Here is a 144,179-nt window from a genome sequence, read left to right as displayed (position 1 = left end):
CACCTTAGTTAGTTGAGTTTGGTTTGAGACCCATATATAGGGTTCTTCTATTTCTTTGTACGTGAGTTCTTTTGGCTTACACAACTAAGAAGAGGAAAACTGTTTTCAGCCTCCACCCTTGTGTGTATTCCCCCATTGTGCAAGCAAGAAAGCTACAAGTGAGACTCCTTCCTTCTCTCCCACAATCTTGATAGGTATGCGGGACATGTGATCCGCCATGTAGTGCTGCTTTCCCTTATGCACAATAACTGAGAAATCAAACTCCAAGAGGAGAAGTAACCATCTTGCTATGTGACCTGTGGTGCATGGCTTGTTCACAAGATACATCAAAGCTTGTTGGTCGACAAAAAAGATGAAGGGTGTGGCCAACAGGTAATGCCTAAATTTCTTCACGGCAAACACCATGGCTAGCCCTTCCCTTTCTGTAGTGGAATAGTTCATCTCCATTTCGGTGAGCTGCCTACTGGCAAAGCTCACAGGGTAATCAAGAATATGTTCATCAGGTTAGCATAGAACGGCTTCGATAGAAAACTTGGAGGCATCTATGTGTACATGGAATGTTAAACTCCACTCTGGGGCTCACAAGATTGGTGCAGTGGTGAGAGCCTTGTTTAATTGTTCATATGTGCATTGGCATTCCTCAGTTCACTCAAATACAATCAATAGCTTGTACAATGGTCTAGCAATTAGCGCGCATAGTTCAGCACAAAGCATCGGTAGTATCCTGTGTGGCCTAAGAAACATTGGACGCCCTTGTAGTTGATGGGCGGTGGGAGGTCGGCAATGGCCCTGACTTTTGAGAAGTTAGTGGCAATGCCGTTCCTTGACACTACATGCCCTAGGATGCATCCGTGCTTCACCCAAAACTGGCACTTCAAGGGGTTCAGCGAGAGTTTGTATAACCGACATCGTTCGAAGACAGCTCTCAACCTCTCTAAGTGTTTGGTCCAACTAGAGTATATGCACGAGTCATCTACAAACACCTCTAGCTCGCTTTGCAGCATATCCTTGAAGATTGTGCACATTAATGGTTGGAAGGTTGTAGGTGCATTCATTAGCCCAAAGGGCATAACGATGTAGGCGAATACACCCCACTCCGTGGCGAAGGCAGTTTTGTGCTTGTCGTCAAGGTGCACTTGCACTTGATTATAGCCAGAGAAACCATCTAGAAAGCTGTAAGCTTCTTTGCCTACCACTCTCTCCAGCATGTACTCGATATATGGCAAGGGGTAGTTATCCCTCTTCGTAGCGGCATTCACCTTCTTGTAATTCATGCACACTTGAATCTTGCCGTTCTTTTTCATAACGATCACTATAGGCGATACCCAATCTATGTGCTCGATCTCATATACAAATCCTGCCTTCATGAGCTTATCAATCTCCTCCTTCACCGCATGGGCATGTTTGGGATTCATGGGGTAAGGTCGCTGCTTTGTTGGCACCGCTTCTGGGACCATTGGAATATTATGGGTCACAACCCTAGGATCAACTCCTCTCAGTTCCTCCAAGGACCAGGCAAACACATCGAAATACTCTCGTTGGAGAGCAACTGGTCTAGCCTCCTCCTCCTTGGTCAGGTCGTCAGCAATGAACACACGTTGAGGTTTCTTGCCTTGCTCAGCCAAGTCGATTTCCTTGACCCTGGAGGGTCCCTCAATTGGTTCACTGGATTGCCCTTGTCTCTTTGCTCCTAGCAAAACCACCACTCTATCACCCTTCTTAAACTTCGTGAAGCGTTTGGGGAGGTCTTGCGGCTTCTTTTGCCTCTCTACTTCTGAGTCTCTAGTTTTCTTCCTAGCCTCCTCCTTTATCCGTCTGCACCTTAAGTGGACTGGCAAGTCCCCTTTGGTGCATTTGACTTTAGAGGGTTGGGGTATTTTGGGATCACTCTCTGTATTGACTTCAGGCTCTGAGTTAAACTCACATCCCTCACTTGAGGAAGGAGTTTCGCCTGGCGGTCGTAGTTCAGTAGATGAATCCGTCTTCAGTATTGGGACTAACAACGATTGCGCCACCTGTGCCTGCTCATAATCCATGGCTCCCACTTGCTCCAGCCAGGTCCTATCGCACTCCATCCACATGAATCCTTTTCCATTCCTGCCTGCCCTTTCCCTTTGAGGCCTAGAGTCTGCCTCGATCTGTTCAATTGCTCTCCCTTTAGTGTCATATTCTATTGTGTTAAACTCCTCTTCGCTCTTGATCGTCTTAGAGCAACAGTGCTCATACTCCTCATCATCGGAATCTTGCCCCTTTGACTGCTCATCATCCCCCAGGTTTTCCTCTTCGATATCCTCTTTGTCGGTGATTAAAGCCCAGTTGTATAATAGGTTAAGATCGTGAACTTTGGTCCATTCCCATTCAGGTCGAGCCAAGAGATCACTTAGGGGTTTTAGATTAGCTGCCTCGTTGCCTTTCAGTTTAGTGGTCAGGTACTCTACGATTTCCTGAAGCTCGAGCTTGTTAGTGGGGGTGTGGAATGAGACTGGTCTCCCTGGGTCCCGTGAGCTTCCCGCCATCATGCAGAGTGGCACAATGGGCTCCTTTGCTGGAATGCTTGGTGATTTAGCAGCTTGCTTATATAGCTCTTCCTTATCTGAGAATGGTAGGTCAACGGTTGCCAAGACATGCATCCAATCCCTCTCATCCTAAGGGCAGGGAATGTACTTGGTCAGTGTCCCTTAGGGCTTGCGTGATTGGGCATCACCTTTTAGCATGGTCGAGATAGTATTGAGGTCGGCTGGGGTAGTCTTCCAGGTGTCCATCTCAACCCTTACCGCTTCCGTCCTATTCCCCAAGAATATGAGGTTGTTTCCCCAGTCTTCAACCACTTTCGCATTTCTCATCCAGGGTCGGCCTAGTAGTATGTCGTAGTCCACACCTTTCATGATAATGAAGTTCACGGAAAACTGCACTCCTGTGACCTTCATTGGCTATTTTTTTAGGACCCCAAGTGGTCTGACCTTTATCCCGTTGGCCAATGTAACATTAAACCTAGCCGCTTCCATAGGTGGGTTTCCCCAGGCTTGTAGAACTGCGTGGCTCAAGACACTGACCTCGGCATCGGTGTCTACAATTCCTTTCTGTGTTGCGTCCCCCAAGGCTAAAATAGGTAGGACTACATGCATCTCTGTGCCTTCCTAGAAGGAGTTGATGTGCAGTGACCTTGGAGCTGAGTGTAGCGTTAGGCTTGGAATTTTTGTGACTGCGTCCTACTCTTGCAAGTCAGTGGCAGCATGCTCCCCCTTTCCCTCCACCCAGTGCCTCAATTCTTGCCATAATGGAGGGTGCTGCCGAAGCAAATCTCCCAAGCTCACGGTCACTGGGGTGGTTACTAAGGTGGTGAGGAGGTTGCTGGGTAGTTGGCTTCCTCCTTGGTCGCCCTTCTTTGGCCACATGTTCTAGTTAGCTTATTGACAAGCTTCTCCCTAGTCTTGCCTTTGTGGCATCTCTCATGGTGTGGGCGCATTCCTCGATTGAGGTCGCGATAGCGAAGCGGGTGTACTTGCACTAGAAAGGTCCTCCATCGGGTCCTCTAGTATGGGTTCTACATCTTTAAGGTATTCTTGGGCCTCCTTGAGCCACTCCTTAACCTTGGCTATAGCCTTGAGTTGCTGCCTAGGGTGAGGGTATTCCCCTACCTAGTTTTGATGTCTTGGGAGCTGAGGTCTTTGCCTTGGTATCTGTGACCCCCTTTCTTGCCACTAAGGCTGTAGCTTCCTCAATCTTAAAGGCGATCCTTGCGTTTGTTCTCTTTCTCCTTCTCCTCTGGCTTTTCTTTTCCAGCGAGGTTGCATCCAGGTTACTTGGCCCAGGAAATGAGATGCCTTTTTGTCTTGTTTGCGCTCGCGTCATGACATGCAGTGGGATGGGCGTGTCCTCCCCACCAAAGGTCTCCACCCCAAATAGTCCCAAGGGCATGGAGGGCACGTTGGAAGAACTGGCTGATGGTTTCCATCTAGGGTAGTCAGGAAACATGTGTGTGATCCCACATTCGGCACATTGAAGGTCAGCCTTGTCCTAGTTTGCATGTTCCCTTTTCGGGCAGTGTGATGAGATATGGCCTAGATGACCGCAAGTCCAACATGAGATTGGGTCCTGGCTTGGTCCTCCAAGTCTCTGCCTCTTCCTTTGCCCAGCACCATCACTAATACCGATCGATAGTCCATCAGGACTGGATGCCTTCCTCGTCATAGGAGATGTATGGGTTTACGTAGCTTTCTTCTTCACTATGTTCCTCCACATAGTGAATAGGAGCGTCACTCAGTGGTTGGGTTACGTAGGGTCCTGGTGGTCTGGGTATGCCTGTTGGGTTCATCTCTAGCCTAGGGATGGTTGGTCTTGCGTCATTTGGTGCTGGAAGTGCTAGCTAGGCTTCCCTGCCAAGGAAGTTAGATGGCCTATTGCCTAGGTAAGGAGGGTTGTATTGCTGCGCATATGGAAACCTCCTGGGCAATCTGCAGTGCAACACATCATGAACGAACCTACCATGAACACAGCCTAGATCTAGGATCTTGACACTTGGCTGGGAGGTGGTTTCAACACAGTGTATACACTGCATGTGAGTTCGCGTAGGCTTCCTTATTTGTTCTTGCAAACGTGCAACCTCCATTCTCACCTCAGCCAGGTCCTGGCATTGGTCAACTCCCTTTCCCTTATCCCGTGTGCTAGAGCTCTCTCTCTCTCTTGACGTCGTTGACCGCTCTGAAGCCCTCTGGCCTGTACCGTCCCGACTGGTGTTCCTCATGCGTCGCTCCCTAAGCTGATCATCCACCCTTATTGCTTCGTCAAAAACCCTAGCTAGCACATCTCTGTGTAGGGTGGAGTTATTAGCCAAGGCCTTGTAGAGTTTCTTGCTTCAGATTCCATTTATAAACACGGTAGACACAGCCTTCTCGTTAGGTCGCTCATTGGCCGAGATCCTCTTGAAGAGGCTACGTACATGTGTGATGTAGTCTCTCACGTCCTCCTTTTCCCTCTGACTGACATTCATCAATCGGACGATGAGGTTGTCAGAGTATCCTGCCTCAGAGAACCTCTTGATAAAATGATCTTTAAGATGGGCAAAGTTCATGCACTCGGCTGCATCTAGACTAGTGTACCAAACCCTCCCCTTATCACCTAAGCACAGCCCAAAAGCTTGGGAGTGTTGTGCAGGGTTTGTGAGGCTGTTTGCTTCATAAACTTGCTCGAACTGATCCAGAAAGCTATATGGGTCCTTGCTAGGTTCATACTTGTCTAGTTGTTTTGCCACTATAGGGATCCTAGATTTCCCCTTTGCCCCTTGAGTGACCCCTAATCCTGAGAGTAAGGCTGTGGCTAAGGCTGCTACGCCCTGGTTAGCGGATGTGTTGTCCATGAGCCGCCTGGCTACAAGTTCACTTAATGATAAGTCAACCTCCACTGCCCGCTCTCTCTCCACATTTGGTCTTGCTTTTGCTGCTCGTGCCAGGGCTAGCACGCGGGCGCTGGGCCTCGTACATATCCACGTCTTGTTGGAGTTTCCTAGCCTTTTGCTTGTGGTTATAGGCGATCATGCTCTCTAATGCCCTTTTGATCGCCTTTCTTTCCTCTTCTAGGATTGCTACCACTTCCTCTACTGGCCTACCTTGAACTACCGTCCTGGCCAACAAGTCATACTCGTTGACTAACTCCTGCACCATGACTGGGAATTCTCCCAAGTCCAGTTAGTCCTCTCCTTGTCTGCCTTGTGATCTTGACATTGCTCCCACTTCTAGCTCCACAAGGTCATCGATCAACTTGAGTAACTCTGGCAGCGTCCGATTCTCTATGTTGTTGCCTTCCGGATCTTCGTATCCTCTTAGGGCCCTACTGATGGGGTTCTCTAGTAGCCAGCTATGCTTTGGGATCTTCTCCTAGTAGTGGGTTCCTTGATATTATTATGTTTCTTGTTGAGCTCCTTGTTATTGGAAACCATCATCAATCTTATCCACAGCTTTTGCTTCATCCTTTCTAGTGCTCAGTGTGAAAGCAAGCTTCTCCTTTCCTTGTAGTGCACCCTAGATGATGAAATCAAAAGGTGAGGTGAGGATGCACTAAATGCCCAATGCAGACTCCACCCCGCTGCTTACGTTTGTAGCCTGATGTGGCTCTAGGTGCGTTCTGGCCAATCTAAAGTCTTACAGAAAGACCCTACTACATTCTCTATTCTGCTTCAGGGTTGATTAGTTGGTTGGCTGGTCGCTGAACGTCACGTCCAATTCCAAATTTGGTCTGCCTGGTGTCTAGCTATTCGGGGTGAATCTTCAGTCACCCTATCTGGTCTCCAGCTTCCAAGATTAAACTAGGTTCCCTGGGGGATTAGAGATGTGAACAAGGTACCTAGGATTGTGGGCTAGGTAAAAAACCTTCTATTCAAACTCTGGTGAACTGGTCCGATTTTGGGAATCGGACGGGATGGTCCGATTCTAGGAATCGGACGGGCGGGTCCAATCTTACTCAGGTACGACTTCCCCTAGTCGGACGGGGGTGGTTTGACTATTGCAATGGGTTGAATGGTTCAAGCATGAGGCTAGGACACGTGGCTCGACTTTGATGGGCTGGTCCAATTATAAGAATTGGATCGGACCAATGGTCTGATTTTCAACTAGTCCGATTATAAGAATTAGATCGGACCAACGGTCCGATTTTCTTTCAGCTGGTCTGATTATGGAAGTCGGACTATCCAACTCTCAAAATCGGGCAGTCCTATTTTGGGAATTGGACGCACCGGTCCGACGGCGCGGACGACGGCCCGCAAGTTGCGCACGACGCCTCTAGGTCAATGCCTACTTTATCAAATCATGCCATGCATTCCAAATAGATGCGAGCAACAGAGGGAAACGTTTGGCATACCTCGAAGAGATGGGGCGCTCGATCGGTCAGCACTTCACGATCTCTCGCAGATCTCTCTCTCTCTCGCTCTCTCCTTGGCTCTCAGGCTCACAGTCTTCTCAGAAGGTAGGGTGTCAAATGTGGCATCCCCTGGTCACTTGGGCCCCTTATTACCTCATCTCAGTCTGCTGTAGACTCAGAGATTAATCTCGTACACTCCTCCAGTCAGATGTCTGAATCTGCACCCCAACTTCCTTGTCTCCTGCAACAACAAAACCCTTCAGTTCCCTTCTTTTTCCTATCCTACACTTAATCTATTGCAACAGAAATCAGAAACAGAAATAAAGACAGATGGTCCTACTCTAACATTTAGCAGCAAATCAAAATACTTACTTGCTCTAGGGATTAAAACCTCCTAATTCTCCTAGCTATCTCGAGCACCAATTTAGGCTGCAAACCCTACTGCCATGCTCGATTTGACATGTGTGGCACTCAAGGCTCGATTCCATCTGTCCCGGCAATGGAACCAAAATGTAGGGGAGCTATGGAGCTCTTCCCCGAGACCTATGGACTGCTTATTGATTAAGCGTTTCAAGCCAAGCGGCCATGGCTACCTCTCACATAGCTGACGTGCAATGCCTACCTTGCGGGTGTAGTGAGCTTACCTTGATGCTCGACGATCCTTGTGGCAAGTTCAAGCAACCTCAAGCCCCCTCCATCAAGCTTCATCCTCCATAGCCGCGCGAGACAAGAGAAGAGAAGAAGGGAAGGGAAGATGAAGAGAGAAGATGGGGAGCTTCTTCTTCACGATCCCTCACTCTCACACACTCACTCCTTCACTCCCTCACACTCCCTCAATCCCTCACTCAAGCACAAGCATGAAGGTAAGAAGCAAGAGAAGAGGAAGAAGAAGCTTTAGCCACACCCAAGAACGAGCTTCTCATTCACTTTTGAACTTTATATACATGCCCTACCTTTTGGGCGGTCATCCACACTTTTCTACATGGCTAGCCATTAGCCTACCTAGGCCCTCTTTTCCTATTTCCCACCATTCCAACTTATCCCATTAATGCATACAATTTGCACAGGAGTGAGCCTGGTGCTCTTTTTACAAGGATTCAAGAGCGTCTTCATATTTAATGGGGCACTTTTACTCTTTTCTTTTCTCGAGGCGACACTATCATTCAAATCATTCAAATTTTTAGGGTTCCATTTTTTTTGCACTTCTGCTCCATTTTCCGTTCCTCTGTGTTGCAGTAAACAATGGGTAGTAGGCTTGGAGCCTTTGAAGAAGATTTGAAGAAAGGGAGTAGTCACATCGAGGGGCACCATTGATTGTTGCAAATCTTATATTGTGCTTCATAATACTTGCCACAAGTCACTTAAACACCAAAAATCTCCACAAGAGACTACCTTAGCTATGTTGTTTGGATGCAAGTACGATCCAAGGGAACCCAATTAATTCAAAACAAAGTAATACCTTCAAGTCTATAATAGCCCCAAGATGAACTCCAAATCTACCATCTAGGTCTACGTGGAAGATTGCTAGGTGTTGTATAAAAGGTCCACCCATAACTCCAACTCTCACTTGCTAGCAAGCTCAAACTCCAACTCTCACTTGCTAGAAAGCTCACTTTTGTCAAAGATTGTAAGGTGAAACTGCACCACAAGTGGGGCAAGAACTCACATCCTTAATCTCAACTAGTTTGCCTCGCAACACTCTAAGTCCATAAGACATAGTAGTAGCAAGGAAAGGCCTGCAGCAACCTTGTGGTGATTGCAACCTACTAAGAAGAATCAAACTTGAAAAGGGAGTGAAACCTTATTAATACCCTCATCAAGCATGATGGATGTGGAGTATGAGTGGCCCAAACCCTACTCTTGATGGATAGGCATTGAGATGTGCAACAATGGGAAACACATTGGCTTGCAAAGGAAGAAAAATATACTTGCGTCAACAAGGAGGTGAGCATCCACAACTACATAGCCCATAGACTTGAATCTTGGGTGAAAATTGAAGGAAACACGATTGAGAATACCAAAGCATATTTTTTAGGCCAATAATAGCATCGCAAGAAGGTTGTCCTTGCACCTATTGACTAGGGATACTAGTGAAGGGAAGTACGTCTAATATCTTGAGGATAACAATTTGAGGAACCATGCATGCAAACATCATATGACCTAGAGATGTCACCGACTACATTGGTAATGGCATCACTTATGCAACTTCGAGGGGACCTTGAGAGTTCTAGTTAGAACTGGCCATCATATGACAAGAGGGGAACAACCAAAAGTTAGCCTTGGAAAATCTTAATAAAGGGTAACCAAAACTTGTGGCCACCATTAGACCAAGCATGAGGAACTTGAGCCGAGAGCGGAACAATTGAATTTGTGTAGAAACAAACAATGAACTTTGGAGCAATTACACAACATGCAGATTTGACAACTTAAATTCAAGATGGAGTTAAAACTTTGAATCAAGTGACTATTTCAAGTACGTAAATCATTAAAAGTTGTCAAATGCATGAAGAATGCATTGTGTCATTGAATCCTAATGATTTTTTGTGCTCATTGAACAGTTTGATTGAGCACATTTTTACAAAGAGGTTGCATTGCATTCATTCACATTGTTTGAGAAAAATTGAAAGCCTAGTTAGGCAATGTGCATTAGCATTTGCACTAAGAGGAAAATGTTGTTGTTGTAAAAAAGGAATAAAGGAAGGAGATGACCCTTATTGTTTTGTGAAGTAGTCTGAGCAAGTTTGTGAGGCCAATAACCTCCCAGATGATGTTGGCCAATGTGCACATGCTTTTGGGTTGTGCTTGGGACAAAAATGATGTATGTGGTCTACTGGTCTCAATGATGTTGAATGCAACAATTTTGAAATTTTGAAATTTTGAAGGACCTCTTCATTAAGAGATTCTTTGAAACGGATTTGATTTGTCAAACTGATGAGTTAGAAAGACAAAGAGGAGATTCATGATTATATTATCCATGTCCATATCTCTACTATAAGAGGATTCTAGTAGCTAAAAGACCTACTTGGAAAGCGGTCTCCACAGCATTCATCAATAGAACCAAGAGCGAGTGCTAAATTTGATTCTACAAAGGGACATGTTGACCATGGTTCTTGAATAAGTGATTTGTGTGGATAGTTTCCTAAAGAAGAGAAACAAAAAAGCTATTCAATTTGTAGGCAACATTACCATCCATAGTGAGAGATGTGCAATTCATAATGATTAGCTTATTGTATATATGTAGGATAAGGGGAAAGTGTTGACATTATACAACAAATGGAAGGGCTTAAGTTGGAGCTTGCAAAAATTCAAGATGCACTACGATGGATCATGAGACCGCACCTAATGTGTCTAATGCGGTGGCAATGATCTTGTACCAGAGTGTCTTGACCTGCAACCACGTACTTGCATGAACTGTGGAAGAGTGGGACACATGGCCATGCATTGGATCCATTGCCACCCATCCACTAAGTGATACTCCCATGCAGTTTGTGGAAGGGCTACTAGAAGAGGAACCAAATGAAAATCCTTACATCACTTATGAGAAAGAACGATACTCTTGATGGATTTCAAACCAGTTCTAGTCATGGCTTTCGGCAAAAGATAAGGTCGAGGCATAGGAGACAACCTATAACAAAAACCTCTAACTTGTTGGACATGTGGACACCCAAGATACATATAATCTAGATGCTATCATGAAGTGAACTAGGAGGGAGAAAGATAGGAGAGAGAAGAATACTGAAGGAGAGAAAAATATTGTAGGAAGAGAGAGAAAGAGGGAAGAGGTGTGAGAAACACTAGAAGAAGAGAGAGAAACATATGAAATGAAAGAAGAAGGAAACAATGAAAGTTGAAGGAGAGAGATGAAGTAGAAAAAATACTTGTACTATATTCAGATTGGTACAAAATGACAGGCCCTTTCATATTTTATACTTGTACCCTCATGCAACCTATTTTCCATCCTTTATATTCCATCCCCACTCAATGAAAGGTGAGAAGGATCGAAGCTTGCACTTGAGAGCTATGGCGGGAGAGCAAAAGCAAGAAAGAGAGAGACAAGAAATGGGAACTCCAACAGTCACAATGTGTGACCGGGCCTTTCTTTATTCAAATTGTCACTAAAAGAATAAAGAATAAAGTGATGGTGATGGGTGCATGCCACCTGTAGTGTACAGTGGTGGTGACTATTAGTATAGTAATACACGGGCGGCTAGGTGGAGGCACCTTTACCCCCAACAACCTCCCACTTAAAGGTGAATTTGCCCTAGTGAGGAGTGTAAAGAAAAACAAAAAAGACATTACAACATGTACACATGTACAATAGGATGAGGAAAGACATCATCTCATCCCACACCCATCAACCTCCTGAGGAAGGCAAAGCACTTTGTAGAGAGGCTTTTCGTGAGCAGATCTACAGGATTCTGGTCAGTCGATATCTTGACAAGGTCAACAGACTTGTCCTTTACAACCCCACGTATGAAGTGATACCTCACCTCAATGTGTTTCGTCTTCGCATGGAAGACTAGATTCTTGACTAACTGAATAGCACTCATAGAATCCGAATGCAGTGTAGGGATAGCATCAATACCAAGGTTAGCAACCAAATGACCCAACCAAATGGCCTCCTTGCAAGCCTCAGTGGTTGGCTGAAACATACTCGGCCTCTGTAGTAGAAAGGGCCGTGCATTTTTGCACCATGGACATCCAAGAAACAACACCTCCAGCATATGTGAATACATAGCCGGAAGTGGACTTCCTACTATCTGCATGTCCTGCATAATCAGAGTCAGTGTACCCCATGACTCCTATATCCTAGCTGCCATAGCATATGCACATATCTGCAGTGCCCTTCACGTACCTCATGATACCCTTCACGGCATCCCAATGCTTCTTGTCAGGTGTAGCCATATAGCGTGCCACAACACCAACTACAAAGGCAATATCTGGACGAGTCAACTTGTGATACCTTCACATAAGAAGGCAATGGACAGGCAATAGGCTTGACGTCCTGCATGCAAAAGCGCTCAAGGACTTTATGAATGTACTCCCTCTGTGACAAGTAGAGGAGTCCTTGATGCCTGTCGCGTCTAATGCGCATACCAAGTATGTGAGCAGCCTGTCCCAGATCTTTCATCTCAAAGCTCTTCTTGAGCTGAGCCTTAAGAGCATCTAGCTCATCATGAGCTTTCCCTGTTATCAGCATATCATCCACGTAGAGGACCAAAATCAATAAATAACCATCACGGGTTTACTTTGTGTAAAGACACGGATCCATAGCACTCCTGCTGTAGCCCTATGACTGCATAAAGGCATCAAACTTATGATACCACTCCCTAGGTGTCTGTTTCAAGCCATAAAAACTTTTCTTCAATTTGCACACTAGGTGCTCCCTGTTAGGTTCTGCAAAGCCCTTAGGCTGCTCCATATAAATCTCAGCATGCAAGTCCCCATGTAAGAAAGCCGTATTGACATCCATCTGGTATAAATCCAAGTCAAGCTAAGCAACCAAAGCCAAGACTAAGTGCAGGATGGTCATCTTAACCATAGGAGAAAAGATCTCATCAAAGTCCACACCATGCTCCTGCTTAAAACCCTTTGCTACCAATCTAGCCTTGTATGCCGGCTTGGGGTGTCCAGGGATACTTTTCAGCTTGTACACCCACTTGCATAGCAAAGCCTTCTTGCCCTTAGGCAACGAAACCAAATCCTAAGTCTCATTCTTATGTAAGGAGTCTATCTCAGACTGCATAGCCTAGGAGTGACTGTCACCCCTGCGCATAGCCTCATCATAAGTGAAAGGCTCTCTTGCATCTGTAACCAAGACAGAATGCATCGAGGGCTGAAATCTATCAGGTGGATGTCTGTCTCTAGTAGACTGTCTCAGGCTCTGCTGCTTGCCCACTGCCTGTTCAACACCCTGACCATGAGCATCTACTGCAGATGTAGGTTGTCCAACTGGCTGTGCGGGAGTTCTTGGCTCCTCCTGAAATATGACCCTGCGGATCTCAACAACTCTCTTAGGCTGCCTATGCGTCTTGTCTTCATGGAAGACTACATCATGACTGCAGATGACTTTCCTCGCCTGCAGATCCCAGAGATGGTAACCCATCTCGCATGCATCCCCATAACCAAGGAAAATGCATCTGACACTCTTAGGATCCAGCTTACTTCTCTTGGGCACATGGCAAAATGCCTCACATCCAAAGACACGGAGATGCGTATAAGAGGGAGGTTTTCCAGTCCATACCTCCTCAGCAACCTAGAAATCCAAACCACTAGAAGGTGATTTGTTTATGATATGCACACCTATACTAACTGCCTCAGCCCAAAAGCTCTGTGGTAGGCTTGTGTGGCTAATCATACTACGTACACACTTGTGGATGGTTCGATTCATCCACTCAGCCAAACCATTCTGGGGGGGGTGTAGGGGGCGGTCAACTGATGCTTAATACTCCTCTCATCACATAACTACTCAAAAGCACGTGAGACATACTCACCCCCATTATCTGTCCTTGGGCATTTTAGCCTATACCTAGATTGGTTCTCAACCAATGCAAGCCATCTCTGAAACACATCCAAGACATCGGATTTCAGCTTAATGGGATAAGCCCAAACTTTTCGTGAAAAATCATCTATGAAAGTAACAAAATACTTGGCACCACCCATAGATTGACAAGGCATGGGTCCACAGACATCTGAATGTACCAATGACAAGGGTTCACTCATGCGTGGCCTACTAGAATTTTTCTCTGTAGACCTAGTTTGCCTGCCATAAAGACAATGCTCACATGAATCAAAACATGCATAATCAAGGGGCGGTAAGTACTGCAAAATAGAAAGCATTTTCATTCCCTTCAAAGACATATGGCCCAAACTGGCATGCCAAAGAGATACATGTAGGATAGAAAGCATTTTCATTCCCTTCAAAGACATATGGCCCAAACGGGCATTCCAAAGAGATACATATTGCAAACCAGAAAGCATTTTCATTCCCTTCAAAGACATACGGCCCAAACAGGCATGCCAAAGAGATACATGTGGGATATAAAGCATTTTCATTTCCTTCAAAGACATATGGCCCAAACGGGCATGCCAAAGAGATACATACTGCAAACCAAAAAGCATTTTCATTCCCTTCAAAGACATATGGCCCAAACGGGCATGCCAAAGAGATATATGTGGGATAGAATCCACAGACAAAACATGATCAAGGGAAGAAGGAGATACAATCAAGGGATACAGGCTGCCAGCCTTGGCACCTCTCGCAATCACAAGTCTACCACGAGTGATCTTCCATGCAGAGTATCCAAAAGATATATGATAACCTGCGTGATCAAGTTGTCGAGTTGACATGAGACTGCGTGCCAAAGTAGGTCCATGACGTACATTCTACATAACAAAACTGTTGCTAGAAGGAAACTACAGCCTAACATCACCAATGCCCACAATATCAAGAGAGCTGTCATCACCCAAGCGCACATAACCCGAAACAATACGGTATGAATGAAACCACTCTCGGAAAAGTGTCACATGAAAGGACACACCTGAGTCCAAGAGCCAACACTGTGCATACATAGAGTGTATCTTTGTCATCTGCAAAGCACTAGAAGAAGTTGCAAGGATATAATCATCATCATCAACATCCTTAGGCTGCATAACATTGATATCTTCAATTTTAACATTGGACTTTGTAGGCACTATGCTGTGATCAAAAGACTTATCCTGCACTTTTTCTTTCCCCTTATCTTTGCGCCTTTCATTTCGCAGGTCATGGCATTGTGGTCTAATATGGCCCTTTTTCCCACAATGGTGACAAGTAACATCTGCATTCCTACCATGGGATTTGCTACATTACTTCCCATGAGACTTGGATCAAGATTTCTGAGAATCTCGTCCACGGCCACTGCCACTGCCATGCTTTCCATATCCATCATTCCTGCCTCTAACTATCATAGCATGCGACACATGAGAGGCATCCAAATTTTTACGGTTAACCTCTTCCTGCAGAAGAGCACTCTCAACATCAGATAATTTCAAGGTAGTAGTAGAGGCACATAATGCAGTGCGGAATACATTCCATGACTCATTAAGAGTACCAAGCAAGAAAAGAGGAGTGACATCCTTTGCAAAAGTGATGTCTTGCGAAGTCAAGTTCTTGAGTATAGCATTGGACTAGCTCAAGTGAGCAGACATAATCACATTCTCCTTCATGCGCAGATCCATAAGCTGCTTCAGCCAATACATCTGACTCGCTAAACTTTTATTGTCATAGAGATTCTTGATTTTATCCCACAACTGCCATGCACTCTGTTCTTCCTCAAATACATTGTAATGAACTTGTTCTGTGAGAGATAATACAATAATGGACTTGCATAACTCATCAAGCTCAAGCCATTCCTCATTTGGCATAGCTGTAGGAGGATGCTCGCTCAACCTCAAAGGTTTGATGTGCGATTTTTGCACCAACACTTGCCAAATCTGGCTCTTCCAATAAGAGTAATTCATACCATCAAGCTTAGTGATGTTGAAAATAGCATGATCAGTGGACAAACTCGCCATAATGCAGGCTGGAAGATTGTAGAAAGTTCAAAACTGCTTGTTGTTTACTGCAGAAAATGACATAAAGAATCACCAAAATTGAGAGAAAATGGCGAGAAAAGTGTAACCAAAGCTGCTGCCCACCAAGTACTAGTGAAAGTACATCATTTTAGAATATTTAAGCATGAAAATCCATGTCAGTCCATACATATATGCTTGCTATAATAAATTATAGATTTCAGTAAATGAGAGCTAATAGTGCCAAAATCAGATCCCAAGTCTCAATCAGATACTGCCAAGACCAAATCCGGCATCATGCGGGCATAACATAGGCATATGAAAGTTGATAAGTATGAATCCAATACCCAAACATGTCATACAAACATATGCCAATGAGTAGGCACACCCCCCAGTCAACGGGGCAAAGTGTTCTTGCCACTACCAAGACTTGACACAAGTAGGTGTCAGCTCACAAAGAGAGGGACCCAAAGCAAAGAGTCAGCTCATAAGCATCAGAGGAACCAAGACATAGGAACCATGCATCATCCTGAAGGGTAAAAGATCCCAAATAGTCTCAAAAGCTCAAAGAGCATAGACCACCTTCTCAATGGCTGTCAAGCATCCAAAGATGCTCCCACTGGCACAAAAGTTGTAAATATCAAGCAACAAAGCTTGAACAAAGCATGTACAAGCACCAGTGAAAAGTGTCCAAGATCAAGCATCAATGGTACATCCTGGACATGTAGGCGGTAGAGCATCTGTATGTAGCATCCATAAGCATCTAAGACATCAAGTACATCCCAAGATACAACTCTGGCAAGCCAATAAATAGCTCAAGTAAGCTCCGGGAATCCAAGGTCAAGCCAAGACCAAGCTCCAGTAGCAATAGGCTCCAAACAATGTAACTAGCATGTAGTAATGGCATAGGCTAAGCATGTCAAGACCGGTCAGACATAAGCAACATACATGCCATAAGTACATCCAAGACAAAGCATCCAAATGCTTTGCAAAGTGAGCTCAAGCTCAACCAATTATCCCAAATCAAAGCCAAGCTCTATGTCGAGCCCCAAGTGTCAATATATCACCATATATGCCCGAAACATAACCATATGCATAAGCATACATAAGTAAAACGACTTCAGCCCAACTGTGTACAACAGTGATTTACTATTCAAAACTGAGAATTTCAGCACCAAGATTAGCTCCAAATGGTTGCCAAACAATAGGCATACATTCTCTTAACATCTGGGCATCAAATGGGACCAACCGGGCATAAAATGACAATGCCAATTAAGCTGTAGCATCAAATGTCAGTGTAACACTGTCGTAAATTGCTTGTGGACTGTTATGACAGTCCCAAAATAGTGTTAAATCAGTCCAAATGCTATGCCAACACATCAACCATCAAAACCAAGCATCAAAGCATGTTCATATGCCCGAAACGGAGCCTTTCCAAGTGCCAATGAAGGGGGAGAGCTGCTGTTGTGACTATCAATGATGAAAACACATATGGGAGGGCTGCGTGATTGCAACAACTATAAATGTTGGTCCTGGGGCTGCAAAAAATGGTGGCCAAGCTTCGGAGGGGTCCGGTTAAAGCCAAGGAAGGCCTCAAACAAGCTCCTGCAAGGGGAGAGCAGCCCACATATGAAATGAGTGATGGGAGTGTAATGGCTGCTTTGTTTCAAGAGGCCTGAAAATTGAGGTAAACCATGTAAAGAGTGAAGCAATACCTTTTTCTGAATGCCTTGAGGGTGCCCAAAGGGGCCGGGAAGGTGCTCGAGAAGTCGGGAGGAGTGACGGGAGCTCGAAGGAGTCGGATGATATGGCTGCCGGGAAGGAGACCCAATGTGAATGGGGAGTCCATGGGAAGCTAAGAATGCCACGAACCAAGCTCAAGAGTCGGGAAGCTGAGCTCTGATACCAGTTGAAAGAAGAGAAGAATCGAAGCTTGCACTCGAGAGCTATGGTGGGAGAGCAAGAGTAAAAAAGGGAGAGACAAAAAATGGGAACTCCAACAGTCACAATGTGTGACTGGGCCTTCCTTTATTCAAACTGTCACTAAAAGAATAAAGAATAAAGTGATAGTGGTAGGCGCCCGCCACCTGCAGTGTGCAGTGATGGTGACTATCAGTGTGGTAATACACAGGTGGCTAGGCGGAGGTGCCTTTACCCCCAACACTCAAAAGAAAATTTGTCCTAAAAAATAATTTGGGACTTATCACAATGGCTAAATGTAAGGAAAGTTAGAGTACTACATTACAATGGCTACAAAAATAAGAAATCGTGAATATGTAGCATGTAATGGATGGAATTAAGAGTGAAAAATCAAGTAGACCATATGCACATACATTGTAGATAATAACATTGAAAACTTGGGCAGTATAGCTTTATAAAAAGACTTGTAGAGAATGGATAACATATTGTCTATTATAGGACCATGTTGTAGTAAATTTGATATAACTTCATGTAGAAAACTTTGATTGAGGCATGCCACATTAAAACAAAGCTCTTTGCAAGTGTTTTCAGCCCATGTAGATTGTGTTTTGTTGTCCAAACTTGAGAGTAAAATCTAGTTTTAACAATGAGCCATTTGCAGTCTCCTTGCGTTAAAATAGAGCCATAGTTGAGTAGTCTCCAGTCAAAAGAGCCTCCTAAAGTTAATAAAGTTTCCCCAAGATGGATGTTGGTCTAAATGAGGTCCCCAAGCAATCCATTAGCCTCTTGGATCAAAAGGTATTCTAGCATAATGATTATCCAAGAGAGCTCGACCACCCAGATCAAATGTATATAAAGAAGTATCTCCATAATCATGTCCTTAATTGTAATCCCTGGGGTCATAGGGAAGCACAATGCCATCATCATGTTCATGTATATCCTCATCATGTACTACATCATCATCATATGCATGCCAACCATCATAACCATGATCAAGGTACTCATGATCATGTGCATTCAATGGCTATTGTATACCCTCGTTGAGTGTAAGCTAATGCATATCCAATGAGACCATCATAGGAGTGCTCAAATTCATCAAAATCTTTAGATTGAGCATACCTATATTCTTCCACAAATGTTCCATGTAGTTCTTCACTCGCTAGGTAATCCTCATATGCATTGTCCTCTTCATTATCCTCTCTTAATTCATCTTTTTGCTAATCATCTTGGTCATCTTCATGTTCTTCATCTTGTTCATTGTCCCCTTATTGTTCTTCATCTTGCTCATCATATTGCCCATTGTCTACTTCTTCATCATCAACACCTTGAACAAACAAAGAATTCAACATTACATTTGTTTGAGCTTCATTGACATGCTATCCAAGTTCATTGGAGCAATGCTCTCCATCATGACATTGTATATGGTATACAAGCGGTCCACAATTTATGTAATTGAAAAACGTGTTGCTATATTTAGCGCATGGCCTCCAACTTTGGTCCAAGTCTCCGTTAATGCTTCTAGGTCTGATGTCCTCTTGGTTTGTGAGACCATTGGTTACTGAGTTACTCCTTGTCATACTTGTACTTGATGTACTTGAAGGTCTATGGATTTTATAACTAAAAAATAAAGAAAATAGACTTGGAAAGGAATTAAAAATGGACCGAAGGTACAACTCTAATACTACTTGTCATGAAGTGAAGTGGGAGGGAGAAAGACAAGAGAGAGAAGTCTGTTGAAGGAGAGAGAAAGGTTACATGAAGAGAGAGAAAGAGGGAATATGTGAAAGAAACACTAGAAGAAGAGGGAAACATAAGAAATGAAAGAAGAAGGCAACTATGAATGTTGGAGGAGAGAGATGCAGGAGGAAAAAGACTTGTACTATATTCAAATTGGTACAAAATAATTGGTCCTTCCACCTTTTATACATGTACATTCATGCACCATATTTCCCATCCTTTATAGATTCTTGGAAAAAGAATAGACAAATGAAGATAAAGATAACTTAAGATGTCTCGAATATGGTGTTACACACTTATGCATTGATTGTCCTAGGCGAAAATCCTCCATTAGCTTGGCAATCATACCATTAGTGCTACTCGAACTCTTTAGCATCAAAATGCCTGATGATGATACTACATCAATTCCCTTAAATATCGTGACTAGAGCCCAAGCAAAATATCCACACATTTTAGGGTCTGGAACTAGCAACTTGGATGCTTAGTCCATAGATGAAAAGAATTGAAAGAAAAGAAAGAAGAGAGCCAAAGCAAAATTAATCCTCAAAACCAACAGTGCCACAATGTTGACAAAAGAAAAATAAGTTTTTGATGTGGAAGTAGAAACATTTTCTCTAAAAAACAAATGAGAAGGGGAGCACTAGACTTGGAGAATAATACCCCAATCCCCAAGCAACAATTTGGATATAATGGACAAAGTGAGAAGCTAAGAGAAGAAGGGACAAGCACATCTTTAAGACATTGATCCAATAATAGAATAGGAGCTCTCATGACTTGTTCACTATGAGTTCACCTAATTCTCTTACTTATATGGGTTCAAAAGAAAAGAAAATGCTAGAGGTATCTCCTTTAGAGGCAAGTGGTGCTATAGCTCAACATCATCCATGGCATGATCATTGGAAACAAAATATAATTGGACATGAGTAGAAGAAACCATACGCTACATTGACCTCAACATCAATCTCCCTACCTCTAGAACAATTATTGAAACAACACCTTTTGCTCTAGAACACATTGAAAAAGTGGATAAAAGGATCAATGTAGCTAGAAATGATAACTTTACAAGACCACAATGCTGACACATAAGATGTGGGAGTAAACCTAAACCCCATTAGACAATAAACCTACAAGTAAAAGGGGAGTGTGGGCACATAAGATGTAGGGGTTAGTGCCCTTAGCCATGTAGTTTTGTAAGCTTGGGGCAATCCACCTATGGAAATTGTATGTCTTAATGTTAGTCGATGGAACAAAGGTCCGGACCGTTCAGTGTACCAAAGGATTGGCCTATTAGAATCGCAAGTATTAGAATCTTAGTGAACTTCATTGTTACAAAGGGATTCGACCATGATATCCTACTTGGTTGACCTTGGATGAGAGGTATATGAGCAATCAAGGACTAGGGTAACGGGTTAATGCTCTTTAGAAATGGCATGAAGAAGTTAGGATGGACACATGGAAGACCTCACTAGTCAACCTAGATCCCATCTCTTCCTTGCTAAAGGGAAACACTAAAACTGCATCAAACTATTGCCTAGTCATAAAATGCATCCCTTGTCTTGATGGTGAGTGAGATTAGCACTTTCCCCAGGTAATTACATCGAAGCACAAAATTGGTTAAAAATTACAGGTCGCTACTTCCGGGGGGGGGGGGGGGGGGTAAATAGAGATTGATAATCCGCAAGAAGAGTTGAGGCAAACGAATTGGTGAGAATCAAAAACTTTTTTTGTCCCCTATTTGTATTTGGATCCCTCCCCTATCCATATTTAAACTCTCGAGCTTCTGAAGCAAATAGTTCATTCAACAAGGTCCATGAAGCACTTATGAGCCATGTAATAATAAGACTAAATGCCTCCACGGATGAATCTTCTACCATAGCCGTTCCAGTTTTAAACTCATAGAGAAAAAGGGCATTTAATGTTATAAAAATCCAATCTCTTAGAAGTTTTGTATCTCCTGTCAATAGGTTGTTGCTATCCTTCGTCCAAAGAGAGGAGAATCTCGATGACTATTCGTTCACCGGAACCAGAAGTCAAGATTATGGTGGAAAAGGATCCCGTAAAAACTTCTTTTGAGAAATGGGCTCAACCGGGGCATTTCTCAAAAACTTTAGCTAAGGGTCCAAGTACGACCACGTCGATCTGGAACTTACACGCTGATGCTCATGACTTCGATAGTTACACCAACGATTTGGAGGATATATCCTGTAAAATATTTAGTTCTCATTTTGGTCAACTAGCAATTATTTTCATTTGGTTAAGTGGTATGTACTTCCACGGAGCTTGTTTCTCGAATTACGAGGCGTGGCTAGATAACCCGACCCGCGTAAAGCCTAGCGCTCAAGTGGTTTGGCCGATAGTCGGTCAGGAAATACTGAACGGAGATGTTGGAGGGGGATTCCAGGGAGTACAATAACATCTGGATTCTTTCAGATATGGCAAGCAGCCGGAATAACTAGCGAGTTACAACTGTATTGCACTGCCATAGGCTCCTTAATTTTTGCAGGCTTAATGCTTTTTGCCGGTTCGTTCCACTACCACAAAGCGGCTCCCAAATTATCCTGGTTTCAAGATATGGATGATTGGTTAAGAAGGGACCGTTTCGTCTTTGTCGGTTGGTCCGGTTTGTTACTATTTCCTACCGCTTATTTTGCCCTAGGTGGTTGGTTCACCTATACGATATTTGTTACTTCGTGGTACACCCATGGATTGGCTAGTTTCTACTTGGAAGGTTGTAACTTTTTAACCGCTGCTGTTTCAACTCCTGCAAATAGTTTGGCGCATTCTCTGCTCCTACTATGGGGTCTCGAGGCACAAGGTGATTTCACACATTGGTGCCAATTAGGAGGTCTATGGACCTTCGTTGCTCTTCATGGCTCTTTCGCCTTAATTGGTTTTATGCTACGTCAATTTGAACTTGCAAGATCCGTACAATTGCGACCCTATAATGCAATTGCATTTTCCGCCCCTATTTCTGTATTTGTTTTTGTATTCTTGATCTATCCTTTAGGACAATCCGGTTGGTTTTTTGCACCTAGTTTTGGGGTAGTGGCTATCTTTCGATTCATTCTATTCTTCCAAGGCTTTCATAATTGGACATTGAACCCATTTCACATGATGGGAGTCGTGGGAGTTCTTGGCGCCGCTCTTCTATGTGCAATTCACGGTGCTACAGTGGAAAACACTTTGTTTGAAGACAATGATGGTGCAAACACATTTCGTGCTTTCAATCCAACCCAGTCCGAGGAAACCTATTCAATGGTTACGTTAAATTGTTTCTGGTCTCAAATCTTTGGGGTCGCTTTCTCCAACAAACGTTGGTTGCATTTACGCGCATAAATTGGAGTAGTTGGTCTCGCCCTTAATTTACGCGCATACGATTTTGTCTCTCAAGAAATTCGTGCAGCAGAAGATCCCGAGTTTGAAACGTTTTATACAAAAAACATCCTGCTAAATGAAGGGATTCGTGCTTGGATGGTTGCTCAGGATCAGCCTCATGAAAATCTTGTATTCCCCGAGGAGGTGTTACCCCGTGGAAACACTCTTTAACGAAACTCTGTCTTTGGGCAGTCGCGATCAGGAAACTACGGGTTTCGCTTGGTGGGCCGGTAATGCCCGACTCACTAACCTATCAAGTAAATTGCTGGGCGCTCACGTGGCTCACACTGGTTTAATTGTTTTTTGGGCCAGTGCCATGAATCTCTTCGAGGTAGCCCATTTTGTTTCTGAAGGACTGATCCTACTTCCTCATCTAGCTACTCTAGGCTGGGGAGTAGGCCCCGATGGAGAAGTCATAGATACTTTCCCCTATTTCGTTTCAGGGGTACTCCATTTGATTTCTTCCGCTGTTCTAGGATTTGGAGGTATCTACCACGCATATCCTTGCTACCATTGGCTTTCCCTTCTTAGACGACAAGGATGACAATGTGAGAGCAACCAATAGATTGCAAAATTCAATAGGGCAAGAAGAGGCTAGAAGAATGCAAAATTAATATAGGCACTCCTGGCATGACCTATCACGTGCATGCAAACAAGCTTGAGTTGATGAAGATCATAGAAATTTTGAAGGAGAGACTACATGAAAATCCTGTTTTGATGATAAGTGAGATTGATGAATCCTTGCTACCATTGACTTTCCCTTCTCAAATAATGAGGATGACTATGCAAGAGCAACCAATAGGATGCACAATGTAGTAGGGAAAGAAGAGGTGACAAGAACACAAAACAAAAATCCCCCTTCTACCTCGATTTATATGATGGCAAGAAGTGATGAAACGACTATTGACATGATTTGTTAGGTGCATGTAAAGAAGATGGAGCTAATGAAGATCATAAAATTTTGAAAGAGGGATTGCATGAAAACCTTGATGCAAACCTAAAATCGATTGAGGAGCTCTTGAAAGATCGATGATGAAAGTGGACTAAGGTGCATGATTTGATATGCTCTACAATTGGGCCCTTCTCAAGAAGAATACCAAGTTGAGAGAAGATGAAAAATGATGAGTTTTCTAAGATAAAAGGAACAAAAAGTGCATACACTGATTGCAAACTAGAAGAAAAAGCCTCAACCATAGTACTCAAAACAATTGACTATGACACTAATGCTCATGTGATTGAAAAAATCATTGTCAATCAAAAACCTAAGGAAATGATGACCTTACTGAGGAAGAGTAAACTATTATTGTGAGCCTTTTGTGAGAGTTCAAGGATTTGTTTACCTAGTCACTCTAGGAACTCAAAGAAATAGACATCATCATCGTCACCCACAATATCCCCATGGTGCTAGATGCGATGCCAGTTAAACAATGCCCTTATACAATGAATCCTAAGCATGCTCATGTAGTCAAAGAAGAGAAGATAAAAGAACTCCTAAATATTGAATTCATCTATGAAATTGAGCACACAGACTTGGTTTTCCCCATTGTCATCATGTTAAAGAAAAAAAGAAAAATTAGGGTGTGTAAAAATTATAAAAAGTCAATGGAGCAACAAAAAGAAACAGTTATTTGTTGTCCTACACTAAGCACATGTTGTAAAGGGTCTAAGAAAATGAAGCCTACAACTTTCTTGATGGATTTTGAGGTTATAAGTGTGTAACTTCATTAGAATGACATGCACAAAATGGCATTCACAATTGAGTGGACATAATTGTATACATAGTAGTGACCTTTGACCTAACCAAGGACTAATGTGCATGATCTTTATAGATATGCTCCACAAATGGTTTGAAGTAAATTTTGGATGAAATCTATGTAAATATCAATTGGGTATCTAAAAAATCTTTAACCAGTCTTTGAATAATGTAGGTAGCAAGTGTCTCTTTAAACCCCTTAAAGTGCTAGTTCCAAGCAAAACTTGGATGCATCCTAGGACATATAGTATCAAAGAACAACATTGTAATTGACTTTTTGAAAGTCATTTTCAAATTTCCACCACTGATGAACTATAAGGAAGTTCAATGCTTCCTTATACTCGATAGTGTCGACAATTTGTGCTAAACTATGCACTAATCACCTGATCTCTATACAAGCTATTGATAATTTTTGAGTGGACCAAAAATGTGTTTATAAAATGCTGAAGAAGGCTTTAATAGCAACAACAATTCTATGGGACCCAGGTTGGAACATAGCATTCCATATATACACTGATGCCTCAAACTTTGCCATGGCAGTAGTGTTGTGCCAACTTGGAGAGCACAATTTGCACTATCCAATGAGCTCTATAATCACTAGCTCATGGACATTGATATGAATTATTCTACCACAACGAGTTAAGGATTGGAGATGGTATTTCTAGTGAAGAATTTTTATCATTATTTATCAGCAACACCATTTACTTTCTTTGTGAACCCTCAAGCTTTGCTATACATGGTAAATAAGCCATGTGCTATTGACTACATATCTTAATGCTTGCTACTACTACTTAAATTTGACTTCTCAGTAGTGGGAGGAAAAGGAAAGAAACATTATACAATGATTATTTCTCTCAAACATCCATCGAAAAACTAATAGAAAAAGCATAATGGATGACCTTCTTGATGCACAGTTTTTCAAAATTTCTAAAGTAGAGGATCTCTTAAAAGCATAACTCCCTTTCTTTTGGGATGATGACCTTGTTAAGTATTGGAAAATGGAGTATGTGACCATGTAATAGAAAAGCCTTGACCTCATCAACTCATAATCAAAGCACAACCCTATAAGCTAATTTCTGGATAGTTGTATCAATTAGGCCAAGATGGTTGAGTAAGATGTTGCATTCGCAAGCATGATATGCACAAAGTTTTAGCTAAAGCACATGTAAGAATTGTAGGGGTTCATTTATATGGAGACTCCACAGCTCCCACAAGGTTTGTGAAATATTGTAACGAATGCCAACATACAAAAGTTCTAATAAAAAAGGACAAGATTTAGCTAACGCTAGCGATTGCATGACAATTCTTTGAAAGTGGGGGTTACCTTTTATCAAGCCTATTAAGTTCTATAGCTCAATATCTATAGTCTAGGTACATAATTATTGCTATTAGTTACCTTACTCGGTGGGTGGGTTGAGGCTGGAGCCATACAAAAAAACGATGCACAAACAACAAATAAATTCTTATGGGAGTAGGTGATCTCTTGATTTGGCTACTCCATTGAGATTGTGAATGACCAATGTATGCACTTTATTAATGACGTGAGTTTGTGTCGGCTGCTAGGCAAAACCCATAGAAGCACGCACGATTGAGAGATAGTAAGGAGTGTTGGCTTGGTAAAGTGATCTAGTGCTTAGGTTGAGTTGGCATGAACTTTGACACATCAATCTCATAAAAAACTAAGAACAATCCTTGAGACGCCTCAAAGTCTTCCTCAATAACATTTGGTGGCCACAAACTCTTAACTCTCAAACTTGTTCCAAGATGAGTAACCACAAGACACAAGGATAAACTATGCATGGTTTACACTTTATTCCTTTAGGGAGTCAGAAGGTTAAGCATGACATTTTCAACGTGTCTCAAATATAGAAGGTCCAAGCAGCAAGAATTTTCTAGCCAAACCATTTTTACAATGTGTTTCATAAACCCCAAAAACTACTCTGGTGAGTTCATGAAGTCTCATTAGTTAGACATCAAAGCTAACAATCCTCACTTGATAAGAAAATAAGCAAGATATCCTTGTCATCACCCCATCATTAGAATTACAATTCCAAACATTCTAATCTATGCACATAACTCATTTTTCCCCCAAATTTTAAGAAAATACTTCCAAATTAGAGCAACTACAACTCATTTCTTTGACCTACAAGTAGTAGATACCTATTCATGAGGATAAACTTTGGGAATCTTTGTGGTGATTATTACAAGCAAACTTCCAATGTCAAAGTAAGAATATCTATGGTCATGAACCAAGTGGAGGATACAAAGTTTCCACCTAAGGATCTCCCTTATACCATTCAAACATCCAGCCAATACAAAAATAAAATTATTAAGACCATTCAAGCTCTTCCACACCAATACCAATGATGCTCTAAGCATGCAACTCTTTTGTCTCAAACTCTCACATAATTAGGCAACACAAAACCCAAGCATCACCACTTGATAACACTAAGGTCATGCCATACAATAAGCACTATGTAACCAACAATAATGGTTTGACAACACTAGTTTCACGTTCATAGCCAATCTTTCCAATGGATAAGGAGAATGGTCTCTTATGTAAAGCCAAAAGCTTTGGACAGTGAGTAGGGAAGATGGAACATTTTTGCAAAAGGGTGGGAAGAAGATGCAGGCAAGTTGGCATTTGTGAGGGAATAGCCAGCCCAGACACCTTAGCTACACTGCTCTGTGGTGCCTGTAAGCTCCTTGCCACATTCATCAATGGCACCCTCTTCAAGAAGATCAGGGTCATCCGAGATCCAAACAGCCCCACTTATTGCAAAAATTCCTATATCCCATGTAGTAGCTGCAGTTTGCCTTCATATTTGGCTCTCTTCCTATCTAACACTCTTGACTGTGCATCCTACGCCCTTGAAGACTCAAGAAAAGCCCACTGTAGTTGGTGAGATGGCTTGTAGCCATTGCAGAAGTAGAGCCCCCATCAGCCATGTTTCACACCTTCTACTACAAAGCCTTGTCGGATCTTAGTTATGTAATAGCCATCTCTCTCTACAGTCATCAGTTGACTCTACCAGCATTTCAAATCCATGACAACGTGACCCTTGACCCTTCTTGAAGATCTCCAATCTTCTCTTAAATTCGATCGAGCTCTCGTCCCTCAAACCCTCCACATCCTTCATCACCTTCTTCTAGTTCCCCCCCGGTAAGGGTATGGGCTTTGTAGCTATACCATGGTGTTATCACCGAATGCACCTTATAGGGAGTAGTTGTGACTCGAAGTTTTGCTTGGTTTCCACTCTACATGTGATTCCCTATGCTCAGTGGTGAACCCTCACATGTGCGGCATCATCAGGGTGTAGTCCTGAGATGTGCCTCAATGTAGTCCCTTTTTGATATCATGAATACAAAGATTCCTTATTGATATATCTTGTGTGCCATTCTACTGTGCCTTTTGTGCCTCATGACAAGTTTTACCATGAAGTCCCGTGAAGGTCCGTAACACTTGGTATTAGAGCAACTCTAGCGCGGAGCATACTAGCTTGAAAGGGGAGCAGGCTCACAGACGCGAATGAGATCTTACCATAACACATCGCGCAACGCGATGCGGTGACCCCGACATGACACAATGCGACACAATCCCAACACGACATGACACGACATGGCCTTGACATGAAGTGACACGACACTGCGCGATGTGCCATGTCGTGATGCCCTCCCGGGTGAGTTTTCTGCTGAAAGTGGAAAGAGAACTTGATGTGCCAACAAAGTTGAGAAGGAGCCATGGCGTGATAGGAGCACGTAGTATACCATTCAAAAATTTCTTGGAAAGAGCTGAGGCTGTGGGAAGACACTTTCTTTGAAGAAGAAGATGAGCTATGCCACTGGGTCAAAATCACATACAAGAAAAAAGAGACGTGGCTCAAAATGATTGAGCAAACAAGGAGAACCATCGACATGCTGAAGAAGACCCATCAAGCAGTCGATGTGCTGGATGATCTTGAAGAGAAGACTGAAGAGCTGGATGAAGACTTGCAAGAGGTTGACTACCAGTTGATCATGGTGTGAGAAAGAGCCAGACTGTGGCAAGTGAAGACGGCCCGAGAACTCGACATGGAGCTACAAGAGAAAACCATGTTGAGGTGGAACTGGGAGATTGCCTCTGGATTTGAAGAAGCCAAAGAGCGGGCCGAGGCATACTTGAAGTAGATGCAGGCTGAAAGAGTCCAAGAGTTGAAGAATGGAGAGAAGCCAACCAAAGAAGAACCAAAGAGTCAAGAGAGCCATAAACAGGTGAAAGAAGAAGAAGAAACATGGTCGGATGAAGATGAAGAAGAAGACAAGGGGGAGGATGAGCTCGACAACGATCTTGGAACACCTCGCCCCCAAGAAGAAGCTGATGACTTCTACCTCGACTACTACCCTGAAGGCTACCCCGAAGATCAATACTTCGACAATGAATACCCTCCTAAAGGAGATGGATACTGCTACCTTGAAGATGTCCCCATTGACTACCACCCGGAAGGAGAATGCCTCTACACGGACTACCCCTATCCTGAATGAATGCCAAACCGAAGAAGTCCCAGAAGAAGAAGAAATGATGGAATATTATGTGAAGGGAGAAGGATGGAAAACGGATGTGAGTTCAAAAGTAGAAAACATCATGATGGAGTTAGGATACAAAAAAGAAGAGGAAGCAAGGTGGACATGTCAGAGGGATGAGCCAGTGTACCCACAAGAAGCCCGGTTGGTTGAAGAACTAGTGTTAGAAGAAGAGAAGGGGGAGGATGAGCTCAATACAAATCTTGGAACACCTCTACCCATTGAGATTGATGCTGAGACCAGGTTGGCGCCCTCCTGTGAGGCACAAAATGCCTCTGATGAAGAAGAGGATGAGGAAGTAGATGAAGAGATAGAGTTAGAAGATGAGGAAGGAAGGGCAAAAGCATGTGGGGCAGGGCATCCGCTACATGGAACCAACACTTCCACTTTAGATGATGATATAAGTGAAGAAAAAGAAAAGAGAGAGGAGATAGAAGACAAGAAAGAAGAAGAGGGGGAGGATGAGCTCAGGCCATATCTTGGAACACCTCGACCCCGACAATCCCAACAAAAAAAGACAACCAAACCCTCATAGTTCAATGATGATAGGCTAGTAAAATAGTTTAAGGAGAGAATCATGAAAATATGGGATGATATAGAGGAAGATGATAGGAAAGAAGAAGAGAAAGAATTGTTAGATGGAGCCATAGAGAAGATCAAGGAAAACATGAGGCAAGAAAGTAGAAGAAAAGAGATAGAAGAGCAAGTGGAGCTAGCTAGGACGAAGCAAGGGGAAAAGGAGAAGCTAGACCATGATAGGAGAAAACAAGAAGAAGAAAGTTAGAAAAAGGATTGAGCACGAAGAAAAAGAAAAAGAAAGCAAGTTGAAAGAACAAGTATGGAGATCTAGGAAGCCAAAGGAAGAAGATAGGCTAGAAGAAGAAGAGCAAGAAAAGATGGATCAAGGCAGGAAGGCCAAAGAAGAAAAGATAGAAAACAAACAAGAGGAAGAAAAGGGGAAAAGAGAATGAGAATGAGACAAAGAAGAAGGTGAAACCAAACGCCAAGAAATGGAGGCAGGCTAACAGAGCCAGGATGAAAGATGAGAATGAAGATGCCTCCAAACCCCCCTCCACTCAAATTGTGGTTAAGGACAAAGCAAGCCCAGTTTTAACTCCAAGGCCACACCCCATCATAACCAAATTGGATCAAAGTAAGAACCAAGTGCACTTCAGCAATGGAGTCATTGGCTATGCCTTTGAACCTGAAGGGACAAACCCTTATGAGCTTGAAAAGAAGGAGTCAGAGGACAAAGCCTCAAAGAAGGGAGAGCATAAGGGAGTGCTTGCAATATGGTCCGATCAAGGTGACTTAGTGCCATGGAAGGGAACCTTTCTAGTTGAGCCTTGGCAACTCACTCTTAAGGTGAATGTTGCTAACAAAGATTGAGATCCTGGCACTCAGGCCACAAACAGTGCAAGGAGTTCTCATCCCAATCGTATGGATCTGTGACACACCAAGCACCTCTTAGATGGGTATCACCCCAAGAACTTCAAGAATACTTCTACTTCTACAACCCAAAATCTGGGCTAAGTGTGATGACTTAGTCTACTCCCCACCAAGAACCTCAACTCCAAATGAGGCTAAGGAGAGCCAAAGAGGTGCCGTGCACCAAGACCGCACCTTTCGTGCAAGAAGGTAGGCTGAACCAACCAGCTTGTCCAAATACAAAGCAAGAAAGAAAGATCTAGCAAAGAGGCCAAAGAAAATAGGCAAAGTACTTGACTTGGCGATGAGGGAAAAGTGCCTTGGCAAACGAACCAAGAGAGCCAAGTCTTGAAGGTCCAAGGCAACGGCAAGAATAAAGGGAGGCTTGGTGCAAGGAGCTACTCAATGGACTGCCTCCCTTAAGGCATGGCACAACATGGCAACAGCTGCGCTACCACACCTTGACCCCAACAACGCGACATCATGGGATCGCACCTACAAAGCTTGGCATGCAAATCCATACGTGTTAAGCCACCATAAGTTAGGACTATGAAGCCTCCACTCAACAAATGTAATTGAGTCGAGGGTGGAGCAGAATGAAAAACAATAAAGGAACTAAGTCTAGATGGGTAGACCCTGGCCAACTTGATAGCGTAAGCTGTGTTAAGACCCCCAAGTTGTAGCGCGATAGACACTGACCAACTTGATAGTACGAGTTGTGTTAAGACCCCAAAATGAGTCAAGAAACCACCCTTAATTGCTGAGGACATCAATTCATTAAGCTGGGGTGAGTGTAAGGGTATGGGCTTTGTAGCTAAACCATGGTGTTATCACCGAATGCACCTATATAGGGAATAGCTGTGACTCTAAGCTCTGTTTGTTTTCCACTCTATGTGTGATTCCCTATGCTCAGTGGTGAACCCTCACATGTGCGGAGTCATGAGGGTGTAGTCCTGAGATGTGCCTCAATGTAGTCCCTTTTTGATATCATGAATACAAAGATTCCTTATTGATATATCTTGTGTGCCATTCCGCTGTGCCTTTTGTGCCTCATGGATAGGTTTTACCATGAAGTCCCGTGAAGGTCCATAACAACCCCCCCTCCCCCCCGCATGTGCACATGATAGAGATGCCTTTCAAAGGCCTTTTGAATAAGCCTGTATAAGCCCTTGTTCTCATCCACATAGCATGCTTCACAACCATGGAGGCACTAAGGCACTCAAAAGCACCAATTCACACACAAACACACAATTACACACAATCAAGCACATGTGCACGAATAGTTTGGCATGCAAATGCACCTACACACATATACAAAAGTGCACACGTGCACACACACAAAAACAATAATGTAAACAAACACACATATCACATAGTCACACAATCTCAAGCTTGCATATGATCACATGTAATTAGATACACACATGCATGCTATACATACTTACGTACGTACGTATGTACACATTTCTTCTTACCCCTCAATGAATGAGAACAAGCCTACACTTATCCCTCACCTCTCATGATTCTCTCAATATGATGTTGATGAAGATCAAAACCCCAATCCTTGCACTAAGGCCCATTACTAGGGCATCTCACAACCCTCTAGTGCACCCTAAAAGGACATGTTTATGCAATAATTAGACAATTCACTCAAACATTCGATGTTGGTGTAAAAAAATGCATTGTAGATCATGCCCATGCAAGCCAAACATCCAATGTTTACATAAGGAGAATGAATGCATTGGAGAAGATGTGCCTACATCGTGACTTGGTGCCATCAAAGATCATGCCCATGCAAGCCAAACATCCAATGTTTACATAAGGAGAATGAATGCATTGGAGAAGATGTGCGTACATTGTGACTTAGTGCTTAATGCATATGTACACAAAGCTTCCTTATTAAAATTTTTAAGGTCCTTTTACACTCTTTTTCTCACCTCTCAATTGATGATGGAACTTCTCTCCACCCTAGGAAAACCCTTCTTTCAATTGGTGTAGCCCTTTGTTTCCCTCACCTCACCCTACCCCCTTTCCCTCTCAATCCATAATTCCTAATTGTGGTAGGTATCCCAAAGTGATGTGCAAAGTAGGTGACTACACAATGAAGGTAAAATCTCAAGTGCATTTGCATCTAAGTTTATTGGATATAGCTACAGAGGGTCTTATGCTGTGCTATGCATCAAGATGGTGCAATTAAGTGCATCTTTCCATTAGCGTGGAAGTAGTTAAAGAAGTGGGGGTATTTGAAGCCCTAGTGCGTGTCAAGAATAAGTGTAGTGTAGTGCTTGTTTGTGTAGTGTGTGTGTCCCTTTCCCTGTGAAAAAGTGCACAAGTTAGGGCTTGGAAAACTTTTCCTTAGTTCTCAAGTTGCTTGGCTATTTGCTTCAAGCTTCTTTTCAACATGTACACACAACCAATCTCGAAAAAAAAGATTATATGCATTTTGAAAAATGAAAACAATTTTTTTTTTGAGCTTCTAACTTGTCAAGAGCTCAAGTTTTATTTGATTATCGAACCATGACAACAACCACATGTGCAAACAAAGTCTTTAAAGCATCCCACCCTATGTAGACCCCCAAGGGGTCCACCTCTTATAGAACATATATGATACAATGTGAGTTCAAAAGAAAATGTATAATATTTAGTAAAATTTATAGGATTATATTTATAAATGGGGTTTTTAAATTACAATTTGAAAAAAATCCATTAGTTTAGTAAAGTAAAAGACGCCCAATCAATTCCACAAAGAGTTCACAATCTGAATTTTATTAAAAAAGCTTCAACAAGTTGTAAACCATTGAGCCTTCATAATCAACTTGCCCTATCATCATACTAGCTATCCCAATCATGAAGCAAAGCCAACAACTAGTAGCATTGTGCCCCATCCTAATCCTCAATCCCAACACCAACAAGTAATTACAAGAAATCATCCTAGTATCAACAACGAGCAAAGATCAAACAACCATATCTCTCAATCAAATTAGCCCAAGAATGTTGAGTCCACCCCTGACCTTCTTACAAGAGGCAATCCCTCGTGGAACTAGTTTACATGTATGACCATACATACCAGTGATGATATAGTCACATGAATTCGATGATGATTGGATAACACTTTCATTTTATTTGTGTGTAGCTATGAAAGATTACTTGACCTAGGCCTCCTCGATGATGAGAACATTATGAACAATGTGAATTTTCTACCTTACTCATGGGAGGAATTCAAATTCATGAGCTTATTGCCACCCAAATCTCACATGAGCAAGCCTTGAAAGAACTCTTGATCACCTCCTTCAAATGTAGCCGTGTCGAGATAAAACCTAAGGATCTTGCCAACCTTGATTATCTTGCACTATCAAAGTCCTTGTTCTTGCAGTGATGGTTAATATGACAAGCATTGTGGGAAAGAGTGGGATGCCAAATCATGACCAATGGTAAGCAACATCATGCCATAAAAATGTCTGAATATGACCCCACTTATCTTACGTCCTTTCATTTCGAATACTTGTCTTAACCCATAACCGAGAATTAGGAGATCATGTGATGTTGCATCCGTACACATGGACCAAATTCTTAAGAAGGAAGAGCTTCACATCACTAGCTAAATAGGTTAAAGTGACCTTCTCACTGATATCTTAACCTATATCACCCATGTCAATATGTGGCTGCATGATATGGACCATTATGCTACAAAGGAATATAATCTACATTTCTATGGTTGGCTGTTCAAAAAGTAGCTAGGCATCTCTTCATAGTGCTCATTCACAACAAGGTCATAATTGAAACACACACACTAATCCACCTTTTCTTGACCTCCTTCCTGCAATCCTGGGAAGTACTACAATCCATTAGGAGGGGGAGGTGCCTTGTATAGGAATTTTCCAAATTATCATCAACCAATGATGCCATCGACCTGGAGGATATCCTAGACCCTGCACTAATAATTCAAGCTAAGTTGATACATGTTCTGTTGGCAGTAGGTACAATTCTATGATGAGTAGGGTCCAAGTGGTGATGTTTGGAGAGCATGGTTGCATACATGATGGACAATAAAAATCTCAATGCTTTTGTCATAAAGACCATCCATGATGTTGCAAAAGCACTCTTGATTGTATATGCATATATGGATGTATCTATCATTGATGCAAAGTATGTTGTAGCCACCACTAAGGCTTGCAAGGAAGCTATATGACTTACTTGTCCAGTGGGAGACTTGGGTATTACATGAGAGGTGCTTACATTGCACTAGGATAGTAAGTGTGATTTTTAGTTAGAATAGAACCATGAATTTCATGATGCAAAGAGAAAAGACATAGAGGTGAAGTATTACTTAATGAGGGAGATGCTTGAGTACAAGCACGTTGAGCTTGTTAAGATCCATATGGATGATAACCCTATAGATCTTCTCACAAAGATTTTACCTTTTGAGTGCTTTTGTACACTACAAAGTGCTAATGAGAATTGAACACTATCCTCATTTTCATCTTATACTCCCATAAACATGCATTGGCCTTTAAGTGGAAGGTTGTTGTTGGGGGGTAAAGGAGAATGGCATATAGCTACGTAGGCACCCTTGTATGTACACACTATAAAATTATATATAAGTGAAGATAACAAAGAATAAGGGTAACATTCATTTTGTACCCTCATAACTCTTTTTTGTTATTCTCTCTCTCTCTCTCTCTCTCAACCCTCTTGCACTCTATAGCTTCTACCTCACATCTTATCATTTCTTTCCTTAGTGATCATGAAGCATTCAAATATATGAATAAAACATAGGCGGAGTTCCATATGGAGCCTCAAAGTATCAAACTCGGCACTCTACTTGATGGAATCAATAGATTCTCAATGCAATTAAGCAAACGTTAACATGGTTGGTAGTTCTAATTACCTACAAACTATCACCATTTATTTCTCTCAAGAGGAAGCATAATATCATTTTTATTAATTCTAGATATGTGAAAAGTAATCTTATGTATCGATTGATCCCTATGCTTTTTGAATTGTGAATTGATGGGAGAGACTTGAATGTAGGAAAATGTTAAGCCAAGTACATTAGTACTTGACTTCACTCATCAATGGTATACAACAATGATGGAAAGGAATAAAGGTATTTGATATGTCCAAGCCATTAAGGGCACAAACCTTGAGGTTTATGGTATTGTATCATGGATAGTCCATGATTTTCTTAGCTATGGTTTTGCTTCAAGTAAGAGATTAAAGTTGTTCTTTATAAAATTATGAGAATATTGAATAGCTAGTTGTAGTAACACAATACACTTTCTGCATAGGTCTATCAACCAAAGATTATAAAGTATGTGCATCTTTTGGTGATTAGTTGCACTCAAGGTATATCAAATGTTTATGTAGAGCCTAGGAACCAATAGTTGGTAGTGGTACTCCACACCATAGGCTATTTTATCCCAAGTGAGGAACATAACTGCCAAATTCACATGCTTTTTTGGAATTTGATTGGGTTGGTTGTTATGACATTTATGTATCTACAAGTAGTTTTTCAGCCGTTTTTCCTTCATGCCTATTAGTAAGAAGTAGCTCCGTGTGGCTAGTTCAATTTTTGAACTTGAGTATAGTGCTACTTTTACAACTATGGTTAGGTATATTTGGTTTAGATGCCTTTTGGATGATTTGGGTATTGAATAGTCATTTGCCACCTCTATCTTCATTGAGAATTAGAGCATATTGGTAGTTTCATAGAGCCTAGTATCTCATGTTTGTACTAAGCACATTGAGGTTTACTATTATCATGTCAACAAGTGTAAAGGAGAGACTTGAGAGGAGAGAAAAGATTGCAAAAGAGAGAGAAAGATAAATGCTAGAAATAGAGAGAAAAATATAAGAAGAGAGAGAGAAAAGAAGGAGAAGCCATGGAAGTTGGAAGAGACGCTTGTATGGTGGAAAAATGCTTGTTTATAGATTAGTCATGGTTGACAAATGTCCCTTACACATTTTATACTTGTGATGGGATGGCCAAATATATTATTAAAATATTCCTTATCTAATGCCCCATTTTACTGATTAAATTCCATTCCCACTTGGATGTTTTTGTCCTAAAAAACAAAAGATGGAACTTTTTTACAGTTCTTTTCCAAAGTGGTGAATAAGCTAGTATGACTTTGTTTAAACATTACATAGAATCAATAATCTTCAAGAATTCTAGAGTATAACAAATGAATTGTAAGCTTTGGATCAAGTGTAATATATATACATCAATGCTAAATCATAAAGGTGTTTTGGTCACAAATTCTTTAGCTAAGAGCTTCTCCACTTGACAATGATTATGTTGTCCAATGTAGAGCCTATTATAACAAATCTACCATAACTTTTCATAGGTTGATCTGATTGAGGCATATGATGGCTCTAAAGAAATCTCATTTTATGTACTATCAATTTGAATCTCACCAATGACTTTGGCCCATAACTCTAGATGGGGTAAGCATTCTAGCAACTATAAGAGACTGAAGATTGAGATGAATGTAGGCAAGGATAATAGATTATGGTGCTAGTCAATTGGCATCATTGACATATGTCCTTTAATTGCAGTTCCACAAAGTTGCACTAATTCTTTAAGCATAATTTTCACCATACAAAGTGTTTCAACTCTTTTGTGGATCTCATCCATCCCCGAATCTCAACTATTCACATGGAGATGAGAGAGGAAGAAGCTACATCATCATCCATATTTGTCGATCAAATTCTGCTATTAGCTATTGTGCAAAAAAGTCTATAAAACAATTAGTTTGCTATTGATGTTGCATTTCTTTAGCAAAGACAACAACCAAGAGTTTACAAAGCTTTTGAACTACATCAAGCTATAGTACTCCTGTTTAATAGTGACTTGTAGAGAATGTTTTTAAGGGAAACCAAAATCCCTATCTTTGTAGGGCCATGAACTCTACCTAAAAACCCTAACATGTTCCTCTCAATAATGTGATTTACTTTTGCTTGTAGTGCTCCATGTGCATAGAAAGATCTCCAAAAAGTTGCACTTATGAATATGTATATAGTGATCTCTCATAAACAACATGCATATTTGCTTTTATGACACACTCACCATGATGTTAAGCAGTGTCAAAAATGTGGAGATCAAGAATGTGGCCTTGGGGTGTAGTACAAATAACACCAGTTTGCAACATCACTTCCAAGCCATGTTGGCTAGTAGTTCACTGAATTCTCCATTGACATAGACTCGCAATAGTTTCTCTTTATCACAAACATGGGAAACAACCTCAAATGGGCACCCTATTCATTTTGCGAAGCTTGTCAAAGCAATGTAGGAGCATCAATCTGGGAGCAACCTTCTTTCCAGAGATATCATCCACATTTAAGAAAGTTTCCTCTCTATTAATGAGAATTCAAGAGTTGAAATTTGAAGAAGCCAAACATGAGCTTTGCAAGCCCCATACTCATAGCATTTTTAAATGATACTTCTTCTATGAATGATGCACATGTCATGTGAACCCAGATTCTATCATTTGTTGAAGGCTTTAATGTACCCCTTATTCACAAGACAAAGGAAGTAGTCACGCTAAACATGATGATTTTCATATATTCGGCATACAAATTAGCCATTGGATGCTCTCTTACCATGACACTCTTCATGAAGTACTATTTCACACCTATTGGAGATAATAATCTTTCTCCAATCATAATCTTCAACCATACAATAGATTTCACATCCTTCTATTATCTAGTCAAAGCATGAAGAAGGGAAAAATTCATCCCCTCACACTGATACACCATTTAACATATTAAATGTATAGTGATTCCACATATTTTCTCATGTAAGGTAGCTAAGAATGCTTGTGATACTCTTGCACATTTGCATCAACACAGGAATGAGGCCCATATCACTTATCTACATAAGTAGTTGGCGAGTGAATAGATGGAAGAAGATAACTCCATGAACAATTTTTTAACAAAGATAAAAGATCTTAAGGAGTTGTTAATTGTTGCAGATGATATTTTGCCAAAAAATCACTTAAATAGACTACTTTTCCATGGTCTTCTTGATTCTTATTAGAGTTTTATATCTACTCTTCATTTGATGATGAAAAGTAATTCAATACCTTTTTCATTTGACGAGTTAGTTTTTGTTTCACAGTAAGAAGAGTAATCCAGTCAAAATAGATCCATTATATATGTTGCATACCAAGCTTTTCTATAGCTAGTTAGAAAGTTAAAGGAAAAGCTTCCTAAGGTGGTTTCAAATGCACAACCTTGACATGTGTATTTTGATCACCTAAAATTTTCTAGTCTCCTACACCAACACAAATTTGAACTTCATTCCATACTCTTGGGACACTTGAAAAACATATTTATAAAGATTTTAAATGGTATAAAATATACATTTCTTCATTTCCATAGGATAGTTTAGTGAAAGTTGTTTGCAAACTACATCTTATGTATTGTGATATATGTGGCCCCATGCAAACATCCTCTTTTGACAAGTACTTGTACTTTGTGACTTTCATTGAGGACTACTCCATGCATGCATAGATATATGGTATAAAACCTAAGTTTGAAGTAATTTTTTGCTTCATGCAATTTATTATCATGGAAAAATATTTGTTAGGATGAAAAGTGGGCACTCTCCATGCAGATTGAGGAGCAAAGTGCATGCGAGATAAAACACGAATCTACAATGTAGTATACACCACATCAAAATGGTGTGGCTAAGAGAAAAGGTAGATCATTCATGAAGATAACATAATGCATGATTAGGAGCCAAGCTTTGCCATATAATTTGTGACTTGAGGTTGTCATGTGTGCATATTACATATTTCGGAGCTTTGTATTTTGGATCTTTTCCCTAGAAGTATACACTCATTACTACAGTTTTATGAATAGCCATGCTAAAATTTAGTTTTGAGTAGTTTCTTTGAGAGTAGCACTTGTTATATATACTCTGGTGCATTTATTTTGTGGACAATCATACATTGGATTACACCCAACCTCTTGTATTTAGTTTTGGGTTGACTTTTGGACTATTTTCTTGTTATTACAATAGCCATTCACTCTTTTCTTTATAGTTATCATGACATCTACTTCTAGGGATAATGCTATTTTCAATATAGACAAGTTAGATGGCAACAACCTCAATGATTAGAAGATTTAGATATTGCAAGATTTGCTTCAAAATAAGAAAGTTTGACCCTTGAAATGCAAAGGTACAAAGATTGAGGAGTTTGATGTAGAGGCTTGGGATGATTTTGATGAGTTATGTAGTCCACTATTATTATATCTTTGTCAAAGCATATTTATTTTAATGTCATTGAGATAGAGGGTGGTGCTTGGAGTCATGGAAGAAGATATTGATCTCTATGATAAGCAAAACCCTACTTTGTAGTTATATTGGCTTAAGAAACTCATAGATCTTTCATATGAAGGAAGCCACCACTATGTCTTCTCACTTGAATGAGTTTCATTCCATTTCTAACTAGTTTACTTTGGAGGGAATTACATTTGAGAAAAATGTCAAGGCCATGTTCTTGCTTATTGCTCTCCTTAACTCTTGGGATACCTTTGCACTATTGTAAGTACTAATGCTCATAAAGTTGGGTTTAAGCTCAAGAATGTAGAGGGTGCCTTGATTATTGAGGAAGTTAATTAGAAGAAGAGTCTCATGCACTCGTAGTTAGAGGCCACAATGATGGTAGATATGGTAATGACCACAATGTTGGTAGCAAACATGCATAGTAGGGTAGGTCCAAGTCTAGATCTCATGGGTAGGGTTATAGTAAATCTCATGGATATGTCATTATTATGTGTAGCAAGTTCATATTCAGCCACATTGCCATAAAATGCACCAAGATAGGTTCAATAAAGCCAAGGATAAAGGGTATGATAATACCAAGAATTTGGGAATCATAGCATCACCAAGTTTACTATCAAGATTGAGGAGATCAATGCATTGGAGTATAGCTTTGATGAATACATTTTGGTTGCTTCTTCACCTAATGCTCAGTTGATTGACAATTATTCATCTTTTTCCTAGTGTTGGTTGCTTGCTTTACGGGCTTCCTTTCATATGACCCTACATTGCACTTGGCTTTATATGTATCATCTTATGACAAGTTTTGTGAGACTAGGAGGTGATCATGTCTGTGACATTGTTGGCATTGGGAATGTTTATTTGTAGGTTTCCAATGGTACTTTATTTGCACTACATGATGTAGATCATATGCCGACTTTGACTAAAAGCCTTATCTCTGCACGATAGTTAGATGATGCTAGGTATCATGTTTCCTTTGGTGATTCTATATGGAAAAGCACTCATAGGAGCCTCATTTTGGCCTAGAGGTGCCAAGATTGGTAGTCTTTATCCCTTGTATCTAGTAGTACTGATCATGTTTTGGCTACGATTGATCTTCCACACATATCTCTTTGGCATTTTCATGTAGGGCATATGTCCCTAAAAGGAAAGAAAGTATTGACTTGTTTGCAATATCTCCTACCCCTAGAATTTTCATGTTTTGATTCACGTGGCCATCATTGATATGGTACGCAAACTCATTAGCTTGTGGTCAATCTTGAAAGAAAAAGGGGTTTATAATTAGTGTTCATTAATGATTAATGAGATTAGTGAATAGGCCAATGGGACAATGCCATGTGTGGTCCAATGTAACATTCAATTCTCTATTGATTAGGCCAAATTTCTTTTGACATTAGCAAAATGCGAAAACAAGCCTCTAAACTTATCCTCATGAGGCAATTCCAACCAAAAGATTTGTGATATCCCTCCCCACCCATAGGTCATAGGAACCCCTGCTCTGTCGTCATCGAACAGGTGGCGGGGGGCTGGGGGGGAAAGAAGAAGGAGACGATGCCGTCTATGTAATGTGCCATGTATCATCTATCCAAGCACATTTTTAGCGGCCCGTCGAGAGACAAATAAGCAATACCGCTCTGCACTCTCATGGAATGTCATGGGGTTTGTCGCCTAGGGTTTCTCGAGTCCGCCTCGCAACGGAATGTTTACGGCCAAACCCACTAGAATCGACCTGAACTTGAGTCCCTAGTGGCCAAGGTCTCCTGACAACTTTCTAGCATCGATTTCAGACAACCTACTTTGCACAAAGATAACCAAGCCGAAGCAGACCCATAGGGATTCAAGCCGAAACTTTGCACAGAGAATGGGAAACGAGAGGGTTGGTGGCCAACTGGGGGTCGTTTGGCGCACCCTCCAAAAGTTTAACCTGATTCACTATACTCATTCATGAGTTTGGGGTTACACAATCTTTTTTTTCTTTGTTTTTGTTTTTAAATTTAAAAACAGTGTTTCTAAATTTACAAGTACAAACAAAGGTGCATGTGAGTGCTCGAGACATCTACTAAGGTGGGGTCCCTCTCTTGATCCAAGCATTTGTCCTTCTTGCCTTAGTGGTAATTTCCAATATCCTTTGAAGGGTAGGAATTTCTTCGTTCTGTCCCCCTATGAAGTAACCATAGATTGGCTTAGTTTCTTCGAAACCCTAAATAAGTTGAGTTGAGCCCTTTCCTTGCGTGTATAGGGTTCATTTTTATTGAACGACTCTTGAACAAATTTTTGTATTTTGTAAGTGTGATTGATAGTTATCTTCAAGATGAATCCCTAGCAGTAGCACAACTAAACTGATCATGATGCCACGCAATTTGGAGGCGTATCTTTCCTAGACAATAGGATGCTGCAAGGCAAGCCTTTGCTTTTGGGAATTCATTTCAATGCGCTTATGCAAAACACAAACCTAGACTTGTATATATATATATATATATATATTCTTGGGGTAAAGGATGTGAAGTTATTAGTCTTAAGGCAAAAGCGAACACTCCCCTCTAAAAGTTTATAGGACTCTAATACCTGTTTTAGTCTTGCAATGGCCTAGATATACTTAAACGTCATCGTAGCAATTCAGGAATTTCATGTACTTGATTCAATCGTTACTTCTAACTTTCCAATTTCACAAGTTTTGTGGTGCAAAGAAAAAAAGTACGATTTCTGCTAATTGACGAATATGCATAAGTGTTTTAGCAACCCAATTTTAAGCATTCTAATGTTAGTGCATAATCTGAAGTATTACAAGCATAATCAATAAGGTCCTAGCTTCTTCTTTTTTTGCGTGCATGAATACACGATTTCCAATATGATAAAATGATGTAAAATAGATGGTGGTTAGTTATGATAGACTTTTGCCGAATAGTTTTCCATTCCAAATGAAGCGGGCCTATGTCCTTGGCCTATGTCCTTAAGACTCCCCATCAGGGTAGGGTGAATGGAACACACCTGATTACCAAGTGATGCGGTTCCTTGCCCCATGGCTCTATTGGTTGAGGCGGGATTCGTGTTTGGTTGGACCTTACTTCATTTGGGAGGCATCATATGATTTGGCTTTTGCTTTGTGGCTACGCACCCAGATTGGGGGAGAGACGGCTCCTCACGGAAGGGACTAGTCTGCGAGGATCTTCTCCAAGAGGGGGGGAAGGAAAGAGAGATGGCGAGCTCCGAGTTCTTCAACGAGGGAAAAAAAACAATTTTCTTCTCTCTCTCTCTCTTCTCTTACCCTCCCTTTCCTCTCTTTTCTATCTCTTGCTTGCTCTCTCTCTTCTCTTACTCTTCTTCTTCTTCTCTTCTTCTTCTCCTCTCTCTCCCCCTCTCTTCTTCTTCTTCTCCTTCTCTTCTTTTCTACTCTCTCCCTCCCTCTTCTTCTTATTCTTCTCTTCTTCTCTACTCTCTCTCTCCCTCTTCTTCTTATTCCTCTCTTCTTCTCTACTAACTCTCTCCCTCTTCTTCTTATTTTTCTATTCTTCTCTATTCTCTCTCTCCCTCTTCTTCTTATTCCTCTTCTCTTCTCTATTCTCTCTCTCCATCTTCTTCTTATTCTTCTTCTCTTCTCCTCACCCGAGCAGCAGCAAGTCGTGGCCTTCCCTGTTTTTTCATCCCCTTAATGATGGGGTTTATATAGGTATTTTTTGGGGGGGGGGGGGGGGGGATTAGTAATGGCATTCCCCCTGCCACCCCCCATGGTTGTGCTCCCTCCAGCCTCCTCTCATGAGCCATGTTAGTGCCCCCCCTCGCGTGGACAACACGATAGCCCCCTTGGCCTTTCTACGGCACGTGGTGGCCCCCCTACCTTCTCACGACAGCCTCCCCCCTCCCCCTGCCATTGGCCAGTTGGCGGCGCGAGTGGGGGGGTTTATCCTCTTAAAAATAAAGAAAATTTGTTTTTTTATGATGAGATTGTTACATTCTTCCCCCCTTAAGGGGATCAAGATGTCCTCATCTTGGAAGGAATTGGGGGTATTGTTGGTTGAGAGTACTCTCATCAATCCATGTGGCATCTTCTTTTGGAAAGTCCTTCCATTGGATGAGGTACTCCTTGAGGATTCTACTCCTCAAGCTCTTTTCTCAAATGTCAAGGATTCTAGATGTCCAGAGCTCAAGGATTCCTCGGCTTGGCATGACAACTTGTTGAACATCGAGTATATGGCTAGGATTTCATACATCTTTTTTTAGTAGGCTAACATGAAATACATCGTGAACTTTTATGTTCTTAGGGAGTTGGAGTTTGTAGGCATTGGGCCCTAGGCATTTGAGGATCCTGTAGGGTCCGCAATACCTTGGACTCAGTTTTTTAAATTCCCCCAATGACAGGGAACTACTCTTGGGCTGTACACGAATAGAAACCATGTCTCCCTCATTGAAGAGTCGCTCTTGTCTATTTAGATCTGCATAGGATTTCTGCCTATCCTTGGCGGCTCTAATGTCTTACATGACAGTCTTAACTTGCTCATCCATCTCCTCGAGCATTTCCTTATAAGCTTCTACTCTTAAGGTAGGATCTAAAAAGTTCAATGGGGAATGCCAATCATGCCCATACAATGCTTGAAAAGGTGTCATTTGGATGCTTTGTTGGTAGGAAGCATTATAGGAGAACTCTACTAATGATAGATATTGAATCCATTTCTTGGGTCTGCGATAGAAATAAGCTCTAATCCATCTTCAATGACTTGATTGACCCTTTCTATTTGGCCATCAGTTTGGGGGTGATAGGCTGTGCTGAAAGAGAGTTGAGTCCCAATGGCCCCAAATATCCCTCTCCAGAAGTGAGACGTGAAGAGGGAGTCGCGATCAGTAACGATCCTTCAAGGAAACCCATGGAGCCTGAATATCTCCTTGATGAACATTCTAGCAATATTTAAAGCTTTATAATTTGTCTTGACTGGAATGAGCCTGAATATCTGTCTTGTCACCAACTATGCTTGAGTTGATCAAAACTTGCTTGTTTAGAGGGCATCCACATTATGGCAACTTGTTTTTTCAACAAATTTGTGAGGGGTGTTGCGATTAAAGCATAGTCCTTAATGAAGATCCTGTACCAACCTGTTAATCTAAGAAAGCTAAGCACTTCTTTAATAGTAGTTGGTGGAGACCACTCTTGTATATCCTTAACCTTGGTAAGGTCTACAAAGATCCCTTCATTTGACGCAATAAATCCAAGATATTCAATCAGTGGCACACTTTTTCTTCTTAGCATAGAGCTTGTGAGTCCTCATGGTCTCAAGGACGATGCAAACTTGGGACTCATGATCTGCCTCCTTTTTGGAGTAAACCAAACACGCACCTTTCTTTCCCCTTTTCCCGTGAACCTATACCTTATCCCACGAGCTTACCCCCCCAATTAAATGAAAGAAAAAGAAGCCTCGACATCGATGGGCAGAGAGAGAAAGAGAAAGAGAGAGAGAGAGAGGGAATTCCCTTGTCTCCCACGAGGGCTTTCCATATCTAAGCGGAAGTCTATCAAGCCATTCGAGGTGGTTCGTTGAGGAACCACGTATTACCATGGCCCAAAGAAGATGTAGCTTTAGCATTGCGGGAGTTGCAACAAACTCAAGTGTAGGTGTGACAAGAGTTGATAGACCTATGAGCAACACCCCACCCTTGGTTACTCAAGTCTCCAAAGGTCTTTGCTCTCTCTAATAAAATATTAAGCATCGATAAGTATTCGACTAGGCTTACTTAAGACAATATTGTTTAAGGTTTGCAAGGTTACCTTGAGGTTTATACACATAGACGATACATGCATGGGGAAAGATTATATGAAACATACATCAATGGTACATGAAATGATCTTGCATTAAAAGTCTTGCATCCATCCTAAGAAGGTTTTGCAATTAAATAACGGTTAAAGAGTTTACATTGTGCTGCCAAACCATGAAATTGATTACAACTTGCACAATAACTCAGAATTATTTTACATTGAAGGATAGTCTTACATTGTTTAAGAGCTTATAATTGTTATAAATTTGTCTCACATTCTTTGCCTTAGGAGAAAGGAAGAAAAAGTCAAGTTAAAATTCTGCATAGTATTGCGCTAGGGAAAGACCGAAAGATGAATGTCGCTTAGAGAGGATGCATAAATGCTCTTGTTGGATTGAGTATCTCGCATTGAAATGATAGAACTTACATCTTGTACAATGTTTGAAACCTTAAACATATGCATTAGCCAAAGTATTAAGTAAATTTTTCATGGCATCGCTCTTAGATCCCAAGGTGGAGAGTGACTATGCAATGGAAAGGTTATCGCGACTATTCTTGCAATGTTGGAAAAGAATACCATTTCTTTTGTTGGTTGATAAAACAACATCCTAAATACTTTTACATTCAACAGATTGTTGGGTTGTGGTTTGGATGATTATCCCAAGCGCTTGTAATTTATGGTAAATTCATGGCAGGGGTTTGTGATGATAAGTTGCCATGGGAATAAATGAATGTTTTCTTGGGAAATGATATTAGGGTTGAATGCATTGTTTGTGCTTGATTCCTAAATGATTTAATTAAGGAAAGGTTCTTTGCATGGGTGGATCACCTCCAAGATTGCACGGCGGATTAACCTAAAGAGGGCACTGCTCGATTCATGGGCCAAAGATTGAGTGGTGTAAAGGCCAATCACAGAAATGGTGTTTTGCTCCTAGACTACTTGTGGGTCAGGTGGAGCTCTGGACAACCCTTGCCAAGTTTGGAACGGAGTTGAAGACTACCATGGCCCCAACGTCTGTGGTGTTGGAAATCCTATTCTAGATAAAGGATGGGATTTGTGGTGCCATGTGATTTGGACTAGCTACTTCTGCAAGGTAGAAGAGATACACAATTTCTCATGTATGGGCTTGAGACAAAGATTAACTTGAAGATAAGTTAAGGAACTTGTTTGTGAAAAGGACTGCTTGCCCTGTTTCGTGTCTATGCTATAAATTACGTGAATGAACCCTGTTCTCTAAAATGATTAATTAAGGGAGCTGATTTTAAATGTCACACATAAATGTGATAGGACCTATAATTAGATAACTAAAGAATGCCTATTGAGAAAAGTGGGTGGGCGGAACCCTGATGGGTCCGTCCTATGACACAGGGTGGTCCCAGAGAACTAGGAGGCTTCTCAAAAGGTTTTACCGAAGTCGGACCCTTAGAAATTTTTAGGTTGGAATCTCGATTCATGCCGTTTTAGGGGACTAGAATGGGACTATGCCCTACAGATAGAGAGGTTGAGCGGCACATCCCTCTCGTTTTCCATTCTCTTTGAACCAAGTGCTGTATGGGTTTGCTTTGGCTTGGGTGTCTATGCGTAAAGTAGGATGTCCAAGACCCGCGGCACTAGAATGATGTCAAGAGACCTTGATCACTAGGGATCTAAGTTTTAGGTTGATCTTAGTGGGTTCGGTCGTGAACGTTCCATTGCAAGGCGGACTCAAGAAACCCTAGGCGACCCTGTGACATTGCATGAGAGTGTTGGGTGGCCAAAAGAGTGGTTTCTCTATTTAATAAAATGGAGAAAGAGGTTGGTAGTTACAAGCTTGCAACTTTGCAATCTAACAACTTGAATTCACACACACACACACACACGCATGCACATACGCACGCTCATGTGCATGCCCATGCACATGCCCACGCACATGCACACACACACATGTTGAGTTTCCATGGGATCTCTCTAAGAGTTGTCCTATAAACACACACACACTCTGTGTGTGTGTGTCTCTCTCTCTCTCTCTCTCTCTCTCACTCTCTCTCTCTCTTTTGTTTATATATTGCCTTTCCTATCTCAAAAATAAGCATGCAATAGGTAGCATTTTATTATAGTTTATTAGCACTCAATCTACATCATGTCCACTTGTGGAGCTTTCATGGACTACAAACAATCCATGTATAGCTATGATGTCTCACTTATGTTTAACGATGGAACATTGATAGGATATTGTTCTTTTAAGAGTTCAAATCTATCAATTTCTCAAAATACCTCTCATGTAGTGAGTTCATACTCTACCTTCAAAATAGCTATGATATCTCCACTCACTTCCCATGAAAGTAATAAAATAAAGAATTCCTTAAGTTTTAAGTAGACTCAGCTACTTACCTCTCTCTTGTGTTGCAATCCAAAAATAACAAGAGTTGTTTGCTAAAAGGCCTTATGATTCAAGTGATGCCCTTCAAGCTACCACCACTCCATACCAAGAGAAGAGGATAAATAAGAAGGACAATGAGAAGAAGAGGATGGAGAAGTACATTTGCCTAATCAGTCCTTCACTCTTTCATAGTGTCTTCCTCACACACTTTCTCTTACTCAAACTCATACCCCCTCAAGATATGGAATCAAGAGAGAAATACAAGATGGAATCACAGAGTGAAGATATTCTATCACTATGAGTTTTGTACCCTGTAAAAGTTTTCTAAACATTTTGTGGATTAAGTATCACAAACATAACTATTAGAAGATCAAAATATGCAACAGAATAATGAAAGACACAAGATTGAAGAAAGAGACAATGTGCACGATCTAACTAGCAAAAGCAATCCACTATAACAAGAGTACAATGGTTGAATGATAGCTCCCACACTCCACAAGCTCCATCCCTCCAAAAATAGATTGGCCAGCTGCAAATAAAGAATAAAGAGAGTTCCCATAAATTAGGTAGTGGGGGACTCATGAACTTGTGATATGATAGCTTCTAACACCTCTTAGAGCACACGCGAATATAGTAGAAGATGGAGAAGATGGAGACTTATAGTGTGCACATACAAAAATGAGCTATTTTATTATCCATACACATTCTATCCATTAAGTTTTCATTTAGGGTTAGAGAATCTCTATCCTTTCCCAATAGTAAATGTACCTCCTCTCGTTTCCACTTACATGCACAACCATTTAGACTACGCCTTCATAGATTGCCCATAAGTCATTGAAATGCAATCATGAGATTTTCCTGTTTAATCTATAAGATATTTAATGCACAGATGTGTGTTGGGAATTTTTGTTTTACTTGTAGAATCGTACAAGTTTGCATAGTTAGCACTTGAATTCTACAAATGCCTATTCTCCATGTCTTGTGGCTATTCTACAACCAACTCTAAATTATTGTGGACTTGAGTTGTAAGGTTGTAGTAGAAGAAAAAGGTATTGTTGATGGTGAAGGTTGATATTATTAGAGATGAGAAATTTGATTGGCCTTGATATTGGATGGAAATTGAATGTTTGGCTAGTGATCCTTCCTTGTTGGGTAGAAGTTGAAGGATTAGGTAGTACAACTTGCAAGGAGAAAAAGGTTGAAGGCTTACTATGGAAGTAGAACTGATGGCTTCTGATTCTCCACAAAGTTTAGTGCTTGCAAGTAAGACCTCACATGTATTTTCTTCCAACAGGGGGAGTACTAGCCTTATATTCTTGTATACATGGAATATTTTTTTGAATTACGAGATGGATCAACTCCAAGCAACCCTATTCATTTATAGATTTGGTGCAATATTATACAAGTCCATATTCTTACCTGTGCTAGTATTAAGTACTTAGAAGATAACTTTGTTGGGGATCTTGTTATTGGTGATTATTGATGTACCAAGGGGATTTAATTGGTCAAGGGATAGGAAAAGTTCTCATTGATGGAAAAAAGGGTTCTTTGAAGAAGATTGTAAAGAGACCAAAAGTAGGATATAAAAACTTTGAGTTTGATCCAAGTATTACTTGAATGACATGGTCTCCTTTGGATTAACCACTAGCTAAATGACAATTGGTATGAGTGTTATCTTTATTTTTGAAGTCCCTTCTCCACCTTGCTTTTAATTGGTTTAATATTTTGACATTGGAGTGAATGAGGGTGTATATAGGAAAAAGAAGTGTAAGTGACTCAAGGTGACATGTCTTCTAACGATAGACGAGTCAAGACTTCCCAGGTATATCCTACCATTGATGTGACCTTAGTGTATGTGGGAGAAGTTGAACAAAAGGATTAGGGATCTAGATATGAGTCCCATCAACAAAGGCCACAGAGCACTCCTAACTTGAAAGTCCTTGAGTGATGTAACGTGGGTGCATTTTTGTTATTTTTTGTGATTTTAAACATATATAGTTCCATAAAATCATCTTATATCAAGCCTTTTAGCTGTGCATGGGTAGAGATGAAAGTGCAAGAGAACTTAAGGGTTGATTGTAAATATTAGATTGAGGTCTCAGAATGGGTTTGTGCACTCAAGTTTGTATAATGAATATTGAGGACCAAGATAATTGAAGTATAAATCCTTAATGTTGATAAAAGTTTGTTTAAGAATAACTAAGCTCTTGGCATAAGTACGAGAACTATAGTTGTTGTTGAAGTTGGTTATAGCTCTTATGGAAGTTGGTTCATCGGTGGAAAGTTGTGTATTTGTCTTCAAGAAGTGTGGGAACTTCTCGCTCGACTGCCAAGACCCATGAACCGCTTATTGTTTTTTAATTTTCTTTTCTTTCTTTGCACTTTCTTTGTATCAGGCCAAGTGCTAGTTCCATGACACTTGTTGGTGAGGGCTCGGGTGATTAAAGGTTTGCCATGTGGATCGGTGATGGAGCTTTGGGGAGATTGATTGTGGAGAAGGAGCATAACAAAATGAATGAGAGGTTATAGAGGCCAATAATAGATTAAATGGGTAATGGGAGCCTCTGATATTGGTGGTTGATTGTCGGTTGTCGAATATACCTAAAAAGGAAAAGGAAGTATACTACTTGGGAGGGGTGTCTACCTCACTATGCAGTGCATGCTGTTTGTGCTAATGGAATTGGGAGTTTAGGCAAGCCCGTGGTGTTGTCCCACACTTGAGGACCTAGTTCATGTATAAGGGGAGGTGCTGTGGGCGTGACTTAGGGAGACATGTCTAGCCGTAGGCTGGTGGGCGCTCCTTAGGTGTGCCCTTCCCTTTATGTGCTAAGTATGTAAAGTGGGGGAAGGGGCTAAGGATATAATTGTCCCTGGGTGCAATGTTTGTGGCACTCTGATGGTACATGAGAATCCCATTTTGTCCTTTTCTTGTGCTTTGTCTTTGTCTTTTCTTTCTCTCTTTTTTTTGACACTTAATACATGGGGAGAGGTACGCTAGGCTTCATCTCTATGCTCTTCAGGGAATACACTATGAGGGGGCCTAAGGGGCTTAACAAGAAAGGGTCTATGCTGTAGGTAGCCCTTTATGCTAATGCGTACATTTAGAGGTGTCATTGATAGGAAGGGGAGGCTGTATCTGGTGAAGTGGCTATTATTCATATATTCTAAGATAGCCATCCAAAAACAAGGCAAGAGCACGACCCTCATCATAAGACAACAACTATCAATTCCTACGTTTCGATAAAAAAAGAGTGGTGGGAGTTGGGCCTCTTTTTCCATAGGCTTTTGTTTGAGAAAAATCCTAAGTATCCTAAGATAATTACATGTGGTAATAAAGGTGGGGTCGGGGCATGATGAGAACTGGTCAAGGAAGTGCATGATGGATGGGTAGATGTCCCACTCAGACACTCCTTCGGGCTTTTTGAATTCATGTTGTAGATCCTTGGAAAGTTGTACATGCCATGCATATTTGGGTTGTAATATACCCCTATTCTCCATGGATGTGGCATGTAGGTAGGATCATTGTGCTTGTTTGGTATAGTGCCATAGAAGGCCATCCAAGCATCAAGGTTGGTGTCCTAGATGTGTAACCCAAACCTTGTCTTCTTATCAATTGATGGTCTTTGGAATCTCCCAAACCTTGTCTTTTTAGTAATCTGCAGGCTCTCTCTACCACCTTGTGGAGTGTCTTCCTTTTTCCTTTGTCCACCTATTCCCCAGCCTTTGCATGAGCGAGATCACCTGCTCCACTACCTTTAAAGATAGAACTTTGTATAAGGAATGCATATAGTGGAAGGAGAACTTGAAGGGTGTTAGCTTTGGTTTTTCCATTGCTCCCAAATAGCCAGTTCCTAGGCCAATTTTACAGGGTAGCATTCCTCTCTTTGTTGAATTGGGGCCTTACAAACTTGTTGCATCCTAGCTTGGAGTCTCCTTTATGCTAGCTCCACTTGCTCTCTCTACTTGTGCTTTCTTTCCACAACACTCTCAAGGGTGGCCGCCTCACCCTACTCTTTCGTTTGAGTTTGCACCTGCTACATGAGGCTTTGCACTTGCAGCTGATCTTCTTCATCTTGGTCTTACTCAAAGTTTGGCCCTTCTTTACTTGATGGTTTTGTTGGGGTTGTAATGGGAAATTGAGCTGGTTGTTCTAGTTCGCCAAACCCTAATAGCCGAACCTACCTTAAGTAATGTTGTTGTTGCTCTGTGCTTAGGCTGGTGCTCTCTTTTGGCACTCTTTCATGGAGGCCGTATCTTAGGGCTCATATTGTAAGTTCTAGCTTCCTCCACAATCCTTCCATGGTATCTTTACCCTTAGCTTGGGTCACATGTATGATTGTGTTCAAAAAGGCCTCTTGTTGGACCTTAAGACCTGCCTCCACCACTACTTTTTCCCTTGCCAGTGTCATGATCCATTCACTTTCTACCATGGCAAGGCCTTCAGCAAGGTCTTTGAGTCTTCCAATAGTTAGTTCCTCCCATGCCCTGGCCTTTTTGCTCATCCTCTCTATGCCCCGATTGTGGCATTGAGATAGCATTATGACCATCTATTCTTTCTCTTTCTAGATTTCGAGCATTTCCTCTTTTTGCTGCTTGAGGTGGCTTAGGTGCTCTACAAGTCATTCTCAGGGCTACCTGAAGTTAGTTTTCCATTTCTGTTATTTTTTGGCTGCCACTTTGTCTCTTCATGGCTTAGCCTCACGTAGTTCCTTGAGTAGCTCCTCCTTTTGTTATTTCTCATTTTTGCACTCTACATAGGCTTGGGTTCTAACCCTTTCTAGCTCCTCGATGAGCTTGCCTCTCTGATCTTCTTTAGCTGGTCGAGGTACTCTTGCATCTGCTTACTCTACTATAGGAAGACCGAGAAGTCTCTCTCCAGCACAACATGTTCTCCTCTTTCCTTGCCATGAGGCTCTTATGCAACCTTTTTCTCTATTTTCCCTTCCTTTGCATGTTTGGCTTCTAGCTCTTTCCTCAAGTCACTTATCAACCCCTTTATTGGATGGCTATTTGGTGTTTTTTTTTGAGTTGATAGGTTGAGAATGTTTCTTTTTCAGTTTCCAACTCTTGTCATATTGTGTTGACCCTAGCATGGCCAAGGATATGGACATGGTCGAAGCCTCCACCCTGGCTTTCTTTGGGTCTTTTTTGGATTCAGCATATCCACAATAGTAGGCCTCTTTGTTCCTGGTATGGGGACCCTGGTCCAAGCTACTGCACTATGTTGACTAGGTATTGTACCCAGGCCATCACGTTGCTTTGGTCCATTTTCGCATCTAAGGTTTCTTGGGTGGTGGAAGCAGTGGCAAACATAACGAGCGGGGGTGGTTCTAATGGGGCCTTCCCTTTGCCTTCCACCATGGGTCCTCTAGCTGCTTCTGGTGTAGAGTTAGTTCTAGGCACATCATCTAAGCTCCTTCTGGCCAGCTCTTTGGCCAGGGAGGGGGTTGCTTGATCGATAGCTTGATGGCGAGAGCCATTTGCTCATCCTCTTCCCTCCTCAGTCTTTCCTCCTCCTCTTGTTGCTTCTTCCTTCATTTTTCCTCTATCCTTCGAGATTCTTCTTTTGCCTTTCGCAAGCATTCCTCCTTTTCTTCTTGCTGCTTCTTCTTGCTTGGAAATTTTAACAAGATTTTCTTTCGCTCCTCCTAGCTTGATGGGACCAAACCCTCCCTGCCTTGCTCACTAATGGTCTGCTCAGGACGCCTCTTGTTGCTACTATTTTTGGAGTTGAGTTTTCTTCTTTATTGCAGCTCGCTCTATATTCTCTTTCTATGGCTTGCCCGCTTTTTGTCTCCTACCTTTCTAGCTTTTGGAGACACTGATGGGTTTTTTGGGATTGGGAAGAGGCACTGCTCTTGGATGGGAGATCTCTTTGGAGTCTCCCCTCCTTCTTTCCTTTCTATTTCTCCCATGGCTTCTTGGATGATGGTTGTCAACATCCCTCCAAACCCTATCAAGGATGCTTTTGATGTAGGTGTTTTTCAACCAACTTAGTTGTGGTGGTCGATGACTCACCTCCTATAGGTCTTTGACTTGATGACATCACCTTAGCTGATGATTCAATCATTTTTTGAATGTAGGCATTTAGATTTATTTCATCTAGGGCCCCTACTGTACTCTCAAGCATTGGCATTGGGATTTGAGCCATGAGGGTATTATATCGGTGAACTGGAGAACATGGCATGCACCACCTTTTCCTGCAAGTGGACAATGGGGTCAAGGATATCTACTAGACTGATCCCATCATTAGTGTGCACCTTTGTCTTCAACATCTTCAGCATGCCATAGACATCCCTCTTTGGTCTCTTTCCCTGTGTGTTGGCCAATCCTAAAGCCTTCTCCACTATTTCAGGGCTGAGTGCAACCTTTATCCTACATAACTTAGTAGAACCAATACTTGCTATTTTGGTTCCCAAATCTGTAGTACTTGGATAGAATGAAAATGATAGCACCCTAATCTGATTGTATTGACAAATTTTTTTGAATCTGTTATCATAATAGAGGGTAATTTAGCCTTTTGGGTGAGCCTTTCTTCCTAACGGTCATTGTGCCATTGTTCTTTCTTGCATTGAACATTCAGAGGAACTCTATGCACTTGCCATGGTCAATTTTTTGGCCAACCTTCTCTACATATCTATGGAGATTGTATTGGCCAACTATTTGTCTCACTGGTGATTTCTTGTTCACCAACTCTCCCAAATTGCTAACATTGCGGTACCTTAGTTGGTTGTAGACTTGCATTTCAGTGGCCAATCGATACCTATTGTGCTCTTCCTCTAAGAACAAAAGTTGGCCTAACATCTTGAGTTCTTGTTATGGCACAACAACTTACGATTAGCTCATTTGAGAGTACCTTTTGTGAAAAAGAAAATTTTTAAGATCAAACATTATGAAATGGTTCAATGTTCCAGTAAGGAATGGTAACTTTTTATACTTCAAGCAATCCACACATTCCAAACATCAATTTCATAAAAGATTTTTTCAAGTACGAGTTCCCTTTATTCGTCCTTTCTGCTTGTAAAATTGAGTTTGAAGTTCTGAAGTTTGTCATATTTTCTTTTCTACCTTACCCCCTCCCCTCCCCCTCAGGAATGATGAAAATCTTTCCTAGGATTGGAGCGTAAAGGCTAAGGGCGTAAAGCACTTGCTTCTTGTGTTTTATTTTTTCATAACGAAAACACAGAGCTGTGGGTTATACTCTAAGTGGGCGTGATGGTCCATGTTTGAGGCCTAATGCCTATGTGTATAAGGTAGGTCAAGACATTGGTTAGGAAGTCTTTAGAGTTCATCTTGCTATAGCGACATGTAGTAGTTATTTCTTAGTCACCACAGAAGTCGATCCAAATAGAGATGGGCCATAAAATGTTCCTCTAAAGGTTGTTTGTGCATGATGGCCAATACTTTGAACGAGGTAGGAGTCACATAGGTTGGATCATACTTGGAGGTTTTGATTGCACGTCTTTGCTCGGCATTGGTCATAATTTGGCAGCCCTCTTGTTCCCATTGGAGATATACAATATACAATTTTTGCAAAAAAAAAGATTCTGACTTGGCTAACCATTTTAGCTCTTCTAGTTTCTAGGTTGTTGCATGTGACTTTGGTCTTGATGTAGGAGGTGAGCAACTGTTTTTTGAGAGCTTGCTCTTGAGAAATCTCATTGTCAATCAAGGCCTTGGCCACCTCGGGAACCTCAACAAACATGAACTCATATTCCTCTCAAGTGCATGGCAAGGAGCGTACTTTCATTATTAATGGTTTGTTGAGGAGGCCTAAATCCAATCATTCATAGCTTTTAGCAAATGTGGTGAAGGTAGTGTCCAATTGTCTGATGTAGGTGACCAGGTCATCCCCCGTGTTCATGTGTAGGTATGAGGCTAAAATAAGAATTGATTTTTGCTTATAGCAGGGTCTAAGGTAGCCTGTGGGAGGTTGGTGAGCTGGATAACTCTATTGTTCATGCTTGCCTCTCCTGGGTTGTTCAATGAGGTGTTTGTTAGCCCCTTGTGGGATGGATTGGTCTTATAGCTTAGTTGATGTGCTACTCACTACTTGTGGAGTAGTTGAAATAGTAGAAGTGTCAGGCTGAGTTGGTTCCGCTACTGGCTACAGGAGGCTGACCGCAAATTTGGTCCATAGACCTGTTGGGGCTTGATGGGTTTGGTTCCTTGTGGATCAGTTTGTTTCTCATACCTCACTGGTTTATAGTCTTGTGGCAATGGCTTGGAAGGTAGTGATTGAGGGACATGCATGCCACTCGTGGTCTTGGCAACCAAATCCAAGTGTTGTCAAGATTGTGGGAGAGATGGAAGGAGTCTCACTTGTAGCTTTCTCGCTTGCACAATGGGGGAATACACACAAAGGTGGAGGCTGAAAAAAGTTTTTCTCTTCTTAGTTGTGTAAGCCAAAAAGAACTCTAGTACAAAGAAATAGAAGAACCCTATATATGGGTCTCAAACCAAACTCAACTAACTAAGGTGGCATGCTAAGTGAGCCACGAACTAGAGTAGATAAGGATAGCTATCATCTAGCTATTATTCATGGGTGGTGTACCAACCGCATTTGCACCTAACAAGTCGGTGGCATAAATGCACAATGGTCACCCTGGCATATCACGAGTGGAGCTCGATATCTCAACACTCCCCCTTGAGCTCAATCCCAATTCCTGCACACCAAGCATGTCTTTGAACTTGCGCAGCTTCTCTGCACCCAATGCCTTCATAAATATGTCAGCTACATGATCCTCTATGCTGACATAAACTAGATCAATAAGACCTAGTAAAACCCTCTCCCGCACATAGTGATAATGCACCTCAATGTGCTTTGTTCTAGCATGATAGACTGGGTTATTTGCCAAGTGTATACTACTCATGTTGTCACAATAAATGACAACTGACCCATCTGTAGGCTGATGCATATCATAAAGTAGCTTATGCAACCAAGCTACCTCACATGCAGCCATTGTTGCGTCCCTGTACTCAGCCTCTGTGCTCGACAAGGCAATAGTAGGTTGTTTCTTGCTACTCCAAGTGACTGCAGCACTCCCAAAAGAGAACACATATCCACTGGTAGATCGTCTATCAGAAATACTACCAGCCCAATCAGCATCAGTGTATCCATGCAACTGTATCTCAATCCCTATCTCATAAAGTAGTCCATACTGCAATGTGGACTTCACATACCTGAATATGCGTCTAGCCGCATCCAAATGCGGTTTCCTTGGAGCCTACATAAATTGACTAATCAATCCAACAACATAGCTCAAATCTAGCCTGGTAATAGTCATATAAATCAAACTTCCTACTATGCGTCTATACATAGTAGTGTCTTCGAGAAGCTCACCTGCATCTGCGCTCAACTTCACATTCTGCTCCAAAGGAACTGAAATAGGCTTACAGCTTGTCATCCCATATTTGGACAGCATGTCTAATCCATACTGCCTTTGTAAGAGCCATATCCCACTTGGTGATCTAATCACCTCAGTGCCTAAGAAATAACACATCTCTCCCAAATCCTTGATCTCAAACTTATGCTTCAATAGCATTTTCACATGAAGGATATCTTCATCACTGTCACCTGTGATAATCAAATCATCAACATAAATGACAAGCAACATAATACCTTTCTCTATTTTTCTCACATAAAGTGAGAAATCTGCCTTGGAAATCTAAAAGCCAATAGTGACAGATACTGTCCTTTCTTGTCAGACCATGATCTAGGTGCTTGCTTCAAGCCATACAAGGCTTTCTTCAACCTGCAAACAAAATCAGGATGAACAGCATGCACATAACCTGGTGGCTGCTCCAGATAGACCTCTTCTTACAAATCACCATGCAAGAAGGCATTCTTTATATCCATTTGATGTAAAGACCATCCCTTTGATGCAACCATAGCAATGACTACTCTTACGGTTGCCATCCTTGCAACCGAACTGAATGTTTCTTTATAATCAATGCCATATGTTTGTGCATACCCCTTGACTACTAATCTTGCCTTGTATCTATTCACAGAACTCTGCATTGTGCTTCACCTTATAAATCCACTTACAAACAATTGCATTCTTATCTTTAGGCAAAGGTACCAATTCCCATGTAGCATTTGCTTCTAAGGCATCCATTTCTTCATCCATGACTTTCTCCCATTTTTCTTTTCCCATGGCTTGCTCAAAAGAAGTGGGTTCTGGTTCTTGTATCACTTTGACCATATAGGCATAGTGAATGGCTGTAAATCCATCATATTTCAGCCTATCCACAGGATGCCTAGCTCTGGTAGACCTACGCAAAGTAGGTTCACTCCCAGGTGCTCTCAAAATATCCCTGGTCTTCCTTACTCCAGGTGTAACAATAGAAGGAATACCCAACTCATCATCAATGCTCTATTCTGAGCCACTGGATTCACCATCCACATAAGAGTGACCTGCATTCACATCAAACATGGGCTGATCTACCTTCTCTTTTCCTTTTTGTGATACCTGCATACCACTATCTGCATTGCTTTGAGAAGATTCTCCTGATCTCAATCTGCCTGTCCATGGCGAAGAATGTGAACCACTGCTAGAGGGTGCTCCAAGTCCACTAATATCTTGTGATTGCTGTTGTGAATTCTGTGCAGCATTACCATTTTGTGCATCTACATTATCAATCACATTTACTAGTTTATACCAGCTACTCATCTCATCAAAAACAACATCTCTGCTCATTGTAAACTTACGAGTAGAAGGGTTATAGCATCTATACCCTTTTTGCTGCAGAGACTAACCAATAAAGATGCACTTCTCAGCTTTTGGATCCAACTTGGATCTCAACTCATCTGGCACATGAACATAGACAATGCAACCAAAAAATTTTCAAATGAGAAATATCTGGTTTCCTATCAGTATACCTCTCCTCTGGAGTCATGCCATGTATTGCTGCAGTGGGAGTCCTGTTCATTATGTAGACTGATGTAGCAACTGCCTCAGCCTAGTAAAAATCAGGCAGGTCTTTTTCATTGAGCGTGGCACGAGATACCTCTCCAATATGCCTGTTTTTTCTTTCTGCAATTCCATTTTTTCTGTGGGGTATGACTACATGAATATTGCTGCTTTATGCCATGCTCCTACAGGAACCTTGCAAACTCATTTGAGAGGTACTCTCCCCCTCCATCTGACCTTAGGCATTTTATTTGCAGGCTTGTTTCTTTTTCAACCATAGCTTTCAGAGTGGATTAATTCCAATGGCTTTTTACTATCTTGAACATGTCTAGGAAATGGTTTCCTTGCCTGTTTTCCAAATTGACAGGCTTCACATACATTATGCATTTCTGCAACCTTGAATTTAGGCAATCCTGCAACAATATTTTGGGCCTGCATTGATTTAAGTCACTGCACATTAACATGACCAATGCGTTTATGCCAGATATCAATATCTGTAACTACACCGGTCCCATGTGCAAAAATTGCGGCACTCAATTCAGGCATGTCTACATCCAATGTAAACATTCTGCCCTTCTTCTTTCCTTTTGCTATCAAGCGACATTTATTTTTCATATCCTCAACAAAGCATCCATGAGGATTAAATCGGACCTGCAAGCCCTGCTCAACCATTTGATCAACAGAAACCAAGTTCTTGGTGATATTCAGGACATGAAATACATTCGATAGGTATTTCTTTTTCCCATCCTGCATAGACAAATGAATTTTTCCAATCTGCACAATAGGATGTGCAATATCATCACCAGTCTCCACAAATCCTGGTTTTTCCATTTTCCTTGCATCCTGCATCCATTCTGCACGACCTGTCATGTGGTTTGATGCACCTAAGTCAACATACCACACATTGTTGCTTTCTTTTGCACTTGTCACAGAATTGGTCATGTGTTGCACCATAAACAAATGCTCATTTCTGTCATCACCCTGTCTACTAGAAGATGCATAATTCCCTTGTTGCAATTTTCCATTCATGATGTCATTCTGCTTTTTATAGCAGTCTTTAGCCATATGATCCATTTTACCACAGTAGTAGTATTCAACATTGCTGTTTGCATTTTGGCCTCTTTGCCATCCACCACGACCTCTTTGGCTCCCCCTGCCTCTAGAGTTATTACGTCCTCCTCCATAGGTTTGGTTTTCTTGAGTTTGTTGCATATTCTGATTTCTACCACGGCCTCCAGATCGGCCTCCTCTACCTCTGCCTCTACCTCTTCCAGCATTTGAGTAGAAAACAGTTTCCTTTGAAGTTCCTCCTGAAAAAGATGTACCACCATTTCTCTGCTCCTCAGAAATTAGAAAAGCAATCAACTCCTTAGAATCAGGAAATCTTTGACGGACGAAAATGGATGTTCGGAACTGTGCATAATCCTTTCCTAGACCATTCAAGGTCGCAGAAACTAAATCATCATCTTCCACTTGCGACCAATGGAAGCAAGTGCATTTGCAATCTTCTTCACCTTCATGTGGTAGTCATTGATGCTCATACTTTCTCTTTGCACATTGTGCAACTCTTGCTTGAGCTGCATTTTCCTGGCTTGCGTATTTGTGCAATACATTTTTGACAAAGTATCCCATGCCTCCTTTGGCGTACTTGCATCCTGAATATGCACAATCATAGAGTTTGAAATACTGATAGATAATCAGTACATAACTTTTCTGGCTCTCTCATACCATCCTTTAAATGCCTGCATTTGTTGTTGATTGGGAACATCAGGAAGAACTGGTTCTTCTTCATTTCCTGCAACAAATTCCCAATATCCTTTTTCCATAAGGAAATTTGTCATTCTAAACTTCCATGCTTGGAAGTTGTTCTTGTCAAGCTTTTCAGTGACAATCTGTGAAAGAGAATCAGATGCCATTACAGAACACTGCAAAAAATTCTGTCACTGTAAAAAACACAGCTTTAGCCTCACAAGGGCAAATTTGCAAAACTGACGAAAGTGGTATTTGACCACACAATCACTTCCTAGTGACGATTTTGCATCAACAGGAAATAAGGATGATTCTATACCTCCCAATGTCTCTGCGCACATGCATATAATTCAATTTCTACGGTAACTTTTCACCGACCTGTAGAACAGTGGTCTGCACAGCAAAAAACAGGGCCTTTTCCTGAGTGCTTGCGGAAAACTTCATCCTCCAAAACATGCCCCAAAATGGCCTCAAATAAAAAAAACAGAGCAATCAAGGGCTAAAGCTCTCACCCGTTGCATATACTGCCCTCTTGCTACACTATGAAGGGCGTCTCTATCTGAGACAATGCACTCTTGCACTTTCCGACTGTGCTACCTGCAGAGACTTGCTCCTAAAACAGAAAAATGAAAGCAACACTGGTCCTCTTACTAGAACACCGCGAACTTGGTTTGCTTTCTTGAGCTCCTCACCACGAATAAGGCTCTGATACCATGTCAAGATTATGGGAGAGATTGAAGGAGTCTCACTTGTAGCTTTCTCGCTTGCATAATGGGGAAATACACACAAAGATGGAGGCTGAAAACAGTTTTTCTCTTCTTAGTTGTGTAAGCCAAAAAGAACTCTAGTACAAAGAAATAGAAGAACCCTATATATGGGTCTCAAACCAAACTCAACTAACTAAGGTGACATACTTACTAAGCCACGAAATAGAGTAGATAAGGATAGCTGTCATCTAGCTATTATTCATGGGCGGTGTACCAACCGCATCTGCACAGCTAACAAGTTGGTGACATAAATGCACAACGGTCACCCTGGCATATCACGAGTGGAACTCGATATCTCAATAAGTGTTGCCTTTGTAGTAGCCTTAAATGTGCACTAGGACTTTGGGCACCCATTGCATCTTGACCGTTTGTCGGCTCTTGCGGCACCTCTTTTTCTCCTAGGCCTAGGGTGTGAGGTTTTAGGATTATGAGTTCATGCAGATTGGCATCTAGGCGACTACAATTGTCATTCGGGTACCCATTTGAGCTGCTATTCAATGGATTTGGGTGCAATTGTTGGTGGTTGCGATCGATTGGACATGGTGGGTCGAGATAGCTCACGACCCCCTCCTTAGGCTTGGCACTAAGTTGCCCTACCAATGGCATTGCAGTCTTAGATAGAGCTACACGCTGCCTTGCTGAAAGCCATCACTAACCAAACATTGCCAATGGAAATATGAATGTGTTGTGTGTTGTAGTTGACATTGCAATGTGCTCACTTCTTGAATGCACGTCCTAGTAGTGATTCCTTACCAATGGCCTTGGTGTGAGGCATCACATAGAAGATCATTGGTAGGCTTTCAATCTCAATAGAGACCGCTACCTTGTACTTTCCTAACACTTAATAAGACTACCCCCCAAAACAGGCTAAGTTTTGCGCTAGTAGGTTGCAATTGGGGTTGACTAATGAGGATCTAGTGATTGTGCATAAGGATATTATAGTCAACTCCCTTATCAATGAGTGCATCACAACAAAGATTAGGTGGGGATCTCATCACAACAAAGATTGGGTGGGAATTCGTAATAAGAAATCAATTTAGTGACACAAGGAAGAGCATCACAACAAAGATTGGGCGGGGATCTCATCACAGCAAAGATTGGGTGGGGATCTCCAATTGATAAATACTCGGTTTATACCTATTTAACAAAGACCCTAGGTACATAAGTGATTGTTAAGGAAAAGTGAGAAAGGGATGATACTTCCAAGAAGACTACAGGGGGTGAGCCTACATCACCACCTTCTAGACCACGACCTGAATAGAATAAAGAGGATGCACAAAAAAAGTAGAAGAAACAAGATGCTAGACCAAAGAAACAACTAGGTTACAAGCTTGCTTCAGATACTAAGTCCACAGTAGATCTTAAAAGCGTATTCAAGGAGAGAATCTTGAATAGCAAGATTGAATTCACCTTAGAAGAGATTTTGGGAATTGTAAAGAGAGAGTTTCATGAAGAAATTATAAACATCAATATGAGAAAGAAACATGTGATTCAGACTATAGAAGAGCCTGTCATGTAGGGTATCACAATTGAGGAGCTGACTAAGGAGATTGATGATGAAATTCTAGTTGAGAGTGCTATAATATATCCAAAGATTGTGAAGAGCATACAACTAGTACACTATGCAGAGGATCATGCACATGTAATGATTACCTACATGCATTTTTCTAAAAGTCATTGGGCATGAGCAACCACTGAGATAGTGCTTAAGATTGGAGAGATGGAGACATCGTGTGTTGCCTTGCTACATCACAGCTCAAAGATAAATGTTATAGTTTGACATTTTCATTAGAGCGGAAAGTGGCTTGTAGATGTAGAACATTGTTGACAGATGAAAGCCACCAATAATATTGCAAGAGAGCTATATGCAACATGTCCAAATATGAGGGTGTCCATAGGGAATGTTTCGGGTGATTGTCATTTCTTAATGTAGGATTCATGTTCTTATGATGCCATTTTGGTTCAGCCCTTTATCATGAAGCATAAATGGAAGCAAAGGTTATAGATGATGGATCTACATGTATGCGGATCCAAAGAAAATATGGGAAAAGAGCTGAGCAATTTACGACCGTCTATGTAAATCACCCATGAAACAAAGATACATTGAATTTTCACTAGGCTCCTCTATCCTAGAAGATGGCGGTACAAGGAGAGAAAAGCTCTCACCTCCTGATAGCGATGTTTTTTCTTCAAGATTTATATGCAGCTTGGGTTCTTTCAACATACAAAGTTTGGGGCTATTTATATGTAGTCCAAAGAGACTATGAATGATTTATTTAAACTGATAGGGTTGGGTACTTCCCATTTGCAGTAAAAGTTGGGTTTACAAGAGAAAAAGAGTGAAGCCAAGGTTCAAACCAAGTACAAAACAATTGACAAGAAAGTGAAACCAGTTGCACGGTCGTTACCTCCTAACAATGATGAGCAAATGAAGAGGGTTGCCAAGTAACCAAATTTGAGGAATCCAAAAATATTTTTTAGCAAAGACATTAGAAAAATTGAAGATCAAGAATGGGAAGTTCTTGCTTGTTGCAAAGAATACAATTCTTTAAGGAGAATATACTCACTATTGATGCAATGTTTAGAAAGATCGAAGCTATATCGACAATGAATGCAAAAGAGACACTGAAAGAGCATACTAATGATACCTTGACTAAGAGTCTTAATACTAAAATACTTGAGAATGTAGATGAAATGGATAAAGTGCATATAGATGGTATAGAATCAGGATGATACATAAGAACTGGACATTTTGATTGAGGGTGTTCATATGCAAGGTGCAGAAGTTAGAGAGGAGAGGAAAGAAAACATTGTGACAACGTTGCTTGTACAAGACAAAGATACTTTCATAGGTGTTTTTTCCAAATCAATCACAGAGAGATATGCTATGGATTGCAAAGCTAGAGGGGGTGACGATACCCGACCCGTGTTTCAGATATGGATGCTAAAACAAGGAAATGTATATATACTTATTTATGGATTTCAAGAGTTTCACCAACTTGAAAAAGGAATGATAGAAAAGTTATTGTCTTTGAGAGGGTGACATATGTAGAATGATGAAGCAAGTTTTCAATCCTAGCAGATTCCACATGTTGCTAAGTATGATATATAGGCTGTTTAGAACAAAAGCAAATGTATGGGATGTATGCATGCCTTATTGGTCAATTATCCAACGGTTGTTTGATCTAGGAGGAGGGATATTGTTGTAGGTTGGAGAAGAATTGAAGATCTTGAAAAATTTTCTATGTTAGCAAGGATTTATGGTGGCTGGAACTTCAAGGATGGGCTTCTCTACCTAGGGAAGAGGCCTACCAAGTTTGGTTGTCATCCGACTTGGTATGCAAAAGTTATAGGGACAAGAAGGATGATGTTTGGCCAAGACTGCGTGTACTAAAAGACAGTTTTGTGCAGGAAATTTTAGGGTCTAAAATCTTTGAAATTTAGTAATGAATTATTCACAAGACTTGTAGATCAAAATTAAGGCTACAACTTTGCAGAAGAAAGCTTAGCAATCCAAGTTGCAGATCAAAAGATATGGGTAGTTTTCTACAAGAAGGTGGTCATGTAGGATAGTTTTTCAGGCACAAAGAGATTGAATCTAAAGGATGTAAAGTATTGTATGAGACATATACTTTAATAGAGGTGGATAGGACTGACTTGAGGATACCCAAAGTAGGGAAAAGGTTCAAAGTGTTTAAGAGAAGAGATACAGAAGAGTATGCAGTGGAGGACTTGACAAGAAAGACAAAGATGACAGGGTAGATGAAGATGCGCCCTTTTCCTTGCCATGTAGTCTCAAGACCTGGTGCTATTCACACTGGCCACAACAGTATATTTTCATCCCTTTGATGCTTTGGTGGTGCTCATTAAGCCCCATATACCTTCCTTACTACTCAATGAAGCACCTAGGGTTGTTGCTTGACAAAATGGATGCCTATTTCTTCCTATTTCTTACTACTGATAGTTGTGGTGCTGCCTGAGATTAGAGTATCATTGGGTGGGCTAGATGCATGCATCGTCCTCTCTCTTGTCTAAGCCATGATTCTTTGCCTCACAAATGGACTACTAGAGAAAACTCCTAGTTGTAGGATTAGAGATGATGTCTATACAATTGAAACAAAAGGGTTTTATGGAAACAACCTGTGTAAACATATAGTCCAAAATTCTTTGAAGAGGGCAAACGGAACCATTGTTCAATCAGAAAAAGGTCTAGAATTGGCCATGCTAAGATTTCGAGGTGTGATATATGTACATTGCCTTAACAGAATTAACAAATGTACTAAATTGTCCAACCACCAAACAAATAAGAAAATTCACAACACTGATTGATATATAAACTACTCCACTTGCTGGCACCAGAATATGCAAGACTTTCCTAATGTTATTAGATAGAATTTGATGGGTGCTGTAGGGAAATAAGTCACTAATGGCAACAACAGATGTTAAGGTTACTAAAGGGGTTGATTGTGGATTACTAAAGTAGGTTTTAGCTAAGGCGAGCCACCCTCCTTCTACACCCTCTCCACCCAACTAGCGAGTTCTCCAAAACCTAAGAGGCCTAGATTAAGGATGTGTAGCATCCAATGAACCAACACCCTTTGGGCGAGGGGGGTGTATGGAAGTAGACTTCAATCCATATTTGTATGTCTAATGTGGTCGACCATAGGTTAATGATGTGGATATTTGATCTTGGCATATTCCATGTGATATACAAGTTATTTAAAGCCAAAGGGGATGTCTTGTATGTATGTGTGTCTTCTTGGTCAACTATCCAATGGATGTTTGACCAAGTAGGAGACTACAATGGACATGTAGGGCGGGCTGACGTGATGTCTAAAAATGTTTTGATTGGGAGAGGATTAATGGTGAGTGACACATCCAAAATGGGCTTTTATACCTTGGGAAGGGTCCTACAAAGTTTGGTTAACATCGGAGTTCGTATGTAGGAGATACAGAATTGCGAAGGTCAATGTCTAGTTAGGACTACATGCTGTAATGATCAGTTGCAGGTTGCACAAAAAATTTTAGGGGCTGAAATCTTCAGAATTCGGTCCAAGTGTCTTCAACTAAGTTGTAGATCATGAGTAGACTACAATTTTGCTTTCTAAAGCTTGGCAATTTGAGTTATGGTTCAAAAGATACGAGCAGTTTTCTGCAGGTGGTCCTGTAGGATAGTTTTTTGGACAGGATCAAACTAAATCTAATGGAAGTAAAGTATTGCATGTGGCATATGCTTTGATAGAGACATTTGAGACTGACATGAGGTCTTGTAGTCCCCTCTCCTGCCAACCTATCACAAAAGTAGCTCCTATAGAAGAATCCACAACAAAGACAACTAGCTTGACGTAGACAATACGAGTCTCAAGACTAAGAAGACCATGAATTGAGAAAAAAGAGAAGCCCACGTTAAGAACATGTAGAGCCTCAAAAATAGAGCTCAATGAACGGTTAGAAAATAGAGGCAAGGTACCAACATCAATAAAGGCATTACAGGAGAATACCTAAGATATAGAGATTTCAACTTTTGCTTAACAATATAGATGCATTAATGGTAGTTATAGATGCAATGTTAGCATATGGAGCACATGACATGCACGATCCAGAAATACTTGATGATGTAGAGGAAACTATGGAAGATCTTGCAAATGATATAGAGATTCAGGATGAAAAAAGAGCTCAAATATGACACAAAATTTGTGGATGTGGATGCTACAAAGTTTAAAGGAATGAATGATACTGAGAAAGAGAATGTGGATAATGTTAAGGGTAAACAGATAATAGAAAATACAAGAGAGACATTGATGCTAGTTATAGAAGATACCGTCGTTCAGGATGCAAAGAAAGATGACCTAAACATATTAAATAGGTTAATGATGTGGATTCTTGATCTTGGCATATTGAGTGTGATATACAAGTTATTTAAAACTGAAGGGGATGTCTTGCATGTATTTATGCCTTATTGGTCGACTATCTAGTGGATATTTGACCCAAGACGGTGATATGGCTATTGGAAACTATAGTGGATAGACACATCTAAATTGAAGACGTATAAAATTGTTTTAATTGGGAGAGGATTAATTGGTAACTGATGCATCCAAAATGGGCTTTAATACCTTGGGAAGGGTCCTACAAAGTTTGGTTGATACCCATGCTCATATGTAGGAGATACAAAGTTGGGAAGATCGATATCTAGCCGGGATAGCATGTTATAATGAACAGTTGCAAGTTGTGCAGAAAATTTTAGGGTCTGAAAAATTCAAAATTTGATCCCACTACCTTCAGCAAAGTTGTACATCACAAGCGGGGCTACATTTTTTCTTCTTAAAGCTAAGTGATCTAAGTTATGGTTCAAAAGATATGATTAATTTTCTGTAGGGTGGTCATGTAGGACAATTTTCTAGATAAGATAAGACTGCATTTGATGGATGTAAATTATTGCATGTGACATATGCTTTGACAGAGATGTTTGAGATTGACACAGCGGAACCAAGGATAGGAGAGAGGATCAAAATATGCGAGAAAAGGGATGGATCAAAATATGTGAGGCCAAGCCCTTAGACATGGATTTAGCTTTGTGTAGATACGAGCCATGTCCCGCCTCTTTGTTAGTAGCCTAGCATACAACACTGATGAGGAGTCCCTCCATAAGGATTTCCAAGCCCACAACAAGACTATGGACTACCATGTCATCATGGACTGCGAGACGAACAGGTCAAAGGGCTTCGGCTATGTCACGTTCCTTGAGGAGGCTCAAGCACATGTCGCATAATAGAAAATGAATAATTTATTCTTGGATAGGTGCATGATTAGGGTGGACCACATGATGCCTCATCCGCACCGTTGTCTCCCCCTCCCCCATTGTTTGACTTGTTTCCTTGGTATCAAACTTGTTGTAAGCGCCCTCGAAGAAACTCCGCCACAACCGACTCTATAATTAGATGCGGAATACGCAATGCCTTGAGGCTGCTGTCTTTTGCACTTCTGTTGACATTCAGCATGAATGGACTATGTTAGATTAGACCCATTTTACTACATTCATCAAGCTTAGCTTCAATGTTGGAGAGCCAGAGGAGCTTCTCATGTGTAGTGACCTTGAATATTATGATAAGACTTATGACCATGTGACTCCAAAGAGTGAGTAGCGTTTGGGGAAATTCAAGAATAGGAACTTCTTCAAGATTACAACTATTGATGATCCAGTAATTAGAAGACTTGTTAGCAATGACAAGCTACTATTTTTCCACAGACTCAATTTTGTCCACCTTAATGTGTGCTCCGAGATCTATGTATTCCTGGGACATTGCTATGCATAGGGTGGGGAGCAAACTTTTCTTTGACAATTTCTAGAGATAGAATATGAGTACATTGATCATTTTTCTATTGGTAGTCTTTAGATACCAAGAAGAGAGAAACAATGTTCAAATCTAGATCAGCACAAAGGGACTTACAAATCTGATGCTTCAAGTGATAACATAGCCTAACCCAGTGCCCATCTTGGAACTTCCATGAAAAAGCAACCATAAGAAGGAAGAAAATTTTGTAAGTCTGTTGAATCCTGAATAGATTATTGAAGACCTTCAAAGTAGCTACGCTAAGATTGATGTTGCAATCAGCATTTTTTTCTGATGTTGCAAGCTATGGCTAAGGCTGCTCAAGAAGACCAAATGAAGCCAATAGAGCAATGAAAAGTATCTAATACCTTTGGTACCAACAACACATTACATGTATGGTGGAGTTCAAATTGGTCTTCAAGATGAAACTTCAATTGCTGTTTTGTTTGTAGCTAGTGAAGTTGTAAAGCAAAAAAGAAATGCTCCAAGCTAAGCCTAGAATGACACTAAGTCTCCAATGATAGTGAGTGGGCCAATCTGATCTCCTTCTGCTGATGCTACTCCTAAACTTATAAGGCCAACTATAAAAATCCTTTTCTCCAATCAAGCTACTTAAATGTAGCATGTAACATGAATGTTAACTTGCAATAAGCTAACTACCATCATCCACAACACCTATTAGTTTTCAGGATATGTACTCTATGCTGCTTGAGCATGATGATTCTTTGTGTTTACAAGGGATCTCAATGTGGTGGAAATTAGAAAGTATTTTAGATTCAAAGAGGGGTGGCAAGCATAAGAAGAAAGCACAATGTTATCATTGTGACAAGAAGGGGAATTCCCCAAGGACCTAGCAACATTGCAAAAGGCACAGGAGAAGAAGAAGGGTAGGGACTCTACCAAAGAGAATTGTCCTCTTAAGATTCTAATTCACACTCAAACCCCCCAAGGTAAAGGCCAGGACTACAACCAAATCCTCTTTTGTGGTGAATATGAAGGCATTCCAACCTACTCTTTTGCCTTCTAGCCTTAGTGGTGATGACATCCCTTGCAACTCTCCAATGCCAGAGGAAGTGTAAGAGGGTGATGGTGATGATAGTCGAGCATCCTACCTTCATTGATATGCTAGTGAAGTGAACCCAAAGTGCAATTTCCCACGTGCATTTTTGAAGTTTGGCAAGCAAGTCGATATATTGAAAGTATACAAATTGCATTCTAAAGAGCCTCAAAACGCCTAACCTTGTTTTATGGGTCTAGTAGAAGAGACATCTTCCCAATAGACACATCACAAAATTTCACTGTTATAGACTTGCCTCAAACACTAATGGATCTTATCCATCATACATCCATTTCACTAGTAGCTCCGATATCCACACGCCACAACTTTGGCTTTCAAAATACCAAAGGTGACTAAATGACTCTCTCAAGTAGATGAGATGTTTGAAGACCTCTCTAATATTGCAACTCATACGGGGTCCTTTCCCTTGGTGTCAAACATCTCACCTTTGTGGGTGAAAATGGCAATGCTCTCAGTGATGATGGCAATTATTCTTAGAGCATTAATCCTCTATGTGGTCACCCCTTTTGCAAAAAGCAATTACAAGTTAACTTTGGCAATCACCACAACACCATTGGATGGTTGTTTGATGACAAGCTTTCTACTCAAGAACCATAGACACTAACATCTCTCATTCCAAACTATTATGCAAGTGTGAGATGAGCGATTTTTAAAAAAAAATCATATTGGGAAAGAAACATGGTTTGAATAGGATGGCTTCCATATCCTCTGATCGAATCTCCTTTCCACAAGGAATGATCTAACTACTAAGTTGGTCCATCGAGATTGATGTAACATTTGAGGTCAAGGAATAAAAAAGAATGTGTGGATCCTATGGGCTAGCAACTCATGTTAAACTATTATGTGCCCAAGTGATACTACTAAAAATAAACAAGCACAACATCAGTAACTTATTAGGAGCTAGGTCGAGAAACTCTCACAAAGCATCTCACAACACTACTCTCCACATATGATGATTAAAAGAATAGGTGACAAGATTTTAAAGGCCTCTTAGTACCTACCCCTCAAGAAACTCTCACAGAGCATCAATACTACTCTCCACACATGATGATTAAAGAATAGGTGATAGGATTTGAAAGGCCTCTTGTTACCTTTCTTGAGATCCACCCTTACAAGACAATTCCCTTAACATATTAACAACGTTAGAAGTAAAACTTTTACATACCTGCCCTTGGGTGACCCTAAAATACCATGGGGACTTTATGATAAGTATGCAAACACATGAGCCTGCTGAATTAGGATCCTCATCCGATCCTCAACTGTACTGTTCTACAAAAAGATTACATCGTATTGTTTACCTTTGTGGAACCATAGCTTTCGCTTAGGAACACCTTGGCAACCTGAAAGCACAAGATTACCACATTCACACCCTCACTTCCATGCTGTTGCTTGGCAAAATTCTCTGGCTCCACTTTCTATTTAGTCTTAACCACCCTAACGAAGGAAATTCGGTATGGCAGCCTCTATACTATTCCAAACTCCCTTTTGCCACAAAGTGAATGAGGTAAGGGCACCACCTAGTCATGGAAGAGCAGACTAGGACGCTATGCAAGAGGGAGAGGAGATTGTGAGGGAGAAGAGATGAAAACTAAGAGAGGGAGAGAGAGAGAACTACGAAAAAATAGATGAATCAATAAACTTAAGAGATGGAGAACCCTCGGGACATAACCAATATACACAATATTGACACCAATATCATGGGCTTATTACATTGTAGAGCATACATAAGCTATAGTAAGAGAAAGAATTTCATAAGCTCATGAGGGAGAATGGGGAAGGCTCAATAGGGCTGAAGGAGGCCTCTTTGCTCTCTCTCTTCTTCCTACAAATTACAAAGGAGAAGGCCTCTTTATATAGGCATTGAGGGTGTTTAGGGAGGAGGTTAAGAAATAATAGGAATTAACACCACCAAAGCTGTATTAAGGTGGTTCCACCAATGTGGAAGCTCCATCTAGATGTTTTTTTGACCAATTTGTACTTAATCAAGCTCCATCATAGGTGAGTTGTCTCCATTCTCCCCCCCATAGCTTGAGTCCAAGAGCTCTCCTATAAAAAAATATAGAGAATCTTCATAAAATAAGATCATATCTAGCAATAATAGAGAGAGAGTAATGAGAGTTCATACATTACTACTACAATTAAGGATGATTTGAGGGTGATTTAGGAGGGGAATTCTAATGGTTTATTAGCTTGAGAGAGAGGAGAAGAGAGAGGAAAAGGTTTGGGGGTCAATGAATGATGTTTTATGGAAGTGTTAAGTGTGGGGAAGAAAGTATGGATGTGTATTAAATTGAGAGGTGGTCTCCACTGCAGTTGGAAAAAGTTGGCATCCACCATTTTGGCCATATCTCCCAACTCGTAGCTCCAAAAAATTATAAAAAAATACCAGCCAAAACTTCAGCTCACGCGCTACAACTTTTATGTTGAAAAGTTTTTTTGGATTGGAGTGGAAGTATTTTTAAAAAAACTTACAAAATCATGTGCTTGATTTTTCTTCCACTAATGCTTCCAAGAAGGGTCCCATTTGGTTGAATTGTCATAAGGCTCCAAAGTCATGACATTATGAGCCTCACATGCCCTTTGGATGGCTCCAAATCCATTTCATATCTTTCCTTTTCACATTATATATTTTCCCTTCACCTTCCTCCATTGATCTTTACTCTTCACCCCCCCCTTGGTAAACTGGTCCATGAAATATTTTCATCTAGTGATTTCTTGGATTTCCCAAGAGGTTGTTCCCACCCTCTTCTTTATTTCAAAGTTCCAAATGTACAAAAAATCAACAAATTATTAGACAAATATTTTTTTGTGATTTTCTCGGATCACACCCCAAAGTACTTACATCCCCCTCTCTCTATTCTGTGCACTACACGATCCCTAAGAGCCTGCACTTGCAAGGATTACAAAATCAGCACTCCAATAATAGCATAAGTGGCACAATTTACTGTTTCACCAAAGTAAGAACCATGTGAAACGCTCAAGAGAACGAACCAGGAAGCAAAATCTATGCTCATGCTAAGCATCATCATCGAGAAAGAAGATAGGAATCATCATTTACGTCCTCACTTTCATCATCACACGAGACTGCCATTTTTGTGTGAGAGAGAGATTTGAACGTGAAAAGGTGTGTGTGATGGGATGCGCATCGAGGGTGAAGAAGATGAAGAGGAGATGCCATAAGACACACCCCTTCACCCCACGACCCACAACCCTATTTTTATTTTCTTAAAAGTGTAAAGTTACATCCATTAAGGTCTAAACCTTTCTACGAAACACATGGCTTTATAGTCTTAGCCAATTATATAATTTTGCAAAGGTTGAGCTAACAAATACATTATTGAGAGAGATTTGGTCGAGGTAGAGGGAGAATCTTGTGCTTGTGTTTTGCCTTATTTCCTGGTTTATCATCTCGCCCACATTGAAGAGTGAAGCGTCCCCGTAAACAAAGTTGAAGAAGAGCCACCATCAGCACATAATCTCTTTGGAATTGGTAATGGGGAAAAACTCGATGATGAAGAAAAACTTGATGAAGCCAAGCCACGCCTTGACCATTCATGACCAAACTAGGGAAGGGACCCTTGCTTCATATCTTCCACACTACAAACTTTACATAGTCTTCAAATAGTAGGGCTCTAATTCCAATATTTGTATCGAGGGTAATTCACACCACCATGGGGTGACATGCTACCATTAAGAATTGGCATGTGAATGGGGTGCTCAAGTTTAATGTTTTCTTTTTTCATATTGTGATAGATAGAAAAAATTTAATGGATTGGATCATCTGAGGAGCTGAGGGAGAAGGAGAGGGAGGCATGTGAGAGGGAGGAAGACGATAATAGGAAAGGGGAGTAGGTGGAAGAAGGCATTCGATGCTTCCATGATGAGGGAGGAGGCATTGTGGTTGGTCAGATGAGGATGATGAGGGGTGAGGAGGAGACGAGATGGTGGTGACAGGGCAAAGGCATTGTGGGAAGGATCAAGACGATTATGGGAGGAGAAGAAGTGAAAGATGCCTTTAACCTGAGGAGGGGGGAATGATCGGTTGGGCAGATGGGCAGTTGTCGGTGGCTGGTACGTTGACTGGGATGCAAGGTCGTGTTTGGATATGGCACAAAAAACCTACATCCTACTCACCTTGTAGTTCCCCTCTCCATACATCCTAGATCTGCTAAAGGAGCGCTTTACTCTTATCCATTCCTATGTCAATCCAGCTGGCTATATGTGTCATGACAATAGTGATGACGTCAGTCAATACAATGGTGATGTCGATGAGGACACTTGGAAATGGCCCTTGGCCTTGCACGTCACTTGTGTGCATGCCCTTATTGGCATTTGCACCTCTACTAAGCTCCTCTACTCCCTGCCCAACCTTTGCCTCAACGTCTATCCCGCCATCAGCTTTGACCATATAGACCTTGCTGCTTGTCGCAGCAAGGGTGTTGCAGTCAAACCTCTCTAGCGATGACCTTCTTGACCTTGCCAATCTCCTTATGCTGGCCGTAGTCTATCGATTGTTGCAACGGCACCCGTCTCCAAGTTGCGAGTGGTGGATCAGTTTGTTGCTACCTGGAGGGAACTCCAAGACGCGTGGACCATGTCTTGGATTGCTTCCTTTATTGAGCATATTTTGGTTTCATGAAGAGCCAGGTTCCCGAGCTACGCACCACATGAAGATAATTTGGGTAGTCGATGATGCCTAGTTCTCGCAACGCCCCCCACATGAAATGCTCAATAGAACAAACCAGGAAGCAAAATCTATGCTCGTGCTAAGCATCATCATCGAGAAAGAAGATAGGAATCATCATTTACGTCCTCACTTTCATCATCACACGAGACTGCCATTTTTGTGTGAGAGAGAGATTTGAACGTGAAAAGGTGTGTGTGATGGGATGCGCATCGAGGGTGAAGAAGATGAAGAGGAGATGCCATAAGACACACCCCTTCACCCCACAACCCACAACCCTATTTTTATTTTCTTAAAAGTGTAAAGTTACATCCATTAAGGTCTAAACCTTTCTACGAAACACATGGCTTTATAGTCTTAGCCAATTACATAATTTTGCAAAGGTTGAGCTAACAAATACATTATTGAGAGAGATTTGGTCGAGGTAGAGGGAGAATCTTGTGCTTGTGTTTTGCCTTATTTCCTGGTTTATCACCATGAAATAGGTCAATTCAACTTTGATGATCCATGAACACTTTAGACCTCTAATAAACCATGCATAGGATATGCGTAGGACATCCAAATGTAGCAAACGGGAGCATACATCATCACTTCCAACTTCCTCTTTCACCTGTTGGTACTACGAATCATCATAATTTGTTGGACGTGTACTGTTCCCTTTAAAACCACTTGATGCTCTGATATCCTTAAGAATGCCATTGCCCACACAATTCATCCTGGTAGCTTGAAGGGCATCCTCTGCCACAAGTCATGGTTGATATGCTCCAATGGGACCGTCAAGAAGTAATCATGATGTAAAAAGAGAAAGAACCGTCGGTCGTCATAGTGATGATACGATGTCCATATCCCTCCCTTATCACTATTGTGTGATCAGTTTGTATAGGTTTGTCCAGCTCCTAGAGAATACGCACAGAGACAGAGAAGGAAGGGCGCTGGGGGATCTTGTTTCCTGCCAAGATGCTCCTACTAATAGAGTGGACTGGCATGAAAATGCTTTTTTGAGCTATTGCTTTCAGCTCTCCTAACCTAGTCGATCTTGCATGAAAATGCTTTTTTGAAACAATTATTATTGCTCCTCCCTAGTGGGTTTCTATTGGGAGGCGAGTAGGATCATATCTATGTCAATCAATTCGAGATCCATCATTGCAAATAATTTGTCAAAGGTGCCAAACATGGAATTCAACCACTAGAAAAAGCACTTCTAGATAAGTTTTCAGTTAAATCAAGTGGCATTGACATGGTTTCTTCAATGTAGCTAGTGCAAAGGGTTGATATTCACACATTAAATATGGGGGAACTTGGTACAATTTAGGAATAATATCATCCTATGGAGGTAAGTTAGTGACAGAAGAGCTTGTGCCAATAATAGTTGTGCCTAGTTTAGAGGATTGAGATGTTGAGATGCCTAGGGAAGGGTGGAGATGACGTGGTAAGTAGGCTAGAAGATATAGGTGAACCCTTTTTCTAAGTAGAGGTGCTACATGAAGGCTCTATGGGGGTTTAGATAGTAAACATAGTGGAGGCAACTGGTTTGGTTGGTCCATGTTATGTTGTTTGAGCCGTTGCTATAGTTGATGTGAGGGTGTGATGATGCATGTAGCCGTGGACAAATTTGGTAATGATATTTTGAGATGGTCTTCATAATACCATTGTGCTTCTAGAAGGGCCTTTGGAACATGTTGAGTTGTTATGCATGCATTACTACAGGGTTGGCATCGTCATAAACAAGTGTGCTTTTGTTTTCATTTCCTAACATACGACGTGTAGAGGTATGCGAGGAAGTTTTTGGATTTTCACTTCCACTATGTGGTGGAGCTGACATGTCACTTCTTTTGGGCTTGATTGTTCAAGAGTTGGGTTAAGAGCATCATGGTTTTAGATGATTAGTTGGACTATAAGGTAGGGGTGATCTGAATAGGCTTAGATTGTGTCTGTTTGGAACTAAAGATTGTAATTACTCATGTATCTAGTAACTATAGATGAATGTGATTATCAACATAGCTAACATTTCAATAAGTTAAAATCTTGAGCATTTGTCCCAAAATAATCTTAGTGCCATTCTCCTCGGAGTTTGGAAGAACCTAGAAAAGGAGTGGGAGGTTCTTAGTCTCAACGATGACTATTAATTTACAACCACCTAACAAGCAATAATGGCATTCATGGTTGCAACAGTGACTAGCCTAGCTTTTTTAAATAATAGTAAGGAAGTGTGTTATAATACAACCCCTCATCAATGATTTTATCAGCCATGACTGCTATAAGGAATATGCAAAGGTAAGTTTCTAGAATAAGAGACTCATCTTCCATTTCTAAGCTGCTAATGGTAACAACTCAAACATTTATAACTAGAGTTGATAGATTTGGTCGAGAGTATAATTTAAGATTGTGTTGTTGTTATTGCTCAAAATCTTTACAAAAGGTTTATTCTATATGCAACAAAGGACTATCATCATTCACCATGGACGATTCACGTGAAGGATGCCCAAGGGGATAGTATTTCTTTATTCTATTGCCATTAAAATGGCCGATGTGGACTAGCCATCTAGGATTTCTAACTCAACATTCCCTACCTTTCTCATTACAAATATGTGGAAAGGTCTAAGGCCTCAAAGTTTCAACTCCAACCCAAAATCAACATAACTTCTCTCAATCCATGAAGTTGGACTAAAAATGGAGAGACTGGCATTTGCCTATGCAACTTCATTGCCATGTAGCCAAAAAGCAGTAGTACAAGCTTGCATGTCAGAACCGAGGAGCAAGAGAGAGGAAGAGACCTTGTTTCCCGCAGGTGTTGCATAAGATTGGGTTTATTGCATTGGGTTTATTTCCAACACCCTTGCCTTGAGCCAACACTCTTGTTACCTTGGGGTAGTTCCCACTTAAATCTTGATTGCTTCTAGTAAACCAAGTCACACGCCTCTATCTTACACAAATTTTTAGGGACTTAGACCCTAAGCTTGAATATAGTTGCCTTACTTTAGTGTTGTTACACCTCAATAATAATCAAGAACCATACATAGTGACTGACCTAGGATACACAGTGTGACTAACCCAGGATACATAGTGACTGACCAAGCATTTTTGAACACAATCTTGCCCTCCAACATCCATAGTCTAACAATCTCATTATGAGGTTTTTAACCTTTTCAGGTACTCCTATGGCAGCACATGCTTTCAAGGCATAGCTAATCGTGACAATGGCCTCTTCATCATGCCCATGGTCAACATATCCACCCATGAGTGTCTTCCAAGAGAATGCGTTTGCAACTGATAGCTTATCAAATACTTGTTCTTCTTGTGCAAGAGAGTCACATCTGCCATATATACCAACCATTAAATTGCTCGTAGATAGCTCCTTGTCAAACCTACTCTAAAAAACTTCACCATGCACACGTCATCCTTTATCTAGGCATGTGAAATGCCACAAGACTTCAAGAAAAGGACAAAAGTTACATCATCTACAAACACATCTTGCTCTTGCATCTCCTCAAAACATTGTAAAGCCTTGTCATCCTTATGATTATCACAATATGCCTTCATCAGATCAGTCCATGATACAACATCTCTTGTCAACATGTCGTTGAAAACATGTGAACTTTTGCAATAGAACCATACCTCCCATACATGTCTAGCAACACATTTCCTATTGTAGGCTCATTTCATAAGCCTGAGTTCTTGATCTCAGTATGTATTTCCTAGCCTACTCTCTTAATGCCCCCAAGGTCCCACAAGCTTTCAAATACATGACAAATGTAATAGCATATGTAGGTATGCTTTACAACTACATCATTTTGTAACATCTCAATGCTTCTTCGCAAGGCCCGTGTTCTACATTCCCAGTGAGCATGGCATTCCATGTGACCACATTTGGAACTGGTAAATTGTCAAACACCAATTGTTCTTCTGCAAGGGAGTAGCATTTGTAGTACATGTCCACAAATTTACTGGCCACATACAAATCCCCTTCCAAGCCCCTCAAAATAATAGTCTCATAGTTAGAAGACTTTAGGATTAAATAGTGATGGCATATAGCCTGGGTGTGCTACAGTTGTCATCATAATCAAAATGATAGAAACATGGTAGCCAATTTTTAGAGTGAGTTGCTATTTATACTACAATAGAAAAGCTTATCAATGAAGGCATATAGTCCAAGTTTGTTGAAATCTTGCCTTGCTTGGTATAATTAGTGAAGCTATTCAATGATGGATGTGGGGGCATAGTGTTCAATGCAGGACGTGGGTGCATGTTGGAGGTTGATGAGACAGGTTGTTCATGTAGGCTTTATCCTAAAGAACTCACTGAGGAAGACCACACACAAGACTACACATAGCAAGGAAGGCATCAAAAAATGACCCGAAGATGATGTATTGGAAGGCCTTAAGAAAATGACATGGTGATTACCGAGTCAATGTGAAGATCACCACTGCAGCAAATTAGAAGTAATGCATGACTAGGTGGGAGATAGAGAGAGAGAGAGAGATTGGTTTTGAGAAAAGGGGGGAAGAATTTACGAAAAAAGAAAAGAAAAAATGAAGAAGAGAGGGGTGTGTGTGCGTTTGTATATGAGAGAGAGAGAGAGAGAGAGAGAGAGAGAGAGAGAGAGTAGCTTATTATCATCCACCAAAGGCCAAATTATGACCCAAGGGACTTTTCCAAACATACAATGATTCTCCTCCCCCATGGTAGGAAAGGGTAGCTACAGTGAAAGAACAATCTATGCAGCGTGGTTCTCTTGAAAGTGTAATATGCAAATAATGAGAGCCCCTAAATTTGATATAGGAGTAGTGATCAGAAATTGGTGAAGTGGCCCCTATAAAGGGATATGAAAGTTAGCCCATATGTGTGCATATGTTGGGCATGTCATAATCATGTGCTCCTCTGATTCTACACTTTGTAGTCCACACAACTTGCATAACCTTGTCTCTCTTGCTTGACCACTCCATGCACCTGTCTCAATCAGAGAGAGAGAGAGAGAGAGAGAGAGAGAGAGAGAGAGAGAGAGAGAGAGAGAGAGAGAGAGAGAGAGAGAGAGAGAGAGAGAGAGAGAGAGAGAGAGAGAGAGACTTTAATTTGTGTTTTTTAATTTTGAGAGAGGGAGTGTATGGGTTGATTATCATATAGAGAGAGGGGTTCTTTGTTATGAATCATGATGAAGCAAGATGATATTATGGCACCCATATAGTGGGTTGTGGATAAATACATGCATCGGTCCCCCTATGCATGCCAGTTGTTGCCAGTTACGGGCCCAAGTTGGCTTTGAGGTGGAAAAAGGTAATGCCATATATTATCAAAACATTTTAGAGCTTCATCACCGTGACCATTTTGCACATTTCCTACAATTAGTGCAGTCCAAGAGAATCCATCATGAACAACATGTTTGTCAAGCATTTGTTGTGCTTTTGCAAGAGCACCACATTTAGCATAAATAGTTATTAAAGTGCTTGCAACATAGGGGCCTCTTTCAAGTAACCCCCATTTGCAAATGTCCTCATGTAGCCTTGTGTCCTTGAATAGATCCTTTTGCTTTGCACAAGCCTTCATTAGTCCCACAACATGAGTAGTCTCCTTTGGAAACACAAATCCTTCTCCTCTCGAGGCTCCCCTTTGCTCAATTTAAGTGTGGACATTGATTCAATTTTTTTTTACCTCTTCAAAAACCTAGGTTGGATTGTACACCGACAATCCAACCACAAGGCATCTACTATCACTTTGTGCTTGAAACTAGAGACCTTGCACTGGCCGGTGGTTAAAGTGAGGTGAAAGAAAAAGCCATGTCTCTATGAGAGCTCACAAGATTTCATATTTTGCAAATGTGGAATACTTCATGACTCATAATAAAATATATTGGGGCAAACTAACCTTGCTATTGTGATTGTCCCAATGTTGCGAGAGGGATCTTTGAACTTGATGTTGTCAGCTTTGGGATGGTGTTGTTGATGCTTATCATTAGGTAGTGGCTGATCAATGAATCTTTGTTAAGATTCTTCCAAAGATTGGGGTAGTGCAGAGGAGCACCTAATTTTCATGTTGCACACTATCTTGGTTTTTTATGCTCACAATAGCCTTAGGGCAACCATCACAACTTGCAAGAATGGGTAGCTCACTTCTCCACCTTTGTCGAGATTTCAAATTTCACACACACACACACACACACACACACACATGTGTGTGTGTGTGTGTGCGCACTTACGGGCAAGTTCAATATACATACGTTGTCAAAGAGTTTATTGTTCATAATATAAATCATGGGATTCTTATGAACACAGAAGAACTTTACTAGGATTTATATGAGGAATTTTCATACATAACTCAGTCATTGTTACCCAACAACCAACTTAGATATCACTTAGTTACATAAGTTCATTTGTATTTGTCATACAATTTTCAGTTGTACCACGTATATTGATTATAAAAAAAAGTCTATGGGAATCTACATCTTGGTCAGTTGGAAATAATTGACAGTCTGCAGGATAAATCACATTGATTAAAGTGGAAAATATGGTTAGAACTCAAGAAAAATGCCAAAAGTCCACTAGGTTCATGGGGGACCTGGAGTAATAAACTTAAGTGACCTGTCAATGACCTAAGTAGGTCAAAAAGTGAAGTGGGAGCTGAGCAGGATGTAGCCCGCATTTTTCGACACAAAATCCGGGCTTGCATACCTGCAACAATTGGAGAAGACTGTGAGCTATGGTGCATGCTTTGGAGCATGCAAATTGAAGGCAAACTGGAGCTGAAGATGAAGATACAAACAAGAAAGGTGAGAGCTCCTCTTACCTGTCCATTTGGTCTGATAAAAATGAATGGTATGACAGTCTATAAAAGGGGGAAATCTGAGAGAAAAGTATTCAGCCTGCTTTTATGAACATCTTCTCTCATTTTATTTACCTTATTCATGGTCCAATTGAGGCCGACTTGTACCCAAGTACTTGAGTGACTTTGGGGCAAGCAAAGGGGGAGGATTTTGAAGGTGTATGGGCTGTTATGGGCTGAAAAAACCAGTCATGAACAAGGCAGCCCACTGTTCTTGTCCATTTTGTTGAGCAAACAAGTGATCCATGTGATTATAATAGAAGAAATTGACCTCTTATCATCAGGGCTTTACTCATTAATGATTAGAGGAGCTTATTCTTGAGTTTATGTACACTTTTTGAGCTTGATTATGGGCTGGAAATTTCTTTTTTAAAATAGGGCTGAAGTTGAATTTAAGCTCCATCAATGCATTTCATGTATTATTGACCTATGTTTTGAATGTACTTGAGTCTACCATCAAAATACTTGCTTCTTGGAGTTGTATTCCGTCTATGTACATGAGATAGAAGCCCTTTGAGCTTGCATTTGGTATATGAATTTGGATTAAAATCTGAGAATATATTTTATGTAATGGCTTATTTTTCCCAAATGTATTTGATGTAATCAAGTTAAAGGAATTCATTCCATTCATGTATGCTAAAAACATAGAAAAAGCTTGATATCTCTTTTCCACCTAAGTCATTTCTAAAAACCGAATCTTGTCAAACTCCATTCTTTTTCCCTTATCCAAACCTTGAATCCCATGCTCTTCTTCTGCTCTAAGCCCCAGTGGTAGACCTTCAACCCCTAGCACGATGACAACGTTCTTAGATATATCTTTCTCTTTCTCTATCTTCCCTTTCATTTCCTGTACTACATGAACATTAATTTAGAAAATGTGTGTTTATATTCGTTGATTCCTAGACCTATCTATCTATCTCTCTCTCTCTCTCTCTCTCTCTCTCTCTCTCTCTCTCTCTCTCTCTCTCTCTCTCTCTCTCTCTCTCTCTCTCTCTCTCTCTCTCTCTCTCTCTATCTATCTATCTATCTACCTCTCTCTCTCTCTCTCTCTCTCTCTCTCTCTCTCTCTCTCTCTCTCTCTCTCTCTCTCTCTCTCTCTCTCTCTCTCTCTCTCTCTCTCTCTCTCTCTCTATCTATCTATCTACCTCTCTCTCTCTCTCTCTCTCTCTCTCTCTCTCTCTCTCTCTCTCTCTCTCTCTCTCTCTCTCTCTCTCTCCCCCCCTTGCATTTCTCACTTTTGAGCACTAATTTAGACAATGCGTGTTTACGTTCGTTGACTCATAGGCCTAGACACGTGTAAGTGCGTAAACTTGCACAACAACATTTAGAGAGAGATCTTCATCTTGGATGTACCCAGAGCATCTTAAAGCTTTATCATGATGTCCATGCCTAGATATTGAGCAATTAGGACAATCCAAGAGACTACATGTGGTGCTATAAGCTTTTTTTGAACACTTCTTGCACTTTTATAAGTGTAGCATACATGATCTCTAATGCAGTGCCTAGCACAAAATCACCATTTTTCTATTAGCCCCAACCTATGAACCTTTGCTTGTATCACACTTATCTCATATCCACATCAAACCTTATCAACTCACACTTAGATAAAAGTATGGTAGCAACACTACATGGGAATATTCATTATCTCAAGAGAAATGCATCGAAAATTGTGCTGGCATAATCCAGAAATAGCAATCTAGCTCATAAAATGCTTACTTTGTCTCTTGTGAAGCTTTGAACTCACCCACATTCTCTTGCCTATCATTGTTTCCATATGTATAGTCAAAATCTACATAAACATTCTCTTGCCTATCATCATTTCCATTTGTATAATCAAAATCTACATAAACATTCTCTTGCCTATCATCATTTCCATTTGTATAATCAAAATCTACATAAACATTACTATTTGGAAAATAAGGTGCAATGTTGCTTTGGAGTAACTACACAACATTTCAAATGCCATTTTTGCTATTGTTGTCATTCCTTATATCCAACAAGAGTGCATCACCATGATCATTGCTTTTGCCATGTATAAGTATTACTCACTTGGAAATGAGCTTCTACACTCCAAGGCCCATAGAAAGCTATGGGAGCTTTCTATGGGAGCTTTCGCTCAACCGCCAAGACCCACAGACCGCTTATTGTTTCAAGCGTTTCAAGCTGAGCACTAATGGCTACCTCTCACATAGCTGACGCGCCATCCACTTCTATGGGTGTAGTGAGCTTACATCCATGCCGATCGAGTTACCTCCTCTCCTGCGCACTCCTATAGCTCCACGATCTAAGTGCAATCTTCAAGCGAGCTCCATCCTCAAGCTCCACGCTCCAAGCTCCATCGCCGTGAGCAAGACAAGGGAAGAGAAGAGAAGAGAAGAAGAGAGGAGAAGATGGAGAGCTTCTCCTCCCCGGTCCCTCACCCTCACACACTCACTCTCTCACGCTCTCACACTCCTGCTCTCAAGCACAAGCAAGAAGAAGAAGAAGAAGAAGAAGAAGAGAGCCACTTTTTGACACACACAAGAATTAGCTTCTCATTCACTTTTGAACTTTGTATACAAAACCCTAAATCCCTTTTGGGCAGTCATTCCCTTATCCCCTTTTTTACATGGCCGACCGTGGCCTGGGCCCTTTTTTCCATTGTCCTTCTATCTTCCTAGCTTCTTTTTCCACCGCTCGTCTACATTTACAAATTGCAGGGGTGAGAGCTCGGCGCTCCTTAAATTAAATCATGATGCGTTTGCGCTCTTTTAAAAAAGTATTGACTTGCACTTTTCCTTCTGCGCCTTTGTCTTTCATTTCACTTTTCCTTGGCCTTTTTCTTCTACTTTAGCTTTTTCGGATTTTCCACCTTTGTTCGTTTGAGGGTTAACATTACCCCCTTTTAGATGAGCGCTAGTCCCATGGCACTCACCGTCGTAGGTAGCAGGCTTTGGCATACACTGAAGACGTGGGCGGAAGGGACATCGATGGTTGCCATGGAGGAGTGTTGGTGGTGGTGTGGAGGAAGGTTGTTGGGGGCATGTTGGTGGCCTAGGTGGCTGGTGGTAGGGTTGTTGGAGTTGGTGGTAGGGTTGTTCTTTGTTGGGGATTGTACTGATGGCCAGCACAAGTGTTGGTTTGTTAGGGAGTCTGCACATGATGATTCTTGGCGGGCTTGCAAGATGATAAAGGATAAGAATTCAGAGTTGGGTGTCGATGAAGAGCAAACAACACTTTTGTTGAAGTCTTCAATACTTGCAATTGAAACCCTCTCATAGGTGGTCTCTCCCTAGGGGTAGTGCTAGTCTTCTCTATCATGCACAAGATATAGTTTAATTAGTTTGGGAGACAGGTCGAACTCTAAGCAAGCTGAGAGTATTTTCCTACACTTGAGGACCCTAATTATGTGTATATTTCGGTGTAGATACTATGTCAATGCTCATGCATACTTAGATATTACGTAGTTAGAAGACTGCAGACTGGTTTCTTATAACAATGTGTGGATAAAGCAAAGTTGTCCATGTTGAGAAGAAGTACACATGAAGGTGTATGAGACATTCTTTGCATTGTGACTGCACGACGTAGCATAACTAAACACAGGGACACCGCACTTTCGGTAGCTGGGAGCTATTGGACTTGCTTGATGAGGACGGTGTACTTTTCATGGCCATTCGTGCAGTGTGATGGGACCTAAAATGGGCCGTCACTGGCTCATGCACTAGCTGGACCTCTATCATGTGCTCAACAATCCCACGGCCTCACGGCCTGGAGCGTGGATGACACATACATCATCTTCCTAAACATCTTGCGTTTGTATCACGTCTCGTAGTCCAACTCTAACTCAATTAACAATCCTCAGAGGGAGACCCAACACTTTTCCGAATAGCACGAAGCACAAACATAGGAGGTCCTCCTACGGTTGATTGCCGCTACCTCACTGCGACTCTCCTACACCTTGGGGATTGGCCCCTTTATGCGTCGCTAAACAAATACAACACATACGAACACAAACTTATCTCTTTTATGATTTGTGTATTTCCAGGAGATATACCATGCTTCCTCACTTTCTTTTCCCTAGGACCCAATGCCTAGCCTACAGCTTGGGACAACCTTACTCACTCAACGTTGGTCATGATCCTCTAGAAAGCAATTGCCATGCATCTAGGAGGTATTGTCTGATACCTTTTATCATTCATGCTTCATGCAAATTGTGAATGTCCACGTGCTCAAACAAAGAAAAATTAGCATTTGTGCACATGTGGAAAACATTTTTTTCAATGATTTTGACTATCGCTCGTATGCGGCGTTGCATGAACCTAGCACCAAGAAACCCTTATGCTACTAGGTCCTTAATTTTTAATTATCTACCAACCTAAATGGTATGCATAAAAAACCAGCAAGCTTTTCATCATTTCATTCAACATTTAAACACCTTTCATACACTCTACCCCTCACCCGTTTAGGTTATGCATCGTGCATAGGTTTAGGGTTCATTTTCCACATTTTTATTGTATAAAAAGCCATAAAAACTCACTAGAACATAAAGGTAGGGCTGAACTGAGGCTAAACCTCATACTTCAGACCCCCCATACATCCACAAACATGAATCTTATTTTTCCTTAATTTTTGGCACTCAAAATCTAATTTTCCCCTATTTTTCTCCATTTTTCCTATTTTTCTTGTATTTTTTCGCAATATTAAATTACTGAAAATACAATGGCCCTTAGATTCATTTGTAGAAAAAACACAAATTTAGTTGGTGTGTCTTATTATATTTTCCATTTATATCTCAAAAACACCCAATTTTCCCATATTTCGCGTGTTTTACGAGTTTTACACTATTAATTTCATCCACAACACTTATGATTTTCTGATTTTCTGATTTCAAACAGTTTGAAAACATTGCAACCAACATAATAGTGCAGAATCATCCCATGGGAACAAGTATTCATGAAGCAAATTGCATAAACCATCAATTTCCTTTGTAAAAATGAGATTACTGTTCTTTGCAGGTTGCAGGTTTTTATTTGCCATATCTCAGGACTGATTTCCAGCCACCATTAATGCTCATGATAGTCCACAATCAACAACCTTCCTTCCTCTTACACCACGGAGCAATCCGGTCTTCATTGGACAAGCAGCCATCATCCATTCTTCTTCTTCCTCTTCACCACATGAATCTGCCTTTAGGGGAGAGGGAGGGAGGAGAGAGAAAGACTGAAATCAGAATTCTTCATAGAGACCGCCATTGGAGGAGCGAAGCACATCGATAAGACCAGCAGGCAGGGGGGATTCAAGCCCCATAATCGATTGGGGGGGGTTATTCACAGCCAGCCATCACCCTCTCCATGCCATGAATCGCAAATTTCGGGCGCCATCTTCCTCCACGTTTTTTCATCCGTCATTCTCTCTCCACGTTTTTTGCTTCATAAGGTGCATAAATTTTTTTTTTTTGCGGGAAGGGGGGGGGGATCCAAACTCAAAAGGCATGCTCAATTTTGGCCTCCCAAGTGTCCACCTTTTCATGTCTTGACCATTTTGTGGCCATTTCCCTGTGCGGACTCGGAATCGAGCTCTGAAAAATCCTGAGCGTCCGGCTCAGCATCCTGCATTGGCCAGTAACTCTTGTCATCCTGCACGACAGTCTGAAAATTTATCAAAAATCAACAAGTGTCACTCACATGCCTTTAAAGCACTTTGACGCTTAAAATCGTCCTAGATCGAGCCGCCGCCTTCGACGTTGAATATTTTTCCCTTGATATTCATAATTTTTAGCCATTTTTAAACACTTATTGGCACCAAAATTCCGCTCTCACGTTGCTTACCACAATTGATTGCAATGGTATTAAGGCAGAGTGCAAGAGGGAATCATGCGAATGGGTCAGGGTGACAGGTCTAACCAGAGGCGAGGCAAGCTCCCTAGGTATGTCCTGCCCCCCTTTATGTGCCCTGAACAATTGTGGGTGATGCTAAGGGGCTAGGGGACTAGGGACGGAACCAGCCGACGAAGGTCACTGGACGTACCTAATTTGAGGACCCCTAGGTGCTGTGTTGTGATCGTGGGTGCTTGGTATCTTTTTTTTCTATTTTCTTTTTGTTTTTTTTCCTTTTCCGTTTTCTTTTTCTTGTGCTTTTTTTTCTTTCTTTCTTTCTTTTTTCTATTTTTTTCATTTTTTTTCTTTTTTAAAAAACTTGCCTGAGTACAACCATTGCAATATGTTGAGGCTATCAGCTTTTCAATGGGTTGGGAAATGTCAAGCTTCGAAGGCTCAGGAAATGGATATTACAGTGATGATTGTGCCCTAGCCTCGTTGTTAGAGAAGCAGTCGTTGAGAGAGGAGATACACTTGAGATATTGCAACCCTCTTTGGAACGTGTGATGTTGGTACAATTGGGGTAACAACTACCATGAATGCCCGGCGTAGAGTGTAACCCAAAAAGAGGAAGTGGTTAAGATCATGCTTTGGCCCATGCGACATGGGCACTTGCATGGGTGATCTTTGCTTTCCGTAGTGTGGCTTTGTTGTGGCTCTTTGTGGGTTCAGTGGACTTGCGGTGACTTGGGCATTGAACACTTTCACACAAAGACCTGCATCATCCTGCATCCACTTGTCACTTCATGAGAGTACATGCACGGCATATGTTGCAACTAGAATAAACTAGTGCAACGCAAGGAGACATCACTTATGTGAATTCCACGATGTTGGCTTAGATACTTATCACTGCGCTTGATTAGATTTTTCTTTTGCTTAAAGTTGTGAAATATATTAAACACAGATATGAAAAGTTTGTACAATTGGGAAACATGTCAGCACTTAACCATTTTTAAGACAAAAAGTCATGGCCAGGGAGCATTTGATAAGCCTTTTATACAACATGGGGCTACTCTATTTGTACGAGGCAGGGCGAGTCTGGGTGGTCGGGCGACTGAGGCTATGCTGGTGAGGGGCTCCTGTGAGGCTGAGGCAGGGAAAATGTCAGCTGGGACCTGAATGGTGTAGTCACTGGCCACAACTGTTTCCAGAATGCTTTTAAACAATGTGTCAAATTCATGCTTGTCTCGAGCTGCCCTCTCCTCTTTTGAGCACCTAGTGCCCGAACGTCTGGTGGAGGCCTACACGATTGGTGTTGCTTGGGGCCTCGTTTCTTTGCATACCTTTTAAGGGTAGGTACGTAGCGTTCTGATGGAGGAGCTTGTGCTACATGCTCCCTTCAACGATGGATAGCATCCTTGCAAGCCAACTGCACTGGGTGCTCCATGTCGGCTATCGTAGGGGGACCTGCAATATGTGAACCAAGGATTAGGCCTAGAGGCAGGACAAAACTATTCGCATGAAAGGGATTATACAGTGGATTATCAAGTGCACATGGTGAGAAGGGGAGAGGTGAGGCATGAAGTGTTTGTTATAGAGGGATGGCCCTCATGATGATGTTCATTTGGCCTCCAACCACCATTAGCAAATCTTGGCTCATGCTAAGTTGCATGGACTGGTTATCATGGAGTGGGGCAGGGCTCATCCTCGGAAGGATAGACCGGAAAGGGGGAAACGTGTATAGAGAGGGATGGTACCCTGTCTACACCATCAGAGATGTTGGTCAGGGCTTCCTATGGCGGTAATGAGGGTTGCATGCCCTCCACCTGGAGGCGGGAATGGTCACACAGCTTCTAAATGTGGGGTGAGAGGAGAACCTGAGGAGCTCAGCCTGTTGAACCCAACTCTTCTCCTTGCGCTTGACTATCATTGCTTGTGTGTGTTGATATTGTCTATACAGGGTCACAAATTTTTTTGCTTATTTATGTACATATTTACGAATCCATGTCACTTCACGAGGATAAAAGCCAATTGTAGAACTCTGGATTGTGCTGGACTGTGGCACACGCATGTAGTACTTGTGGCAGCTTACTCAATACCGATAGATATTTTGCCACATTGAGTAGCATGGAACCTTGTCCGAGTCTACTGGCAACATGTAACTCCTCCTTAGTGAGAACCTTATCAGATAGCGAGTTCTCTTGGCTAGTTTCAGCTAAGTTCGTACCACGAATTGTAGTCAGCACTCGAAAGGAAGTTGGTGCCACATAGGTTGGGTCTCTTTGAGACTGTCATGATCTGGGCTCCTAGTTCGGCCATTGCAACACACGCTGTTCAAATTGACTTCGACCCTCTAATTGTCGCTTTAGTTACTCTATCTCTAAGAGATTTGGTTGGCAGAGCACATCATTGAATGTTAGAGTCAAGCGTAGTTCGTCGGCTTCCTCGTCAGAGATGAGTCGCATGTGTTCATACAAGAGCTTGTTATAGTGCTCATCAAGATGTTCTTGATCTTCCCAAGATAAGGGAAATGGCAAGTATTCTTCAAGCTACTCTTTAGGGAATATGCACATGTCTGCCAGGACATAGACACATGTGAACACTTTGAGCTTAGCATCCAACTCGGTTAAGCATTCTGCGACACTTCTATGTTCAATGAGGGCTTGCTCGGTTGCTATCTCATGCAAGGTTCTAGGAGCTTGCCTAGGCTTTAGCATAGCTGGGGGCTCAGGCCTAGATGAGCAAGATTGGTCAACTCTAGGATTGCTTATGTTCTTCAGGTTTCCATGTTTCTCCTAAGGCTTCGTTATTGCGTCATGGTTCTCCTTGGATATGACTGGTATAAATTTGTCACCCTGTTGTGACAACATTGTATCCACTCTTAATTGGTCAATGCAAGTTTTGTTGTCGGTGGATTGAGTGTTGCAAGCAGTCATTGATGGCAATGACTGCTTTGATTTTTCAGAGCACACGGATGTGTTTGAGGTTTCACCGCTATTAGGAGAGGCATCAATGGGTTCATTGGTTGGATGGACTCGATGCTTTATTCCTAAGCTCTCTAGCGCTCTTTATCTCAATGTTCTTGGGGTCCACAACCACCTGCAACTACTGTTGTTTTCATTGTTTTCTCCTCTTTTTCTTGGTTAGTGAAGGTGTATCTCTCAACGACTCAGGACCCTGGACCAGGTCAATTGTTGATGTGCTTGGTTGGGCCTCAACATTCTCTTTCTCTAGTGTGTCCTTATGGGACATAGCCCTAGCCTGCAGAATAGCCTCGCTAGGTTGTGATGGTACAACTGCCTCCCTTTTTGGAGAATCTAGCTCTTCCCTTTTGTTTAACTCCTCCAGCCTAGACTCCAGGCGCTTGGGAAGTGCTGGAGTTGTCAATGAAGTTGGTTGTGACCACCTCCTCCAAAGGTAAACCACTAAGGACACGTTCCGCAAGGGGCATTGTCATAGCCAAGGGCTGTGATTGCTGTGATCCCTGATTGGATGTAGTGGCGGCTATTTCAGTGGACCGGCTACTACTAGTAGATTGCAGTGTCAAGTCCCTAGGGCGATCAGAAGTGGTCGTGTCTTTTGTTGCCCTTTGAGCATTCACCTGTGTAGATCGAGCATGAGTTGATCTAGTCACCTTAGGTTGCACAGGCATATCCTTGGGTCGAGAGCTATGGATGGTGTCATGTCCCACCTCTTGGACATTTGGAAGCTTAGATGGAGATAGAGATTGGGATTGAGCAGGTGCCCTTGACGACTGTTGTTGTGCTTCCTGTGTCTGTTTGGAAAAAGAGGGTGTAGGAGATCTAGGACTCTTAGGTGGACTTGGCACTAGCTGAATGATTTGCTCGAGGCTATTAGACGATTGTGTCATTTGCTTTGTTGAGCAATCAGCCTTCTCACAAGCAGCTTTGTGCCTCTGGTGCTCATTATCTTCTCGAGAAGTCAAAAGCTCATTGAGCACTAGTGGTCTTTGTGCACGCTCAATGGTTACATATGACATCTGCTTATTAAGCATGCTAGGTTGAGGCTCTTTCTTTCAAACACTCATGTTTGGTTTCTTGCCTCGAGACCTAAAGTTTCTCTTAGATTTCCTCCTGCGCTTCGTTGTTTTTGATGCAATCTGGTCTTCAGCTGATAGAGGTGGTTTAGCAGGGGATTTTGGTACCTAAATCCATTGATTACCTGCATAATACCCTTGAGCACGTAGCAATGCTTTGGATATCCATCTCGGCGTTGTATTGACCCTCCATTGATGCCTTCGTCTATAAGGCTTGGGCTTCTTTTGGGGTCTTCTACGATATTTGTAAGTCCAAAGCCCATCCTTGGCATTGTCTTTTGACCTTCTTGTTTTAGGCATGGCCTCACTCAATCACTGGTTCTCATTGTTCGACCTGTGCTTGTATCAACTCTTCCAACAAGTCCTTGCTCTCATTAGTAGGCTTGACTGTTATGTCAGCACCTTCCTTGCCTTTCCCTCGAGGTTCGATGAGGTGACCCTTGCTAAAGGTTGTGACTATCCTCACACCCGGTAGTGTCAGGTGTATCCTCTGTGCTACATAGTCGGCCTCACACTTGGTCGCCCTTTTGAAGGGTCTTCCTAGGAGGGTTTCCTTCCCGTAATTAGCACTATTTGGAGGGACATGAAATAGGATAGGCAAGCTTTTAGTTTCAATTGTTGCAAGGATTTTGCACTTCCCTATGAATGCTTGTGGGTGTCCCCCATAAGGGCTAAGAGTTGCATTAGTCGGTGTGAGCTCTGGTTGGCCTAGTAGGGTCCATGATTCATAGGTCAAGATATTAAAATCTGCTCCTTCATCAATTAGAGCATCAAGAGTATGCTCTCTTTTCACGGTGAGTTTGACCCTAAGATAAGGAGGTGGTACTATGTCTTCGTCTTTTGGGTATTGGCTTGTAAATTTAAGCCTTCTGAAAAATGCCCTTGAGTCCCCAATTGCACAACCATATGTGGATTCTCCACCGATGTCTTGGGTTGTCTGTGCAGTGCTGCTCAAGGTACATCTCTCGTCAAGAGTGTCATGTCTAGTCATCTTCGCATTTGTAGCTTGTTGATGTTGCATTTTGCTATGACTAGACACGGTCTGAACACAATGTCTTTGTGTTCTTGTGGTGTGGCCTTTTTTCCCTTGATGGCTAGATTGGCCTGGTGAGGTTCTAGGGTCTCTTTTTGTCTTTGTTTGGGTGTGGGCTTCTATTTGTTGCTTTGTAAGTGGAGATCTATGCTTGTGTAGAGCCATTACTACACTAGGGTCTAATCTTGAGGACGTGTCACGACGCGTGTTTTCTCTCCAATCTACTTGGGGAGGTGAGGAGGGGGCAATTTGGAGGACCGGTTATAGCCAAATTTGGAGGTGTGGAGGGGGAGGTGCAGAGGTTACGGTAAATGCCATGCGCAATTTGGAGGACCATTTATAGCCAAATTTTGAACTACTTTCTCTAAGTTTTAGCCCAATGATGGATCTATGATGTGCCTTTAGCTCTAGTAGCCTTTGGGGTCAATTTCGAGGTTTAGATGTGCCAAAGTTTGTGTTCTAGATACCTGTCCAATTTTGACAGTTTTCTATCAGATTCTCAGACGTCTGATTTTCAAGAGTTCGATTATCAAAATCGGACATCCAATTTTGGGTTGGTCCAATCGGCCCACTGGTCCGATTTTGATCACATCCAATTTCTGGAATTGGACGTCCGATTTTGACAAGCGTTCGATTCTGAGCTCGTCCGATTCCTTGCGTCCAATTTTCGTGTGTCTGATTCTGAAGTCCGATTTTCAATGTGTCCGATTTTTTGGGGTTCGAGTGTCCAATTTTGAGACAAGGTCCGATTCTCGCAGTGGTCCGATTCCGGGAATGGGATCAAATAGGGTGGTCCAATTCTAGCAGTCGGACGGTCCGACCCTGAAATTGAATGGTCCGATTCTGGGAATCAGACAGACTAGTTTGACGGCACAGACGACGGCCCGTGGGTTGCGTGCGATGCCTCAAGGTCAACGCCTACTCCACGGAATTTTCCCATGCCTTCCAAATAGGTACAAAACACTACAAGAAAATGCCAGACTTACCTGGAATCACTGTGGCGCTCGAATCGGTCGACTCTTCAGAGGTCTCCCCACCTCTCTCTCTCTCTCTCTCTCTCTCTCTCTCTCTCTCTCTCTCTCTCTCTCTCTCTCTCTCTCTCTCTCTCGCTCTCTCTCGCTCTCTCCCTGGCTTTCAAGCTCACTATGGTCTTTCCTGGTTCCCTGGGCCTCTTATTGCCCCATCCTAGCCTATTGTACCCTCAAAAATTAATCCCTCATACTCTTCCAGCCAAAAATCTGAATCTGTGCCCCTATTTTCCTGTTTCAGCCTGTTATACAGCAACAGAAAACCCTATTGTTTACTCCACTGTTTTGCTCTTATCCTTCCTCAATGCAAGAAAAATTATAAGGAAAATACCTACACTACTCCATCATGCTTTCCCAAGTTAAAAACAACAAAAACCTACTTGCTAAGGAAATCGAATACCTATTCAAACTCCCGCACTTCCTACCTATCTAGTTCAAGCACTGGTTCAAGGAAAACCCTACTTCAATGCGCTCGATTCGAAGCGCGCAGGTGCTCAAGGCTTGAATCTGTTGGTCTCGGCAACGGAACCAAACACACAAGAATGAGCTTCTCATTCACTTTTCAACTTTATATACAAAACCCTAAATCCCTTTTGGGCGGTCATCCCCTTGTCCCCTTTTTTACATGTAATATTCCACGGTGCCCATAGACTCTATGGGCACCGTGGAATATGCCTAGGCCCTTTTTTATATAAAGTTGACAAGGGCGGTCATTCCTAAATCCACCGTGGAATATGCCTAGGCCCTTTTTCCCATTGTCCTTCTATCTTCATAGCTTCCTTTCCACCACCCATCTGCATTTACAAATTGCATGGGTGAGAGCCCGTCGCTCCTTAAATTAAATCATGATGCACTTGCGCTCTTTTACAAAAGTATTAACTTGCGCTTTTCCTTGTACCCCTTTGTCTTTCAAATCACTTTTCCTTGGCCTTTTTCTTCTACTTTAGCTTTTTCAGATTTTCCACCTTTGTTCATTTGAGGTTTAACAGAAGCATATGTAGAAGATAATTCTACCTTTGATCACAAAGAAGCCATGGAATTACTATCATTAGGAGAACATTGTGGGTGCAGACAACTATTAATCAATAGTCATGTAAGGTTTTTTCACATAAATATTAGACTTGTAAATGCTTTTACTCCATTCTATGCACCCAGGTTGGTGCTTCACACCTAAATTATAACTTCTAGCCCTCAACCCACATTGCTAGCTCTAAAATTCTTCAACATATCTTGCTAGAGTTATCACCTACAAGCCTTTTTCTTTTGTGTCAAATTTCTCATTCCCTCATCCACAAGTGACTTATAATCAAAAAGTAATACCACCATGTATACAAATGTCATTGAAAAAGGTAATATCGGAGTACCTCTATCTTGTTGAGCTGCTTGGAAAACTAGCTACGTCTATTTTAGTCCCTAGACCATGTAGTGACTCGTGAGTTTCACTTGCACCATGTACTACAAATGCTTGTGTTTACACAACTATCACTCTACCATAGACATGAGTCTCGATCCTACTAAGGTGTTACTCAACTTAGCTTGAAGTATATGCATAAGAAGGCAATTCCCTAGTACTCCACAAAAGTTTGTCTCAATCCAAAGGGCCAATGTGGAAAAAATGATGGACATCCTTATGAAGCACACAGCTAACCACCTTGAGGGTCCCAACCTCTTGATCGAGATGATTACTTATCATTGTATGTTTAGTAGCTCCAACTTTTGATTTGGATCCTCTTGCAAAGTTAGGTGGAACCTCCTGAGAGTGCTGAGATATCGAGCTCCACTCGTGATATGCCAGGGTGACCGTTGTGCATTTATGTCACCGACGTGTTAGTTGCAGATGTGGTTGGTACACCGCCCATGAATAATAGCTACATGACAGCTATCCTTATCTACTCTAGTTCGTGGCTCAGTTAGTATGCCACCTTAGTTAGTTGAGTTTGGTTTGAGACCCATATATAGGGTTCTTCTATTTCTTTGTACTAGAGTTCTTTTGGCTTACACAACTAAGAAGAGGAAAACTGTTTTCAGCCTCCACCCTTGTGTGTATTCCCCCATTGTGCAAGCAAGAAAGCTACAAGTGAGACTCCTTCCTTCTCTCCCACAATCTTGACATGGTATCAGAGCCTTGTTCGTGGTAAGGAGCTCAAGAAAGCAAGCCAAGCTCGCGGTGTTCTGGTAAGAGGAGCAGTGTTGCTTTCATTTTCTGTTTTGGGAGTAGATCTCTGTAGGTAGCACAGCCGGAAATTGCAAGAGTGCATTGTCTCAGGTTGAGACACCCTTCGCAGTGAAGCAAGAGGGCAGTATATGTTGCAGGAAAAGGGCTTTAGGCCTTGGTGACCTTGTTTTTTTTATTTGAGGCCATTTCGGGGCCTATTTTGGAGGCGGAAGTTTTATGCACGCACTCAGGAAAAGGCCCAGTTGTATGCTGTGCAGCCACAGTTCTACAGGTCAGTGAAAGTTACTATAGAAATTGCATCGTATGCCTGTGTACAGAGACATTGGGAGTTACAAAATCATCCTTGGTTCCTGTTTATGCAAAATCGTCACTAGGAAGTGACTGTGTGGTCAAATACCACTTTCGCCAGTTTTGCAGATTTGCCCTTGTGAGGGTGAAGCTGTGTTTTTTGCAGTGACAGACTTTTTTGCAGTGTTCTGTAAAGGCGTCTAATTCTCTTACACAGATTGTCAATGAAAATCTTGACAAGAACAACTTCCAAGCATGGAAGTTTAGAATGACGAATTTCCTTATGGGAAAAGGATATTGGGAATTTGTTGCAGGAAATGAAGAAGAACCAGTTCTTCCTGATGTTCCCAATCAATAGCAAATGCAGGCATTCAAAGCATGGCATGAGAGAGCCAGGAAAGTTATGTACTAGCTGTCTATCAGTATATCAGACTCCATGATTGTGCATATTCAGGATGCAAGTATGCCAAAGGAGGCATGTGATACTTTGTCAAAAATGTATAGCACAAATACGCAAGCCAGGAAAATGCAGCTCAAGCAAGAGTTGCATAATGTGCAAAGAGAAAGTATGAGCATCAATGACTACCACATGAAGGTGAAGAAGATTGCAGATGCACTTGCTTCCATTGGGTCGCCAGTGGAAGATGATGATTTAGTTTCTATGACCTTGAATGGTCTAGGAAAGGATTATGCATAGTTTCGGACATCCATTTCTGTTCGTGAAAGATTTTCTGATTTTGAGGGGTTGATTGCTCTTCTAATTTCTGAGGAGCAGAGAAATGGTGGTGCATCTTCTTCAGGAGGAACTTCAAAGGAAGCTGTCTTCTACTCAAATGTTGGAAGAGATAGAGGCAGAGGTAGAGGAGGCCGATTTGGAGGCCGTGGTAGAAATCAGAATATGCAGCAAACTCAAGAAAACCAGTCCTATGGAGGAGGATGTGGTAACTCTAGAGGCAGGGGGAGCCAAAGAGGTCGTGGTGGATGGCAAAGAGGCCAAAATACCTACACTAATGTTAAATGCTACTACTGTGGTAAAATGGGTCATATGGCTAAAGACTGCTATAAAAAGCAGAATGACATCATGAATGGAAAATTGCAACAAGGGAATTATGCATCTTCTAATAGACAGGGTGATGACAGAAATGAGCATTTGTTTATGGTGCAGCACATGAATAATTCTGTGACAAGTGCAGAAGAAAGCAACGATGTGTGGTATATTGACTCAGGTGCATCAAACCACATGACAGGTCATGCAGAATGGATGGAGGATGCAAGGAAAATGGAAAAATCAGGATTTGTGGAGACTGGTGATGATACTGCACATCCTATTGTGCAGATTGGAAAAATTCCTTTGTCTATGCAGGATGGGAAAAAGAAATACGTGCCCGATGTATTTCATGTCCCGAATATCACCAAGAATCTGGTTTCTGTTAGTCAAATGGTTGAGCAGGGCTTGCAGGTCAGATTTAATCCTCATGGATGCTTTGTTGAGGATATGAAAAATAAAGGTCGCTTGATAGCAAAAGGAAAGAAGAAGGGCATAATGTTTACGTTGGATGCAGACATGTCTGAATTGAGTGCAGCAATGTTTGCACATGGGACCGGTGTAGTTGCAGATATTAATATCTGGCATAAACGCATTGGTCATGTTAATGTACAACGACTTAAATTAATGCAGGCCCAAAATATTGTTGCAGGATTGCCTAAATTCAAGGTTGCAGAAATGCATAAGATATGTGAAGCATGCCAATTTGGAAAACAGGCAAGGAAACCATTTCCTAGTCATGTTCAAGAGAGTGAGAAGCCATTGGAATTAATCCACTCTGATGTGTGGACTACTAAAGCTGCATCTCTTGGAGGCTGTCATTATTTTGTCACTTTTATTGATGACTATAGCAGAAAAGTTTGGGTGTATTTTATAAAAAAGAAAAGTGAAGTTTTTGGGCATTTCAAAACTCTTAAAGCTATGGTTGAAAAAGAAACAGGCCTGCAAATAAAATGCCTAAGGTCAGATGGAGGGGGAGAGTACCTCTCAAATGAGTTTGCAAGGTTCCTCTGCAGGAGCATGGCATAAAGCAGCAATATTCATGTAGTCATACCCCAAAACAAAATGGAATTGCAGAAAGGAAAAACAAGCATATTGGAGAGGTATCTCATGCCATGCTCAATGAAAAAGACCTGCCAGATTTCTATTGGGCTGAAGCAGTTGCTACAGCAGTCTATATAATGAACAGGACTCCCACTGCACCAATACATGGGATGACTCCAGAGGAGAGGTATACTGGTAGGAAACCAGATATTTCTCATTTGAAAATTTTTGGTTGCATTGCCTATGTACATGTGCTAGATGAGTTGAGATCCAAGTTGGATCCAAAAGCTGAGAAGTGCATCTTTATTGGTTACTCTCTACAGCAAAAAGGGCATAGATGCTATAACCCTTCTACTCGTAAGTTTACAGTGAGCAGAGATGTTGTTTTTGATGAGATGAGTAGCTGGTATAAACCAATAAATGTGATTGATGGTGTAGATGCACAAAATGGTAATGTTGCACAGAATTCACAGCAGCAGTCACAAAATATTAGTGGACCTGGAGTGTCCTCTAGCAGTGGTTCATATTATTCGCCATGGACAGGAAGATTGAGATCAGGAGAATCTCCTCAAAACAATGCAGATAGTGGTATGCAGGTTTCACGGAAAGGAAAAGAGAAGGTAGATCATCCCATGTTTGATGTGAATCAGGTCACTCTTATGTGGATGGTGAATCCAGTGGCTCAGAACATAGCATTGATGATGAGTTGGGTATTCCTTCTATTGTTACACCTGGAGTAAGGAAGACCAGGGATGTTTTGAGAGCACCTGGGAGTGAACCTACTTTGCGCAAATCTACCAGAGCCTAGGTATCCTGTGGATAGGCTGAAATATGATGGATTTACAGCCATTCACTATGCTTATATGGTCAAAGTGATACAGGAACCAGAACCCACTTCTTTTGAGCAAGCCATGGGAAAAGAAAAATGGGAGAAAGCCATGGATGAAGAAATGGATGCGTTGGAAGCAAATGCTACATGGGAGTTAGTACCTTTGCCTAAAGGTAAGAATGCAATTGGCTGTAAGTGGGTTTATAAGGTGAAGCACAATGCAGATGGTTCTGTGAATAGATACAAGGCAAGATTAGTAGTCAAGGGGTATGCACAAGCATATGGCATTGACTATGAAGAAACATTCAGTCCGGTTGCAAGGATGGCAACCGTAAGAGCAGTCATTGCTATGGCTGCATCAAAGGGATGGTCTTTACATCAGATGGATGTAAAGAATGCCTTCTTGCATGGTGATTTGCAAGAAGAGGTCTATATAGAGCAGCCACCAGGTTATGTGCATGCTGTTCATCCTGAGTTTGTTTGCAGGTTGAAGAAAGCCTTGTATGGCTTGAAGCAAGCACCTAGAGCATGGTCTGACAAGATAGGACAGTATCTTGTCACTATTGGCTTTCAGATTTCCAAGGCAGATTTCTCACTTTATGTGAGAAAAACAGAGAAAGGTATTATGCTACTTGTCATTTATGTTGATGATTTGATTATGACAAGTGACAATGATGAAGATATCCTTCATGTGGAAATGCTATTGAAGTAGAAGTTTGAGATGAAGGATTTGGGAGAGCTGCGTTATTTCTTGGGCATTGAGGTGATTAGATCACCAAGTGGGATACAGCTCTTGCAGAGGCAGTATGGATTGGACATGCTGTCCAAATATGGGATGACAGGCTGTAAGCCTATTTCAGTTCCTTTGGAGCAGAATGTGAAGCTGAGCACAGATGCAGGTGAGCTTCTGGAAGACCCTACTATGTACAGACGCATAGTAGGAAGTTTGATTTATATGACTATTACCAGGCCAGATTTGAGCTATGCTGTTGGATTGGTAAGTCAGTTTATGCAGGCTCCAAGGAAATCGCATTTGGATGCGACTAGACGCATACTCAGGTATGTGAAGTCCACATTGCAGTATGGACTACTTTATGAGACTGGGGTTCAGATACAGTTGCATGGATACACTGATGCTGATTGGGCTGGTAGCATTTCTGATAGACGATCTACCAGTGGATATGTGTTCTCTTTTGGGAGTGCTGCAGTCACTTGGAGCAGCAAGAAACAGCCTACAGTTGCCTTATCCAGCATAGAGGCTGAGTACAGGGGCGCAGCAATGGCTGCATGTGAGGTAGCTTGGTTGCATAAGCTACTTTATGATATGCATCAGCCTACAGATGGGCCAATTGTCATTTATTGTGACAACATGAGCAGTATACACTTGGCAAATAACCCAGTCTATCATGCTAGAACAAAGCACATTGAGGTGCATCATCACTATGTGCGGAAGAGGGTTTTACTAGGTCTTATTGATCTAGTTTATGTCAACATAAAGGATCAGATAGCTGACATATTCACGAAGGCATTGGGCGCAGAGAAGCTGCGCAAGTTCAGAGACCTGCTTGGTGTGCAGGAATTGGGATTGAGCTCGAGGGGGAGTGTTGAGATATCGAGCTCCACTCGTGATATGCCGGGGTGACCGTTGTGCATTTATGTCACCGACGTGTTAGTTGCAGATGCGGTTGGTACACCGCCCATGAATAATAGCTACATGATAGCTATCCTTATCTACTCTAGTTCGTGGCTCAGTTAGTATGCCACCTTAGTTAGTTGAGTTTGGTTTGAGACCCATATATAGGGTTCTTCTATTTCTTTGTACTAGAGTTCTTTTGGCTTACACAACTAAGAAGAGGAAAACTGTTTTCAGCCTCCACCCTTGTGTGTATTCCCCCATTGTGCAAGCAAGAAAGCTACAAGTGAGACTCCTTCCTTCTCTCCCACAATCTTGACAGAGAGATGCTCCATATCAATTTCACTTCAATTCTCTCAAAGCTAAGCATCAAAGAGAGACTATCATATTTATCTAGGATGAAAATAGATGCACCTTTACTGATGACTAGGATGTGCTAATGTTTTCCACAAGCATCACTCAGTGCTAATAGAAGTTGAGCCCAATAGTGTTGTTGATGAGTGGACCAATCAACAACACAATTGGGCTCAACTTTGGCTTGCATTGAGAGATGCTTGTGGAAAACAAATCAGCAACACTATTGGGCTCAACTTCAGCTAGCACTGAGAGATGCTTGTGGAAAACATTAGCACATCCTAGTCATCAGTAAAGGTGCATCTATTTTCGTCCTAAATAGCTAGCATCTCTCAATGCTAGTCGAAGTTGAGCCCAATAGTGTTGTTGATTGGTCCTAGGTTGATTGGTCCATTCTAGGACCAATCAACAACACTATTGGGCTGAACTTTGGCTAGCACTAAGAGATGCTTGTGGAAAAAATTAACATATCCTAGTCATCAATAAAGGTGCATCTATTTTCATCCTAAATATATAAATGTGATAGATATTTAAGATAAAAATAGATGCACCTTTACTGATGACTAGTATGCTAGTTATTAACATATCCTAGTCATCAATAAAGGTGCATCTATTTTCATCCTAAATAACTAGCATACTAGTCATCAGTAAAGGTGCATCTATTTTTATCTTAAATAACTATCACATTTATATATTTAGGATGAAAATATATGCAACTTTACTGATGACTAGGTAGCATCTCTTAGTGCTAGCCCAATAGTGTTGTTGATTGGTCCTAGTATGTTGCTAAAATCTTGGATGTGGAAATGGAGAGAGTCCTTGGCACCTTGCTGAAATTAGCTTGCTCTTGGATAAATCATTCATTGAAGGGGAGGTATTATTTGTGCTCAAGTCTATGAAGAGGGAAAGTCCCTTAGCATTTATGGGTTTTAGGTAGAGCTTTGTCTTGCTTTGCAACTTTCAAGTTGCATGCTTCAAAGATCTAACTAGCTCAAGTTATTGGACCATGAGTACCTCAAACCTTTTGGTTCTAAGAATTGTGTATATGTATGTATGAATACACAAGTAGATGTAATGCTAAGTAATGTGTGTGTGTAGAGGGGGGTGTGTGTGAGTCATGTGTATGAGTATATAAAGAAGGAGCAAGGATAAGTAGTATGTGACATGTGTCTATGTATGTACTACGTGTATGAGTACATATGTACATGTGGTGAATGTTTCCATATATATCCCATAACTTATAGATTCTGTGGCGAATTTAATATATTTCTTTCAATATTTGTTTCACATGAATGGCAAAAGAGCCTTCAAAATCTTGATATACCTTAGAAATGTTGGCCAACAAAAATTTTTAGAGTTATAACTCAACCTACTCGAGTTTTGGAAAAAAAAATTAAAAAAATAAAAGAATAGACATTTGGTGACATATAGCCACTAAAATCATCTATGGTATTAGGAAATCGCAAGAATCCCCAATAATCAATACAGTATCACTCTCAAAGGCCTCATGGAAGGCCCTTAGAGACCCCACTATCACTCTCAAATTTAGGTGGATACTTGCATATCTACTATCATCAAAATTTTAGGAATCATGGAAGGATTCAGGTTGCTACTTGAAGGAGGGACTATGCTACCATCAAACTTTCAAGGAATCATGGAAGGATTTAGGCTATTGCTCAAAGGAGAGACTATAATGTAGCCATGTGATGTAGAGAGGTAGTGTTATGAGCCATTGTGTCTTTTCCTAGTGATCTTTACTTGAATAGGTTGCTTTAAGATATTGAAATGTACCTTTACCATCAATAATTTTGTACTCAAGTTGCTAACGTCAAATTGAGAGATGCTTTAGAATGGCCTATTGATTTCTTCTTCAATGTGCTCAAGGTTAAGTGCTAAGGCATTTTTTGAAGATGAGAAAGGGAATATGACAAGGGATGATGAAGGAATAATCTTGGTCTTCCAAGAAAATCTAGCTTCTATAGTTGGATTTTCCTCCCCATCTATACCCTCATATGAAGAGGAGCTTAAACACTTTCAAGGATATTGCTATTGTAGTTCCTCCTAAGAATAATCTATTATGTAGAAGATATTCTCAATTGAAGAGATCAAGGTTGTTATTAATCCCATGAAGCATGGAAAAACTCTTAGGTTGGATATGTCTTTAAAAACATTTCAGGAAAATTTTAATGTTTGCGCTTAGGATTTCATAGATATGCTCAATTGGGTAAGGAACAAATGTTATATGGTTGATGACTTCAATAAATATCTCATTTATTTGGTAACTAAAATAACTACTAGGATTAGGCTAGCCTAGTGGAGACCTCTAACTATTTGATGGTTCCCTTACAAGGTCCTAGCCAAGGCTTTAGTCTTCAAATTCAAGCACATGCTAGCCAAAACTATCCATCCCCACCAGTATCTCACAAATATGGTTTTGTCATTGGTCACAAAATTCATGCTACTATACTTATTTTGTTCTATGAACCATGCTCTGAGTTTATAGGTAGTTAGTCAACGTGGACCTTGACAAGACCTATGATAAGATAAGCTAAGCCTTTACACTAGCTACTCTGGGGGCCATCAGATTTGGGCATGTGTATATGCATATGTGTTAAATTATGCACATATAGAGCATGAAAAAAGCTATGGTGGATGAAAGATGAAGACCAAACTCATGATGACATGGACAAGTAGAGACAAAATGTTACACAAGTGAATTAGATTCCAAGATGGAAACTTGGACTCATAAACATAATCTTGTGTAGGAGTGACAACGACAAGACACTCAACTAAAAGTACATAGCATCATGACATTGTATTAATTCATTCATATAAAAGTGATATTCAAGTACAATGCTTTATAGAAGTTGGGTTGTTCCATTCTCCTCATTGTGCATATGGGATTCAGTACAGCTATTCTTGGAGCATACATCATTTGTCTATTTCTCAAGACCCCTCCTCAAATGATGAGTCCCTACACTTGCTAGCTTTTGTCCCCCTACATGATAACATGGCCAAGGAGACTAGCTCATAGGTAGCCTAGTCAAGTTAAAGCTTGAGACTTTGCATCTTTGGCAAGGGTTTTTACAAAGAAAATCCACTAAGGGAAACATAGAGATCCACTATGGGAACAAATTCCTTTAGAACAATCTGTCAGAGTTGTTGATGGTAGTGGAAGTGTCTTCTTCTTCTTCTTCATTCACGAATTGACTTTGGTGGTGGTCATTCTACATCTACTATGCTCTTTTCTTGTGAAAGCATTCACTGGCAATATGGCTAGTTTTACCACAATAATGACATGTCATCCAACTTCTGTTGTCGGTGTTGAATCCTAGATCTCTTCCCTTGGGTCTAGTAGCTCCTTTGGTGTATAAGAGATTTTCTCTTGAGCTGGGCTCTTTTACATCTTTGCTTTTAAATTTTCTTTCTTCATCAAGTAGTGAGTGTTCAATGTCTTTGAGTGAGAGACTGGGAACATTACTTAGGGTGGACACAAGGTTCTCATATGGATCCTTATTTACACTTGCAAGTAGTACGACTATTGCTTCATCGTCATCAATATTCTTCTTAAGAGTTGCAAGCTGGGTTTTTAGGCTCTTGAACTTTTTAATGTGTGTGGTCGTAGAAGCACTGTCTTTGACATCTAGTTTATAAAACTGTATGAGAAATTTTACCTTTTAATTCTTTGCTTGGGTACCAAACATCCTGTCAAGTTTCTCCCAAGTAGTTCTAGCATCTCTAATGCCAGAGATATGATGTAGCACATCATCACTTAGTCCCCAGCAAGCAATGATGCCTAGTGCCTTATTATTCATCTTCTTCCATTCTTTGGTTTTGAGGTGGTCTTCTTTAATGATCCCATCTTCTTCATCTTCCTTCTTGCTATCTGCATCATCTTCAAACAAGTCCCACAAGTCCTTTCGCATAAGATGATGCATGGTCTTCTCCTTCCACGCATGAAAGCCTTCACCATTAAACTTTGCTATATGTTCCACTTTAGTCATCTTAGTAGGTCTTACCACGAGAACTCTCGAGCAGTGTCTATCCTTTTACAAGAAGATTGAGATTTACAAGTGATTTTATCAATATGACTTTAAATCATCACATAGACTGAGAGTAATGATGCCAGGAGGCATATTCCACGGTGGATTCCGTGAGGTTTTACGGTGGATTCCGTAAACTTACTTAGATGACCGGGGCTCATACACAAAGAGGATTCTTTGTGCGAGAAGTTGATGGGGACGTCTGTCCTTTTCGGGCGTTTCATTAATTTAGTGTGTACATGGGTGATTCCATAGCGGGTGATTCCGTAAAATGCATATTAAATTAATAAACGTTTATGAGTTTAGAGTGCGCACTCGTAATAAATTAAGGTTAGGATTTATTTCTAACCAGTTGATTTATTTATATAGCTGAAGACTGCTAGGTATTCACTTTTGTCGGTTTAATTGTATTATTTTACTAACGATTGTGAATGCTTCAGTTGATGTGTAGAGATAGCAGCAGTGGCGGAGGAAAGCATTGGAGTCTAGCGGGTATTCGACATTTGGACTATATTTTGATAGGCACCACGCCTATATTTTGTTATGTCTATTGAGACATTGATTATCGATTATTATTTTGTATGCGCTTATGCGCCCGGATATGTTATTTCTATTTGGACATTGAGATTGGGCGTGCCAGACTCTATGGGCACCGTCCATTACCTTCAAGGTAGTTGATATGTGCTGATGGCTTCTTTGAATGACAATTTGCTGCGAGATGCCCTGGCTGGTGACACTTGTAGCATACTATTGGCTTGGCTTGGGTCACATTATTTGCAATGACTGGGAGTCTGGGTACATTTGGATTTGCTTGTGGAATAGGCTTTGGACTTGGATTGACAGTGGATGGTAATGCAGGTGGTTTAGGCCAATTCTTGCGGAAAGATGGTGATGAGAAATGACCTGGATTAAACCTTCTAAAATTGGAATTGAATTGTTTAGATCCATAATTACCGTTGGCTTGGAATTGCTGTGGTCGTCGATCTCTTCCGCGTAACTTATCTTCAGTGTCGTGAGCTAAGGAGATGGCGTCTTCAAGGGTAGCACGCTTGAACATGTTCACTTCAGCGTAGTAATGTCCAAGAAGTCCAGACATATACTTCTGCTTATGTGTCGTCTCTGGTACGTCTTCAAGCATGCGTAGCTGTAGAAGTGCATTCCAAAAACGCTCTGTATACTGTGGAATAGGCTCACGATCTCGCTGTTGAAGTAAATCCCATTGCTTGATAGCCTTCTCATGAAATTGCGGTGGAAGGAAATTCTGCATGAACTTCTTCTTGAAATCTTCCCAAGTAGCAGGACATTCTATGCTCTTGCGGACTACAGTCCACCAAAGTGATGCTGTGTCTATCAGATGATTAGTAACACACTTGATTTTATCTTTTTCGGGATAAGTTTCCTCATGAAAATAGTCATCAAACTGGCTAATGAATGATAAAACAGTCTTTCCTTCTCTTATGCCATTGAAAGTGCGAAACTTGAAACTTTGTTTACTTATCTTGGATTCCTTGCGAATGGTTTGTGCTTCAAGAGTGGCGTCGATGGTACGTCGAATCAAATCTTCAGCTTGAGGTTCTTCTTTGTCGGTGGATGCTCTTTGTAGTTTTGTCAATTGCGCTTGCAATGCTTGCCTAGCCCTTCGCTCTTCTTCCAATTGTAGCATGATTAGATCCAGCTTTTGTTCCATGGTAGGCTCAAGTAAGTCGTCTTCAGTCATAGGATCATCCATATGTGGGGTAGTCATCCTGTAAAACTCAACAAACCTTTCTCACTCAAAATCAGGTTAGCGGGATGAGCGTAGCTCAAATTTGGGGTTACAAGGCTATGTATTTTTGGGTATTTTTTTGTATATTTTCTGAAAATCTGCAATATTTCTGTCTCCGTTTGCTGAAAGTACTTCAACGAACTTGTAGATAGGTAGAACAGCTTGTTGCGAACAACTTTCCAGTTCAGAGTTTTTGCATACGAACAAGTATTCTAGGAGTTTTGATTTAGTCTGACTTGCAAAGTTGCAGACTTAGCAGACTTGCAAAGTTGTTGACTTGCTGAACTTAGGCCAACTTGCAAAACTTGCAGAACTTGATTACCATCGACTTGCGGAACTTAACTTCAGAAGTGCAGGACCTGGAGTTTGCCAACTTGTCTGCCCTGTGTGACTTGCAGTGGCTTAAGCTTAAGTGATTAAGCTTAAGCTTATGAAGCTTAATGAAGGACTAGCAGGCGGCGTCGATTTCGTGAGGGGGGGTCCGTTTTTTCCGCCAAAATTCACGGGTTGAAGCCGTTTTCTCCACGATTTTGAATATTAAGCCTTCCTAAGCTTAGGCTTAAGCTTTGATAAAGTAATTAACTTGAATTTGAGAAGAGCTTATCTATGTAACTCCACGACTTGATGATGGAGATGTATGCGTGGTCCTCCGCCTGCAGAGCCTGGTCCTTCGCGATCTGACAGTGGAAACAGGGGTTCTTGATCGCCAGAAGTCTGCCTGTATTGACGGTTCGCGATGAGATTGACTGTAGAGCCCGTTTGTTCCTGGAGCTCCGCCTTCACCCGAGATTGGTAGCGATTGGAAGCTCTTGATCTCTGCTCCGCTCTGATACCACTGGTGCGCAAATCGGTCACAGATAGCTCACGTGGTGAATCCTGGAAGATCCCCAAGAACAAAGAACTCTACCTTTTTGCACAAAAAACCATGTAAAAGCATGCATGACAAGAGGCAAGAGACAAATTGGGTTCAATCTCCCCCATGCCTTGTGTGAGCACTTCACAAAGCATGTATTTAATGTATATTTTCAATCTTCATGCTCAATAATAGCTCAATTTACAAAAATATGACAAGCTTTTAGCTTTTGAGTTTGCTTTCTACAAAAATAGGAAAATAAAGCTAATGGACGGTGCCCATAGAGTCTGGCACGCCCAATCTCAATGTCCAAATAGAAATAACATATCCGGGTGCATAAGCGCATACAAAATAATAATCGATAATCAATGTCTCAATAGACATAACAAAATATAGGCGTGGCGCCTATCAAAATATAGTCCAAATGTCAAATACCCGCTAGACTCCAATGCTTTCCTCCGCCACTGCTGCTATCTCTACACATCAACTGAAGCATTCACAATCGTTAGTAAAATAATACAATTAAACCGACAAAAGTGAATACCTAGCAGTCTTCAGCTACATAAATAAATCAACTGGTTAGAAATAAATCCTAACCTTAATTTATTACGAGTGCGCACTCTAAACTCATAAACGTTTTTTAATTTAATATGCATTTACGGAATCACCCGCTATGGAATCACCCATGTACACACTAAATTAATGAAACGCCCGAAAAGGACAGGCGTCCCCATCAACTTCTCGCACAAAGAATCCTCTTTGTGTATGAGCCCCGGTCATCTAAGTAAGTTTACGGAATCCACCGTAAAACCTCACGGAATCCACCGTGGAATATGCCTCCTGGCATCAAGTAATCTTCGAAGTAAACTGAAGACTCAAGTGCCAAGAAGCACTGTTTGAGTATCAATAAATACTATGTCTTGAATGTTGATGCTTAGGCTTCTCAAACATTCCTCTTGCTAAAGTCTTTGTTGCTTGCTCCAAGTCTTTCAAGTCTGCAAGATCCTCCTTACTGATTTCTTGGTCTGATTAGGAAGTGGATTGAGTGGCAGGAGCTCTAGTAAGCTTGAAAAAGTGTAAGAGATGAAATTTGGAGCTTTAGCTATGGAGTCTATTAGGGTTTGAGGTGTAGGCGACTAATTTTTCTGATGATTCAATAGTTATGGTGGATAATTTTGTCGCATATTTGATGGAGATCAATCTTAGAAGTCATTCTTCAAATGCCCTATGACCAAAGGCGGAATCACAATGCATAGATAGAGATCAAGCTATATGAACTGCTATAGGCACAGAATTTCTAGCGACCACAAATTTTTGTAATGCCACACCATATGATGACCAATCTTGTGCTATTATGTGATACATAGCAACACCCAAACCCAAGGAGCAATCCCCTAGAAGAAAGCAAGTGAAGTTATGCCATGTAGGTGGAGATCAAGAAGCTCAATCAGAGGTAGGTATAGATCTGGCTATGGTAGACATAGAACAGAGCCTGAGAAAATTGATAATGCTGAGTTTGTGTTGGGCAATGCTGATGTTTCAAGTGATACAGAGAAGCTTCAATAGCGGAGAAACACTTCTCTAGAAGGAAGCTTGGTAATATTTGGTCGGTAGAGAGAGATATGAGAGCTTCAAGCAAGGAGGGTACTGCTGACTATGGCTGCCACAAGGTTCAGTGGAGAAGGAGTGGGAGATGAGGTCATGGACTTATCCTGAGCTGGAAGCTGAGCTAGATGAGAGAAAAATGGAGCTGTGCCATGCTCAGTTGCACTCTAATACCATGTTAAAATATGTGGATCTAGAGCATGACAAAAGATATGGCGGATGAAATATGAAGACCAAACTCATGATGACATGGACAAGTAGAGACAAATTGTTACACAATTGAATTAGGTTCCAAGATGGAAGCTTGGACTCATAAACACAATCTTGTGTAGGATTGACAACGACAAGACACTTAACTAAAAGTACAAAGCATCATGACATTGTCTTCATTCATTCATATAAAAGTGATAGTCAAGTACAATGCTTTATAAACACCATATTGGGGAATATGGGAATTTCCCATAAGTTTGGGACAAGTGGTCAAATCTTTGGATTTGTCATAACTTGTACATTATAACTCCAAATTGAGTGATCTATAGCTCAATAGATTCCATTTTTGAAGCACTTCCCAATGATAGGTCACATCATATGGTTTTGAGAAACTTATGGGCATGTTATCTGGGTGCCACCTTTTTGGTATTCAAAAAATGGGAATTGAGAGATTCCCAAACTCACTAATATTGTGTTTATAGAAGTTGGGTTGTTCCACTCTCCTCACTGTGCATATGGGATTCAATACAGCTCTTCTTGGAGCATACGTCATTTGTCTATTTCTCAACAATATGGTGGGGGAACACTTTAGCCATACCTTTGCTTGTGTCTACATCAATGGGCTGATATTAGCCCCTTTTCTCTTAGAAGGTCAATGAGGTAGGGGTGCCCATTGTACTTTTTGCACTTATCAGTAACTTGATAAGAGAATTTAGGAAGGAGCTATCAAAGGTCTCTCTATGTGAGAGTGCAGTTTCTTTGCTGCCCAAGTTTTCATAGATGGTAATGCTAGTTTCATGGCTACATAAAAGATTTGGTCCTTCTTAGTTAATGGGGACCCTTAGTTCAATTATGGTTTCACATTTTTCAAGCACTGGGAGGTCTTCAAATACATCGGCCTTGACCTAGGATATCCCTTGAGCATTGGTGTAATGAAGTATTCAAATAGGAAAGGGAATCTAACTAAAACTGAAATAGGCATAAAATAACAAAGAACTATTGCACCAAAACATCTTGCCATGTATTAATGATGAGAGTTCCAAAAATACATGACAGCCATGGTGGTTGATGCTTCATCTAGCATGAAGAAAGCTAACATCAAGAAAGTGAATAGTAATTTTTTGTGAATGAGCCAAAAGATGTCTTCTCTTAGCCTCTTGCCTTCTTTATCCTAACTCCTCCTCTCCAAAGTTAAGGGTAAATTTACATAGGCAAGGGCTGAATTTACAAGGGCTGGAAATTACAAGGTATGGAATTAGCATAATTCCAAAGTACAAAAATATCAAGGTATTTTCTTTCATGACAAACCATCCCATCCTAAGATGGTTTGTCCTCAAAACCAAAGATAAATGGACCAAATCCAAACCAAGGATGATAGTAATCATGTCCATGTAACTCCGATATGATAGGAAAGCACTATCCATATAAGAGAGAACTTTATGTATACCAAACTGAGAGTAAACTAGTTGTTGTCCAAACAGGGTTGATTTACAAAAACTATCATAACTTTTGATAGAGTGGTCCAAATGACACATATGAAGTATAGAAATGAACTATACAATCCCTAGTATCACTCCATAATGTCAAAATCAATTTTTGATAAAGTCAAGATAGTTTTATTACCAACAGTAATATCTCACAGCAGCAAGCTGTCCCTGCATAGTCTGTCATGTATCATCCTACAATAACCAAGGGAAATCATTCACATAAGTGGATGGTTTCCAAGAATATTCCTCTATAGGTAAGCTCTTCCACTTAATGAGGTACTTAGTAAGAGTACGATTTCTGAGCACTTTTTCTCTCTTTCCAATAATACTTTCAGGTTCACATATGACAACTCCTACTTCATCCATTGGTGGTAACTCTTCCAATACCTGCACATCAGGTCCAACATACTTCTTAAGCTGTGAAACATGGAATACATCATGTATTCTAGTGGAAGAAAGTAGTTGGAGCTTTTAAGAAAGCTCTCCAACTTTTTCCACTACCAAATATGGTCCATAAAATCTGTGAGCAAGCTTATTGTTCCCACCCTTCAATGAAGCATAGTGTATCTTGGGCACTTTAAGAAACGCCCAATCTCAAACTTTGAAGTCCAAATGTTTTCTCTTCTCATTGGCATAGGCTTTCATTACTTCTTGTGCTTTCCTTATGCTGTCCTTGCATTGTCTCATGAGCATCTCCATCCTTTCCAACCCTTCCTTTGCTTGGGGGTTGATATCTTCATGAAACAAAACTGATGGGATTTGGACTTTGTACCCACAAAATGCTTCAAATGGGGACATACCTAAGCTCATGTGATGCGTGTTGTTATAGCAAAATTCAACAAGGCAGATCCAATGATCCCATAAAGCTTGTGTGTCATGACAATAATGCCTAATGTACACTTCCACCCAGTGATCGACTCTCTCCGTTTGCCCATTGGTTTAGGGGTGATAGGCTGTACTAGGAGTGAGAAAAGTATACATAGAAGAGAATAGACTTCTCCAAAATTTGCCCATGAATTTTTTATCTCTATCCGATACTATTCTCATTGGCATACCATGCAGCTTGAATACACCTTTCATTAATTGCTCAGCCACTTGCCTTGCTGAATATTTTATTTTGGTTGGAATAAAGTGGGTTGATTTAGTCAATCTATCAACAACCACATAGATACTATTCCATCCATGACTAGTAGTAGGTAATCCCGTTATAAAGTCCATGGAAATGTCGGTCCATTTGCCCGTAGGAATAGGTAAAGGCTGAAGGAGTCCGACTGGTAATAAAGTGGAGTCCTTATTTTGTTGGCACTCTAAACACTTGGATACATGCTCCTTGACGTCCTTCCATAAACCCTTCCAATAAGAACTTTTATGGACCTTGTCAAAGGTCTTGAAAAGACCCAAATGACCAGCCATTGGTGATGAGTGCATCTCATGGAGCACTTTCAGCCTGAATTTACTATTAGGAACCAAGTACACTTACCCTTAAACCATAAGAGTCCATTATACTCTTTGAAATTTCGAAATTCTTCATCATGTCCTTGCTATAATTTCTGTAAAATCCGGACAGCATGCTCATCCAGCGAATATTCTTCTTGGATGTCATTTATCCTATCCTTATAAATTGTAGACACTGTAGATAAACTGCATGCCCACATTCTAGATAATGCATCAGCCACAACGTTATCCTTTCTAGCCATATATGCTATTTCAAAATCATATGACTGCAAGGTAGCCAGCCATCTCTTTTACTTGGGAGAAAGGTTGGGCTGTGAGAGAAAATACCTCAACACCCTATGATCGCTTTTGACTTTAAAATGTGTTCCATAGAGATACTGATTCCATTTCTTGATCGCATGTAGAATAGCAAGCATCTCTTGCTCGTACACATGCATCTCCCTCTCTTTATCATCGAATTTTTTGCTCTCAAATGCAATGACACCATGCTATTGAACCAAAACAGCCCCTAAACCTCTACCACTAGCATCCTCGTAGATGGTAAAAGTCTTGGAAAAATCAGGGCAAAACTAAAACAAGCAATTGCTTCAGGTCATTAAAGCTCTTGTCGACGATTTCATCCCAAATGAATGCCTCTTTTTTTAGCCAATCAGTAAGAGGAGCTGCAACATGAGCATAATTCTTCATAAACCTATGGTAAAAAGATGATAACCCAAGAAAACCTTTTAAAGAAGTAGCATTAGTTGGGGTAGGCCATTCTTTGATGCATTGCACCTTCTTAGGATCCACTTTGATTCCATCTTCTCCCACTATATGACCCAAGTATTCAACTTCCTTTATCATGAATGAACACTTAGTTGCCTTGGCAAATAGTTTGTGCTTCCTCAATATTGTTAGATATGATCAATGCCCCACCTTCATTAGGTGCTACCAATGATCCATGGTGCTCAAAGTTGTAAGGCCCCCATTATGAGGAGAAGCCAAGTGTGAGCCTGGACATTGGTGGAGTCCTGACTTGTATATCAGATGAGGTCTATGTGACCGGATGGCAAAAAGGTAACCATTGTGGGTCTAATCTTTGGGTTAGACGGAGAGGTTAAGTTGGTAGCAACTCGAGGCACATTGCATTGAGTTGCGTGGTAAGGGAGTTAAAAGGGGCCCCTATTGTGGGGTCTGAGGGCCGCAGAAGCGGCCCTTGGGCTGGGGGGTCCCAGGGGGGGCCAGCGGGCCCGTCCGGGGGCAGCGCCCCCAGCCTAATGGTAAAGGGAATATTCCCTAGAATATTCATTGGCCGACTAGTGGAGGCTCATATGGTAGGTCGGTTAGCAGGCCAACCTAACGACCTTCGCAGGCTATAAAAGCTAAACCCCTTCGTAGCCATCACTTACTCATCTTTCACCCAATCAGAGTTGTTGTTCCAGCTAGCCTTAAGCTCTTCACCTATCTTCTGTCTAGATTGCCATCTAAGCTTCACACAGTGGAAGCACACGGGTGGACAGAGCCATCTTTGTATTAGTTGTTTGAAGTTAAAGAATTTACTGATTCTCCTCTTATCTGTTGTGTACTCTCTATCTCTTTCTCAGATTCTGTTCGTTGCGCCGTGTAATATTTTACAAATATATCGAAGACTTCTTTCACATGATGTAAATGGTCCTCTTTGCTCTTCCTATAGATCAAAAAGTCATCAAAGATCACCAAAACTGTCTGAAATAGCAAGGGCTGAAGTATCTTATTCATAAGAGATTGGAATGTGACTAGAGTATTGGATAAACCAAAAGGCATAACCATGAATTAATAGAGGACTCTTTCCTTTCTAAAGGTTGTTTTAAACTCATCCCCTTCCTTCATGCGTATTTGATGATACCCCGATCTCAAGTCAATCTTGGAGAACACCTTGGCATCCTTCAATTCATCTAGGAGGTCGTCTATTCTAGGTATTGAATACATATTCTTGATAGTGACCTTGTTAAGATCGCGGTAGTCAATACACATGCAAAAAGAGCCATCTTTCTTCTTTACAAGAAGGACCGGAGAGGCAAAAGGCAATTGGCTTACCTTGATAATACCCATTTCTAATAGTTCTTTCACTTGGCGCTCTACCTCTTCCCTTTCTACTTTGGAGAGGCGATATGGTGGTTTGTTAATAGGCTTGGTGTTGGGCAGCAAGTCTATAGGATGTTCCACTTCTCTTTTGGGAGGAAGAGAAGTAGGTGGCTGAAAAATATCATCATAATCCTTCAGCAACTTGCAAAGACATGGATCTATGTCATTGGTAGGAGGAGAGGGCTGATCCTCATCAATCTTCAAAAGAAGAATAGTGAACATGCATGCCTTTGCATTTATCTCTTTTTTTATCTTCTTGGGGCTGATCACCTCTATTTTCTTCTTCTCAACACCATGTAGGATTTCTTGCTGTCCACACCATTGAAATTCCATTTCCAGCTTGTTAAGATCCATAGTAAATCTGCCCAAAGATTTTAGCGTCAATGGGACCCATTTCTAATGCGATCAAACTCACTAATGTAGTGCACAATGGAGATAGAGTGATAGGAACATTTGGGAAGCATTGATTACTATTTTCAAAGTCTCCATTGGCCACTTGGATCTTTAGGGAAGAAGGAATATCATGTGTACTCAATTTCAACCCATTGAGTGATTTGGAATTAATAAAGCTATGTGTGCTGCCCGTATCAATGAGTATATGAGTGGTCCTTCCATTGATTTGGCCTTTGAGGCGTAGGGTATTGTCCCCTCTTGAACCACTCCATGCATCATTTGATATGGAACATAGCGAGGGATGTAAATTAGTCCAAGAATCGTCCATGTAATGACCACCCATATCAAAAGGAAAGCCATCCATTGGATCATAAAACTCGTCATGGATACTCTTTTCATTTTCATGCATCTCTTCTTGAGTAGTAGATCCTTCAAGCTGTGCTAGACTTCCCTCAATAGGTTCAACATCAGAATCATCTTCAAATATCATTCTAACCTTCAAATTCTTAGCCTTATACTTGAACTTATGGTCGGGTGGTCATTTCTCCTCGCACTTGAAGCATAGCCCTTCGGCATACATTGTAAAATATTACACGGCGCAGCGAACAGAATCTGAGAAAGAGATAGAGAGTACACAACAGATAAGAGGAGAATCAGTAAAATTCTTTAACTCCAAACAACTGATACAAAGATGGCTCTGTCCACCCGTGCGCTTCCACTGTGTGAAGCTTAGATGGCGATCTAGACAGAAGATAGGTGAAGAGCTTAAGGCTAGCTGGAACAACAACTCTGACTGGGTGAAAGATGAGTGTAAGATGGCTGCGAAGGGGTTTAGCTTTTATAGCCTGCGAAGGTCGTTAGGTCGGCCTATTGACCGACCTACCATATGAGCCTCCACTAGTCGGCCAGGGAATATTCCAGGGAATATTCCCTTTACCATCGGGCCGGGGGCGCTGCCCCCGGACCCCCGCCAGGGGGGCCGCTGGCCCCCCTGGGACCCCCCAGCCAGGGGCCGCTTCCGCGGCCCCCGGACCCCACAATAGGGGCCCCTTTTAACTCCCTTACCACGCAACTCAATGCAATGTGCCTCGAGTTGCTACCAGCTTAACCACTCCGTCTAACCCAAAGATTAGACCCACAACAGTCACCTTTTTGCCATCCGGTCACATAGACCTCATCTGATATACAAGTCAGGACTCAACCAATGTCCGGGCTCACATTTGGCTTCTCCTCATAATGGGGGCCTTACAACTTTGAGCACCATGGATCATTGGTAGCACCTAATGAGGGTGGAGCATTGATCATATCTAACACCCCCCCTCAATGTCCACCCATAGGTGAACTATCTCCTCGGCCCAATGCCGAGTCTCTGAAGATGAACTTGAAGCAGATCCTTCGTAAGTGCTTTGGTGAAGATATCTGCTCCATTCTCCTCTGTTGGACAGTAGACCAATTCCACTATCCCATCCTCCATCAAATCACGCACATAGTGATACTGGATCTCTATATGTTTGGTGCGTGCATGAAACACTGGATTTTTGGCAATGGCGATGCAACTCTGATTGTCACATCTCAGCACAGTTGGTTCTTCATCCTGCACTCCCATATGCCATAGAATCCTTCTCAACCATACGGCCTCACATGCAGCAAAACAAGCTGCCTTGTACTCTGCTTCGGTAGAAGACAATGCCACTGTTGGTTGCTTCTTACTAATCCAAGAGAAAATTCCTGAACCCAAAGAGAAACAATAACCAGAAACTGACTTCCTGGAATCAATGTCTCCTGCCCAATCTGAGTCACAGTTCCCCACAAGAGAAGTTCCGAAACTGTATGTGATACCATAGTCAAGAGTTTTCTTCAAGTATCTGAGCACCCGCATCCCAGCCTTCCAATGACTCTCATGAGGTTTGTTTGAGAACCTGCTCAAAACACCAACAGCAAAACTGATATCTGGTCTGGTGTTACACAAGTAGATTAGACTGCCGACCAACCTCCTATACCTCCCAATGTCTGCTAGTGCTGATGTATCCTCAACGGATAACTTTACATTCACCTCCATAGGTGTAGCTATCTCCTTGCACTCGGTCATGCCAAATGCCTTCAAGATCTCCCATGCATACTTCTTCTGAGAGATGAAGATCTTTCCTGGCTCTTGCCAGACTTCAATCCCCAAACAATAGTGCAGCAAGCCCAAGTCTGTCATTTCAAACTCAAAACTCAAAGCCTTTCGAGTTTGGTTGATCATATCTTCATAGTCACCTGTAATAAGAAGGTCGTCCACATATAGGACAATCACTGCAGACTTTTTACCATCCCTGTAAACATACAAGTTAGCATCTGAGGCACATCTTTTGAAGTTTAGGTTTAAAAAGAACCTATCTATCCGTTGGTACCATGCTCTGGGGGCTTGTTTCAGCCCATACAATGCCTTCTTCAGTTTACACACTTTGTTCTCAGAATGGGGGGCCTCAAACCCTGGTGGCTGAGCCACGTACACCTCCTCCTTGAGGTCACCATTTAAGAACGCTGACTTAACATCCATTTGGTACACTGGCCACTTCTTGTGGGCAGCCACTGCAAGTACCGTGCGAATAGTGGTCATTCTGGCAGTTGGGGCAAATGACTCTTGAAAATCAAACCCTTCAACTTGTGAAAATCCTTGGGCAACCAGTCTAGCTTTGTACTTTTCTAAGGTACCATCAGCCTTGTACTTTACCTTCCAGATCCACTTGGTGCCAATAATCTTCCGCTTTGCTGGCCGATCCACTAGCTCCCAAGTGTCATTCTTCATTATGCTGTCATACTCCGCCTGCATAGCAGCCTTCCATGATGGATCTGCAAGTGCTTCTTCTAAGTCAGTTGGCTCCTTTACTTCTCTCATAATCTCAACCATCAAGGCCATGTTGACTATGTGAGCAGAAGCCCTCCTTTGCTCCTCTATTCTCTGAGACCTCCTTGGTCCGTCTGCCTTCTCCTCAACAGATGCAGGCATAGGATTATTGTGGTCATAGAGCTGCTTCACCCAGCGCGGCAATGGCTTTTCCGGTGGGGTGATGTCAGGTTGGTGAACTTTTTCCTCATCATCTGAAGATGATGCTTCCTCCTCCTTAAGGATAGGGATAGCTCTCGGGACAGGTTCATAGTGGACTACTTCTTCGCTTGATGATAAAGTGGAAGACCTTGCCTTCTCCTCCTCCACTGTATGCGGCTCCTCCTTGAACACCACATCACGGCTCGCGATGATCTTCTTTGCCTCTTGGTCATATAACTTGTAAGCCTTCTGCTCATCACTATAACCCAAGAAGATACATTTTCTGCTTTTTGGTTGTAACTTGTTTCTCTTCTCATCTGGAACATGTGCATAACATTCACATCCAAAAATTCTGAAATGTGAAACAGATGGTTTCTTACCAGTGTAAGCCTCATGAGGTGTTTTTCCCTTGAGAGCCTTTGTGTAGCTCCGATTTAGAATGTAGACTGCAGTATTAACAGCTTCAGCCCAAAAATGGTTAGGCAATCCCTTGCCCTTTAGCATGCATCTTGCCATCTCCACAATGGTACGATTCCTGCGTTCCACAACACCATTCTGCTGAGGTGTGTGAGGCGTCGTCAATTGACGCTTGATCCCTTTGCTCTTGCAAAAGCCTTCAAACTCCTTTGAGTTGAACTCACCACCACCATCTGTTCTAAATTTCTTCACACTTTTCCCTGTTTCATTCTCAACAAGTATTAGCCATTCTTTAAACTTACCAAAAGCTTGAGCCTTATCACGAAGGAAGTACACCCACATCTTCCTACTGTAGTCATCGACAATCAACATAAAATAAGAAGATCCCCCCAAGGCCTGTGTAGGCATCTTACCACACAAGTCAGCATGCACCAACTCTAGAGGAGCATGTGCTCTATTCTTGCTTTCTTGTGGAAATGCCTTTCTCTGTTGCTTGCCCATCATACAAGCTTCACATGGTTCCTTCAATTCAGCTATTGTAGGTAGGTGAGCAACCATACCTTGCTTTTGCATCTCCTTCAATACTGCAAATCCGATGTGTCCAAACCTTTCATGCCAAAGCTTACTTGTGCCCACTCCAGCGGTGGCTGTAAGAGCACTTAGCTCATACAGGTTGTTCCTCCTTTCTCCTTTGCCAACAATTGTGCCAGCACTATCAATAATTTCTGCACCTGTCTTCTTGAACCTCACTTCATGACCAAGATCAGTTATGGCAGCAACTGATAAGAGATTTCTTCTGATTTCGGGAACATACAACACATTTGAAAGCTTTTTGACTTCACCATTTGCAGCAACAAAAGAAATAGTACCTGTGCCCGCAGCAGGGCATTTAGCATCATTTCCAACCGTCACAGTGATGGATTCTTGTAGAGGCTGCATAGAACTGTATAGACCTTTCTTGTTGGTCATGTGACGGGAGGCCCCACTATCCAACACCCAAGAGTCAGTGGTAGATTCTTCTTGCGCCGAGGAGCACACTTCCTCAATGGTCGCCATGAATAATTCCAACTCTGCTTCAGCCGTATTGGCTGTCTCTTTCCCTTTACTTTTAAGGGTACCATTCTTTTCATCTGCCTTCTTGACACGACAATCTGCAATTGCATGTCCTTTCTTCTTACAGTAGAAGCACTCTCCTTGAAACTTCTTCTTGCCGCCCTTCTTCTTTTTGTCACCATCATTTTTGGTGGAGGAAACACCTTTGCCTTTTGCATTGGCAGAGAATGCAGCATCTCCATTGTTGCTTCCTTCTCGGGCTTTCAGCCTCAACTCCTCCTCCATTAATAATGCACAAAACTCCTCAAAAGTCAAAGCTTGAGGTCTCACCTGAGTATTAAGGGCAGTTACTAGTCCATCAAACTTTTGTGGACAAATCCGAAGACACCTCCGAGCTAGCTCTTCGCTAGTCTTTTGTATCCCAGCGCCAGCCATCTGGTCGCGCAGATTCTTAATCCGAGTGATGAATGCTTCAACCGTCTCTCCTTCAGCAAACTTCTCCGCTGCTAGTTGATTCTCCAAGTTTTGAATCCTTGTTTGGTTTCGTGTTTCATACTGACTCCTTAGTACATTCCAAGCCTCTGACGCTTTGGTTGTATGCTGAATCAGAGTCAAAACACTGTCAGAACAGCTTGTAACTAAGGCACACAATGCATCTGCATTCCTTCGTTTCCAAGCTCGTAGAAGATCTGCATTCGGAGGAATCATCACACTAGGATTTGATGGGTCGGGGGTAGGCTGTGGTTCTGCGTCAGTCCCCAGCACAGTCTCCAGAAGCTCATAAGAATCAAGGATAGTAGTAATTTTGAACTTCCACAAGGTGTAGTTTGTACCATCTAACTTGCCTTCGCTGAAGGTTGGTGGACGAATCCTCAGTGTTTGAATAGCCGGTACAGCAGCACCACCTCCTGCACCGCTTCCTGATGCGCCAGAACTGCTTCCCGGAGTCGACATCGTTTCTCTTTGCTGTTGAAGCCTTTGCCTCTTGCACTCTCTCCGATCTCTAGAGCCCCCTGGGCTCTGATACCATGTAAAATATTACACGGCGCAGCGAACAGAATCTGAGAAAGAGATAGAGAGTACACAACAGATAAGAGGAGAATCAGTAAAATTCTTTAACTCCAAACAACTGATACAAAGATGGCTCTGTCCACCCGTGCGCTTCCACTGTGTGAAGCTTAGATGGCGATCTAGACAGAAGATAGGTGAAGAGCTTAAGGCTAGCTGGAACAACAACTCTGACTGGGTGAAAGATGAGTGTAAGATGGCTGCGAAGGGGTTTAGCTTTTATAGCCTGCGAAGGTCGTTAGGTCGGCCTATTGACCGACCTACCATATGAGCCTCCACTAGTCGGCCAGGGAATATTCCAGGGAATATTCCCTTTACCATCGGGCCGGGGGCGCTGCCCCCGGACCCCCGCCAGGGGGGCCGCTGGCCCCCCTGGGACCCCCCAGCCAGGGCACACTTCCGCGGCCCCCGGACCCCACAATAGGGGCCCCTTTTAACTCCCTTACCACGCAACTCAATGCAATGTGCCTCGAGTTGCTACCAGCTTAACCACTCCGTCTAACCCAAAGATTAGACCCACAACAGTCACCTTTTTGCCATCCGGTCACATAGACCTCATCTGATATACAAGTCAGGACTCAACCAATGTCCGGGCTCACATTTGGCTTCTCCTCATAATGGGGGCCTTACAACTTTGAGCACCATGGATCATTGGTAGCACCTAATGAGGGTGGAGCATTGATCATATCTAACATACATTTCTTTGAGCTTGTCATTAGACACATGCTTGCCTTGGGTAGGGGCTAAAATTTTGGCACTAATATCATTCCTTTTTCCATCAAACTTATTTTTAGCATTAGCTCTGAAATTGCTGCCCTGCTTTGGTCCACAAACAGTGGGAAAATTTGGTATCTTACTGTAGGTATTGCTATGAACATTTATTGGCTTCCCACCATGCTGAAAATCAGTCCTTACATGCCCACAATGGCTTGATGTCTTTGGGAACTAGGTAGGCTGAAATAAATGCCCTATTTTTTGCTGGAAACTCTTGTATTTCTGCCCATAACACTCAACCAATTGAATGGCAGCTTGCAAAGATGTAGGCTTCATGGCTCCAACTTCGGATGATAAGGTAGACTCCAAAGCAAATATATACTTGTTCAATTTGGCACTATCGGAGACTCTATGAACATACATTGAGAGGTTTAAAAACTGATTTGAATACTCTCTAACTGAAAGCCCACATTGCTCAAGGGCGTACCATTTCTTTTCCAAGTGCTCTTTTTCAATGGGAGAGACGAAGACTTCAATCATAGCATTCTTTAGTGCTTCCCAAGATAAGAAGTCATGCCCAAATCTTGTCATATATCTCCACCAAGTAATGTGAATAGCCTTCTAAATGAAGGGCTGCAAACTTCACTTTGGCATTTTCGGGCCTTGGATAAAGGGAAAAGTACATCTCCAATTTTTCAAACGACTCCTCCAACTCCATGGGTGAAGGATTCTCTCCTTTGAAATTTGAGATGACAATTTTCTCTTTATACTCTCTCTCATATTGAGGTGGCTGCCCATTGTGGTGCTGATGTCCATTATGGTATTGCTATCCAAAAGAGTTACCAAATGAGCCTTGTCTAGGGAATTCGTTATTCCAAGTTCCTTGTGCATATGGGGTTTGATGTCCATACTGCATACCATAACCTTCTGGTTGGAAATAATGTCCTTGAGGCTGAAAATGAGTGTTACCCATATTGGAAGGTTGTCCATGGTACCTATGATGTTGTCCATGCATAGGAGTATTAAATGGTGGTTGTTGTCCATTATTTTGTTGAGGCCAACCATGATTGGATAAAGGGCTTGGCCTATTAGGCTCAACTTGAGTATGAGGATTGTGTTGTTGCTGTCCATAGGAGTTTGGGGCTAAATTCACATGCCCTTGTTCATGCCCACCAATATTTAGTTGAGGATAGAATTGTTTATAAAATGGATTGCAACTGTGGATGTCCTCTTCATGCCTAGAGCTTGCTTGAATCCTATCGTGTGGATCTTGTCCTTGTGGCTAAGAATAGGCATTTGATTGATGGGGCTGAGGCTGAAATGAAGTGGGCTGTATAAAATCTTTAGCCTTTGACGATTCCCCAATCTCAAATTGTCCTACCACCTTTGGAGTAGAGGGTTTGGGTTGCTCTTCATCCAAAGGAGGGTTTGGAACATTGGGATCAGCTATAGGCAACATCTTTTCACTAAAGATAGCTACTAACTTGTCAATACCCATCCTCATACCATCAAAGCCTGATTTCATCTCTTTAATATCATTTGAGAGTTGTTGTAGGCTGTTAGAGTTCATGGAAGCATGTGGCATCTTGACTCCATTCATTGGTTGATTGATAATGAGTGGAGCTTACATCAACCTCTTCATTCTCATAATGCTTGTGGCATATAGCTTCTTGAGGGGTTTCATGTTCATGCTCATGTTGGTATTCTCTCAGCTCTTCATTGATGATCTCCAAAATAGGATCCTTTTTCTTATTCCTTGCCATGAGTAACTTCCTGTCATGTATATACAACAGAGGAAAAACTCAAATATCTTGAGTTCTAGTGCTCCGAATAACAAGCTCTTTGGCTCTGCTTGAAGCTTGAGAAGTCCCCTTTCTAAGGAACTATCAAGTGTTGAAAGTAGTTGAATACAAAAAATTCTGTAAATAGTTTACTGTAGCTGTTTGGAAATTCTTGCAACCTGTGAGAATGCTCTGTTTTGATCATTTAGTGACATGTACCTTCAATTTTCATGTATGTACTAACCGTGTAGACCTGTAAGGGAACTCCATACATCTGCTAAAGCTATAAATACCCTATGTAATAACCAAAATGATTGAATAATCCACTGTAGACTACAATATTAATGGGACCCTATTTGTATACCGTGTCCCAAAACCTCAATGATGATCCAATGTCAAAAATACCATTCTGAAAACTGAATTCTTGTTCCCTTGAGTGGTACCCACACCTGAACTTTAAATACATGGGATCTGAGACTTGAGGGGTGTGCAAATTTCCCTCTCAATCCGGTTTGTGCTCCCCTTCAGGGTCCTTATCAGGGAGGGTCACCTCTCTTTTGTCCTACCAACTCGCCCGACATCCACTTTTCTTCGTGGGTATACACATGGTAGCTCAATGCTAGGCTCTAAAAATCAACATGAAATGCATGTAATGAAAAGAATTTGATTGCCCCTTTTATGATATGCAAGAACTTGAATGGAATAGGCTGAAATTGAAATGGGGATAGGTAAGGGATAACCTCAGGAGTGACTCACTGCTTAACAATTCTTATTCCACTTACCATTGGGTAAAATTTTGCTCATGTCAATGAACAAAAAGATCAAACAATTCAATATCAGGGTTAGGTAAATGAAATGAAAATTTGAGGCACTTTGAAGTGATTATTTCAATGAATGAGATTGATTATGCAATGATCAATCACTAACATAGCTCTATGGATTTCTCATGAAATGCATTTGATAGAATGGATGGGATTCTTTATCATTTTAATCTCTCTTTCATCAATTGGACTTAGCTCAGCAAGAGGATTTAAAGAGAGATAAAAAATGATTAGAGTACCTCTTAAGCTGGTAGGAGAAGAGTGTTGTTGTTGATGAAGGAATCTCCCACAAATAGAACTTGGCTTCAGCGAGAATAGAGCTTGACTTCAGCTTCTATTAATCCAAGAAATCCACATTTTAGCTTTCCAATGCTAATATCCAGCTTCTTGATCAAGAATCTTCATGAAGAGTGCTCCCATGAACCATTGGACCCAAAATTTTATGAAGAAGGCTTCAATAGAGATGCCACTTGAGTTGAAGATGCTAATTACTCTTCATTGTATAAAGTAGGCTTCAAAGAAACTTCAAAATTTGAAAGAGAATCCAATAATTCCCTTCCTTCAATTGACATTGGTTGCCCCTTCCATGAATCCTTCAAGAATCCACTCCATTCTTCCACAATGGTGGAAAATCCATGCAATGTTGGTATTATCCTTTGTGTAGAGGCTTCATGAAGTGAAATTGACTAAAAGCCCCATGATCTTGATAAGAAATATGAGAAAATAAGCTTGATGTTCAAAACTATCCCTGTTAGAGTTTCATGAGAGAGGGAAAGACTCAAGATGGAAGAAACCTCATCAAATCTTGGAAGAGACCAACTGCCAAAGGAAGTAGGAGCTTGGTATGGCCCAGCTAGAGCTTATTAGCTCAAAATTTCAAATCGTGAGGCAGGAGTATGATCAGGCGCAGATCATGCAGCTTGCATACTCATATACCACGACCAAAAAAATGAGTAATACCCTCAAATATGGTACTCCATAGAGAGCTCAAGTGGCAGGGAAGATGCTTGTGAGGTCAAATGGCAAGATAGAGTTCATGGCTTGAAGGTAAGATCAGAGATTTCCATGGTTTCGATGAGAGAAGCTTGTAGGAAAAGAGAATAAACCCATGTTCTTGAAAAGTAATCATAGTTTAAGCTCCACTAAGTAACCCTCATTCTCTTCAAACTTACCCCAATTTTGGTCCAAATCTTGGTCACGACCTACCAAATTGGTTGGAGCCCGCCATTGTCCACTGGTCCATGGCAAGAACCTCCATCTTAGTCATGGTTTGTAAGAGTTCTCCATGTCAGACCACAGTTATGGAAGAACTAACTCTTGTGATTGAATTTTAATTATGGTTTTCACTCCCTAGTCACTGCAACTAAATCTATTGCATGAAAATGACTTCTGACAGGATCTAAACTAAAGCTCTGATACCAATGTAATGAAGTATTCAACCAAGAAAGGAAATCTAACTAAAACTGAAATAGACAGAAAATAACAAAGAAATATTGCACCAAAACATCTTGCCATGTATTAATGATGAGAGTTCTAAAAATACATGACAGCCATGGATGATGCTTCATCTAACATGAAGAAAGCTAACATCAAGAAAGTGAATAGTAAATTTTTGTGAATGAGCCAAAAGATGTATTCTCTTAGCCTCTTGCCTTCTTTATCTTAACTCCTCCTCTCCAAAGTTAAGGGTACATTTACATAGGCAAGGGCTGAATTTACAAGGGCTGGAAATTACAAGGTATGGAATTAGCATGATTCCAAAGTACAAAAATATCAAGGTATTTTCTTTCATGACAATTGGGGTCTCAATGAGACAATGCTTTGACTAGCTTTATGTTAAACTAGAAGTGAATAACTAGCAATAGTCCCCTCTCTCACTTGGGGACAAGGTAAGTATGTTAGAGTCTATTTTAATGACAATAGTGACCTTTCTGGGATTGGTTCTTAGCTTTAGCAAGAGCTAAGTCAGATGAAGTAGAAAAGTCATTTCTCCACTTTCTTTGCTCACATAAGGACAATAAGTCATTATACCCAATTGGTTATGATAACTTAATTGTAGATAGAGAGGATGGAGGTTTGGGGCTTGAACTTCTAAAGGAGAAGTCCAATGAAATGTATTTGGAGTTGTCCAAAAGGATGGGGGACTCTTAACCTTGGGTGGCATTAGATTGTCAAAGCTCTTACTAGGGAATGTAGATGGTTGAGAGATGGCTAGATATTAGATGACAACTAATCTTGGAATGCCTACATTGTGTGGCCAAAGCATTTCAAGGTTTCCCATGTACTGGTCAAAGCTTGGGAAACCATTCTTGGTGGCATGAAATGGGTTGGATTGCAAGATTGGAAGGGTGACCTCTCTCTCCTACTCAATACATGACAATTTTTGCATGCATATGATCCCTTGATTGCCCCTATTGAGGGGACCCCAAGAATCATCCATACAAAAGGCTTCAGAAAATGGATTGATATATGGAATCTAGATTCAAATTTCATCAGGATGGCTACCTTGAAGAGGTCAACAAAAAGAAGTTGGAAAGCCACCCCTTCCACCAAAGTAGTTATGTTTTCAAGGAAATTGGTGGTAGCGCACAAATTGCCCCTCAAAACTTCTCTCTCTAAGGTACTTCCTATCTCCCCATTTTTCCCCTTATGCAAGAGGGAGAAGGAGATTGTGGTGCACTTGTGTGGGGAAAAGTCAAGAATTGGTTGAGGGCTCTCAAGCTCCACATCTTTTGGTATGAAGGTACCCCTCTTTGGGGATAAGTGTGGACAAGATGACCAAAACATGAAGCTAGTTCATTGTTTGAGAGCTTGCACTTAAGTTTATTTGGAAAGCTTGTACTTCTGTTGCCTTTGGTAGGTCTAGCTTCTTTACTATGATGGAAGATGCAAATGACCTCTAAGATATTTTTACAACAAGCTTGCCAGAGCTTCCTACTAGGCTTTGCCTTGATGTGTTGCCATGAACAATGTTGTAATTTTTTTATAAAAAAAGCATCTATACGAGTATATTACCTTTGCATCTTAAAACAAAATCAAGTGCCTAATTATGCTGTACATGAACTAATAACAAATTCAGACTCAAACATCTAAAAAAGAGGAATTAAATTGCCATTTTAACTACATTGAAAAGGTGCATGAGATTACGGGGAAGAAGCCCATGTGCTTGTGGATTACTAATTTGGTTGTAGATAGCAATTTTGTGTACATTTGTGAGAATGTTTTGATGCACAATATAAGCGACATTGGTGCAACAAAGAAAATTACTTTTGATGCAAAATGAGTCTGTACTAGTTGAATTTCGGGGCTTACATTGGTATTTGTAACAAAGGGGTGCTTAGACCTTTGACCACAGATTTTTAAAGTAGTCTTATTACAACATCGATCTTTGTGGCCAGCTAGATGGAGGAATACTCGACTTCTTACATCATGCAAGCTGCCGCACTGCTGCGAGTAAGAATGGAACCTCCGACTTTGGGTTTATTACACCATTTTCTTTGTGAAAATTGCTCTAAGCGGACCTTATCGATACGTGTAGGAGGGGAGGGGTAAGATATTGTAACTATTACAGGTAGTTAGACCGCGCGATGTAGCGCACTTCATTGGAGAAGTAAGCGGGGATGGTGTCCCAGGGGTTGGGCAGGCTGTCATCCGTGACGTAGACCCACCCGGCGTTCTGCCGGTAGGCGCGGTCGATGACGTCGCCGTAGTCGAAGTCCGACACGTCGACGTCGGTGACGTTGTAGAAGAGGCCGCAGAAGCTGCTGCGGTCGTACTTGGCGGTCCAGGCGGCCTGCGACCACTGGAGGGCGCCGACGCCTGACTCGAAGGTGCAGACGACGTCGGCGACGCGGGATCCTTTGAAGACCAGGTAGGATTCGAGGGTTTCCGTCCCCGGATTGTTCACCACCAGCGCGCCCGCTTGCTTCGCCTTGACGTAGCCGTAGAGCGCCTGGTAGTAGGCCTGATTGCCGTCGCCCGCGTTGTCCGCCTCGTCGAAGAATATTCCGTCGATATTGCCAGGATAGAACGCGTACCAGGCGTCCACGTCGGCCTCCACGTCGGCGAGTGGCCGGGCCCCGCCGCTGGTGTGGACGTAGCCGATGGTGCGGCCGCTGCTGTTGCGGAGAGCGCCGATGGCGCCGGCGTAGCTGGTCTGCGCCGTCGGCCCGGGGCCGGTGTCCGGGTTGGCCACCGCCACGACCCGGTTGGGCAGCGACTTCGCGGCGGCGTTGAGGGCGGCCCAGGCCTCAGGGTTTCTAGCCGGGTCGAAGTAGGCCGGCACCAGGATGTTGATCAGCTGACATTGCGCCGCCGGCACAGCCAACCCTATCAGCAGCAGCAGGTGGCCGATCACCAGGGACATCACCGGACCGGCATCGCCCATTCTCCCTGATGGATGCGTCATCATGCAGATATTCGTGATCAGCAGCAGAGAATTAAAAGCGAAGCTAATATCCAAAGCTTTTGTGAGAGCACAGCAAGGCGATATCCCTTAAGGGCCAATTAGGCTTAATATATATATATAACAGCTGGACGGTTATCTGTGATCGCGCCCGCGGGCTAACGTCCATTGAAGAAGCAGGACTCGGAAAGACCACTTATCATTGGCTATTGACTGGTTAAATTTGCATTGTTCCAACACCAGCCGCGCCGCCGAGGTAACTTGCGGTGTAAGATAAGATTCTTACTAGCACTCTGCGCGGGTGTCCTGAACAGTCTGATTTGACTCACAATTGCGCTTTACTCTTCTTCGCAATCGGGTGGCTAAGCCCCTTGTTTTACTATCGTCTACAAACCACTTGTTTTATTAACATTTTGAGCATTGCTGACCCGATTTCAAATTTTCTTTTTTAATTCCTACATTAACAATATGCGGATGTACATGCTGACCCGATTCCAAATTTTCTTTTTTAATTCTTACATTAAATGAATATGCGGATGATTTCCGTGTATTCAACTTAATCAACTGAGCTAAATTCATTTGCCCATGTACATGCGCGCGCACACACACACACACACACTCTCTCTCTCTCTCTCTTCATGACTAGACTTTTCCAATGCGTGATAAGTAAAGTTAGCCTCTTTATTATCAATTTTGACGCTTAAACAAGGTGCCACATGCAACTCACTTTACTTGCTATACATACAAAAAGTATAACAAGTAGCATGTGTGTTGTCAACCCTAACTCATGCAAAGCAAAGGTATCACAGCATTGTTAGCATATTTCTTTATTAAAAGTATAGTTTCCGGTGAAACATGTTACATTTTCTTCACATTAAGAAGTCTTACAAGCATGGCCTTGGTTTTTAAGACTATAATACCCTTCTCAAGGGATCTTTATGAGTGAGAGAATGGTATGAAAAATTCTAACCTTCAAAAGATGAGTTACATTTAAAAAATCTTGCAAGGGTGCCCTTCTTAAGCTAAGCGCAACGACATGTCTATTTAGATTTTCCCCTTCAAAACTAATCCTTCAAAACCAAAGGCATTCCTAAGAGTTTGACTTTTAATCATCCTTTCAAAAAGAACGTGTGGATAGATTAGTTTCAAAAGATATTTACAATAGCCCACACAATGGAGGATGCAACATAGATTGGTTTATTTTCTCATCTTCTTGTAGATAGCTTTAAAAATAGACTCTCTCTTACCAACTCTCTTAAGGACTGCCAATATTTCATCCTTACAAGTAGAAAATCCTAAATTTGAGAGATATGCTCTCCTACCAAAAACAATTGTGTTTCTTTGATTCCACACATTTCCAATCACAACTGCTCTAATCACATTATAGATTTTGAAAGAGCCCTCATTGAGGCTACTTGTATCACCAAAAAGGATTGTCTTGAGATCATGTTGAGTATGGAAACCTATGGCTTCTTCAATCCATCCATTGGTTGATCTCCACATAGGCATAACACTCCTAAAAGAGGTGATAAACTCACTCATTGGCTCTATTACATAGTGGGCAAAGGGGTGAAGTTGACTTCCACTTAGACAATCTTTCCCTTGTTGGTCATTGTTTTCCATAGCACTAGGTTGAGCTTGTAAGATGGAGTGGAGCCCCATATTCTTCTTGGCCTCCTTCTTCATGTCTGCATTTTGGTTCTTGCGAACTTCCACTTCCAATACTCCTTTACATTAAGCACTAAGTTGCCCTTGCCCTTATGGAGATAAAGGTCTCTGCCACTTTTGCGGTCCATCAAGACTTTGTCACCCTCAATTTTGAGAAATTTTAAAGGATGTTGCTGCTTGATTATGTAAGAAGTGGACCGGCCCTTGTAGGCCTTATCAAAAGTCCAAATGACTGTAGTAGGGAGGTGTCCCCCTTCCATTAGTGCTACCCCTCCAATTAGCTTTCTTGAGTCATGCCTTGATCATCGTATTGACCATCTTCGAGCTTATAATTTGGGATGGACGGGATTTCTCAAAAGAAAGTTCTCCTAATTCATCCCTAGCTAAAAACCTCCTTGAATCATTGATGTTTCTAGTAAATGGTGGGTTATGACAGCTAAGCAATCTCAATTTTGCAAATCATCTTGACCATAAGGTGTTCTACCTTTTCTTTGAGGGGTTCCCAAGCCTCCTCCTTTCTTCCCCGAGGTGACAATATCCCATGCCATGCATGGCCTTCATGAGTTGACCACAAGAAATTCCTAAACATTCTTTCAATCTCCTTCTAGGCTACTTAGCTAAATCTAAACAAAGTGGCCACAAATATGACAATAGCTACCAATGTGGATTCAAGATAATGAGATTTCCACCAAATGATATTACTTGCAAGCTCCACTTCTAGCCTTTCCTTTTTATCTTTCATTCAGCTTAGTTAAACCTTATCGTCCACAAAAAACTAACATGATCTACTTCCCTCTAGGTAGGGCAAGACCTCGGGAGAAAGGCCTTGAGAGCATACCATTATATTGACCTAGGATTGGAATTTGATAAGAGTATATTAACCATTTTCACAAATTTGCTTCCAAATTATCGGATGCCTTCACAAGGAGTGTGTGATAAAGTCCCAACTTAGGCGATCATAAGCCTTGGCAACATCCATGTTATGTTGGGGGTAAAGGCGCCTCCACCTAGCCGCCCACGTATTGCTACAGTGACAATCACCGCTACTGCACACGGTAGGTGGCGGGCGCCCGTCATCATCACTTTATTCTTTATTCTTTTAGTGACAGTTTGAATAAAGGAAGGCCCCGTCACACATTGTGACTGTTGGAGTTCCCATTTCTTGTCTCTCTCTTTCTTGCTCTTGCTCTCTTGCCATAGCTCTCGAGTGCAAGCTTTGATCCTTCTCACCTTTCAACTGGTATCAGAGCACAACTTCCGGAATCTTGAGCTTGGCTCGTGGCATTCTCAGCCTCCTATCGACTCCCCACTCGCATTGGGTTTCCTTCTCGGCAGCCATAGCTCATTCTCTTGAGCTCCCGTCACTCACCGGCTTCCCAAGCTTCTTCCCGGCCTATTGAGGCACCATCAGGGCATTGACATTGAGGTATTGCTTCATTATTTTAGAGATTTATCTCAGTCCACAGGTCTAGGTAAACAGGGTTTTCACAGGCTGTGGGCAACCATAGCTCACACCTCTTGGATCTTCCTTCACCTAGATCTTGCTTCCAACCTATCAAGGCTTGCTGAGGCTTGGTGTAGGCCTTCTTTGGCCCCCATTTGTGCCCCCTTTAGGCCCCATTCTTGACACGTGGGACAGCAAACCCCCCCAGCTAGCTCACGTTTTTTTTGTGCCTGTTTCAAAATCTGGCCCAAAAATCACTCTTTTTGTCATATCTCGAGCATTCGGAACCCAATTCAAGCAAGGTAAGAGTCTAAGTTGGGGTTTTGGCACAATCCGGATGCAACGGTGATGTCGGATTTTCCAAATGCTGATGAAAAAATATTCTGCAACAAATTTCAGGTCTAAGACAACATATATCTGTATGTCTATGGCTTATGTGATGCTTCTACTGATGACTATTGATACCGGATCACTTGTGGATGTTATGCCACTTATGTGAGATGCATTTGGAGATGATTTAGCTCAGCCATTGACTGTTTTGAACAATCCCAAATCTGTCCAAAACAGGGCAACCACCTATTACTTCAATTTTATGCTTACAGGTCTTGGCATTTGATGCCCGATTATGCCTGGTTGGTGCCTATACATATGGGAATGTATGCCTATGGTTTGCCTATGGATTTGAGCTTGAATTGAGCACTGATTTTCTCAGTTTACAGAGGTTATATGCTGGTGCAAACTTCAGGGCTGAAGCTATTTATGCTACAGTTGGGTTATGCCTATTGGTCACGAGGTGCTCCCGGCTACTCAGTATGATGTCATGATGTATTTGGACTATGCCACATGTCTTGTTTATGCTTCGGAATACTTTTGAGCTGATATTAGAGCTTGATTTGGGTTTGACAGTCACTTCTTTGCAGCTGGCATTTCATCTATGACATGGTTTATGCCTAGGCTACCCAGTATGGGTTATGACGTCTTGGTGAATGCTTTATGCTTTGGCTATGGATGGCAGTTTTTTGATCTCGTCTCGACATTCATTTTATTGAGAGAGAGAGAGATTACGAGAGAGATACACAAGACATGCTCCCAAAGAATGATTCATATTGATGTAGAGTTAGTATATATAGGTGAGACCCAAGTCAAGTGAGAGATGATATATATAGTTGTAACATCTCCACTCAAACAAAGGTCTCTGGCTGCGAGTGAAAAAACCCTTGGGGAGAACAAGGGAAAAACCCAAGCCCCTACACATACCTACTATACAAAAATGATTTACTATAAAGTTTTCTTGAATACAATGATACATGCCTCAATCAGCGAGACAAGAACTTGGAACAATACCAAGTTCATGTCTTAATGAACTAAAGTGAGCTTCACTAATAGATTTTGTGAAGATGTCTACAACCATTTGATCACTGGGACAATGCTCCACCATAATGGGACCTTTCTTGACTTCATGTCGAACATAATGATAATGAATAGCAATATGCTTTGATTTACTATGTTGTATATAGTCTTTGGTAAGACTAATAGCACTTTGGTTGTCGCATCGAAGAGATGTACTAGATGATGAAGGATGTCCCAAATCTGCAAGTAGTTGTCGAAGCCAAACTAGCTCACGAGCTGCTAATGATGCAGCAACATATTCGGCCTCAGTTGTAGAAACCACAACACATCGTTGTTTCTTGCTGGACCAAGAAACCAAACATCCATTTACAAAGAAACAATTCCCACTTGTAGATCGCATGGATAAATGTGAACTTGCCCAATCAGCATCTGTATATCCAATAAGGTCAAGAGAAGTTGAAGAAGATAAAGAAGAATCCTCTCGACGATGATAAATAAGACCAAACTCCTTAGTACCCTTGAGGTACTTAAGAATACGTTTTGTAGCACTCCAATGAATAGTGGAAGGGGAAGAAAGATACTGTCCCAAAAAGTTAGCTGCAAATCAAATATATAGTCTTGAGTGATTAACGAACTGTAATTGGGGATTAACGAACTGTAATTAGAATTACAGTTTTAAATAAAGAATCGCAGATTCGAGTAGAATTGTTGTCTTGAATCCTGAACTGTCATAACTTTTGATCCAGAACTCTGATTGACAAGCGGTTTTGACAGGATTCGAGAGCATGAAAAAATTAACTAATACTTCTAATTTGAACAAGTTCATGTATCAAATCATCACGTGTGCAAAGAATTCAATCAAGTATAAACAATGAAACAACTTATATTCCTTGTTGTTGCTACGCATCCATAGCTCTGATACCATGTTGAGAGAGAGAGAGAGAGTACGAGAGAGATACACAAGACATGCTCCCAAAGAATGATTCATATTGATGTAGAGTTAGTATATATAGGTGAGACCCAAGTCAAGTGAGAGATTATATATATAGTTGTAACACATTTGAGTATTCCCTTGAGCAGTTGGACATTGACTTGGATTTTTCCATTACGACTTAGCTTTTTCCAATACGACCTTGGATGCTATTGAGGCGTTGACTTGGTTACATGTCTTTGGTACTTTGACTTGGTTTGCTTGAGCCGTTGAACTCGTTTATCCACCTTTTGAGCCAGTGGGAGCATCTTGTATGCTTGACCGACATTGAGCAGGAGGTTTATGCTATTCGAGCATTTTGCAGATACTTGAGACTTTGGGATCTCTTACACTTACATGTTGCATGGTTCATGCACTGATATCTTAGAATTGCTTTTGACCTGAGCTTAGGCTTTGCACTCTAGTGAGCATACACCTACTGGTGTCAGGTCTTGCAGTGTTATGTATACTTTGCCCTACTGTCCAGGGGGTGTGCCTACTCACTGACGGATGCTTTGGTGACATGTCTGGGTATTTTCTCAGGGTCTTGATGACTGTTTGGTGCTGATTTATGCCCGTTTATGGTTGATCATGTCTTGGCTGTCATTTATTGACTTGGTGCAGTAATTTGGTCAGCAATCGACTCTCACAGTACCCTGCTGTCATTTATTACAGCAAGCATATAACTCCGGACTGACATGGATTTTTCATGCTGAAATATTTTGAAATGATGTACTTTCACTAGTACTTGGTGGGCAATAGCTTTGGTTACACTTTTCTCGCCATTTTTCTCTCGATTTTGGTGATTATTAGGTCATTTTCTGCAGTAAACAGCAAGCAGTTTTAAACTGTTTGCAGTCTTCTAGCCTGCATTATGGTGAGCTCGTCCACTGATCATGCTACTTTTAACATCACTAAGCTTGATGGTACGAATTACTCTTATTGGAAGAGCTAGATTTGGCAGGTGTTGGTGTAGAAATCGCAAATCAAACCTTTTAGGTTGAGCGGGCATCCGCCTGCAACTATGCCTGATGAGGAATGGCTTGAGCTTGATGAGTTATGCAAGTCCACTATTGTATTATCTCTCACAGAGCAGGTTCATTACAATGTATTTGAGGAAGAATAGAGTGCATGGCAGTTGTGGGATAAAATCAAGAATCTCTATGACAAGAAAAGTCCGGCGAGTCAGATGTATTGGCTGAAATTCTATGAGTGTTATTCAGTTAGCAAAGAATCCGATCTTCCATGTGAAGACGAAACACATTGAGGTGAGGTATCACTTCATATGTGGGGTTGTTAAGGACAAGTCTGTTGACCTTGTCAAGATTTGCTCACAAAAAGCCTCTCTACAGAGCGCTTTGCCTTCCTTAGGAGATTGATGGGCGTGGGATGAGATGACATCTTTCCTCAACCTATTGTACATGTGTACATGTTGTACTGTCTTTTTTCTTTTTTCTTTTCACTCCTCACTAGGGCAGATTTGCCTTTAAGTGGGAGTTTGTTGGGGGTAAATGCACCTCCGCCTAGCCGCCCATGTATTACTACACTGACAGCCACCGCCCCACTGCACACTACAGGTGGCGGGCGCCTATCATTGTCACTTTATTCTTTATTCTTTTAGTTACAGTTTGAATAAAGGAAGGCCCGGTCACACATTGTGATTGTTGGAGTTCCCATTTCTTATCACTCTCTTTCTTGCTCTTGCTCTCCCGCCATAGCTCTCGAGTGCAAGCTTCGATCCTTCTCAACTTTCATGTTAATGAGAGGATTGATTCTTGACCACTTGAAAAGGCCTAATCAATTTTCATTGCTAGATTCAACATTACATCTTAGATTTTCTTATTGGAAACAAAGACATAGTGATTTGGAGCATTGTGAGTGGCCTCCATTGGGCTGTTTTAGGCTTGCTGCCAATTTAGGGATTACCATAATCAACCTAGTGCTAGCTTCATTCGGAAATCCACCCTGTTGAATTGAAATTAGTGATTGATGAAATCCTTACCACTTACATCCCACAGTGCCTTGCATACCTTTGTGGGGAGACTGTCTAAACATAGGTGATTTGTTGTCCTTCATCTTCATAAGAAAAATCTTTAACTCATCCTTGGAAAAGGGACCGCTCAAGTGGTTAGCCTCATCCTTCCCTATAGCCATCCTATTGCCTTCAAAAAATCCACCCATTCTCTGATCATAGTTCATTGGCTTGCCATATTCTTTGCCAACTATGGTAGTTAAGTGTTTATTTCACCTCGACAATTTCTTCATTGGTTGTATGCAAGATACCAGTTGTATCTTCAATGTAGCTAATGGTCTCTCTCTATTTCTTCTCAAAAGTATTGAAGTATAGTGAGGTGGGAGCATCCCCATCCATCTTCCACTTTTCCCTCACATGTATCTTATCAACTTTAATACTAATAACCTCACAAATCTTAATGAAATCCTCATAGGTTTGTAGGAGTTGAACAAGAAAGGGATCAACATTATAATCATTAAGAGCAAGCATAAGATCACCTTGTGTTCTTGTAGCTTAATCAACACTCACATGTAGCTGCCTGTGCACTAATAGTAGTTATGCCATGCCTTTTTGTTACTTGGACAATTGCCTCATTGCATGTACATTAGGTGATAGTAGGGTCACAAAACCATTGGTTGAACTTATCTTTAGTGGGGGCACTTTGCTATTGAAATAAAAGAAGATCCATATTGTAGCAAAGTTGGAAAACCTTTGCTTAAACTTGTAAAGCGAGAAAGTGATAGTAGCTTTGAAAGATCCCTATTATAGAAAATTTGGCAAACCTTTGCTCAATCTTGTCAACCAAGAAAGTGATAGTAGCTTTGAAAGATCCCTATTGTAGAAAATTTGGCAAACCTTTGCTTAAACTTGTCAATCGAGAAAGTGATAGTAGCTTTGAAAGATCTTTTCCCGATTGCCTTAGCTTTCACTCTATATCTCTCATTGAGCACTACTTGTTTGTGTCTCATGGCTTTTTCCACCTCTCCCATATCCGCACCATTACACTTGGCACTTATGGCATACTCTAGCTCCATTTGACCTTCATGCTCACCCTCCCAATCTTTTATAGCTCATCCTCCCTTCAGACTCTATTAGGCAATTGGTTACTTATACCACCACCTTGTATGCATGCAGTTCATGGCCTAGCCATGTGACAAAGTAAAAGTATCTTAACTCCACTTGTTAAGGAGTTATTATTAGTTTATTCCTTTACTGCAAGATGCCAAACCTAGAGACCTCAAGTTAAGGTCCTCTTCTAATAATTCTTACCTACATGCTATTGGATATTGGAGTGTGGTGCATTTTGAAGGGTGGGAAACTATTTAAAGGACCCTTTCACATGTACACATTATACACACAAATTTAGGGATTATATGATAGGGCCAATGAAGCACATTAAATTAATAGATTCAATTTTCATCTAGAAACCTTGCACATGAAAATTTAGGGCTTTGTATGGTAGGGCCAATAAAGCAAACCAAACACAATCAATATTTGAAATTGGCAATGTTATCAATCATGTGGTTATAAATGTGGAGAGAGAGAGAGAGAGAGAGAGAGAGAGAGAGAGAGAGAGAGCATAAGCAGCTCCAAGAACTAGTGTCACTGAGAGGGATCAAGTGCCGACAATAAAAATCTTCATTGCCTCCATTTTGGACAAAATGCAATGTGTTCAAAGAGGTCATGACAAATACTAGGAAACTTTGTAAGGGGCTATTTTGCTTTGTTTTTCTATTTGAAGTTGTTTTAGGCTTCATTTTTTACTTTAAACACTACACAATACATTTCATCTCTTTTTTCAATTCCACACAAATTGTTTCAAAACTACAAACTAGCTCAATGCTTACAATGTCCACTAGGAGCCATGCTATATATAGGTTATCAGGAATTGCTATATGGCAGACTATTAGAAACAAGTAGTTTCAAGTTGCATGTTGTTTGACACATGTTGTAGATTGCAGATTTCATAGTTTTGGAGTTTGCTGTTGGCAGCTACTTTATGTAGCAAGTGTTATGGAAATAGGGACTTTGATATATAAGATATTGCAATTCTTGAGCTACATAGATTGTTGTACACTCCATGCATGTTTGCTCACAAATGAACAAGAATACCACTCTTCAATGTATTGTAGAGATTTTGAGGAGATCAACCTTTTTATGTACTCTTGAACAAGTGGATGTTGTTTTATTGCTATAATTATGAGGAAGCATTGATGTTGTGCTACCATGTTTAAGCTATATGTAGTAATTTTCATAGCATTTGGACAATGATATATGCATTATTGTTGAACATGGTTCATTTTTTATCTTGTCTTAGTTCTGGTTATACTAAGCAAGTGTTGTAGAAAGTCTGTGAGTTTCATGGTGCAGTTTGTTGATTTTTTTAAATTATCGACACTTGACAATTAGTTGCCCTTTTGCATAAATGGATTCATTATATGCAATGAGAAGGGAAGTATATAACATCACAAGTTTGAAAGTACTACAATTTGTGGAAGGGGAAAATCCAAGATGTGATTATTGAGAAGTAGTTGAGGCCCATAATGAAGGGAGTGAGCCTAGAGTGGAAGCACATGAGCAAAAGCAAGAGCTATGTTGGAAGGAGAGAGAGAGAGAGAGAGAGAGAGAGAGAGAGAGAGAGAGAGAGAGAGAGAGAGAGAGAGAGATAGAGATAGAGAGAGAGAGAGAGAGAGAGAGAGAAGATGTGGGAGCTCCAACTGTCAAAATGTGTGACCGGATTTTCCTTTATTCAAATGTCACTAAAAATTAAAGAATGAAGTGACAATGATGGGTGCTCGCCACCTGCAATGTATAGGTGTGTGGGTACTATTAGTATAGTAATACATGGATGACTAGGCATAGGTGCCTTTGCCCACAAAAACCTCCACTTAAATGTGAATGTGCCCCTATTAAGAAGAGAACAATAAAAAAATAACAAAGTATAAATTTACATACATACAATAGGATTAGGAAAGATGTTAGCTCATCCAACACCCATCAACTTTCTAAGTAAGGAAAAACACTTCACTAAGAGACTTTCATGAGAGTTGATCTACATGATTTTGGTTAGTTGAGATCTTGACAAGGTCAATAAAATTGTATTTTGATGACCTCTTTGATGAAGTGGTTATGCAGCTCAATATATTTTATCTTCGCATGGAAGAGAAGTAATTGGATAGCACTCATAGAATCTAAATGCAATGTAGGGACCGCATTAATATACCAAGGTTAGCCTAACCAGAGGCCTCTTTGCAAGCCTCAGTGGGTGACTACAACATACTCCGCTGACCTTAGCTGTAGAGAGGGCCGTGCATTTCCACACCTTAGACATCCAAGAAACAACACTTCCAATAAAGGTGAAGACAAAGCTAGAGGTGGACTTCATACTGTCTGCATGTCCTGTATAATCAAAGTCAATGTTTCCTATGACTCCTACTAGCCACCATAATATATGCACATAGAAATTGTGACCTTCAGGTACCTCATGATACCCTTCATGGCATGCCAATGCCATCTACTAGGTGTAGCCATATAGCTTGCCACAACTCTCACTACAAATGCTATGTCAAGTCAAGTGGTTATCATGGCATACATCAAACTGCCCATAGCAGATGCATTGTTGGGATCCTAGCTATCTTGGCCTTTTCCTCATCAGACTATAGATAATTGAACTGACTTGAAGGGGAGTTACGGAGCTCTACCCTGAGACCTACGGACCGCTTATTGATCAAGCATTTCAAGTCGAGCGACCATGGCTACCTCTCACATAGCCGACGTGCAATGCCTACCTTACAGGTGTAGTGAGCTCACCTTGATACGATCGAGTTCTCTCCTCTCTCGTACACTCCAGTAGCTCCACCATCCTTGCGGCAAGCTCAAGCAACCTCAAGCCCTCTCCATCAAGCTCAATCCTCCATAGCTGCGCGAGAAAAGAGAAGAGAAGAGAAGAAGAGAAGATGAAGAGAGAAGATGGGGAGCTTCTTCTCCACGATCCCTCACTCAAGCACAAGCAAGAAGGAAAAAAACAAGAGAAGAAGAAGAAGAAGCTTTGGCTACACACAAGAATGATCTTCTCATTCACTTTTGAACTTTATATACATGCCCTACTTTTTGGGCAGTCATCCCCACTTTTTACATGGCCGGCCATGAGCCTACTAGGCCCTCTTTTCCTATTTCCCACCGTTCTAACTTATCCCATTCCCAACTAGTGCATACAATTTGCACAGGAGTGGGCCTAGCACTCTTTTACAAGGATTCGGGAGCGCTTTCACAATTAATGGTGCGCTTTTACTCTTTTCTTTTCTCAAGGCGACATTGAGGCCTTCAGGAGAGGTCGTCATTCAAAATTTTCAGGGTCTGACTTCCATCTGGGGCGCCTTTTCCTTCCTTTGTCATGTGCCCTTTCGCTTATCTCCTTTTTTCATTTTCCCACTCCTCTGCTCCATTTTCCCGCTCCTCTATGCTGCAGTAAACATTACCCCCCTCCTAGCTGAGTGCAAGTCCCATGGCGCTGTGGTGGGGAGTAGTGGGGTAGTTGGGATTGTTGCTAAGTGGAACTGGTGGATAGATGACCACAATCAAAAGGTGCTCTTGTGAATGAGAGGTGATGGAGTTTGATTAACGATGGCCGGGAGAGATTCTGGCGTGCTTTAGACTTCATGAAGATGCTCGGCATTTCTCACACAGTCTTAGCTCCCATTCTACAACCGGCTGATAAAGGTTTTGCATGGGCATCTCTAATCTTATTCATTGTCAACCGACTATTGAGAACCATGTAGCCATGCATCCCGTGCTGATCCGAAAGCACATAATCAATAAGCATTCCACAGGTCTAGGGGTTTGAACATACATTTGGAGAATATGAGGTTCCAAAATCTATGCCAATGGTGGGTCCATCACTGAGTTTTCCTTTTGCTTAATTTGATTCAGTCATGGTAGCCATCAACAGGCAGATGGTCGGCTACATCAAGCATGTTGATCCATCCAACCATCGGGGTATGCAAAAGCTCCTTAAGCTGCTGTAGTGGTGTCTTGTTCGACTCAGGGAAAAATTCATGGTCATTAGCGGATGTCATGGATGATCTTCTTTAGCTAGGTAGCCATTCACTGAGTCACGATCATAGCTTGCAAGAGAAAGTTGTGCACTCCCTAAGGGATGTGTCTGTCTCACGGTGTGGTGTAAGTGCATGTATAGTGGAACTGGGAGATGGGTCTAACCTTGGGTAAGCCCTTGGTAATGTCCCACACTTGAGGACCCAATTCGAGTGTTGTTAGAGGTGCAGTGCAAAACTTGGGTAAGCCCTTGGTAATGTCTCACACTTGAGGACCCAGTTCATGTGTTGTTGAAGGTGCAATGCAAAACTTAGGGTGACAGGTCTGGAAGTCCTGCCCTTGATGTGCCCTAAGCGTGAAGTGGGGGAGGGGCTAGGTGTAAACCCTAGGTGTAGTGAGTGAAGTGAGACCTCGTGCTTTTTTCTTTTCTCTTTTTCTTTTTCTTCTATTTTTTTTTTTTTTGAAGAATTGCATACAAGGGTCTAACCTTGGGTAAGCCCTTGGTAATGTCCCACACTTGAGAACCCAGTTCGTGTGTTGTTGGAGGTGGGAGATGGGTCTAACCATGGGTAAGCCCTTGGTAATGTATAGTGGAACTTGGAGATGGGTCTAACCTTGGGTAAGCCCTTGGTAATGTCCCACACTTGAGGACCCAGTTCGTATGTTGTTGGAGGTGCAGTGCAAAACTTAGGGTGACAGGTCTGGAAGTCCTGCCCTTGATGTGCCCTAAGCATGAAGTGGGGGAGGGCCTAGGTGTAAACCCTAGGTGTAGTGAGTGAAGTGAGACCATGTGCTTTTTTCTTTTCTCTTTTTCTTTTTCTTCTGTTTTTTTTTTTTTGAATAATTGCATACAAGGAAGATGTCCTAGCTAATGCCTATCACCTTCAACTAGATTACGATGCGGTCACAAGCATTGGGATAGGAATGTGTGACTTTGTAGATATTGTTTAATATCGGCCCGAGCCTTCAGAGGTGTGGATGACAAGAAAGGATGATTGCACCTCGTGAAGCGGGTATCACTCATATCCTCTAAGATTTCTAGGCAAAAGGAGAGAAGCAGGGTTGCTCTCATCATTAGTCTAGTCATGGCTCTACTATCTATCCCTAGGTTGATGTCAAAAAAGAGTGGAGGGAGGTGGGCTTCCTCGGTTTTGGGTCTCTCCATTAGTAGGAACTTGATAAGCCTAAGATAATTACAGGTAGTTAAGAAGGGTGAATCTGGGCAAGAAGAAAAATTTGCAAGGAAGCAGTTGATAGATGGGAGGAGATCCTCTAGCCTAAAGACTAGGCATTCCTCGAGGCTCTGGGCATTAACATTATATATCTTAGGACAGTCAAAATCCCTATGGATATTTCGATCATAGTCAACTCCATGCCTACGGGGGTAGGGCATGTAGATGGGGTCGTTTCGTTCTTCAGGGAGCGAGCTACAGAAGGCGGTCCAGGCGTCAAAATTGGTATCCCAAATCCTCCTCCGCCACTTTGTCTGTGCCTCGTAGCCTTGGGTGGTTTTGGGAACCCTGTTTACCTTGTCTTGCCAGTAGTCTCTTCAGGCTCTTGCCTCCACGCAAAGCACGGTCCAAAGAGCGTGGATAAGCAAATGAAAGTTCAAATGGCCTCTTCTGGAACTCCTGTTGACGCCATATGACCGATTCTTGAGGCCAATCGATAGGATGGGGATCCCCCCGTAGTGGCACAGGCTCTTCAGGGAATTGTCTTGGCAGTGATCGTGCTCTGCGTTGGGCTTTCTCTGCTAGTTCTTGTCTTCTTCTTCTAGCTGCCACAATGTGCTTGGACATATGGGCATCTTCAGGCTCTTCAGGCGGGAGATCTGGTAGAGGCGGACTGGGCATTCTTTGTTGCTCTTCTTGAGCATCCTGCTCAAATTTTGGACCCTCTTCGACATTCTGCTCGACAACTAATGGAACTACTTGTGGTGGTGGTGGTGGCTGCTCATGCTCTTCAAACCCAAGTTCCTTAATCTCAATAGTGGAGAGGCCGGCACGGCGTAGGTAGTGAAATTGCTGCTCTTTTGTGATTCATGTGCATGTTGGAAGATCCCGTTCTTGAAGGCCATATTTTAGTGCTCGGGTGGTTAGTTCTAGCTTCATTCTTACCTTCTCCACTGAATCATTGTCCTCGTCTTGGGTGACATGTAGTATTGTGCTGAGGAAGGCTTGCCTTTGTGTGTTGGCACATACATCAGCAGCTTTTGCCTTGGACTCCGCAAGCACTCTCTCGCACTTAGCCACCGCCAAGTGTTCTGTTCAATCCCTAACTCTTTCAAAATTGTTTCTTTCCCACTCACTAGCTCTCTTGTCCATCTTCTTTCTTTCCTCCTCCAGCTCACTTGCCAAGGTTGTCACAACCTGCTGCTGCTCATTTGTTAAGAACTAGAGTTGGTTCCTTTCCCTAAATTTTTGAGCCAGCTGTTCTTCAACAATTTCTTTTTCCTGATTTTGCATCAATGTGCACATGGAATGCTATGTTCCAATCTCGGACTCGTAGAATAATTAGTGCAATCATAAGAGCCTTTTTTAGTTCCTCATATGTGCATTGGCATTCTCGATCCACTCAAATACAATCAACAATTTGTAAAGGGGCCTAGCAATCAATGCGTAGTTCAAAATGAATCAACAATAGTATCCTGTGTCTCCCAGGAAGCACCGAAATCCCTTATAGTTCGTGGGTGGTGGTAGATTGACATTTACTTTGACTTTGGAGAAGTCGGTGGCAATTCCATTCTTAAACATCACATGCCCTAGGATACATCCATGTTTTACCCAGAATCGGCACTTCAGAGGGTTCGAGGAGAGATTATATAGCCTCCACCACTCAAAGACACATAAAGTTTATCTAGGTGTTCCCTCCAGCTGGAGTGAATGCATAGATTGTCAAGAAACACCTCTAATTCTCACCTAAGTATGTCTTTGAAGATGGTACACATGAGGCACTGAAAGGTAGTTGGTGCATTCATAAACTCGAATGGCATGACATCGATTTAGCAAGCAAGCATATTTTATTCCATGTAAGAAAACTGTAACTGCTTCATAAGCTGCTAATCTTTTTCTTAAGCATATCTTTGTACATCATGGTTTGGCAAACATTATTATATCATATTGTGATCCCCATTTTTGCAATAACTTTTGGATAACTTTGTTCTCTAACCTTGGTACTAAATTTGATTTTAGTTCTACCTTTTATCTTGAAACTAATGGCAAAATTGAAGCTACTAATAGGGATATTCTTGATTTGATTCATGCCTATACTATCTCTTCCCCTAGGACATGGAACCAACATTTGCATCTTTTACAATTTGCTTATAATGATACACCTCACTCTACAACCAATAAAGCACCTTTTGAAATTATCTATGGTCACAAAATGCCAACACCAACATTTCATTTTAACTCAAAAAGTGCCCTTTTCTAGTGATTGGTGTCATACTCATTTGACTATCTTTGAACAAGTTAAACAATTGATTGCTAAGGCCCAACAATCCTATGTTAAGCAAGCTAATAAGAAACACCAAGCTATGCATTTTAAAGAAGGTAATTATGTTTAGTTAAGAATTGAGAAACAAAGATTGCATAGTATTGAGAAGAATCCTAATGTTAAACTTGCACCTAGATTTTATGGACCATTCAAAATTCTTCATTATATATATGCTAATGCTTTTAGATTAGAAATGCCTTCACATTGAAAATTTTAAAATACCATTCTATTGCAAACACTGGTTTATGCCTATCATCAGGGTGTAGCTATACCTAGTTATAATATGAGAAGTCGTTTGGAAATTGTAGGCCTCTCTTCTTGCTATTCTCTCAAGCATGTGCTTAGTGTAGTGTTAACCGTCAGATGAACAAGGTGAAAAATCTGGAAAATCTAAATCAGAAGGCAAAGGCCAAGGCAAAAGTGAAACGGAAGACGAAGGCGCGCCAAGAAAAATATGGAAGCACAAGAAGTGCAGAAAAGTCCTAAATAAAAGAAAAAGGCATACAAGAAAAAGTGCAAGTCAATACTTTTGTAAAAGAGCACAAGCGTATCATGGTTTAATTTAAAGAGCACTGAACTCTCACCCGTGCAATTTGTAAATGTAGATGGGCGGTAGGAAGGAAGCTAGAAAGATATAAGGACAATGGAAAAAAGGGCCTAGGCCACAGCCAGCCATGTAAAAAAGGGGATAAGGGGATGACCGCCCAAAAGGGATTTAGGGTTTTGTATATAAAGTTGAAAAGTGAATGAGAAACTCATTCTTGTATGTGGCCAAAAGTGGGTCTCCTCTTCTACT

General features: G+C 41.5%; 1 protein-coding gene across 1 annotated transcript; it reads right to left on the bottom strand.

Annotated features, from left to right (window-relative positions):
• Nucleotides 1–126,252: 126,252 nt before the first annotated feature.
• LOC148024574 (uncharacterized) lies at nt 126,253–127,658 on the bottom strand. Its single transcript, XM_087693726.1, has one exon. The coding sequence runs from the start codon at nt 127,394–127,396 to the stop codon at nt 126,551–126,553; it is 846 nt and encodes a 281-aa protein (XP_087549852.1). The 5' UTR covers nt 127,397–127,658; the 3' UTR covers nt 126,253–126,550.
• Between the last annotated feature and the right edge of the window lie 16,521 nt (nt 127,659–144,179).

This window comes from Lygodium microphyllum, chromosome 15, assembly GCF_053477565.2.
Source record: "Lygodium microphyllum isolate KBCC chromosome 15, Lygodium_microphyllum_v1.1.10, whole genome shotgun sequence".
NCBI lineage: Eukaryota > Viridiplantae > Streptophyta > Polypodiopsida > Schizaeales > Lygodiaceae > Lygodium > Lygodium microphyllum.
The sequence above is the reverse complement of the archived record's forward strand: the minus strand, read 5'-3'. Positions and strand labels throughout refer to the sequence as shown.

Bases quoted from the DNA above. Each gene is read 5' to 3' on its own strand.
- LOC148024574 (XM_087693726.1), bottom strand. From the start codon at position 127,396: ATGATGACGCATCCATCAGGGAGAATGGGCGATGCCGGTCCGGTGATG.